The 119,302-nt window shown below is 46.7% G+C and overlaps 1 protein-coding gene and 2 pseudogenes across 6 annotated transcripts; 1 reads left to right on the forward strand and 2 right to left on the reverse strand.

Annotated features, from left to right (window-relative positions):
* The first annotated feature begins 17,224 nt into the window (after positions 1–17,224).
* On the forward strand, positions 17,225–114,881 carry Smarca4 (SWI/SNF related, matrix associated, actin dependent regulator of chromatin, subfamily a, member 4). Of its 6 annotated transcripts, XM_038321364.1 has the most exons (35): positions 17,225–17,495; positions 38,772–39,024; positions 41,475–41,607; positions 42,302–42,706; positions 42,950–43,048; positions 44,150–44,408; positions 45,469–45,595; positions 46,092–46,265; positions 48,531–48,704; positions 49,942–50,109; positions 50,214–50,264; positions 55,758–55,888; positions 56,032–56,089; positions 63,325–63,446; positions 67,469–67,619; positions 71,149–71,312; positions 77,163–77,229; positions 78,202–78,312; positions 79,675–79,917; positions 81,606–81,719; positions 82,203–82,310; positions 83,126–83,212; positions 84,635–84,681; positions 85,711–85,877; positions 87,376–87,539; positions 89,800–90,027; positions 90,326–90,424; positions 90,694–90,771; positions 91,334–91,552; positions 97,851–98,104; positions 111,472–111,580; positions 111,708–111,809; positions 112,493–112,625; positions 112,727–112,869; positions 114,544–114,881. In XM_038321364.1, the coding sequence occupies exons 2-35, from the start codon at positions 38,803–38,805 to the stop codon at positions 114,574–114,576; spliced, it is 4,944 nt and encodes a 1,647-aa protein (XP_038177292.1). In that variant the 5' UTR covers positions 17,225–17,495; positions 38,772–38,802; the 3' UTR covers positions 114,577–114,881. The 6 variants fall into 6 exon arrangements, with proteins under 6 accessions (XP_038177292.1, XP_038177286.1, XP_038177288.1 ...); XM_038321358.1 differs by lacking the exon at positions 90,326–90,424 and having other exon boundaries at positions 97,842–98,104; XM_038321360.2 differs by lacking the exon at positions 90,326–90,424 and having other exon boundaries at positions 97,842–98,104; positions 111,475–111,580.
* LOC119808864 lies at positions 20,792–22,008 on the reverse strand (annotated as a pseudogene).
* LOC119809287 lies at positions 28,924–29,920 on the reverse strand (annotated as a pseudogene).
* Positions 114,882–119,302: the final 4,421 nt, after the last annotated feature.

Raw genomic sequence — 119,302 nt, forward strand, 5'->3', positions numbered from 1 at the left:
GCTTTCTGTTGAGGGAAGCACAGATGTGAGCTGCTTCATCCTTTTACTGACATTCAGGAATGGTATGTGGTGGCAGAGGTCGGTGCCACGGGGAAGGGCCACCGCCATTCCTGTAGCCTGTGTCCTACCTCATTGGCAAAAGAAGCAAGCCATCTGCTCAGTCCACCTTCCTGTAAACTTCAGAAATCACTCGGTGATGCATAGGCCCTGGAGGGGAAGATAGTCCTTAGATTCCAGCCCTGAGGCATCTCCTTGGCCAAGTGCTGGCCTTGCACACACCAATGCTGCTTAGCCCAACCAAGTCCCATGTACTGAGTCCGGTCATCCGTACCTGCTCTCTATTAAAGCCGCATGCTTTGTGAGCCAGCCCTGAAGCACTTCATAATTACAAGGTCTGTAGCTCTTAGCCGGCCCCCTGTGCCACCCACCTCTAAATCTGATCTGACAGGCAGAGCTAACCCTCTGAACCTGCAGGGAGTCAACCACCAGAGATGGAAAACGTCCCATGGGAATAGCTGAATCTTACCTAGCATGCAGGGAGTCCCAGCCTCGGGCCTGAGCACCATTACATGGGTATAGTCGTGTACAACCTGGAATGGCAACACTTTTCCCTGAGAGCTCATTAGGACTAAAGGGAGGCTCCTTACGCTTAAGGTCATCAGCAGCTTTGTGGTGATACAGTTCAAGACCAGCCGGGGCTGAATGGGACCCAGCTTTCACACAACTGCTAGTGTATAGACTCTTTTTGTTGTTGTTGTTTGGTTTTGTTTTTTGAGACAGAATTTCTCTGTGGAACAGTCCTGGCTGTCCTCGAACTTGCTTTGTAGACCAGTCTTGAACTCACAAAGAACCCCCTGTCTCTGCCTTCCAAGTGCTGGGATTAAAGGCACGTGCCACCACCATGTATGCACCTCATGTATAGACTCTGGTCCTATTGTTGTTTCCTAAAAAAGTACAAAGCCAGGCATGGTAGCTAACACCTGTTATCCCAGCCCTGAAGAGGCTGAGGCAGGAGGATCACTGTGAGCTTAAAGTCAGCCTGAGCTATGAAACAAGACCCCAGAAGACGAAGGCAATGATGTCAGTGAGAGCATTTGCCTAGCATGCACAGGACCCTGGCTTCCATTCTATCCAGAAATGATAATGAAATCAATAAGATGGCGCCTCGTCTTGAAGCTTGTCCCCAGACTGCGTTTGCCACTCTGTCACTTCCCTTGTGGTCTCTTCCCTGGCATCTCCTGTTAATCAGGTCTCATTAGAGTCTGCTTTGATTCTACTACCTGGGGAAGAAAAGATAGCTGGTGCCCCAGTAAATCATTTTTTTTTTTTTGGGGGGGTTTTTTTTTGGTTTTTCGAGACAGGGTTTCCCTATAGTTTCTAGAGCCTGTCCTGGAACTAGCTCTTGTAGACCAGGCTGGCCTTGAACTCACAGAGATCCGCCTGCCTCTGCCTCCCGAGTGCTGGGATTAAAGGCATGCGCCACCACTGCCCGGCTCCAGTAAATCATTTAATTAAGATTGGGAGAATAGCTGGCCAATGGTGGCACATGCCTTTAATCCCAGCACCTGGGTGGCAGAAGCAGGCAAATGTCTAAGATTGAGGTCAGCCTGGTCTACAGAGTGAGTCCCAGGATAGCCAGTGCTACACAGAGAAACCCTGTGTCAAACAAACAAACAAACAAAAAACAAAACAAAAAAAAACAGACTGGGAAAATAAGAGCAGCTAGATGTCTCAGCAGGTGAAGGTGCTTGCTTTGCCAGGTGTGGTGGAGCACACTGTAAGTCCCACTTTAGTCCCAGCACACAGGAAGCAGAGACAGGCAAACTTCTGTGCGTTCAAGACCAGCCAAGTCTATATGAGTGCCAGGCTAGCCAGAGCTATATAGGAAGACCCTGTCTGAAAAAAAAAGAGAAACTTACCTCTAAGCATGGCAACCTGAGTTCAATTCCTGGAGCCCTCTCAAAAGTGGAAGGCCGGGCGGTGGTGGCGCACGCCTTTAATCCCAGCACTCGGGAGGCAGAGGCAGGCGGATCTCTGTGAGTTCGAGACCAGCCTGGTCTACAAGAGCTAGTTCCAGGACAGGCTCCAAAGCCACAGAGAAACTCTGTCTCGAAAAACCAAAAAAAAAAAAAAAAAAAAAAAAAATGGAAGGAGAAGGGGGCTGGAGAGATGGATCAGAGGCTAAGAGCACTGGCTGCTCTTCCAAAGGTTCTGAGCTCAATTCCCAGCAACCACATGGTGGCTCAACCATCCAAAATGAGACCTGGTGTCCTCTTCCAGCCTGTAGGCACACAGAATGCTGTATACATAATAAATAAAATCTAAAAAAAAATTCAAAAAAAAGTGGAAGGAGAGGAGTCTGAAAAGACAGATCAGGAATTAAGAGCACTGGTTGCTCTTCCAGAAGACCTGGACACAGGCAGCACACACATGGCAGCTCACGACTGTAACTCAGGTCTCAAGGGATCTAACATGCACATGATGTACAGACACACATGTAGGCAGAATACCCATTCACATAAAATAAAGATTAAAAACATTTTTCTTAGAAAAATGGAGGGACAGTGGGGCATGGTGTCACAAACCTTTAATCCCAGTACTCGGGAGGCAGAGGTAGGCGGGATCTTTGTGAGTTTGAGGCCAGCCTGGTCTATAGAGTGAGTTCCAGGACAGCCAGAGCTATATGGAGAAACACTGTCTTCAAAACAAAACAAAACAAAAAAGAAGAAAAAGAAAAGGAGCTGTAAAGATGGCTCAGAGGTTAAGAGCTCTGGCTGCTCTTCCAGAGGACCTGAGTTCAATTCCCAGCAACCACATGGTGGCTCACAGCCATCTGTAATGAGATCTGGTGCCCTCTTTTGGCCTGCAGGCATACATGGCAGACAGAACAGAACACTGTATACATAATAAGTAAATAAATCTTAAAGAAAAAACAAAACAAAAAGCATGGAAGGAGAGAACTGACCCCTCAGTTATCCTCAAACCTTGCACCCAGACTATGATACACACAGAGTTTGAAGATTTATTTTATTTTTGTTAAGATTTGTTTTATGTGAGTGGGTATTTTCCTGGATGCACATACATGTGTGCATATGCCTGATGCTATGGCTCCCTTAGAACTGGAGTTACAGACAGTTGTCAGCTGCCACATGGTGCTGAGAGTTGAACCTGGGCCCTCTAGAAGAACAGCTCTTAACCACTGAGCCATCTCTCCAGCTATCCTGAAGATTCACTTCTATTTTATGTGTATGGGCAGTTGCCTGTGTGTATCTGTGAACCACGTGTGTTGGGACATCTTATATCCGCTGAAGCTAGAGTTATGGGTGTTGGTGTTGTGAGCCACCGTATGGAGATAGGAACTGAACCCAGGTCCTTGTAAACTTGTTTACTTCCACTTTAATCCTTCTTATGTGTGTGTGTGTGTGTGTGTGTGTGTGTGTCTGTGTTCTTCACATAGCACTGGCTGTCCTGAAACTCAGAGATCCACCTGCCTCTGCCTACTGAGTGCTGGGATCAAAGGCGTGCATCACCATGCCTGGCAGCATATTTCCACTTTATTCTTTGGTGGCTGGCCAGGAAACCTTAGGACCCTCCTATGTGTGCCTCCCAGTGCTGGGGCTGCCAGCCTGTGCTACTGGTGTCTCCAGCTTCTCTTGTGGTCTTCATGCTTTTGTATCACAACTCTTCGTTCCACTGTGAGGTCAACACATCCTGGAAATACACCAACTTCTGCAGAGTGGAACACATCCATCTGGCACATTTCATACCTTTGAGGGCCCTTTGGGTTTCCCTGCAGGTATCAGTGTTTGGTTATACAAAGAGCAAGTAGGACATCTCTGTACACCAGGCTGGCCTCGAACTCACAGACATCCACCTGCCCCTGCCTCCCGAGAGCTGGGATTTAAAGCATGCTCCACCGCCTGGCTACCACACCATTCTTGAAGCTGACAAGGCCAGCACACAGTTGGAAACAGGAACATCGAGTGTCTCATTAGGCATGGAGTAGTGGACCACTGAAGAGGCCTCTAGGATCTTCATCAGAAGCAGCTGTGGAAAACAGAAAGCCAAAAAGAAAAGGAGCCAGTGAAATGTTTCAGCTAATAAAGGCTCTTGCCTCTAAGCCTGAGGATCAGAGTTCAATACCTGGGACCCATGAGATAGAAGGAAAAGCCTGATTTCTGCAGGTTATTTTCTTACTTCCACATGTGGAGGCTGTAGCAATCACACAATCATACTGCACCCTCCCCCATACAAATAAATAATTTTTTTTTGAGACAAGGTCTCCCTATGAAGCCCCGGCTGGCCTGGAACTTGCTATACAGACCAGTCTGTCTTTGAACTTAAGAGAAACTTGCCCGTCCCTATCTCCTGGACTTAAAGGTGCATACCACCACTTTGAAAACATTTTATTTTACTTTTGTTTTTCAAGACATAGTTTCTTTGTGTAGCCCTAACTGTCTGGGAATTCTTCCCTCTGTATTCCAGACTGGTCTCAAACTCACAGAGATCCACCTATCTCTGCCTCCTAAGTCCTGTTATTAAAGGTGTGTGCCACCGCCGCCCAACCTGAAAATAATTTTTTTTGGGGTTTTTTGAGACAGGGTTTCCCTGTAGTTTCTAAAGCCTGTCCTGGAACTAGCTCTTGTAGACCAGGCTGGCCTCGAACTCAGAGATCTGCCTGTCTCTGCCTCCCGAGTGCTGGGATTAAAGGCGTGAACCACCACCGCCCGGCTCTGAAAATAATTTTTTAAAAAGATTTATTTATTTATTATGTATACAATGTTCTGTCTGTCTGTATGCTTGCTGAACAGAAGAGGGCACCGGATCTCATTACAGATGGCTGTGAGCCACTATGTGGTTGCTGGGAATTGAACTCAGGACCTCTGGAAAAGCAGTCAGTGCTCTGAACCTCTGAACCATCTCTCCAGCCCTGAAAATAATTTTTTAAATAAGCAGTTGTGGCACATACCTTTAATCCCAGCTCTCAGATGGCAGAGGCAGACAGATCTCTGTGGGTCTGAGACCAGCCTGGTCTTCATAGTGAGTTCCAGGTCAGCCAAAGCTATGTAGAAAGACCTGTTCTCGAAGAAGAAGAAAGAAGAAGAAAAAAGAAGATGAAGAAGAGGAAGAGTAGGAAGGGGGAAGGAGGAGGAGAAGAAAAGGAGAAGGAGGAGGAGGAGGGGGAGAAGGAAAAGAAGGAGGAGGAGGAAAAGGAGGAGGAGGAGGAGGAGAAGAAGAAGGAGGAGGAGGAAGAGGAGGAGGAGGAGGAGGAGGGAAGGAGGAGACGACGAGGACTTACAGGCAGTTTTCCTTTGTTCAAACTAGAGGGGCTGAGGAGCTTCACTGGCCGCTCCCCTGAGATCCCAGCTAGTTGTAATTCTGCCCCAGCTGTATGCGGGTTCACAGTCTTGGGAGGTGTTGGGATATACAGACTGTAGGAGGTTAGCTGAATGAATCCCTGTTTGTGCAGCTGTGAAGTGGTTGCCATCTGTGATGGGGTCCTTGTGGAGGCACTCACGTTCCTGTAACCCTATTTATTACCCACACCATATAAATCTAATAAACTTGGTTTCCCAAGTGTAACTTCAGTCGAAATACATTTTGGTCTGACATTGATGCTGTTTTGGGGAAGACCAGACCTGTCTGTTTTATTTAACTATTTTAGGTGTTTTTGAGACAGGGTTTCTCTCTGTTAACAGCCTTGTCTGTCCTGGAATGCTCTTGTAGACCAGGCTGGGCTCGGACTCATAGGGATCCATCTGCCTCTATCTCCCGAGTGCTGGGATTAAAGGGGTGGACCACCTTGCTTGACCCAGGCCTGTCTTTTTATCTCACATAGAAAAAGGTGGTGTGATGGTGTACACTTTAATCCCAGCATCAGGAAGCCGAGGCAGGCAGATACCTTTGAGTCTGGGGCCAGTCTGGTGTACATATTGAATTCCAGACTAGTCAGGGCTACATAGACACTGAATCAATAAAATAATAATAATAATGATAATGATGATGATAATAATAATAATAAATCATACAACAGGAGTAGAGAAAGCCAGCAAGATTGACATGTGCTAGGAGCCAGCAGATGAAAAGTTCGGCATCCTCCCCAGGGCTGGGATGGAGGAGCAAACAGAGCACGCTCTGGAAGGAAGGCCTGAGCTCTCTGTGATTGTTGTTATGCAAATACGGGAAGGGCGAGAATTTGGAGACTTGGGCGGTGTGTGTGAGTGATTGTACGTGGTGTATGGACACAGGTAGAGATCAGAGGACATCGGATTTTCTGCTCTGTCACTTTCCACCTTAATTATGAAACAGGGTCTCTCTGAGCCTGGATCTAGGCTGGCTCTTAGCAAGACCCTGAAATCCTCCTGTACACAATGCCAAGGTTACAGGCTCCTGTGTGGCAACATCCAGCTTTTGTGTGGTACCCAGGTCTTCGTGCTTGTACAAGTCCTCTTATACACTGCTCCCTTCTCAATGGCTGGCATTTTTCATATGGCCTTGGTTGTCTTAGTGAGATTCCTATTGCTGTGAAGAGACACCATGACCACAGCAACTCTTTAAAGGAAAACATTTAATTAGGGCTTGCTTACAGTTTCAGAGGTTTAGTCCATTGTCATCATGGCAGGGAGCCTGGTGCTTGCTGGAAGCCGTGGTGCTGGAGGAGTAGCTGAGAGTTGTGGTTTTGCTTTATTTTGTTTTTTATTCTTTTTTTCCCCCGAAACAGTGTTTCCCAGTAGTTATGGAACCAGTCCTGGAACTTTCTCTGTAGGCCAGGCTGGCTCTAACTTACAGAAATCCACCTGCCTCTGCTTCCCGAGTGCAGGTATTAAAGGTGTGCACCACCACTGCCTGGCTGAGAGTTCTACATCTTGCAGGAAACTGGAAGTTAACTGACTGAGAGACAGGATGGTATACTGAGCATAGGAAACCTCAAAGCCCACCCCTACAGAGACACACTTCTGTAGGCGGGATTTTCCTGTCCCAACCACCTGCTCCCAAATAAATAACTTAGAGACGTAACGTTACTTATAAATGGCTTGACCTATAGCTCTGGCTTGTTACTATGCTTACATTTAAATTAACCCATATTTCTTATCTATGCTTTGCCACGTGGTTCAAGGCTTGTAACCTCATTTTCTTCACTTCCTGCTTCCTCAGTGGCTGGCTGGCATCTCCTCTGACTCTTGTGTTCTTCTTCCTGTCATTCTCCTAGATTGGTTGTCCTACCTATAATTCCTGCCTAGCTACCAGCCATTCAGCTTTTTAGTAAATCAATCTGAGTGACAAATCTCTGCAGTGTACAAATGGGTTATTTCATAGCACACTTACTCCAACAAAGCCACACATCCTGATAGTGCCGCTTTCAGTGCAGGGCATTCAAACTTCCACACTGTTCCAGTACAGCAGAATGTGGTAGTTTAGGCAGGCGTCGTCTGGACTTAGGTCTACATCCCTAACAGTGGAAAGGAGACCAGTGTCTTACAGTTTGTGTTGCTGCGACAAAACTCCTTGACCGAAAGCAGGCTGGGCAGGAAGGGTTTACCCAGCTTACACTTCCACCTGGTGGTCCATCATTGCAGGAATCCAGGACAGGAACTTAACAGGGCAGGAACCTGGAGTTAGTAGCTAATTCACAGGCCACGGAGGGGTGCTGCTTACTGACTTGTTCCTCATGACTTGCTCAGGCGGCTTTCTTATAGAACCCAAGACCACCAGCTCAGGAATGGGACCACCCACAGTGGGCTGGACCCTCCCCCATTGATCACTAACTGAGAAAATGCCTTACTGCTGGATTTCATGGAGGCAGCTCCTCAGTTGAGGTTCCTGCTTTTCCTCTAACTCTGTGTGTCAAGTTGACAAGACTAGCCCGCACAGGTAGGAAACCGAGAAAAAAGCAGATGGTTAGGGACAAGATAACTTCCCGGCAGTGACCTACTTCCTTCAGCTGAGTCCTACCTCCTGAAGTTGTCACAGCCTCCTAAAACTATGCCACCAGTTGGGGACAAAATGTTCAGCCAGAAGACCATAGTGGAAATTTCTCCGTCTTTTGATTTATTTATTTTACTTGAGTGTTCTCTCTGCATGCATGCCTTTATGTCAGAAGAGGGCATTACATCCCACTGTAAGATGGATGTGAACCAACGTGGTTGCTGGGAATTGAACTCTCTGTGTTCAAAGCTAGCCTGGTCTACACAGTGAGTTCAGGACAGCCAAAGCTACGCAGAGAAACCCTGTCTTGAAAAACAAACAAAATAAAAACTTCTTTATGTATTTTTTTTGTACGTGAGTGTTTTGTCTGCATGTTCATCTGCACACCAGAAGAGGGCATTGGATCCCATGGAATTACAGTTACAGATGTTATGAGCTTCCATGTGGGTTCTGCTAATTGAATTCAGGACCTCTGGAAGAACAGCCAGTGCTCTTAAACACTGAGCCATCTCTCCTGCCCCAAAGCTTTAGTGAGTCATGGTTTCTGGTTGTGCTAGTTCAGGGTGGTGTAACCTGTTTCACCAAGTCTTCCAGGGCCAACCTACTAGGCTTCATACAGGGTGCTTCACTGTGATGCCAGAGGTTGTGGCTCCGTGATCTAGCATGCACAAAGCTGCAGGTTTATCTGAGCGGTGGTGGCACACATGAGTTCCAGGACAGCTAGGGCTCAGAGAAACCCTGTCTCAAAAAAACAATACAGAAAATAACAAAAAACTAAAACAAAGCTGCAGGTTTGATCCCCAAGCAAAATCCACCAAGCATGGTGGTATACACCTATGATTTCAGCTGTCTGGGGCTGTACAAGGCTCCATCTTAAACAAACAAACAAGAATGGGTGCAGGACAGGATGGCCTAGTGGATAAGGCACTTGCCACCAAACCTGATGACCCTCTATTGATTCCCAGACGGTGGAACAGAGTGGAAGGAAAAGGTGGACTCCCCAAACTGTGCCCTGATCTCCTCAAGTGTGCTGAACATGCATTTTCCTCCCCAAACCAGAATGAGGCTACAGGAAGAAAGGGGGACTGTAAAGAGAGGCAGCAGGACCTGAAGAGAAACTAAAGGTGGGTAGTGTTGCTGGCAGCTTCCATCACACCCATGCCTGCTCCAGGGTTGGCTTTACCACAAGAGTGGGAATCCATAAAATGTTCCGTCTGGTAGTGGTAGGGCATGGCAGTTTAATTCCAACACTCGGGAGGTTGAGACAAGTTCATGAGGTCGAGGTCAGCCTGGATATAGTGAAAAGCTTGTCTTTAAAATCAAAATCTTGTTGATTTTAAAATCACAGAAGCCTTGTGCATGCTGACAGATCATTCTAGTTCTGGCCATCCGATAAACAGGTGAAGTGATGGGACGGTCAGAAAGTAACTTACTGGAAACATGGCAGCTCACACCTGTCATCCTAGAACTTCAGAGGAGAAGGACAAGAATCAGGAGTTCAAGACCATCCTTAGCTACTTAAAAATTCCAGCCTGCCAGGTGTGGTGGCACACATCTTTAATAACAGCACTTGGGAGGCAGAGGCAGGTGGATTTTTGTGAGTTTGAGGCCAACCTGGTCTACAGAGTGAGTTCCAGGATACCAAAGATACACAGAAAAAAACCTGTATCAAAAAACAACAACAACAACAAAATATATATATATATATATATATATATATATATATATATATATATATATATAAATTCCATGCCCATCAAAATCCCAGCAAAATTCTTCAAAGACCTCAAAAGAACGGTACTCAACTTCATTTGGAAAAGCAAAAACCCAGGATAGCCAAAACAATCCTGTACAATAAAATAACTTCTGGAGGCATCACAATCCCTGACTTCAAACTCCACTGCAGAGCTACAGTACTGAAAACAGCCCAGTATTGGCATAAGAACAGACAGGAGGACCAATGGAACTGAATAGAAGACCTGGATATCAATCCACACATCTTCAAAAACCTGATCTTTGATAAAGAAGCAAAAAATATCAAACGGAAAAAAGAAAGCATATTTAGCAAGTGGTGCTGGCATAACTGGATATCAACATGTAGAAAAATGAAAATAGACCCATATCTATCACCATGCACAAAACTCAAGTCCAAATGGATCAAAGACCTCAACATAAAGCCGGCCACACTGAACTTTATAGTAGAGAAAGTGGGAAGTACACTTGAACACATTGGCACAGGGAATCACTTCCTAAATATAATCCCAGTAGCACAGACACTGAAAGAAACAATTAATAAATGGGACCTCCTGAAGCTGAAAAGCTTCTGTAAAGCAAGGGACATGGTCAAAGAGACAAAATGACAGCCTACAGAATGGGAAAAGATCTTCACTAACCCCACATCAGACAGAGGACTGATCTCCAAAATATACAAAGAACTCAAGAAATTGGACATCAAAAGAACACATAATCCAATAAAAAATGGAGTACAGACTAAACAGAGAACTCACAACAGAGGAATCTAAAATGGCTGAAAGATGGGCTGGAGAGATGGCTCAGTGGTTAAGAGCATTGCCTACTCCTCCAAAGGTCCTGAGTTCAATTCCCGGCAACCACATGGTGACTCACAACCATCTGTAATAAGGTCTGGTGCCCTCTTCTGGCTTGCAGACATACAGACAGAATATTGTATGCATAATAAATAAAAAATGGCTGAAAAACACCTAAGGAAATGTTCAACATCCTTAGTCATCAGAGAAATGCAAATGAAAGCAAGTCTGAGATTTCATCTTACACCTGTAAGAATGGCCAAGATGAAAAACACTGATGACAACTTATGCTGGATGTCAGTGTGGCGATCTCTCAGAAAATTAGGAAACAACCTTCCTCAAGACCCAGTAATACCACTTTTGGGTATATATTCAAAGAATGCTCAATTGTGCCACAAGGACATGTGCTCAGTTATGTTCATAGCAGCATTGTTTGTCATAGCCAGAACCTGGAAACAACCTAAATACCCCTTGACCAAAGAATGGATAAGGAAAATATGGTACATTTACACCATGGAGAATGTGGCACATTTACACAGCAGAAATAGATAATAACATATTGAATTTTACAGGCAAATGGATGGAGCTAGAAAACATTGAGTGAGGTAACCCAGATACAGAAAGACAATTATCACATGTACTCACTCATAAGTGTTTTTTAAACATAAAGTGAAGCAAACCTACAAATCACAATCCCAGAGAACTTAGACAACAATGAGAACTCTAAGAGACATACATAGATATAATCTACATGGTAGATAGAAAAAGACAAGATCTCCTGAGTAAATTGGGAGCATGGGCACCTTTGTAAGAGGGTTAAAGGGAGGAGGGGAGAGGCAGGGAGGGGAGCAGAAAAAAAGGTAGAGCTCAATAAATATCAATTTAAAAATGTATAAAAAATTAAGAAAAAAAAGAATTCTAGCCGGGCAGCAGTGGCACATGCCTTTAATCCCAGCACTTGGGAGGCAGATGCAAGCAAATCTCTGTGAGTTTGTACTATGAGAGCTATTTTAAGGATAGACTCCAAAGCTACAGAGAAAGCCTATCTCAAAAAACCAAAAAGCAGAAGGAGGAGGAGGAAGGGGAGGAGGAGGAGGAGGAGGAGGAGGAGAAGAAGAAGAAGAAGAAGAAGAAGAAGAAGAAGAAGAAGAAGAAGAAGAAGAAGAAGAAGAAAAGAAGAATTCCAGCCCAACCTGAGGTAGATGAGACTACTTCAAAATTAAGCAAATATATAGAGTATATAGAGAGATGGCTCAGCAGCAGATAAAGGCACCTTCTGTCAAGCCTGACAATCTGGGACTCACAGGGTAGAAGGAGAAAACAGGCTTTACAAAGTTTTTCTATGAACGCCACGTGAGCACCATGACCTTGCATTCACACATACTACAGCCTTTTTTTTTTTTAAATCAATTCTGTAAATGGAGCAGTGGGCTGCGTTCCTGCCGCCCCGCTTCTGGCCGCCTGGCTAGCTTATGCCCCGAAATAACAACTGTATTCATTTAAACACTGCCTGGCCCATTAGTTCCAATTCTTATTGTCTAATTCTCACATCTTGATTAACTCATTTCTAATAATCTGTGTAGCACCATGAAGTGGTGGCTTACCGGCAAAGCTTCAGCATGTCTGACCTAGTGGCTGGCTTCATGGCGACTGACCCAGAGAGGAGAGGCATGGCAATTGTCTCACTTCCCTTTTCCTCCCAGCATTCTGTTCTGTCTACTCCACCCACCTAAGGGCTGGTCTATCAAATGGCCAAGGCAGTTTCTTTATTAACCAATGAAATCAACACAAAACAGAAGACCCTCCTACATCACAATTCCAAGGTGACCTGGGAGTAGTGTTGCACACTTTTAATCTCAGCACTTAGGAGGCAAAGGCAGGCTGATCTCTCTGAGTTTGAGATCAGCTTTATCTACATGAAGAGTTTCAGGCCAGTCGGGGTTCTATAATGAGACTCTGTCTCAAAAAACAAACAAACAAACAAAAACAAAACCCTGACCCATTCTACTTTCTCAACAGAGCTGAGTTCAGTTCCCAACATGTTTGTGACTCACAAGTGCCTGTAATTCTAGCTCCTGGCCATCTGACTCCCTTTTCTGCCTCTACTGGCACTGGTACACACATATTACACACCCAACACACATACTTGAAAAAACCATTTGAAATAATAATACAAATAAAAACCTAAAGTGAACAAAAAAATAATTAAAAAAACCAACCTAAAGTGATAGCTATGCTCATTAGCCTGGTGTAAGCAGCACAAAGCAAGCAGGTATTCAAAGATAGTACTGTACCCCATAAATATGCATAATTACTATGTTTCAATCAAAATCAGTTGTTAAATGCCCTTGCTGCTTTTTTTGGTTTTTCGAGACAGGGTTTCTCTGTGGCTTTGGAGCCTGTCCTGGAACTAGCTCTTGTAGACCAGGCTGGTCTCAAACTTACAGAGATCTGCCTGCCTCTGCCTCCCGAGTGCTGGGATTAAAGGCGTGCGCCACCACCGCCCAGCTTTTCCTTGCTGCTTTTGCAGAGGGCCAGGATTCAATTCCCAGTACCCACATCAGGTGGCTGGAAATAGCCTGGATTTCCAGTTGCGAAGGTTTCAACTCTTCTAGCCTCTTTGGGCACCGGTACTCATGTGCACATACCTACACACACACACACACACACACACACACACACACACACACTCTCCTGTTATACACCCTGGCTGGCCTGGAACTTGCTATGTAGATGAGGCTGATATCAATCTCACAGATATTTGCCTGCCTTTGCCTCTAAAGTGCTGGAATTAAAGGTGTACATCTTTCATAGGAATTTTGTTTTTAATTTTTTTAATATTTATTTATTTATTATGTGTAAACTATTCTGTCTGTGTGTATGCCTGCAGACCAGAAGAGGGCACCAGACCTCATTACAGATGGTTGTGAGCCACCGTGTGGTTGCTGGGAATTGAACTCAGGACCTTTGGAAGAGCAGGCAGCGCTCTTAACCACTGAGCCATCTCTCCAGCCCGTTTTTAATTTTTTAAGATTTACTTATTTTATGTATATGGTGCTCTATCTGCATGTACACCTTCCTGCCAGAAGAAGGCATTAGATCAGTTTTAAAGGTGGAGAACACAAGGCATGCCATGGGGTCCAGTAGACTTGTCTGCAGACAACGAAGTCTGCAGTTACCCTGCTCCAGTCAGCTTCTGCACATATGTGGACTCTTGCTTATGATCTTCCTGGTGGGTACCCATGTGGGGATGGGAAAGCCCCAATTTGCTGATGCAGAGTTGCCCAGTCAATTGCCAGGTCGCCTGGCCTCTCTTCATCCCCCTCCCCCCATTTTTCTTTCTTCTTTATCTTTGAAGCATTCTCATACAGTCCAGGCTCAGCTCAAGTCCACTCTGTAGTGGAGGGCGACTCTGTACTACTGATCTTCATGCCTGCAAATTCCTATTTCTGAGCCAACAGGTGTGTACCACGTGCCTAGTTTACTCAGTGTTAGCGATGGAATCCAGGGCTCCATGCATGCTAGGCAAGCCCTACAAGCAAGAATTACACTCCCAGCCCATATGTGACACCTAAAAAAATCTAGTAGGGCTGGTAGTGCTGGCACATGCCCTTAATCCCAGCACTCTGGAGACAAGGCAGGTGGATCTCTATGAATCTGAAGACAGCCTGATCTACACTACAAGTCGCAGGCCAGGCAAGGTTACATAGACTCTGTCTCAAACAAATGAACAACCAAACAAATTCTAGTATGTAAAGTGGACATGGTATTACCTGTAATCCTAGTACTTGGGGGAAAGAGGCAGGAGGATCCTGAGCTGAAGGCCAGTTCTGTCTGTATAGCTAGACCCTGTCGAAAAACAAAGGACCAGGGTTCAGTTTCCAGTGCCTGCATGGCAGGTCTTACCACCTGGCTTCCTGGGTACTACCCATGCACATGCATGTGGTATACATACATGCAGGCAAAACACTAATACACATTTTCCCCCAGACGGGCTTAGAGAGATGACTCAGTGGTTAAAAGTGTACTGTCTTGCAGAGGATCTGAATTTTCACACACACAGAACAAATAAAACTAAAAATTAAGGGGTTGGAGAAATAGCTCAGCAGTTAAGGGCTGCTCTCCCTGAGGACCTAGGCAAATTCCCAGCACCCACATGGTAGCTCACAACTGTCTCTAACTCCATTTCTAGGGGATCTTACACCCTTACATATATGTAGGCAAAACACCAATGCACATAAAAATAAAAATCACCAACAGTGGTGGCATACACCTTTAATCCCAGCAATTGAGAGGCAGAAGCAGGAGGATCTCTGTGAGTTCCAGCCAGCCTGGTCTACAGAGCAAGTTCCAGGACAGCCAGGGGTACACAGAGAAACCTCATCTTGAAAAACTTTAAAATAAATAAATAACATTTGTGTGTCTGTCATCTGTCGGCTGAGTGTGTTTTATGCCGAATGTGTGTGTGCACCTAAGGAGGCCGGAAGAGGGCATCAGTCTATAGAAATTGTGAGCCCCTTGAGATGTTGGCTGGGAACAGAATTTGGGTCCTCTGTGCAGGCAAGTGCTCTTGACTGCTGAGCCATCTCACCACTCATCGAAATACTTATTTTTTTCTTTTTTTTAAAGATTTATTTATCTTATTATTTATTGTTCTTAGTATTCTGTCTGCATGTATGCCTGCAGGTCAGAAGAGGGCACCAGACCCCATTACAGATGGTTGTGAGCCACCATGTGGTTGCTGGGAATTGAACTCAGGACCTCTGGAAGAGCAGGCAATGCTCTTAACTGCTGAGCCATCTCCCCAGCCCCAAAATATTTGTTTTTGAGAAGAGTCTCATTATATAACCTTAACTGGCTTGGGATTCACTATGTGGATGACTTGGACACAACTCACAGACTGACCTGGTGAGATTAAGGGCAAATGCCATCAAGCCCCCCCCCCCTTTGATTTATTATGTATAAAGTGTTCTGTCTGCATGTATACCTACACATCAAAAGAGGGCACCAGAGCTCATAATAGATAGTTGTGAGCTACCACGTGGTTACTGGGAATTGAACTCAGAACCTCTGGAAGTCAGTGATCTTAACCTCTTAGCCATCTCTCTAGTCAAAGCCCCATTTTAAAATAAATCTTTTTTAAAAATTGTTTTTAATTTTATGTGCACTTGTTTGCCTGCATTTTCTGTATTAAGGTGTCAGATCAGTTGATACAGTGTTCAGGCAGTTATGAGCTGCCATGTGGGTGCTGGGACTTTAACCCAGGTTCTCTGGAAGAATAGTACCCAATGCTCTTAATTGCTGACTCATCTCTCCAGATCCTTAAAATAAATCTAATAAAATAACAGTGTCGGGGGAATCACTGCCAGTGATTTCCTGACATAAAACATTGTGTTGTTGTCCTTTATAAGAAAAGAAACGAAAAGAGAAAAAAGAAAAGACCACAGTCTTTTTGTTTGAATCCCTGGCTGTCCTGGAATTCGCTATGTGGGAGACCAAGTAGGGCCAGGTGGTGGTGGTACACACCTTTAATCCCAACACTCCGGGAGCAGGAGAATTTCTGAGTTCAAGGCCAGCCTGGTCAGCACAGCAAGTTACAGGACAATCAGGGCCTCACAGAAAAACCCTGTCTTGAAAAACAAATCAAAAACAGTTGGCATCAAACTCACAAAAATCCACTTGCCTCTGCCTTCTGAATGCTGGGATTAAAGGCATGGGATACCATGCCTGATCACTACCAGATATTTTTTCTTTCTTTCTTTTTTTTTGGGGGGGGGTTTCTCATGGTTTATTTTTTTTATATTTAAAAATTTCCATCTCCTTCCCTCCTCCTCCCCCCTTTCTTTCTTTTTTTTTTTTTTAATGTTTATTTATTATTATGTATCCAACATTCTACCTCCATGTATCCTGCATGCCGGAAGAGGGCACCAGATCTCATCATAGATTGCTGTGAGGAACCATGGTGATTGCTGGGAATTGAACTCAGGACCTCTGGAAGAACAGTCAGTGCTCTTTACCTCTGAGCCATTTCTCCAGCCCCGACTACCAAATATTTTTCAAACTCAAGTAGAGGCTTGGAATCTCTACACTTGCACCAAGTTCTACCCTCATTCCTTCTTAGAAACGGGAAGGAAAATTGTGATCTGGCTGTGTCCACCTCCCACACTGCACATTTCACTCGCTCATCCTGCTACCCACCAACTCTGAACCCGAGGGCGGCTAGGAGCTGATGGCAGCTCAATAAATATTTGGAAAGCTAATTAATGGGCCTCAGCAGGTTTTGCAGGAAGTGTGGCCAGGGCAGAGCCTTGCAGAGCAGGCAGGGCCGCGCCAGCACCAGGATCAAAGAGTTTCCCCGGCCTGCCCTTGGCCTCGCGTGGGCTCTGTACCGTCCTTGGGCAGTCTGACCGTTCCTCGGCTTCAGTTTCCACCCTGGGTGCTCATTTCCGAGCCTAAGGGCTCGCTTTCATCACGCCTATCTCCCATCAGGACCACAAAGTCCCCTCCCCCAACCCTGAGTCCTCGCCGCAGTGTAGCTCCCTTTGCGCATGCTCCCCGGATTGAGGCCCAGTCGCACGCCTTGGTTGGAGATGTGCGCATGCGCAGAGCCGCCCAGCGCCCCAAGGGGCGGTGCGTCGGGATCTTGTGCGGCGTCTGGACCCACCCACCCCCTCGCTGCCTCAGAGGACCGGTGCGCGTGCGCGCAGCGAACTCCTGCGCGTGCGCACAGGGAGCGGAAGGGTGGCCTGGCGCGCGCACGAGGCCGGGCAGGCGGCGGAAGCAGGAGTCGTGGACAGGGTAGGAGGGAGGCGGGCGCGCGCGTGGTAAGCGCGCGGGCTGCGTGTGTTGGGGGGGCGGCCTGCCGAAGCTGAGCGGGCACGCGCGCCAGGCTCTCCTCTCGCTTGGCAGCGGCGGCGACGGCTTCTTTGTTTCGCGAGGAGAAGCGAGACGCCCACTCTGTCCCCGACCCCTCGTGGAGGGTTGGGGGCGGCGCCAGGAAGGCTACGGCGCCGGTACCTCCGGGTAAGGAACGGAGATTCACAGGCGAAACAAGGCGCCCGGGGCTTGGGGAAGACGGTTTGAATGAAGCCGAGGCACCGGGAGGGGGAGGGGGCAGCCGGGCGACCCGAGCGGGGTCGGGGTACGGCGGCGCCCGAGGGTCAAGAAGCTTTGCGCGCGGCTCAGGCCGCAGTGCAGCGAGACCGTGGCCGCTTCCCGGCTCCTGGCCGGCGAGGCGGGTGGCCCTGGGCCTCGTGGAGGCCGCGCGCGCGTTCTCGTGAGATCTTGGGACAAAGCTCCCTCCCTTTGGCGTTCCAGAGATTCAGATCTCCCACTTTAATTTCTGTGACCCCCAACTTTCGACAATGGCTGGCTGTCTTGGTCTTTTTCTGTCCTGTTTGTAACGGGTGCGATCTTAATGCGCTGTGGTCAGGCGTCTGAAGCAACATTTTACCTCGGATATTGATGGCCCGTGTAGCCAGTGTGGCTTGGACTTAGTCAGGAACACTCTTCGTTCCCAAGACGTCTCTTTTTGTTCTGACAAATTTTATTATCGCAGATCTTGAAGGAAAAGTAAATAACTTCCTCCGTTCCTTGCAGGTAGTGACTTTGAAATGTTTTCCTAAAAAGTGAAAGATGCCTAGGAACGTTTGCTCACAGAGGCAATTGTTTTTCTTTCGAGTCCCTTGGCCCTCCCTTCCCTGCTTTCCAGATAGGGCTTTTTATTTTAAAGCATCAAAGGCATCGACTTGATGCCCTCTCCACTTGCAGGGACTCCAGCTGCTTCTCGGGATTTGGAAACAAGTTTAGTTTGAATTGACAGACTGGTTTTGAGTTTGATGCCCCGCGCCGGCTGTCAGCGTCGGCTGTGTGGCCTTAGGCAAATTCGCTTCTCTCCGCACCGTTGGTTTCCTCTTTGTACAAGGGAACTGCTTCACAGATAGGGTTTGGAAAAACTGGGCAAATAGTTCCTGTATTATCATTATTATAATTGTGATTTCAGAGACAGGATCTCATTTAATCAAAGCTGACCTCCAACTCCTTAAGTAGCCCAGGCTGTCCTTCAATTCCTCTTCTTCCTGCCTCCACCTCCCAAGTGCTGGGATGAAAGGTGTTCAGTCAGTGATCTTGCACTGTCGTTGACTGCTCCGCGGATAGTCGAATCCTTACTGTGTGACACATGTCTTCAGGGCAAGGGGCTGGAAACGAGAGGGCATTTTCCTTCGTCTGCAGATGTATTCATTCATTTTAAAAGTGCTTGGTTTGTTTTGACTTTTTTGTTTTGTTTTCTTGGGTCTCACTGTGTAGCCCTGGCTGTTCTGGAACTCTTGTGTGTCCGGCTGGCCTGATACATATCTGCTTACCTCTGTTTCCTGAATGCGGGGACTAAAGGCGGGCATCACCATGCCTTGTGGGCCCATTCGTGATTTCGTGTTTTTTTTTTTTTTTTTTTTTTTTTTTTTTTTTTTTTGGAGACGGGGGTTTCAACAGTCCTGGCTGGCGTCAAACTCGCTCACTCTGTAGACCTGAACTCACAGAGATCCTCCTGCTTCTGCTTCCCAAATGCTGGGATTAAATATGTGTGCTGCCACCACCAAGCTCGTAATATTTTTTTTCTTTTTTTCTTGTTTCTTTCTTTTTTGGTTTTTCGAGATAGGGTTTCTCTGTAGTTTTGGTGCCTGTCTTGGAACTAGCTGTGTAGACTGTGCTGGCCTTGAACTCACAGAGATCCGCCTGTCTTTGCCTCCCAAGTGCTGGGATTAAAGGTGTGCACCACCACTGCCCAGTTTGGGTGTTACTACTTTTTTTGAACTGAAAACATTTTTTGTAGGCTGGAGAATTGACTCCGTGGTTAAGAGTACTTGTTGCTTAGGACCTGGGTTCAATTCCCAGCACCCATACAGAAGTTCACTACCTCCTTAGGCACCGATCTTGAATGTGGTGCACAGGTATACATGCAGGCAAAACATTCATACACTCATACACATAAAATAGTAAAAATTAAACTTGTTTAATTTTGTGTGATATGTGGAGGTTGGGACAACTTTGAGGAGCAGATTTTCTTTTACCCATGGGTCCTGGGGATTGAATTCCAGGTCATCAGATTGACAGCAAGTGCTTTTGCCTGGTGAGCAATCTTGCCACCAGGTAGTTCTTCAGAGCTCTAATTCATATGCAGACCCCTGAGTCCTGGCATTCATCCTGTGGAACAGGTGTGACCCGGTGCCACCTTACCTGGCGATGGCTTCAGTAGTGTTCTGGCTTCATTGTCGTTATTTTATTTTGTGGTGCTGAGAGAAACCCAGAGCTTACAGTTATGGTGTGGTTTGAATGAGAATAGCCCCCAGAAGCTCATATGTATTTGAAAGCTTGCCGGACCTGTTTTGGGGGAGGTTTAAGTTTTGTTACCTTGTGAGAAGAGGTGTTTCAGTGGTGGTGGGCCTTGAGGCTCAAAAGCCCATGACAGCCCCAGTCTCATTCACTCTGTCTTTTTCTTGTATATCAAATATAAATGAGTTTGAGACCAGCCTGGTCTACAGAGTGAGTTCCAGGATGGCCAGGATTGTTTTTTTTTTCTTTTTTCTTTTTGAATTTAAGAAAAACCACCACCAAGGTTTTATTTTTTAAAAAAATTTATTTATTTATTTATTTTGTATACAATATTCTGTGTGTATGTCTGCAGGCCAGAAGAGGGCACCAGACCCCATTACAGATGGTTGTCAGCCACCATGTAGTTGCTGGGAATTGAACTCAGGACCTTTGGAAGAGCAGGCAATGCTCTTAACCTCTGAGCCATCTCTCCAGCCCCAAGATTTTATTCTTAAATAAATGCTCAGTCTACAGCCAGGTTAAATGACAGACAGGTGGGCAGAATGGCAGGAAGTGCAGATCCAGGTGCCCCTTACTGTGGGTGAGCAGATGCCATGCGAAGCAGGGTCAGCTGAGGAAGGCAAGCAGGTACACGAGCTGAAGAGACAAACCGAACCACTTAGAGTCCACTCTGTGTATGCCAGGAAGGGCAGAAGGAACCATTTCCCCACAGTTTAAGTGGTGGTGCCAGAAAACCTGGAGTGGTCCCGAGCTCCTGGGCCCCTCTCAGGTTCCCTGTGCCCAGCACAAGGCGTATGGGGTCCCAAAGGTTCAGGTCAGGGTGGGGGACAGCCTGCCTGCCACCGTGTTTTACTCACAGACCCATCTGGGGAGCCTCTGCCTGCTGTGTCTGAGTCCTTTCTAGGTACACACTGGGCTACTGGGTGCCAGACTGCTGGCCAGGGGAGAAGGGAAGGAGAGTGGGTCTTCATGCTCTTCACAGGCCAGGCTCAGTGCTGGCGCTCTGGTTCCGACTTCCCTAGGAATTCCCTCAGTGTCTGTGGAAGCTCAGGACTCTTGTAGATGTACTTATGTCTGTAACCAAGGTCTGAGTGAAAGGGGACAAACTGAACTTTGAAGTCTCGGAAGCTCCGAGATGGTATAGCAATGTTGTATAGCTTTCTGCCGAGATGAAAGGGCACAACAGGGTCATCCTCAGCATGCAAGATGAGCAGAGGACAGGAGATGGGTTTCACATTCCGTCATTTGCGAATTTAATTCCACTGCTTGTAATGGGGTCGAGGAAGAACCCCTCGAAGCCAGGGAAGTATCGATATATCACTGAAAATGGATGACTCTTTGCTTCTTCATGGATATTTGTGAATGGAAGTGGTGGGCCTTGAGACTCAATATGAGGGCATCTGGCGGCATGTGTCTCTCACAGAGGCACCGTACCAGATTGGTTGCCACTCCAGTGCCCAGTGAATGGCCCCAAATACACACAGAGTTGTCACCACTTCTTGCTTTGATCCAAAGACATGGAGTGCATCATACGTGATGCCTCGCTCTGTTGGTGTTCCCACGGAGTCACCCCAGCCTCTGAAATCGAAGGTGATGACCACATGGTAACCAAGGGAACTCAGCACCTTGTACAGTTCCACGGTGGTCGCCTCCTGGTGTCTGCATTCTAATGCAGGTGTAGAATGAATGGGTGATTAGAAGCCAAAGCATCCTCATACCACATCTGGTCCTTTCCTTGGGCATTTTCCCACCAGATGGAGGGGATGGTGTGCCAGACTCCAATAGTCACATCATCTTCTGGCTGGAGGTAGTAATTGCAGGTATGATTCAAACCTTGATCCTGTAGTTTTTTTCAAGTCAGTGAAATAGGGGACCCTCACAAAATTCATGAAAATCAGTTTGGCCTGTATCCCAGGACACAGTTTGACAAAAAAAGGAATGGCAATGTAGAACCCCAGAACACAGAATTATCTTCCTCAGTTGGAATCACAGGCTCTTTCGTCTGCCCAGCGCCCGCTTCATGCCTGCGTCGGCTCCGCTGCTCCGCTCTGTTGTCCCCTTGCCCTCCAGACGCAGGTTCTGCTTCAAGTGGCAGTCGGCGTCCAGTGCCACAGCAGCCGACCTGGAGGAGGACGAGCCTGAGGCCTGAGGCGGCGCAGCGCTCATGCTCCTAGGTGAGGGGCTCCGTCCAAGCCCGCTTCCTCATCCCCCTGTTGGCCGGCAGTTCTCGGAGGCGCTCTGGCTTCACTGCCCTGGCCGCAGTCGCCGGGTTCCCACTGCGGGTCAGGACTGTTACAAAGAGAAACTGTCATAAAAATTTATTTCATAAAATGAGTGTGATGTGTGTAGAGTGTGTCACAGTGGCTTATGGAGGTCAGAGGACAATTCTGTGAGTTGGTTCTTTCCTTCCACATTTATGTGGGTTCTTATTTTTTGTTTGTTTGTTTGTTTTTGTTGTTGTTTTTTTTGTTTCGAGACAGGGTTTCTCTGTAGTTTTGGAGCCTGCCCTGGAACTAGTTCTTGTAGACCAGGCTGGCCTCAAACTCACAGAGATGCGCCTGCCTCTGCCTCCCAAGTGCTATGGGTTCTTATTCTTATGTCACACTTTTACAGCCATTTCTGTTTCATGAACTCTTTTTTGTTTGTTTGTTTTTTGTTTTTTTTAAGGACAGAGTTTCTCTGTGTAGATTTGGTGTCTGTCCTAGACAAGCTCTTGTAGAGCAGGCTGGCCTCGAACTCAGAGAGATCCACCTGCCTCTGCCTCCCCCTCCCAAGTGCTGGAGTTAAAGGCGTGTGCCACCACCGCCTGGCTTGCTTTTTTTGGTGGTGGTGGTTGTTGTTGTTGTTGTTGTTGTTGTGTGTGTGTGTGTGTGTGTTTTGGAAGGGATGTTTAAAAGCTCTGAATTAAAGTGCAGTATTATCTGGGATATATCAAGGAACTGTCAGTCCAAGAGATCTTACTGATGTCATCTCTTAGAGGAAGTGTTAAGCTCATTAAGGTAACTAGTGATTTTGATGTTTCCTGTGGAACTGCAGCTGCTGCTGTGAAGTTTTCTGTTTGTACAGTTGAGTGGCATGTTAGGGGAAGGCTTTGTCTGGGGCTTGACTTTCCCACAACTTCATAAAAGGAAGGGGGCCCTCATTGTTCCCTTTGTTTCCCACCAGGAAGGCACTGTGTTAGAAATAAGCAAGGGGATGTTAGACAGACCAGCCTTGACCCCTTCCTGTCCTTGCACCCCAAGATGTTTCTAGAACTTATGAAATAGACTCATATAACTTAGGCTGGCCTCAAACTCATTATGTGCCTGAGATTGACCTTGACCTTGAACACCTTCCCTTGTTTCCCAAGTGGTGGGATTTTTTGGGGGTGGTGGTGTGGGCACTGATTAGGTCTTACCATGTAGTCTAGCTGGCCTGGTACTTAAGTGAAGCTCATGTCAGTCTCGATGTTGAGATCCTTCTGCCTCACCCTCCCAAGTACCAGGGTTATAAGTGTGAGCCACTGTTCCCAGCTAACAGTTCAGCTTTTGTTGTGTGTGTTCACCATTCAATATGTGGTAAAGTTGCTGGGAGTGTAGCTTGGTTTGTAGAGTGCTTGAAGTCCTAGGCTCCACCTCAAGCACTGTGTAAACCAATATGACCCCAACACTTGGAAAGGAGAAGTAGGAGGATCAAAAGTACAAGCTCAAGCTGGGTGTGGTGGTGAGTGCCTTTAATCCCAGCACTCAGAAGCAAAGATAGGTGGAGAAAGATGAACTTGAGGTCAGCTAGGGCTACCTAGTGAGACTGTGTCAAAAATACAAGCAAAAGCATCAGATCCAACAACAGAAAAGCAAGCATCATGTGCCCATTTTTAACAGTATGGCTCTTTGTCAGTTTTAAGTTGTTTTGCCATCTAGGTATGCTTCACTGGCTCAGGAAGCAGGTGGCTTCATGACAGTTGCTGTATCACCTGTGATAGTTGGGGGGATGTGGATCAGGGACATCTGATGTGTCTCTTGCCTGTCCTAAAGTCTCAGGAGAGTTGCACTGTGGGCCCTCTCACTGTGCCTCTGAAGTTGGACCTGGAATCCTGGTGGCTACATGTGATGCTGGTGGTAGCCACTGCTGTTCACTTTCCAATATCCTGTGCCTGGAGTCTCAGTGACCTGCTGTTCTTTGCTTCTCTGTCAACTACAGTCTTCTGTGCGCCTGGTGGTAGCTTCCCCCACCTATGTTATTTGTGAATAATGGGAACTAGTGAGAGGCCTAATGGGCTGGAACTAGTCTTAAACAAGAAAAGGTACATAGAGAGGACAGGTTTGTGTAACCTGCTTCAGTTACTGCAAATGTGGGGAGTGGGCACAGTCTGGCTAGTGGTGGCATGCCCATCCTAGGGGTGGAGAGGTTAAGTGTGCACCAGCCTTGTAGCCCCACCCCCACCCCTGCACTGTTCAATTCAGAGAACTCCCTGAGGACTGAGACCAACCTGACTCTCAGGGTGTTCATCATTCAAATGAGTGAAAATAGAAAGGGTGTAAGAGCTTAGTACCATAAACAGTTTCTTTTCTTAGGGATTTATTTGTTATGTATACAGTGTTTTGGGCACCAGATCTCATTACAGATGGATGTGAGCCATCATGTAGTTGCTGGGAATTGAACTCAGGATCTCTGGAAGAGCAGTTAGTGCTCTTAACCTCTGAGCCATTTCTTCAGTCCCCATACACAATTTCTAAGTTTAATTTTTTTTTAAAATTGATTTGAAATTTCTGTGTTGGCTTTTTGTATGTGATTGAAAGTGCCCCAGAGGCCAGAAAAGGATATTTATTGGATCCCCTGGAGCTAGAGTTACAGGCCATCTCATGGATGCTGAGAATTTAACTCAGGTCCTCTGTAAGAGCTGCAATCAGGGTTTCTCTGTGTGGCCCTGGCTGTCCTGGAACTTGATCTGTAGAATAGGCTGGCCTTGAACTCACAGACACAGAGATCCTCCTGCCTCTGTCTCCTGAGTGTTGATATTAAAGTTTTGCTCCACCATTGCCTGGCTTAGTAAGTGTCCTTGATCACTGAACTCTCTCCAGCCCCTAACTTGCTCCTTGAAATAAGACTCTGTCTCAACCTGGAGTATGCTCATTCACTGGTTTAGACTGACTGGTAAGCCCAGGGTCCTCCTGTCACTCCCCTGTGCTGGGATTACAGTTTTGGAACTGTCCACCTGCATTTTTATTTATTTTTTTACAGCTATGTCTACTTGCAGATGTGTAGGCACGTGTGTGTGGTGGCCCATGGTTGACATCTTCCTTAATTTCTGTCTGCCTTGTATTTTGAGCTTTTGAAACCAGATCTCACTGGGCTAGTCTGCTGAGCCCCTTTGCTATTATGGGCACACCTACCTAGTATTTACAAGAGTGTTTTCAGAGCAGCTGCTTTGCTCACTGAGCTGCCTTCCCAATTCCTCAGTTGCTTTCTTAGTGAGGTAGGCAGAGGCTGATTGTCCCTATCTTGATGCACTCATTTGGTTACTGTTCCCTATGCAGAGCTTCCTTCCTTGTTTTTTCTCCGTGTTTGCAGGCTGGTTGACTGATGGTAGGTAGATCTGCACACTTTCTGCCTTTTCTGCAGCCCGATGTTCAGAGGCAGCAGCTTGAGGAGCAAGTGCTGTTTTTATTTATAGATTGCATTTGTATGTGTACATATATATATATATATATATATATATATATATATATATATATATATATGTTATGTGTGCGGGTAACCAAGGGTGCCAGAAGGATGTCAGATCCCCTGGAACAGGAGTTGTAGGACATTAGATATGTGTGTGTTAGGAACTGAACCCTGGCCTTCTTGAAGAGCAGCAAGTACTATTCACCACTGAGCCATCTCTCTAGCCCTAAATGACACTTTCAAGAGCCTCTTGTACTTTCTGTGGTGGTTTAAATGAGCATGTTCCCCATAATCTCAAGCATTAGAGGACTTGAGCCCCAGTGGTTTTGCTGCCTGGGGAGGTTTAGGAGATGTAGCCTTGCTGGAGGAAGTAGATCAGTTGGGTAGCAATTTAAGAATTCATAGTCTTGCCCTGCTCTCTCTGCTTTGTGTTTATGGTTGGAGACATGATTTCACAGCTCCGTGCTCCTGCTGCCATGCCCGCGCCCACCATGATGGACTCTTAGTCCGTTAGAACCATAAACCAGAATATATTCTCACTGCCTTAAATTGCCTTTACAGTCATGGTATTTTTACCCCCACAATACTGAGAAATTAATGCAGCTTCAAAAGCTGGTCTTTCTTTCTTTGTTCTTTTCTTTTTCTTTTTTTTTCCCCCTTGAGACAGGGTCTATGTTGCATTTGCTTTTCTGCACATATCTCGATGTGTAGACCAGGCTGGCCTGGCCTCTTATCTCAGAGATCCGCCTACCTCTGCTCCAAGTGCTGGGATAAAACGTGTGTGTTAACACGCCTGGCCCTCAAAGGGTGATATTAAACCGGGTGCTGGTGTACCTGTGTAACCCTGTCAGTGGAGTTAAGGGCAGCAGAGTCTAGAGCGCTAGCTTGGGCTACACAGTGAAATAATGTCTCCAAAAAGAAAAAAAAAAAACAAAACACCAAAGTGAAGTCTGTTCAGGAGTCCTGTTGAGAGGCCATAGCAGTCAAACAGTCTTGCTCTCAGCTGATCAATAAAGGGAAGTTTGGCTTGTGCTGGGTTTGGGGTTGTAAGGAGATAGTGAGCTAGCATTTTCTGGTGCTGCTTGCAGGTTTGCCTCAGCTCTGTGTTGCTCCTCCAACTGCCTAGGAAATGGGGGAGCCCATAGGAGGAATGTTTTCTTTTTTTTCTTTTTTCTTTTTTTAAAATTTTATTTGCATTGGTATTTTCCCTGCATGTCTATCTGTGTGTGGAGTCAGAGACAGCTGTTAGCTGCCATATGGGCGCTGGGAACAGAACCCCCGTCCACGGAAGAGCAGCAGTCAGTGCTCTTTGCTTGTTGGTCCTAGGTTCCTAGTTGTCAGGACTTTTTTGTTTGTTTTTGTTTTTAAAGCTCCAGCCCTTGTTTGTTTGTTTGTTTATGGTTTTGTTTTCTGGTACAAGGTTTCTCTGTGTATCCCTGGCTGTCCTGGAACTCACTCTGTAGACCAGGCTGGCCTCAAACTTACTGGTATTCGCCTGCCTCTACCACCACCCAGCCATCTTTTTTTTTAATTCCTTGCATTATAGAACTAAACAGAAATATTCCACTCTTACATTGCCATACCACTCTTTCATTAGCCTTCTCTACCCCTAGAAAAAGAGGGAGGAAAAAGGAGAGAGGCTTAGAAAACATATGGATAACAAAGAAACGACTGAACAGGAAAAGGAATTAAAATGCTTTACTTAAAAAATCATGAGTGCTTAGTTCTTAGGCTTAATATTTTATTCAAAATGAGTTGTGTCCCATAAACCGAGAACATTCAAATGTTCAGTTTGTATCTTAGTTCTGAAGCAACAGGTTTCACACCACAGCCAGCTGCAGACACTGCAGTCAGCTCATCTCAGCAGGATCTCTTTGTTGGAAGTCTCCCTGCAGCAAAGCGAGTTGTAGGTACTGATCAGGCTCCTCTCTGTGGGCTGGGTTACCGGATTCCTTCTGGAGCTCTTCTCATTCCGTTCCTTCTGCTGGGCGGTTGTCAGCTGAACTGTCCTAAGGTCCGTTGTCCTTCTGCTGAGTGCATCGAATTAGTCGTTCTGGAAGCCATCTGGCTTGATTTTCATCCTGTGAGAAAACACAAACATGCCCTCGACCCCAGATTAGGATGGGATCGGGTCCTTTCCAAATTCCAGAGCAAGGATCCTTCCACCTTGCTTTAGCAAATGTGGTTTTTGTACCATTATGTCACAGTCTGTCCTCAGCTGATCGCTCATGGACATCCGTATTTAGAAAGTTTAGCATAAACAATGCGTGATTTAAGGCATTGTGTGGCGTCTGAGGATACAACTCCCCTGTCTTTATTTTTGGAGTTGTGTTTTTAAGGAGCTATATGCACGCTCCACAATTCCTTGTCCTTGAGGATCATATGGAATACCAGTCTTATGAACAATATTCCATTGAGTACAAAATCTTTGAAAAGCTTTATTAACATATCCGGATCCATTGTCCGTCTTTATTACCTTTGGGGTTCCCATGCATGAAAAGCATTTTAAGCAATGAGTTATTATATGCTTGGCAGCTTCCCCAGTTTGTGCTGTGGCCATCATGAATCCTGATGCCTAAGACAGGGGCTTGCATATATGAATGCCTGTTCCAAAACCGGGAAAATTTGGGTAAATGAAGAGGACTTTGCCCAAACCAGGTGCGACCCATCTGTCCTATTGCAGAAGCACGGGGTTGTTAAAATTTAATAAGAGAGAGTGGATTGTAGACCTATATTTCTGTATGGTGTGGCTACCAGGCACAAAAGCCATAGGCCTGATCTGAGGTGGTCACATAGCTCTGCAGACAAGCTGTCTGTCTAACAAAGATCAGGATGTCTGGTGCTCCTTTCCTTTGTAACTTGAAGGATATCTTATAGAGATGCTAATTCATGGCCTACGTGACAGCTAGCATACTAGCAAACAGGTAGATGTGGACGTGACAAAAAACCATTCACCTGGTTACCTAGGATACAGCCTAATGTGTTTTCCCGCTCAATTGTTGTGATGATATATAAACTGTTTGGAGAATAAACCAGAGATCTTGCCCTTCAAGGAAAAAAATCATGAGTGGAGGGGCTGGAGAGATGGCTCAGAAGTTAAGGACACTGACTGCTCTTCCAGAGGTCCTGAGTTCAATTTCCAGCAACTACATGGTGGCTCACAACCATCTGCAATGAGATCTGGTGCCCTCTTCTGGCACATGGAGGCAGAACACTGTATTGTATACATAATAAATAAAATCTTTAAAAAAAATCATGAGTGGACCGGCAGTGGTAGTGCACACCTTTAATCCCAGCAGAGGCAGGTGGATCTCTGTGAGTTCGAGACCAGCCTAGGCTACAGAGTGAGTTCCAGGACAGCCAGGGATACACAGAGAAACCCTGACACAAACAAACAAAAAAATCATGAGTGGATGATAAGGTGTGTAGAAGCTGAAAATTTGCAAACTACTTAAAACCTGGAACCTCTGACTGTTCAGAAATGACACAGATGGATCATGGGTGGTGCAGAACAGCAGAAAGGGATTATGGGTGAATCTGCACTGTTCTGTTTGCTCCTTGTGCCACCTGTCTCCAAGAAAAAGCCTGATAATGATTTAAAACTAAGCCAGGACAATGCTGGCAGCAGATTCAGTGAGGTAACCTGCTTGTCAGTAGATCCTTCTACTAGGTTCAAAAAATTTTGATCTGTACCCCAGATCTTATGGATCTCATTGATTTTTGGCTACTTGACACACAATTATGCAGCCAGTCAAATCATTTGGAGATTCATGAGAAGTAGTTTGAGCAGGTACACCCAAGCCTGCATTGAATCTGGTATTGCAGTGAGTCATGGAAAAATGAGACTGTTACATTGCCATCTGGTGCAGCTTGTTAAAATCTAGCTGTGGAATGGCATACTGTCTTGTATGGTATAGGCCTGCAAAAACAACTGGAGAACTCAAGGGCTTGGACTGGTACAGGATGGTTACACCCTTGGTGGGGAGGGAATAGACAGTCTTCAACATGACCACAAAGATCTGTTTGAAACACTTAATGATGGATTTTAGAGGGCCAGCAAGAGTGATTTCCCCTCAATTGAGTTGGAGCATATTCCCTGCCACCTGGACCCTAGCCCTTATACGCCTTTATTTTACAACTGCCTTTTCTAAAGAGAGCCACACTGACTAGCAGGGACCACCAACTGTAAGCTAACTTGAAGGTCTACGGGCAGCAATGCTATTGGTTGTAGAGATGCTAATGACCTTTTCCAGTTTGTCGATGATTGTAGTAAAGGCTTTGATAATGGCATCAGTGGATCCAGCCAACGTGATAATTATCTCAGGACAATTTCCTTCTGAGATATTGATATGTGTACCACTCTTCTCAAGAGTCTTAACAGATTTTCTTTCCTTTCCAATGTCACTGCCAGCATCCTTTCCATGCACAAGTACCCTGATGGTGAGAGTGGCATTTAATGCATCTTCAGTCATACTGGTGTTCCAGCAATTTGGGGAACTGGATTTTGAGTGGCCTAGTCTTTGGTCACTGGAGGCGAGAGTTGACTGAAGGGAAGAGGGGAGTTGGCAGGTAGAGGACTTGGTTCGAAGAAGAGGGGTCCTGCTGATTCTGGTCTTTTGTTTTGCTTAGGCTCCCCTTAAACTCCTGTCCTCCAGCTTTAGCCTCTACAGTAGCTAGGGCTATGAATGCAGCTGTCACATCTGTTCTTTCCACAACCTGCTAGAGGATATCCTACTCTGCCTTTTCCTCTAATTAGCCTGAACACTATTGGGACACTTGATCCTTTAAAAAAAAAAAACCTTAAAACTGAATTAAAGCATTTGAAACCATGGGGGGGGGAGAGAGAGAGGGAGAGGGAGAGGGAGAGCGAGCACGCGGGGGCAGTCTTTTCTCTGTCTTGTTTGCCAGTTCCCAAATAACCACATGGAGAAAACTTGGCCTGTAGCTTAGGCTTGTCCCACTAGCTCTTATAACTTAAATTAACTCATTTCTATTCATCTCAGTGTTGCCATATTACTCGTGGCTTTTACCTCTCCTTCTGCATGTCTTGCTCCCTCCTTTCTTCTTCCCTGAAGGTTTTCTCTGTGTTACAGTTCTGCTGTCCTGGAACTCACTCTGTACACCAGGCTGGCCTCTAACTCACTGTCCCCAGAAGTTCTGCTTAATCTCTTCCTGCCTAGCTGTTGGCCATTCAGCTCTTTATTAAAACAATCACAGTAACACATCTTCACACAATGGAAAGGAATATTCTACAGCATCTGTACATTTATAAAGGTTTTGCCTGCACAGTGTTTCTGTCCACCACATTTGTGATTGGTGCCTGTGGAGGGCAGAAGAATATGTTGGATTGCCTGGAACTGCCATATGACTGCTGGGAATCAAACCTTATTCCTTTGGAAGAGCAGCCAATCTGAGCCAACTCTCCACCCCACAAGCAGTTTGGACTTTTTATCTACTACCTAGAAAAAAATCTATCTCATCCTTTTAGATTAAAATTCTTAATTTTTTTGTTTTGTTTTTTGAAGACAGTTTCCCAGACTGACTTTTTTCTGAGACCCAGAATAAACCTGAACTACTGCTCTCTCACTGAACCTGAAGCTTGTTTTTTTAAGCTAATCAACTCATCTTCATCTTCTAATGCTTTATTACTAATTTATTATTAATGCATTACAGGCATACACAGCCATGCTTAGCTTTTTACGTAGGTGCTGAGGATTTGAACTCTGGTCCTTGTACTTGTACAGCCAGTGGGTTTTTTGTTTGTTTTTTCTTGAGACAAACTCTCACTATGTAGCCCTGGCTGACCTTACAGAGCCATTCAGATTCCTGTGTTGAAGGCTTAATTAATAAAATCAGCCATAGGGAGATAAACTGTAGGAAAGCTGACCTATTATGTGCTGAGAAGTGCTGTTTTGAAGGATACACCAGGAGGTCCTGGCAGCTGCCCTGCTGGCCTGTGCCTACTCATGTCCGGTGCACCCTGAGGAGCCACCAGCCCTCTTCACTCCCAACCCTGTGGCCGACCCTGGGAAGTGTGATGGGTTAATAGGACTGTTCCACCATGCCCTACTTTCTGGTCTGATTTCTCTTCCTGAGATACAGTGTTTTCTCCAATCAAATGAAGGCAGGGTTTGGGATCACAAAGGACTTTTGATCCCCCCTCCCCTTTCTCTAAGTGTGTTAAGACTGTATTGCTGTATCATCAGGAAAGGTGATTTAGACAAAAGGGAATTGTATCATTGTATCTCAGGTGCTGGCTCAAGTTGCAGAGTTGTTAAAATAATGTTTTGGGATGGGTGGCTACAAAGAAATTACTTTCTCATGGCTTAAAATTTTTATTACACAGTGTAAAGGAATATTTCACAAGAATATATGACAGATTTTTCTGTGAAGCAGTAATTTTGAAGAAGTGTTCTACCTTGCAAAGTTCAGCAAGTTCCTTTGTGTCCTGCTTCTCTATTTTGTATACTATATTGCCAACAGTTGAGGCAAGGGCAGTTTTTTGCTCAAATAGCTAGCTTTGCCACAGTGAACCATAAGGAGCTTCTTTGGTGCCATCATCCTTTTATGAAGGAGATTGGTACTGCAGGATGTGTCTCACTGTCATGAAAAGCCTTATGTTATTAAAGCATTTAAATGGCATATTTTGTAGGTTTCTGAAGTGTTTGAAGATCACCTATCCATCTAAAATATATCTCGGTTTGACCTTGAAAACATACCTAACATGATTAGGTTTGGTAGACTATTTACCTGTATTTCTTTATCATCCTAAATAGCTTTTAGGGATTAAAAGTTTACATTTTTAAATGTGTTATATAGGTATACTACCTTAAACAGGAGTAGAAACATACACAGTATAACCAAAATAATCCTAACTTTATATCAGTATACAAAAATTCATACCAGTATAAAATATTTGAAACTAGTGATTGTTCAAAAGTAGATTAACAACCCATCCTTTTATCCCATCATTTTTATATTATATCCTCCTTTTTCCCCTCAGAAAGAGATCCCTGAATCTAATCTTTGTTTAGCTTTTTCCCTAACCATGACCAGTAACAATTTGTAATCAACCCCCCTAAATGAGACAAACATCAATAAATCATTGAATGACCAAAAACCATCCACTCCATGTCTTGGGAATGTGGGCATTGTGTTCTCTAGACTGCTTCCTGTTGTATGTGGGTGATGACATCATTGGGGGATCCTGAGAAAACTGAGTTAATTGTCAGGTCCTGAGAGAGCTAGATTTTGGCTAGTCTCAGTGTGTTGGGAAAATGTAGGGTTTATCTGGCTGGAGAAGTCTGTGAGGCTGGACCATCTCAGCCAGCAGCCTTGGAGCTGTTCTGGATGCAGAACTCTGAGGAAACTGCAACAGAGGCATCTGAGAGGCTTCCCCTAAGCCACCCATTTTCATAGGTGTCTGGTCCCCTTGCTCTGAAAACACACAATCTTTCAAAGGTAACGTACATATGTGCAAACGGAATTTTTTGTTTTATGTTTGAGCAGGTAAATTATATATCACCTGTCTTGTAGGTTTTTTTTTTTTAAAGGTTTATTTTCTTATGTATGTAACCAGGATTTTCAGAGGGGCTCCCCTGATCAATCCAGACCTCTTTAACCTTGAACAAATCCACAGTGTTTAATTTTCTGTGGAAACAAAAGTATAACCTATTTCTCAAAGCAATACATTTTTTGACTTCTAAATTGAGGCATCTCTATAGTGTCTAGGTTGGTTTAACTCAGCAGTCTCTTCTAAAATCCAGTGTGTCTCAGCAGCTGTCATTTTTTGTTCATTAGCTTTCAAAAAATTCAAAATTAACAACACTGTATATAGGATTTAGAAACTCTGTATTTTTCATCTTTGCATTGCTTATGCTTTTTTTTTTTTTTGGTTTTTTCGAGACAGGGTTTCTCTGTGGCTTTGGAGCCTGTCCTGGAACTAGCTCTTGTAGACCAGGCTGGTCTCGAACTCACAGAGATCCGCCTGCCTCTGCCTCCCGAGTGCTGGGATTAAAGGCGTGCGCCACCACCGCCCGGCTGCTTATGCTTTTTATATTATTTTCTTCTCTCTTTAAAGACTATCAGCTTTTTCTCCTATGGCTCTCTATACCCATTTTCTTTTCTTTTAGTCTACTCACAATTTTAAACACATTGTAACCTGTTTAGCCCCCCCCCCCCCCCAAAATCTGGATCTGTCTTTACTAAGCATCTGCAGTGTTCTTTGGTCACATGAGACAAATCTTATATTGCTAGTCAGTCACCATTATGGCGGCTCAGCCCACAGGCAGCAGCAGGTAGCCACACCTTTATATGCCACTAAGCACCAGCCTACCCGAGAGACTGCAGGACTGTAGGACTAGGCTCTTTGTCCAGAAAAAAAAAAATGTTTTTTCAAGACAGGGTTTCACTGTAGTTTTAGAACCTGTTCTTGGAACTAGCTCTGTAGACCAGGCTGGCCTCGAACTCACAGAGATCTGCCTGCCTCTGCCTCCCAAGTGCTGGGATTAAAGGTGTGTGCCACCACCGCCCGGCTTTTTTTTTTTCTTTCTCAGGCCTTATGTTTGAATAGTTGAGCCTCCATGTTAGATGTCATTTATAGACGGATATTTCTTTGGGCCTCCAGCTCACAAAAAATGACATGGAGACTTAATATGAAAGCTCGGCCTATAGCTTAGGCTTATCCCATTAGCTCTTATAACTTCAATTAACCCATTTCTACTTATCTGGGTCTTGCTACATTACTCATGGCTTTTACTTGTCTTGCATGTCAGTTCCCTCTGCCTCCACTGGCAACTCTTCCTTTCTTCTTCAGAGAGCTCTCTGTCCCCAGAAGTCTCACCTAACCTCTCCTGCCCAGCTAATGGCCATTCAGCTCTCTATTTTTTTCAACTCTTTATTTATCCAGTCACTGTGATACATCTTCACACAGTGTAAAGGGATATTCCACAACAGATGTAACCTTTCATTTAGGAACCAGGTCAGAGATCAGGGCACCTAAAATACTTGTGACATCTCTGTTTTGGCAAAGAGGAGGCTTTAAGGTGCCCAAAGACTTTTATGGCTTTTAGTCAAGAGAGAAACTCGTTACTTTATTTGGGGTCTTTTTTATCATATATTGCCTGGCCAAATTTTATCTCCTGTTTTCATTATCTCCACCCTAAAGAGGTAACCCTAACTGCTCTTATGAAATTGCAATGGCAGCTCATCTGACGTCTTCCAGGTGAATGGGGCTGGGAGTGGCTGGGAGAGGTTGGCCAAATCCTGATTTAAGTCAGAAGAAGGGAAGCAGGAAACCAAGTATTCAAATGGCAACCAACCTCTGAAGTGCAATTGGCACAAGATTTTTTTCTTAATTACAGCTCTTTGATAACAGAGTTACAGAGTTTTCAGTTTAGCAGAGAAGCCTGCTTTACAAAGCACTAAGTTCAAGGATATATAAAGCACAGCAATGCTATCTGTCTTAAGAAAAGCAGATCTGAGGTTATGGGAACACCATTTATGCTCACTGTTCTCTAGAAACTGAAGAAGGCTGCAGACATTCCTGTGTCCTTCCCACATTTGCTGTCATTCCAGATTCTCTTATCAAGAGATACCAGCAGTGGGTGTTCCTGTGCCCGTGTTACATGACTTTATTTGAACCTCAACAGTGGCAGTCAGGGTACCCCAGTGGGTCTGCATCAGTGATCCCAGAAGTGCATTGGTAGTTTCACTTGTGTAACAGCCAGGCGTGTAGGGGAAGGAAGTTCTTGACTGGTGTCTGGAGAAGGGTGAGAGGGAGGAGTGAAGACAAGAGCAGTTGTGAGACAAGGCCAGACAGCCAGGAGGAGCCAGACTGAGGAAATTTATGCATATGAGTGTTTTGTCTACCTGCATGTATGTTTGTGTACCATGTGCGTGCCTGGTGCACAAGGAAGTCAGAGGAGGGCATCAGGGTCCCTGGAACTTGGTTAGGGATGATTAAGAACTTCCATTGAGGGCTGGAGAGATGGCTCAGAGGTTAAGAGAACTGACTTGCTGTTCTGGAGGTCCTGAGTTCAATTCCCAGCAACCACATGATAGTTCACACCCATTATAATGAGATCACACTATATACATAATAAATAAATTTTAAAAAAATTCCATTGAGCCGGGTGGTGGTGGTGCACGCCTTTAATCCCAGCACTAGGAAGGCAGAGGCAAGCGGATCTGTGTGAGTTTGAAGTTACCTGGTCTACAAGGGACTGGACATCCAGGACTGTTACACAAAGAAACCCTGTTTAAAAAACAAAACAAAACAAAAAGACTTCTATTGGGTGCTGGGAATCAAACTCTAGTCTTCTGTAAGAGAACAAGTACTCTAAACTTGAGCCATCTCTCCTCCTCCCTATTAGACTCTCAATAAATCTCAATCTCTCTCTCTTTCTCTTTCTCTTTTCCCAAGACGGTTTCTCTGCAGTTTTGGCTCCTGTCCTGGAACTTGCTCTGTCGACCAGGCTGGCCTCAAACTAACAGAGATCCGCCTACCTCTGCCACCCGAGTGTTGGGATTAAAGGCTTGCGCCACCACCACCTGGCCTATTAGAATCTCTTAATGGCTCCCAATAGCCGGTTCCCAGTTTTTCTGTGGTCTCTAAGATATCTCTTGAGTGATGAACTCAAGATAGGCTTTCGGGCACTTTGATAGCTGTGGAGGGGCTAGAATCGTGTGATGTTCTTCCCAGATGGCTTCTAGAGAGGGAGAGGGAAGTTTAGTCATCATTTAACTTTTAGGCTAAAATAGCAGCCAATCTGTCTCTCTTGGCTGTAGGTAGGTGTTTTAGTGAGCCAAGGTCTGAAGTCTTATATCTGGGCAGCATTTTTCTTTTTCTTTTTTCTTTTCTTCCTCTTTCTGCAACTGCTGTTGCTGCTGTTCTTGTTTGAAACAGGATCACCATGTCACCCTGGCTGGTCTGGAACTGTGTAGACCAGGCTGGCCTCAAACTCACAGAGATATCCACCTGTCTCTGCTTCCTGAGTGCTGGGAATAAAGCCGTGGGCCCTGACTGGCTTTGCTTAAAAGTATAGAAGGAATTTTCCTTCTGTGCTGACTGTTCTTTGTGGGCTGGATGGTGGTTAGAGCTCATTGATGGTGTGTATTTGTATTTCTTACTGTTTGTGTTTCTGTCTGTCTCTATGGCCTTCCTGAATAAGAAGAGAACAGATGATTCCCCAGATAGTCTCCTGGGACCCAGTTGATCTTCGATGCAAGGGGAGGATATTCTCCTTCTGACCATATCAGTGTAGCCTCTAAGTGTAGTTATTGATCACACCCAGGTCAGATTCACCAGTCTGTTTCTTGTTTTGTTTTGTTTTTTGTTTTTTATTTTTTTAATTGATTTTTGTTGAGCCCTGCATTTTTCTCTGCTCCCCTTCCTGCCTCTGCTCTCCCCTTTAACCTTCTCCCAAGGTCCCTATGCTCCCAATTTACTCAGGAGATCTTGTCTTTTTCTATCTCCCATGTAGATTAGATCTGTGTATGTCTCTCTTAGAGTTCTTATTGTTGTCTAGGTTCTCTGTGATTGTGATTTGTAGGCTGGTTTTCTTCACTTTATGTTTAAAAACACTTATGAGTGAGTACATGTGATAATTGTCTTTCTGTATCTGTGTTACCTCAATGTTTTCTAGCTCCATCCATTTGCCTGTAAAATTCAATATGTTGTTATCTATTTCTGCTGTGTAAATGTGCCACATTCTCCATGGTGTAAATGTACCACATTTTCCTTATCCATTCTTTGGTAGAGGGGCATTTAGGTTGTTTCCAGGTTCTGGCTATGACAAACAATGCTGCTATGAATATAATTGAGCACATGTCCTTGTGGCACAATTGAGCATTCTTTGAATATATACCCAAAAGTGGTATTACTGGGTCTTGAGGAAGGTTGTTTCCTAATTTTCTGAGAAACCGCCACACTGACATCCAGAGGGGTTGTACCAGCTTGCACTCTCACCAGCAATGCAGGAGTGATCCCTTTTCCCCACAACCTCTCCAGCATAAGTTGTCATCAGTGTTTTTGATCTTGGCCATTCTTACAGGTGTAAGATGGAATCTCAGAGTTGTTTTGATTTGCATTTCTCTGATGACTAAGGATGTTAAACATTTCCTTAAGTATCTTTCAGCTATTTTAGTTAGATTTCTCTGTTGAGAGTTCTCTGTTTAGGTCTGTACTCCATCTTTTTTTTTTTTTTTTTTAAACCGGATTATTTGTTGCTTGATGACCAATTTCTTGAGTTCTTTGTATATCTTGGAGACCAGTCCTCTATCTGATGTGGGGTTAGTGAGGATCTTTTCCCATTCTGTAGGCTGTCGTTTTGTCTTGTTGACCGTGTCCTTTGCTTTACAGAAGCTTTTCAGTTTCAGGAGGTCCCATTTATTGTTTCTCTCAGTGTCTGTGCTACAGGGGCTATATTTAGGAAGTGGTCTCCTGTGCCAGTGCGTTCAAGTGTCCCACTTTTTCTTCTATAAGGTTCAGTGTGGCTGGCTTTATGTTAAGGTCTTTGATCCATTTTGACTTGAGTTTTGGGCATGATGATCGATATGGGTCTATTTTCATTCTTCTACATGTTGATAACCAGTTATGCTAGCACCATTTGTTAAATATGCTTTCTTTTTTCCGTTGGATAATTTTTGCTTCTTTGTCAAAAATCAGGTGTTTGAAGGTGTGTGGATTAATATCTGGGTCTTCTATTCAGTTCCATTGGTCCTCCCGTCTGTTCTTTTTGTTTGTTCGTTTGTTTTTTTTGTTTGTTTGTTTTTGTTTTTCGAGACAGGGTTTCTCTGTAGCTTTGGAGCCTGTCCTGGAGCTAGCTCTTGTAGTCTAGGCTGGCCTCAAACTCATAGACAGACTCACAAACTCTGCCTCTGCCTCCTGAGTGCTGGGATTAAAGGCGTGCGCCACCACCGTCTGACCCTCCTGTCTGTTGTTATGCCAATACCAGGCTGACCAGTCTGTTTCTTTAACCATCATGTGATATTTAGATAAAGCTGGTACAATACCCACACCACTTGCCCTGGATGACTGACCCACTTGTTATGTAGATCAGAGATCCTCTGCCTCCCTATTGCTGGGGAGATGAACCTGCAGCATCATGTCCTCCTTTCTGATCTGATTTCTCTTCCTGAGTGAGATACAGTGTTTTCTCCAAAAGCAATAGAAGAAGGATTTGGAACAGAGGTTTGGACAGGGCCTGCCGGATGGGGCACTGCGGACTGGTTAGTTCTGGCTGGCCTCTGGGCCCTTCTTTGCTGTTCTTGACCTACTGAAGTGATGTCCCAGATCCCAGGATGACCAGGATTTCTTTCCAGCAGGAGACCACTGCCTACAGCTCCTGTGAAGATGTCCACTCCAGACCCGCCCCTGGGTGGAACTCCTCGGCCTGGCCCTTCCCCAGGCCCTGGCCCCTCACCTGGTGCAATGTTGGGCCCTAGCCCTGGCCCTTCACCAGGCTCTGCCCACAGTATGATGGGGCCTAGCCCGGGACCCCCTTCAGCAGGACATCCCATGCCTACCCAGGGGCCTGGAGGATACCCTCAGGACAACATGCACCAGATGCACAAGGTAGGTGTGCTGTGCTCTCATTTGGTCCTCTGTTCTCGAGACTTGCCTGAGCTGGGGACCTTGGTGTTCCATACAAGGCTGCAGGAGCCTCCCCTGCAGGCTAGAAGGGACAGATTTTTGTGGAGGTGACTTGGCTTGGTTCAGATTCCCACCCTTACTCTGCTCCTGTGAACAAAGGGATCAGGCTGTTGTCCTGAGCCAGGAGGCTGAGCAGCCCTCCCACCCTACATTTCCCATACTTGTTAGGGAACAGTGTGCCAGAGCTTTCTTTTGTTAATAAAGGGATTCCCAGGATCTTTAGAGGAGAGGAGGCTTTCCTCCTTGTCCTCCTCCTCTTTTTTTTTTTTTTTTTTTTGGTTTTTCAAGCCAGGGTTTCTTTATAGCTTTGTCTCCTGTCCTGGCTCTGTAGACCAGGCTGGCTTTGAACTCACAGAGATCTGCCTGTCTCTGCCTATGTAGTGCTGGGATTAAAGGCGTGTGCTGTCACCGTCTGGCTGAGGCTTCTCTCCTGACTGCACTGGTGGCCTGTGTGCTTGAAGCAGTGCTGAGTGCTCAGCCTGCTCCTGAATTTAGGCTCTGGACTGCCTTCTTCCTACTTTGTAAATCTGCCAGCAAGGCTGCCAAGTAACTCTCTGTCCTGCTACCTGGTCCTCCTCTTAGAGCTGGCTAAGAGTAATAGTCTGGGCCCATGGAGGCGAGGGTGTGAGAAGATAAAGTTGAAGCTGCACTTGGCGTCACCATGGTGGCTTTGTCAACTGCTCTACCTCTCTACAGGGTCTTCCTTGTGTTTGCTTACACCTCTGCAACCTGGTTTGAGTTGTTCCCTATCCACAAATGAGGAAGGCCCTCACTTGCCTGTTGATGGAGGATTTTTACTGGTTAATTAATAAAGAAACTGCTTGGCCCAATAGGACAAAAAATTAGGTAGGCAGAGTAAACAGAACAGAATTCTGGGTAGAAGGCAATGAGGTGACGCTTCAGGCAGTCACCATAAGCAGTCGCCATGCCTCTCCTCTCCGAGGTGGACACAGGTTAAGATCTCTCCTGGTAAGCGATCCACCTCGTGGTGCTACATGGATTACTAAACATGGGTTAAAGCAAGATGTAAAAATTAGATAATAAGAGGCTGAAACTAATGGGCCAGACAGTGTTTAAAAGAATACAGTTTCCGTGTAATTATTTCGGGTAAAGCTAGCCGGGTGGCGGAACGCAGCCCCGCCGCTCGTTCTACAGCCTGTCTCATCCCTCTATTTGGGTTGTCCTTGTGTGCTAACTGTGCTCTGCTTCCAATATATCCCCTTCTCTGGCTCCCTAGTTCCCGGACTGTTGTGTTGTTGTAGTAGTATAGCATTTGCCTTGTCCTTTTCCTTCTGTGAAGGAAGCTGTAGTTCACATGCACAAGCCCACCTTCTGGTTTACCGGCTCCTGCAGCATGCCAGCCACACCCCCTCTCCCTATCTTTCTTCTCCTAGCATTGCTCACATTTTCTACTACCTCTGACAGGTGCCTTTTGGATACCTACCATATGTCCAGAAACCTGCTAGGTACTGGAGTCCTGGATGACAGCACCTCACCTACACAGAGCTCCTTCTATGCTGGAGCAAGGCTGTTGTTCAACATGAACAGTCTTGGGGGCCTGCACACACCTATGGCCCCATAGGAAGATGCCCCCGTGTCCCTGTCCCAGCTTCCTTTGTTACAGCTGTACTGAACTGTGGCTTTGGTGTCACTCTGCTTCATCACATGTTCGCCTGTGAGTTTTTTGCAGAGCAGGATGCTTGTTAACCAGGCCCAGTTCATAGAGGGTTCTTTTTTTTTTTTTTTTTTTTTTTTCACAGAGGGTTCTTAAGCAATGCCCCTCTATAACTGGCTGCTGTAGCCATTTCCCTGGGAGGCATGTCCACGCCCAAAGGTGCCATGTGTCAGCCTCCCTTCTACAATGCAAGGATCCTGTTTTATTGTGCTCTGGCTCAGTGGCAGGATACCTCTGCAATAGCTTTTTTCCAAGCTGGCAGGCAGCTAATGAGGACAGTGGAGTATCTGGTATCTCACTGTTGTCCAGTCTGTTGTGCAGACCTTTTCGTATGTCCCTTTGATTTATAATCTCCAAGGATGAGGACTTTAGCCCTAGGTTTGCAACCATGCTTCTTGGCACAGGAAGGAACGAGCCAGGACAATCCTGCTGGGAGCTGTGGCATGAGTCCTTTCTTTGTGGTTCTCACTGGCTTAAAGAGAGCTCCATGCCTCTGCTATCCCATTGCCTAAGTAGTCACCTTCTCCAACAGCTTGATTTTGTCTTTCTTGTCCTGACACCCAGAAGCTGTGGTGTCTGTGCCTCAGAGCTAGCCTTATGGCCCCTTAGGTCGACCTCTGTGTGGTCTTCCTGATGGTACTTTGCTCGGCTGCCTCTTGCTGTACCTGACTGACCTGTGTCCTTGCACTTCTCATAGCCTATGGAGTCGATGCACGAGAAGGGCATGCCTGATGACCCACGATACAACCAGATGAAAGGGATGGGCATGCGGTCAGGGGCCCACACAGGTATGGGACCCCCACCTAGTCCCATGGACCAGCATTCCCAAGGTACAGTCTGTCTAGGTCCCTTTCTGCTTTCTGTTGTTCATACACCTGCAGCCCACAGTATACTTTCTTCTGTGGGGATTTCGAGGACAGCTAGGACAGCTGAGCTGTGGGGGAGGGCCTGCCTGGGGCCTGCCAGGTGAGGTGTGCTGGTGCTCTGTATAGTCTCTTTCCTTGAGCAGGCCTTGAAGACTGAACTGGTGGAGCAGAGATGGCTGATCAGCATGGTATTTGAGGTCAGGGCTTAGCATAGTGGGGCCTGCGGGCTAGCAACTCCAGTGGTGCCTCAGGACCTTGTCTTAGGCAAGTTGACTTTTCTACATGAGGAGATTGTAGTAGGTGACTTGTGGAGTCCTTCATGTTCCAGGGGCAGCAAGCAAGGTACTGGGTCCTGGGGCCTCTTAGGAATGACAGGGGGAGTTTGCCTGGCGAGAGGGTAGGCTTGATGGAGCTTGGTTTGCAGGTCTCACCTTTGCATTGATCATCTATTTCCTACTGAAACATCCAAGCTTATAGCTACATGGGCTACTGGACTGAGGCTATAACTTAGCCACCACCCTCTAGGTGCTGCTTGACTCAGGAGAGTGGTGTTGCCTGGCTATTATGTCTGGGGATGCTGGGTGGTATGGATGTGATTTAGCAGTCACAGGTATATGTGCTGCCAAGTGACCACTGAATTAGTCTTCTTTCCCTACAGGTTACCCTTCACCCCTGGGTGGCTCTGAACATGCCTCCAGTCCCGTCCCAGCCAGTGGCCCATCTTCAGGCCCTCAGATGTCCTCTGGGCCAGGAGGGACCCCATTAGATGGTTCTGACCCCCAGGCCTTGGGGCAGCAAAACCGAGGCCCAACCCCATTTAACCAGAACCAGCTGCATCAACTCAGAGCTCAGATAATGGCTTACAAGATGTTGGCCAGGGGCCAGCCATTGCCTGACCACCTGCAGATGGCCGTGCAAGGCAAGCGGCCAATGCCTGGAATGCAGCAGCAGATGCCAACACTACCTCCACCCTCAGTGTCTGCTACAGGACCTGGGCCTGGCTCTGGCCCTGGGCCTGGCCCAGGTCCAGGACCAGCCCCTCCAAATTACAGTAGACCCCATGGTAAGGCCTACATCCCTGCCTCTGGACTGGGGAGGGTGTTGAGTGTGGATGATAATGGCAGGCAGCCCTGCCTCCCAGATGTTGTTATCTGGGACTACTGAGATGGATAGGGTTATGTCGAGATAAATATGTTTTGTCCCTCTCTCTGACCTTATTTGTGGTGTGTTCCCTGAGCTAACATGAGCGTAGGCCAGCAGGTTTGAACACAGTGGCCTTTATGGCGCTTTGTTTTCTTGAATGTAGGTATGGGAGGGCCCAACATGCCTCCTCCAGGACCCTCAGGTGTGCCCCCTGGGATGCCTGGTCAACCCCCTGGAGGACCTCCCAAGCCATGGCCTGAAGGTGAGTTTCTTTTCTTTTGGTGGCATGCCCCACCTCCTGTCATGAGCCTGAGCTATGCCGGACCCCAGAGATGGGCTACATTCCTTTTCCTCAGAAGTGGCTTCTGACTTCTCTGTGGGGTTCAGTTGGGGTCTGCAGAGATCCTGCCATGTGGGTGGGGGTTGTCCTGCAGTCTCCTTAGTTAGCAGAGGAGGAAGGCAGGGAATGTGTCTACCATGGGACTGGCTTTAATTGTGACAACAGGCGAGCTTGCTGAACACAGGGTGCTTCTGAGCTTAGGGGAGGAGGGTGTCCAGCATGGTTTCCTTCTCTGTAGAGAGCAATCCCAGTTGGGGATGTGTCTGCTGACTGTGTGTGGCCTTGTCCCTGTCCTCTCATAAGTGTCTTTGGAAAGTTTAGTTGGATATTTCAAGGTCTATATTTGGGTTGGGACAGTGGACCCTGCCTGCTCTCTTGAGGTCCATGGTGGATCATTGTATATTAAAATCTGGTTTGTTTGGATGTGGAATAGAGCCATTCTCTTCATCTGAGAGATAAGCTATCCAAGACTCAATGGATACTTGACAGGCAAATAGCAGCAAACCCCATGTATACTGTGTATTTTCTGTAAACGCTCCCTGTGATGAAGTTTCATTCATTAAACAGTAAATGATAAAACACATCAGTCATAGAGTAAGCAGGAACGCACTCGGGACAGTGTGTGCTGAACTTGCCTCTACGATGGTGTTGTCAGGAAGCAGTAAACGATGCAGAAGGAGAACTTTGGTGTAGCTCTTTAGAACAGCATGCAATTGATATCTCACAATCGTTTATTCCTGGAGTTTTCCATTTAATATTTTAGGCTGTCATTGACCAAGGATAATTGAAATGGCAGAGACAAAGCTGCTAAAAGGAGGTGAACTGCTTTAGAGGAGAGACAGGCATGGTGTCTCTGAAGCCAAGCACAGAAAAACCAAACACTGGGTCGTTGGGTCTGAGATGTGGGAGAACTTGGCTGGAGGATGGGCGTGTCCAGGTTCTGGCCCAGTGAGAAGTAGGAGGGCTGAAAAAGCAGTCCTCTGGCCCCAGAGTTCAAGCACCTTATTCCGCTTGCTTCTCCAGGACCCATGGCCAATGCTGCTGCCCCCACAAGCACCCCACAGAAGCTGATTCCCCCCCAACCAACAGGCCGCCCTTCACCTGCACCTCCTGCTGTCCCACCTGCTGCCTCACCTGTGATGCCACCACAAACACAGTCTCCAGGGCAGCCGGCCCAGCCTGCTCCATTGGTGCCCCTGCACCAGAAGCAGAGCCGCATCACCCCTATCCAGAAGCCCCGGGGCCTGGACCCTGTGGAGATCCTACAGGAGCGAGAGTACAGGTGAGCACCCAACGACTACGCTGCCAGTGTTGATTGCCAGGTACCAGAGAATGTTCTTTCATCTCTTTCTTAGGCTCATTCTTGTCCCACTTCTGGCCATCCAGACTTCACTGCTGAGCAACCTGGTCCTGTTCCCTTTCTTCCTTGCACTTGGTGCTCTGGCATTGCTGGAGTGCTTACTGCTTTACTCCTTTATAGCCATTCTTCTAATGGGACTGTGAGCCACAGGAGAACAGGCAACATTTTGACCTCTGCTCAGTGCTAAGATTCCTGGCACTTAGTAGGAGTTCTATAAATGAGAAGATAGAGTAGGGGAGTTTTCCCACACAGGGTTACTAGGAGGGGGTAGTATCTCCTTAACCTGTAGACAAAACATTGATGCCTGTGAGCTATATAGATTACCACAGCCCTGTGTCTCATGCTGAGTCTGGGTTGCCTGATGACACAGCTCTCATTGCTCACATGGTATTAGCACTTAGCTAAGTCACTGTTCTAATTTTCTTTTCTATTGCTGTGATAAAATACTGACCACAGCAATTTGGAAAGAAAAAGGATTTATTTCACCATAGACTTCCAGGTAACAGTCCATTACTGCAGGAAATCAGGGCAAGAGCGCAAACAGGACTTGAAGCAAAGACTGTGGAGGAACACTGCTTGGTCTCTAGCGCATAGTTTCTTCTATAGCTCAGACCTACTTTGTAGGACTCATGCCGCCCACAGTGAGCTGGCCCATCTGATCAAGGCAGTTGTGCAATTGAGGATCCCTCTTCCCAGGTGATTCAAGCTTGTGTCAACTTGGTATTCAAAACCAGAGAGTACAGTCACCATCAGGTTCTGGGCTTGCTGTGATCCCAGCAGGCCTGTTTCCAAGAGCACTCTGAGGCTGCTTGCGTCTGTTCTGTGTTGTACCTGTTGTCCTTTTCTGAGGCATCATCTCTTCTAGCTGGGCTGGGTCTGCCTCCTTTGAGGGACAGATCCTTTATAGTCTCTAACTTTAACGACCAGGTGACTCCTTCAGACAGAGAGTCCTCACCACTTGTCCTTTTCCTGTTTCTGCCAGGCTGCAGGCTCGAATCGCACACCGAATTCAGGAACTTGAAAATCTTCCTGGTTCCCTGGCTGGGGACCTGCGAACCAAAGCAACCATCGAACTTAAGGCCCTTAGGTTGCTGAATTTTCAGAGGCAGGTGGGTCTGGTGGTCTCAACTCTGGGCTTATGAGGCCTTTTCTGACAGTGGGGATGCTGGGTTCCGAGAGTGCTTGGAAGGATATTACGTGGGATACCTGTGTGGTTGGGGCTATTAAGATCTCAGGGGAGTTAATTTACTGTCATGGCCCACACTGCAGCAAGACCTGGCTGTGTATATCCTGTGGATACACAGGTGTGGGCTCCTGAGGTTGCAGTTGTCAGCTGGAAGGCAGGATGCCTGGTGAGCCTCTTCCTGAGGGTTCTGTGCATTTACACATCCCCCAGGAACTGCATGTGTGGCTATGAAAAGGTCCAGATCGCTCATGTTCTGCTCTTTGCTTGTCTCACCTGTGGTACCTCCCAGGTGTCCTGTGCATTCCAGGCAGTTTGTTGCAATATCATCTGCTCAGCATGTGGTCATCTCTTGTAAGCATCACCACAGACCTTATAAACCCATCATGCCTGATGCCAGTGTCTCCTTTTCTACCCTAAAGCTGCGCCAGGAGGTGGTGGTGTGCATGCGCAGAGATACAGCTTTAGAGACAGCCCTCAATGCCAAGGCCTACAAGCGTAGCAAACGACAGTCACTGCGGGAGGCCCGCATCACTGAGAAGCTGGAGAAGCAGCAGAAGATTGAACAGGAGCGAAAGCGCCGCCAGAAGCACCAGGTGTGTTTGCCATAGGGCCTTTGGGGTGCACTCTTTCTAGTCAATCTTTCTGTGACTTAGCATAAGAGTGCTCTGGGCACAGCAGTGTGCCAGTACACAAGCCAAACAGAAAGAGAAGATGAGCAGTTGTCACTCTGGACAGATGAGAGGTGGGAAAGGAGGAGTAAGGGCGGAGAAGAAGGAGCTACCTAAGGTGAAAGGGTGTCATTGGGGTTTTCATGAGGGGAGACACAGACTTGAGTGAGGGTGCCAGACTGAGGAGGAGCAGTGGGGACTAGAACATGCTTCCCCGTTTCATCTTGAATCAAGGATTGGGGTAGCTAGCAAAGTGAGCCATAGGGCGTAGTGGAAAAAGTGAGTGAGGGCCCTGTGCAGTGTGGAGTGTTTGGACTTTTGCTCTGAGCAAGGGGAAACCACAAGAGACTGAACAACTTCAGTTACTACAAAGTCCATCAAGGAAATGAAAATCTACAGTCGAGTAGGCTTATGGATGAATCCAGTCTGCTCATTTGTTTTCATTTGTTTTGTTATGTATTTATTTTTAAATAGATTTACGCTTATTTTATGCATATTTTAAAAATTTATTCTGTATACAATATTCTGTCTACATGTATGCCTGCAGGCCAGAAGAGGGCACCAGACCTCATTACAGATGGTTGTGAGCTACCATGTGGTTGCTGGGAATTGAACTCAGGACCTTTGGAAGAGCAGGCAATGCTCTTAACTGCTGAGCCATCTCTCCAGCCCCTATGCATATTTATTTTACCTGATATATGTACATCACATACATGCCTACTACCTAAGGAGGTCAGAAGAGGAGAGCATCATATGCCTGGGAATTAGAGTTACAGATATTTGTTAGCCACCATGTGGGTTCTGGGAATTGAACCTAGGTCCTCTGCAAGACCAACAAGTGCTCCTAACCACTGAGTCATCTTTCAGCTTTGTTTATTTTTGAAACAGAGTCTTGCTTTGTAGCCCTGACTGTCGTACTCTCTATGTAACCCAGACTGGCCTCAAACTTAACAATCCTGCCTCAGCTTCCTGTGGTTTCTTATTCATAGTTGCTACATTTTTAAAGCAATAACTATTTATTCCAGGATGGCCATGGTGTAATTAATCTTTATACCCAGGAACTAAGGCAGAAGTATCACAGATTTGAGGGCAATCTGAGCCCAAGGTGTAGCTCATTAATAGAGTGTTTGCCCAGCACACACCACATGGCCATAGGTTCAATTTCCAGCACCGCATGTATGGCTAACATTTTGGTATTTATGATTGTATCATGTATGTGTGTGTGTGTCTGTGTGTTTGTATTAATGACAAGTTTAAGTACCTGTGTATGTGTACTAATGAGAAGTTAAGTACCTGGGTTGTTGAGATGGCTCAGTGGGTAAAAGTTAACTACTTACCCTTTCAGTAGAATTTAGATAAATTGAACTGTACTTCATCTATTGAATATTTCCCAATTTTTCTATAAATTTTCTCGCCGATTCCCTATTTGGAACACAGACCATAACATTTACTTTCTTGAGTTAGGTTCTTTTAGCTCAGATGGCTTGGAACTCAGTGATCTTCTTGTCTCTACCTTCCAAGTGCTGGTACTATAGGTGTGTACCACACTACACTCAGATGTGTGTCTAACTTTTTATATTTCAGAGTTAAAAGGTGTCCTGGCAGTCTTGGAGTCACTGCTGTATCAGGATAAGTTCCTTGAAGGGGCAAAACTGAGTAAAAGGTGGGAGCATGTTTGGAACTTGATTTACAATGTCAAGTTGCCCTTGCCAAGAGTTTTACTTGGGCCAGGTGTAGTGGCACATGCCCATGATCCCAGCACGCAGGAGGCAGAGGCAAGTTGGTTGTTCTCTGAATTCGAAGCTATGCTGGTCCACATAGTGAGTTCCAGGACAGCCAGGGCTATGTAGTAGACCCTGTCTCTAACCCCTTCCTCACAAAAAGAGAGACGGGGGTGAGTGTTCACTTGATACACCCAACTGTTGTGTCTAAGGGTCCCTGTTATTGTTGCACAAGGGCCAGCAAAAAATTTTGTCATAGCAGAGCTGATCATAGTAGCCTTATTATGTGGACAGCACCCTCCCTCCATTTTCTTTGATATGCTAGCGATGGAACCCAAAACTCTATGTATGCAAGAGAAGCTCTCTGCCACTGAGCCAGTTCCAGATACTCCTTTGTCTTAAATAAGCTGTAGGTACAATTGAACCTTACTGAACTGGAACTTAGCCACCCCTCCATGTTTTTCTGCAGGAGTACCTCAACAGCATCCTGCAGCATGCAAAGGACTTCAGGGAGTATCACAGATCAGTCACAGGCAAACTCCAGAAACTCACCAAGGCTGTGGCCACCTACCATGCAAATACCGAGCGGGAGCAGAAGAAAGAAAATGAGCGTATTGAGAAGGAGCGAATGCGGAGGCTTATGGTATACACCTGTTTTCTTGATTTTTGGTCACCTGCAGGCCCTGGGTATAGCAAATTCTGGGCATAGTCACCCAGGATTATGCTTAGATACTCTGTGGCTTAGCTTATAGAATTAGAGCTGAAGGAAGAGCCACATGGATTTGGGAGGCAGAGGTGTGGGCCTTCACCTTTGTTCCTTCTGACTGTTAGGGCAGGCTAGCTCTGAGTTCTCTGCCTCCTGCTCTAAGCCTCGTGAGAGCCATGAAAGGTACAATGAAGACTCTAAGCCCAGATGAATCTAGCTGATGTTTCATCATGGTGTAGCTGCTAACTGGATAGATACTGTTACCTGCTCTGGGGACATAGAAGGGAGCAGAATAATTTCTCTCTATTGGACTCATGTTTGTCCTGGAAAGGAACAGAATAGACAGTGTAGAGACAGTTGGGGCAGGACTGGGCTGGGCAGCTGTGATACAGACTTGGAGCAGAGGTTGAGGGTCGGGTCCAGTACACAGTGCAAAGCACTATGGAGAAGAAGAAAGAGTCCAGAGAGGAGATGAGAAGGGCAGGGAAGCAGGACATCAAACACAAGGTACAGCTACAGGCAGTCACCACTGGGGCTAAAACAGGACACTGGGTCCAAAAGCTTGTGAAGTTCATCATGTGAGGCTTGCAGGCCATTGGGAAGAAATAGATTATGGAAGGAATACCCAGGGAATGTTATCTGCTGTATAGTACTTTCTGTTTTATTTGAGACAGGGTTTCATTGTAAGTCTGTGCCTTTATATAAACCAGGCTAGGCTTGAACTCAGACCCACCTGCTGCTGCCTCCTAAGTGCTGGGATTACAAGCGTGTCACTCTGCCCAGCTTCTGCTCTAGTTCATTCATAAAAAGATATGTAAAGGACAAGGCTGAGATTTGTGGAGGTGTTTCTAGATCAGGTAGAGAAAAGATGGTTTGAGAGTCATGGCAATAGAACCCATATCGGATAAGAAGGTTGGGATTTGTGATGTATTTTTTGGACAGGGAGTCATGGCGATAGAACCCAGATCAGATAAGGTTGGGGACTGTGATGTATTTTTTGGACAGGAAGTCTAAAACTCATTTATGCCCTCTGTGAAGGGTTCATGGCAGGACCTGTGTTGCCTGGCAGGTCCCTTGAGGTTCAGTATGGAGCTGGGGTGGATACAGCAGCCGTCATAAGTCCTCGGGTTTGCACCCTTACAGGCCTGTGTTCTATCCTGTCTTGGTTTTATAGGCTGAAGATGAGGAGGGCTACCGGAAGCTCATTGACCAGAAGAAGGACAAACGCCTGGCCTACCTCCTGCAGCAGACTGACGAATATGTGGCCAACCTCACAGAGCTGGTGCGGCAGCACAAAGCTGCTCAGGTTGCCAAAGAGAAGAAGAAGAAAAAGAAAAAGAAGGTTTGCTGGGCCTGACTAGGAATGGGCACCCTTTAGTTGGCCTGGCTGTATGCTTAGTGGCCTGGGCCTGTAGGGTCAGGCTGACCTTGTCTCCTTATTTGCAGAAGGTGGAAAACGCTGAAGGACAGACACCTGCTATTGGACCAGATGGCGAGGTGAGAAGTGAGGCTTTCTTACAGAAATGTTAGCCAACCCTGTGATATGTGTCTCTTTCAGTTTGTTTGTTTAAAAATGTTTGAAATCACATTTTTATTATCTCTTTAGTGGGTGATAGTGGTGTAGGTTTTCTCCTTCCTCCTGGTGAGTTCCTGGGCTGGAACTCAGGTCGTCAGGCTCTCATGGCAGACACTGAGTCATCTTGTTCACGCAGGGCTGAACTTGCATTTTTGATTGTTTTCCTTCCATTTAGTTCTTTTTTTTTTTTTTTTTTTTTTTTTAATACTTCAAAGTTTTCTAAGCCAGGTGGTGGAGGCACACACTTTTAATCCAGCACTTGGGTGACAGAGGCAGGTGAATCTTTGAGTTTGAGACCAGTCTGGTATACAGATAGAGTTTCAGGACAGCCAGGACTACAGAGAAACCCTGTCTTGAAAAACAAAGCAAAATGAAGAAACCGTTTTTTAAAGATTACATTTATTACTATGCATTTGTGCACATCCCTGCCCTCAAATGTGCATCAGGCATTTTCTGGGCAGCTTGGACTGCAGGCATGTGCTGTTGTGCCCAGAAGATGCATTCATTTCTGACCCAGCTGCTCTTCTGCCTTCTTTTCTAAAATCAGTAGTCCCATTCCTATCAGCCATCATGGGTTTAATGTATTCGTCTAGTTCTACCACACACAGAATATCCATGCTGACTCCCTGTTAGGAAGTCTCATCTGCTAGACCGGCCTTTGTTTTCAATTGGTTGGGGAGTGTGTTTTGAGGTTTATTGTTGACTCTCCTTGGAATTCACTCAGTTTGCTTATGTGCTTATTGTGTGGTTCCAGAAAGTCAGCAGATACCATTGTCTGCTTTGAGAGAGGGATGCTATCCACACCATTTCCATTCAAAGGCAGGTAGTCTCATTCATGCATCTGTTTTGTGTGTGTTAGAGGGTAGGGTGGCTATGGATCAAACCCATTGCCTGTGCAGAGTAGGGAATCTGTCTACCAATAAGCTCATTCCAATACTCAGTGTGTTTGGAGAAAAAGGAGTGAGAAAAGAAACAACCCAGAAGGTAAACGTTGTGTTACCTGCCTGTGAATCCAACGTGTGTGAGGCCAAAGTGAACGATCACTATAAGGTCAAAACCTTGGGCTATACAGTATCCTGTTTTACAAAAAGAATTACAAAAATTTAATTATGTGAACGCAACCTCTCAGTCCTTCCCAGATGGAAACCCGGCCTCACAACTAGGCTGTTGCCTCTCCTGGGAGTTTTCTATGCAAGCCCCAGGCTTTCTGCCAGTTCCTGCCTGGCTGACATCTTTTCAAGTCAGGTTACACACATGTCCCTTGTTCTATCTAAAGCCTCCTGAGAAGTTGCTACTCCCCCTCATTTGAAAGGCGTGTGTTTGGTGGAAAAACTCCAAATACTCTCCAGAAAAGCACACTTATGATACATGCAAGCATGCAGGGCTCTGCGACCTTCCCAGCCATCAAAGTAATGCTGCAATCAAAAAGACTGTTGGGCTCAACATGACTCATCCAGTGTTGGTTCATACTCCATGACCCCAAGTGGTTTATTTTAGGCATATTTAAGTATAGCAGAATTACAGCTTATTCTTGTAACGATTAACTCAGTCCTGCATGTACAGCAAATCATGCATAAATCTCTTTGAGGAACAAATTAAACCTAATACAGATCAGATATGACTGCATTAAAACTACTTGTAGCCGGGCGGTGGTGGCAGAGGCAGGCAGATCTCTGTGAGTTTGAGGCCAGCCTGGTCTGCAAGAGCTAGTTCCAGGACAGACTCCAAAGCTACAGAGAAACCCTGCCTCATAACACTCCACCCCCAAAACAAACAACCAAAAAAACTACTTGTAAAGTCCATAAAGATAGGTTCTGTGGATTGACTGAGAAAAACAGATTTATGATAAGGATCTGGGGGTGCGAAGGTGAGAGGCCCACCTAGATGCTAGGAGAAGTCTCTAGTCACAGCAGATAGCACGGAAAGGTCATCAGGCTAGAAAGAGTATCTGTTTCAGCTTTTGGGTCAGAAAGGTTTTTAATCCCTTTCCTTGAAGGGGGACAACCCTGTATGCTTAAGAGTTCAGGGTTTCTACTAGAGCAGTGGATCTCAACCTTCCTAATCTGCAGCCCTTTAATACAGTTCTTCATGTTGTGGTGACCCCCAACCATAAAATTACTTTCGTTGCTACTCCATGACTGTAATTTTGCTGCTGTTACACTTCATAAATATCTGTTTTCCAGATGGTCTTAGGCAAACCCTGTGAAAGGTTCATTTGACCCTCAAAGGGGATGCGATCCACAGGTTGAAAACTGCTGCCCTAGTGCACGTTTGTGAGCGCAAAGACCTCAGTGCCTCCCACACAGACACATTTGGATGCTTTCCATTCCACAGGTGTTTGGGCAAGCTCTCTGTGATATATATTTCAAGGATCTTTTAGATGGGCAGTGATGGTTCAACAGGCGGATCTCTGAGTTCGAGGCCAGCCTCATCTACAGAGCTAGTTCCGGAACAGCCAAGGCTACGCAAAGAAACTCTGTCCCAAAAAACAACAAAAAAAGAACTTTTTGTTTCATTGTGTTTGCATGTTTGAAGTAGTGACATCGGGCTAATTTCAGGTCACTTATCACTCTTTCTTGTTTGTTTTTTGTTTTTCGGGACAGGGTTTTTTTTGTGTAACAGCTCAGACTATCCTAGAACTAACTCTCTGTAGACCAGGATGGCCTTGAAATTACAGAGATCTGCCTCTGCCTCCTGAGTGCTGGCATTAAGGTGTGTATTACCATGCCTGGTGGTCATTTATCTCTTAAAGCTGTTACTTGAAGCCTCACTGTGCATTTCTGCGTCATGTTTATCACATGCATGTATTCTTGTGAGTTTGTGTGTTTGCAGGTGTGTATACATGTGTAGGCCAAAAGGCAGCTTTGCATGTCATCGTCAGAAGCCCTACCCATTCCTTTGAGACAGGGTTTCATATTGACTGAGAACTCAGTAGTTAGAATATCCCCTGGGATCCTCCTGGGTCTGCCTCCCAATGCTTGCATTGTAAGCTTGTGTGACTCCCCAGTCCCCTTGTTTTCATCTGTTGAGGCTGGGTCTCATCTAGCCCAGGCCCACCTTGAAATCTCTGTGTGGCCGAAGATGATCTTGATCTTCCAATCTTGTCTTCAACTCCAGAGTTATGGCAGGAGTGGTATGGACCACTATATTATTACCCTATCTTTTTTTAAAAAAATTTTTAGTCTTTTTGAGACTCAGAGATTTACTTGCCTCTGCCTCCTGAGTGTTGAGATTAAAGGCCTGCGTGAGCCATTACCGCCCAGTTTGTGTTTAACTCTTTGTATGCAAGTTTTTTTAATGTCTGTTGCCCTTTCGTTTGTTATGAGTATGTTGTGCCCTGTATATTTTGATGTCTTGCTTGGCTCAGGCTTCAGTAGCTAAGTAGTACTGTGTACATGAAGAGTACTGTGTTGAGTTCTGGAGGTGGGGACAGATGACTAAGATGCCAGCAAGGTAGGGTCCTGGGAGAGGATTTTCTTCTGGGTTTTGGAGTCATCCCACCTGCTGTCTGTATTTTCTTGGCAGGGAAAGGGAAAGAGCATGAAAAATCAGCTGTCCCCTTCCCTGGCTTTTGATTTTTTCCAGGAATGGAAGCTGGAACTTTGCACACTCAAGGACGGGCTGTACAGCCGAGCTAAATTAATCTAGCCATCATTCTCACTTTATGACTCCAGGGGACTTGCCTTAGTCCTATTCTCTGAAGCAAGGACTTTTTCCCAAACATCTCAGGAAGGCCAGAGCAGTGCACACTTGTTAATTTAGGCTGGCCTCAAGCATACTGCTGTGGCTGTTCCCCTGGAGATGGCCATTCCAGGGGATTTTATTTGGGGTATTGTCTTAGGGTTTCTATTGCTGTGCTAAAACATCACAACTAAAAGCAACTTGGAGAGGGAAGAGGTTTATCTCGGGTTGCATATTACTGAGGGAAGGCAGGAGGAATGCTGCCTTTTGGTTGCTCCTCCTGGCTTGTTCAGCCTGCTTTCTTATAGAACCCTGGACCACCTGCCCTGGGTGGCACCCTGGCTGTGATTGGTATTCCTACATCAGTCCTTAGTGATGATGGTGACTCACAGGCTTACCATAGGACTGTCTCTGGAGAGCATGTGCTCATTGAGTTTTCTGCTCTCAGATGACCTTAGCTTCTGTCGTATTGACAGGACATTAGCCAGCACAGATGTTCTCTTGAGTTACTATAAAAGAATGTGCGCTGGCACATTGCAGCACAAAGCCACTTCATGGTAGTTGGTAGTATCTTATTTTATTTTTGTTGTTTGAAACAAGGTCTTACCATCTAGCTCAGGCTGGTAATCTTCCTGTTTCAGCATCTTTTTTATTTTGTTTTTTTTTTTGTTTGTTGGTTGGTTGGTTGGTTGGTTGTTTTTGTTTTTCGTGATAGGGCTTCTCTGTAGCTTTGGAGCCTGTCCTGGAACTCACTCTGTAGACCAGGCTGGCCTTGAGCTACCAGAGCTCCACCTGCCTCTGCCTTCTGAGTGCTGAAATTAAAGGCATGTGCTGCTACCACCTAGTGTGCTTCAGCCTCTTGCCTGAGCCTCCAGACCACAGAGATTACAAGTGTAAGTCACTGTGCACAAAGCACAAAACGACTTACTCTCCACCATGTGGGGAACTTAAGACAGCCATCTTGCTTTGGAAAACTAAGCTTCAGGGAATCATACTAAGGCAGCACTGTAGTGCTTCTTCGTGTGAGTTTATGGTACCAGAGTCACTTGGACTTGTTCCCATCCTCATGAGGGGCTGGAGAGATTGCTCAGCAGTTGGGATTATTGATTTGTCTCACAGAGGACCTGGGTTTGATTCCCAGCACTGGCATGGCTGCTTTAATTCAATCCAGGGGATCTAATGCCCTCTTTTAGGTACTTCTGGTAGCACTAGGCACATACACAGTAAACAGACATACATGCAAGCAAAATAACCATACACATAGAATAACAAATATAAAAAACAATTGATATAACTAAGACTCAGACTCACTTTAGGGTACTTTGATTAAAATTTTAGGACAGTATCAGGCCTTAGCACTTTTACCCTTTTTTTGGTTTTTTTTTTTTTTTTTTTTGGTTTTTGAGGCAGGGTTTCTCTGTGTAGTCCTGGTTTTGCTGAAACTCCCTCTGTAGACAAGGCTGGCCTCAAACTCAGAGATCCGCCTGCCTCTGCCTCCTGAGAGCTGGGATTAAGGGCATTCACCACTGTCTGGTTACTTTTAACCTTTCTAAAGTGATCTGTGTCTCTTCTTTTCTTGTTTTCTGATACTGTATAGTTCATACTGGCCTCAGACTTATGATCTCTTTTTCAGTTTCCCAACAGCTAGGATTACAGCCCTTCTAAGTGGCTTTTTTGGATCCCAGGGTGGGAGTTGGTGAGCCATTGGTCATATGACAATCACTCTCTTTCAGCCTCTGGATGAGACCAGCCAGATGAGCGACCTCCCTGTGAAGGTGATCCATGTTGAAAGTGGCAAGATCCTCACAGGCACAGATGCCCCCAAAGCCGGGCAGCTAGAAGCCTGGCTTGAGATGAACCCAGGGTGAGTTGGGTGCCTCCTTCACTTCATGGAACTTGGCAGCTGGGACGATAATTGCTTGCATTTGGGGATCAGACCAGGTTTCAGGGAGAGTAAAGCCGCTCCTTGCAGGGGCTCTGCATCTAATCATTGCTGTTTTTTCCCAGGTATGAAGTAGCTCCCAGGTCAGATAGTGAAGAAAGTGGCTCTGAAGAGGAGGAGGAGGTAAGAGGCTGCTTTATCTTTCCTGTTGTTGGGCCTTCCACCTTGTTTGTGCCCATCACCCTGTGGGCTATGCCCCCTGTGCCCTGTGTGCTGGCTGGGCATGGTGTAACGGGGCAGCTGAGACCCTGGGCTTGGCTGGAAGGGGTGCGTCAAAGCTTTGCTGACCTGTGGACTGTTTCCATTTAGGGCCAATCCAGTTTCAGTCATTTCCTCAGTTGCACCAGCCGCATTTCAAGCACTCAGCATCACTCCTCTGAATGCTTTGCTGCTTTTGCTCATTCTTTGTCAGTGCTGTGACTTAATGGTCACATGTGCTTGTTCCATATGTGCAGCAGCCACCCAGTGTTCTGCTCATGCCTCTTGATGACTCTTGCCCTTGCTCCCAGGGCTTTATGTTTCCCTTCCTCTCCCCACAGCGTTAGGTGGATGGGTGCCATCCTCTCCAGCTTTTCCCTCATGAGTTGTGGTGTTATGTTAGAGGGCTTGTGGTTTCTATGTCAACTGGAGTCTTGAGTGTCACCTATCTCCCTAAGAGTCTCCCCAGTCTTAGGTGAATACACACACACACACACACACACCTCTCTCTCCCTCTCTCTCTCTCTCTCTCTCTCTCTCTCTCTCTCTCTCTCTCTCTCTCTCTCTCTCTCTCTATTTGTTTAAGATAGGGTTTTTGCTATTTTACATATTTTGGTACATTCCTCCTGCCTCTGAATGCTAGCTAGAGTTATAGGTGTGCTAGCATGCCCAGCCAAGAACGCTTTGTTCTAATCTAAACAACTTCCTTGAAGTCTAGTTTCTTAATGAACATTTGGGTCTGTGGATCAGCCCCTCACACTAGTGTTAGAATGTGTGGTCAGCCAGAAAGCAACCCTTAAGCTGTCTGTGGTTGTCTGCTTTCTCTCCCCTCTTGTCCCAGGAAGCCACAAAACTGTTTTGCTTTTTTATTTCTCATTGTACGAGTCTCCCTGTATAGCCCAGGCTAGCTTCAAACTCACTGTCCTCCTAACTACTGGGATAGTTAGGTGCACCCCCCCATACCCAGCTCACCAATCTGCTTTCCATCTCTAGATTAGCCATTTGTGGATACGCTGCAAATAGAGTTGGAACACCATTGTGTAGCATGTTATTGAGGTCCATCCATGTGTGGTGTGTACCAAGAACTTGTTCTTTTTATTGCTGCATTGTGTTTTATTGTATGACTATACCATTTTTTGTTTATCCATCCACCAATTGGGTGACATTTAAATTTCCAGTTTTGCTATAATGAATAACGTGAACATTTGCAAACATGTTTTGTGTGGACATATGTTTTCATTTTTCTTGGGTAGATTCCTAGGCGTGGAATTGCTGGGTCATTTGGTAAGTTTATGTTTACTTTCTAAGAGACTGCCAACTATTCTCCAAAATGACTGTACCATTTCATGGGTTCCAGTTTCTTCGTGTCCTCACCAACACTTGGTATTGTCTGTTCTTTTCCTTATGAGCATTTTAGTGGGTGTGTGGTGGCATCTCATTTGGTTTTGATTTGCGTTACCCTTGTAAGTAGTGATGTTAAGCATCCTCATATGCACATGTGCTCCATCCATCCATCTTCCTCAGGGGAAGTCTCTTCAAGTCTTGCCTGGTTTTAATTGGGCTGCCATTCTAATGAGCTCTCAGACCTTATTTATTCTAAACATGGTTCTGACCTAGTGTATAATTTACAAATATCTTCTAGTATGCTTGATTTCTTACTCTTTTTCTGTGTATTATATACATGTAGCAGTGCCTGTGTTGAAGTTGTGATAACCTGAGATGTCATCTTTTCCTCTACCTTGAGAATGGGGCTCTTGTTGACTGCTGTGTACTCCTGGTGAGCTGGCACCAAGGTTCCAGGGATTCTTCTATCTCTACCTCCCAACTCACTTTAGGAGCACTGGGATTACAGACATGTACTGCTGTATCTGGCTTTATGTGGGTTCTGGGGATTGAACTCAGGTCCTCACACTTGTGTGCAAGTGCTTTACCCACCTAGCAGTATCCCCAACCTCCAACATTGTGTTTAATGGTTTCTAATTACCTCTATCATACTGTAGGGTCAGAGGTGGTAATTCCTGCATTCTGGATTTTGGTTCTTTAGTGATTTGTCACACTTTGTTGCTTGATCTAGACTTAAATTATTGATGTGAGTAAGGCTGTTTTGCGATATAAATAGTGTTTAAACCTCTATGTTTAACACTATGCACCCTTGATCTATATTTCATAAACTTTGGTTTGAGATTGTCTCTCATATGTATAACTCAGGCTGGCTTTGAACTCTTTGGCCAGGACTGCTTCAAACTCTAAATTCCCCTGCTCCAGCCTCCTAAGTATTGGTAATTATAGTTGCATGTCATGACACCTGACTTCATAAATGTTACTTTTCAATTTTTCCACTCCAAAAACCTAGGGCCTTATACATGCTAGATAAGCATTGTTGTGTGTCTCTGAAATTTTAATGAGTTTGATTTGTTTTTTGTTTGCTTTTTGGTATTTTTGAGACAAGGTCTCTATATTATAATAGCTCTAGCTGTCCTGGAACTTGCTATATAGAACAGGCTGGTCTCGAATTCAGAGATCCACCTGCCTCTGCTTTCTCCAATGTGTTTTTGTTTTTGATATTGGGGTTGGAAAAGGCCCCATGCATTCTAGGGAAGTACTCTCTACCACTGAGCCCTAGCTCCAGCAACTATTTTATGTTTATATATTTTTGGCACTCAGGGAAGCTTTATTCAAAGCAAAAGTATGTCCTCATACACATAGCACACAAAGGGACAGACTTGCCCAGTGGGTGGGGATCCAGACTCGGAATCCCAGTGTTTTATTTTTGTTGTCATCAAATCTGAACTTTTTTAAAATTTGTTATCAGATGTGTATGATTTGTGTGGGTGAGGGTAGGCATATATGCCATCTGTATTTGGAAATCAGAGGACAGCTTGCAGCAGTTAGGTCTCATACAGTGGTCTCCAGGCATAAAACTTGGGTTGGAGGCTTATGTAACATTTACAAACCCCTGTGCTATTGGTTAATTTGATTTCTTTCTAATTTTCCCGTCTTTGTTCTTGCATGTTTGTGCAGGTGAGCATTTGAGGCATTTTGCTTTATATTCCAAGCTGCCTTGGCTTAATTACGATTCCAAGTGCTGGGCTTCAGGTGTGCATCACCAGCATGGCTCCACCTACCAGCTGCCTGGCCTTCCTGCCTGCCTGCCTTCCTCCCAATCTTTTTTATTCTTCCTTTCCTGGTACTATCTTATATCTGTTTGCTGACTTAACCTTTTCTGCAAATTTTCATTTGAGCTATGCTTTTATTTAGTAATTTCTTTGTAATCATTCATTACAGTAGGCATCTTATTACATCAGTTTTTAGGTTGGATTTTTGAGATAGGTTTGTGGTGGTCCAGCTCCAGTGGATGTGACACTCCCACTGACTGTGAACCTGTGATCCTCCTGTCTCACTTCCTGAGTGCTGAGATGTAGCATAGTATTTTTGAAATTAATGCTTTATGCTCCCTGAATCCTTTGAAAGACATTAGCATAGAAGAAATAAATGAAAGTTTATTTATAGTTTTTTTTACATCAATCTATATACTTACCATTTCTGATGCTATTTGTGGGTTGTTCTTCAAGGATTTATTTTATCTGTGTCTGTGTGATTGTATGCCTGTGTGTGTGCGCCAAAACCAGAAGAGGGTAGCAGATTCCTTGGACCTGAGTTGCAGGTGTTTGCATGACAAGGCCTCATGAGTGTGCAGTGGGCTCTCATCTCTGTTGTCTCTTCAGGTGCTGCTTCTTTCCATAGATTTAAATGACCTGAGAGCTTGCCTTTCAGTTTTGTGTCCTGAAATTTGTGTTACTGGTTGTTTGATTCTAAATCTTTCACGTCTGCTGGGTTGGCCCCTAGGACCTCATGCATACAGGCAAGTGCTCTGCTGATGAACCACACCCCAGCCGTCTAAGGAAATTTAATAAGGCCTGTCTGCCAGCAACAGGTGCTATTCAGTCTTTTTTTTTTTTTTTTTTTTTCTGGGGCGTTTTTGTATTTTGGAAGGACAGTTTAGTTGAACATATAGATAGTGTTTTATAACTCTTCCCCTGCTTCCTCCTCTTTCAAGCAGTTTGAACATTGTGATTCCACTCTTGGTTGACCTTTTTGTCTCATTGTTTCTGTTTCTGTGCATGTTCATGTATCTCTGTATGCAGTTGTGACTTGTAAGTGCAAGAGGACGTCACAGACCCTGGAGCTACTGGCAGCCATGGACTGCCTGATAGGAACACTGAGAACTGAACGTGGCTCTTTTTACAAGAACAGTATATGCTTTTTAACTTCTCAGACCATTTAGTAGCCTTTTGTGTTGTTTCAGATGAGAATTCAGCCACCTGCTATTTCAATTCTCTTTTTTTATTGCCACCACCACCCAAATTGTCTCTCTTGCCTTATAGATTATCTGTCTTTGACTTTTTAGTGGCCTTCATACAAAGCTCTCTTGATATTTAACCTTCTTGTTGTGTCCCTGACTTGTCTGTGAATTATTTTGGTTTTGTCAGAGAAGTGGATAATCTGTGCTCATTGACTGAGTGGAAGCCTAACTCCTCCACAACTGTAGTTACTCCGGGTGGGTTACCTTTCACTGTCTGTGAAAAGAGGCTGGAACACCTGGCAGCCTTTGTTATTTTGTGTTTATTTACTTAGCTCTGTTGTCCCCCCCTGCCCCCCCCCCCCACTGGCTTAGAATGTAGACCAGACTGGCTTTAAACTCAGAGACTCCCAGTTAGCTCCTTTGAACGATTATACTCCTACCCTCTCCAGAATCATGGTAGCTGTCTTAGATTTCTCTGTTGTTGTGATAAACACTGTGACCTTTGGAGATGAAAGGGTTCATTTGCTCTTACAATTTCCAGAGCACAGTCTGTCACTGAGGTAGTCAAAGGTGGGAGCTGCAGGACTGAAGTGGGACCACAGAGGAGCCTGGCTACTGCTGGCTTGCTTCTAGACTCCCAGTCAAAGCACCTCCATGCCACCTGTCCCCAGGATGGCTGAGCACTCTCCCATCAATCAGTAATAAAGAAAAACACCCCACAAACACAGCTCCAAGCCAATCTGATACCACTCAGTTGAGAGTCCCTTCTCACATGACTCTAGTTGGTGTTGGGTGGCAGATATCTGTGGGGGGGATAGCATCCCTCAGTTTATTCTAGGAACTCTTGCTTTCTTCATGGTGGGGTGCTGCCACTTTTGGCTGGCTCACCTTATTTTCCTAGTTCAATTCTTGGCTCCCTAAGTAAAGGCCCTGTTCCTCTCCCACTTACGAGTGATAAATCCTGTGGCGATCTGGATGAACTTGTGTGCAAACATGGCTGTGTGCACAGAGGAATGCCCTCCAGATTAGGGCTGTTTTCATGTCTTCCCAAGGCCCTTTTGTCTCTGCTCATGTGAACTCCGCCAGTCACATGCACATCTTCACTATAGTAGCATATTCCAGCACTCTTGCTGAGATTACAACCATTTTGGCCAGGGGCAGGCAGGGCTACATTGCTGCCAAATGGGTAGAAATGTCCTCAAACTTGTGTCCCAAGTTAGTTCTGGCCACACCTGTCCTCAATACTCCAATGAAAAGAACCCCATTAAAAGTGGAAAGCAGAAAGAGTTATTCAATGTGGCCACATTGGGAAGAGGGACAAGAGAACCAACAAAGCCCTTAAGCCCATCATCAGGGTCCTAAAATGAAATCAAAGTTTAAATAGAGGATGAAGGTTGTACATGTCCAGTCAGTACCTATCATGGTATGGTCCCAGACATCCCTGTTTTTAGCTGCAGTTTCGTTCTGTAAGGTGGCCTGACAGGTGGGTGAATCTTCCTGGGAGGTCAGCTGCTCCTGTGACTGGTGCTCATCCTTTCTCCCAGCAGGAGATGCCTAGGGAACTTCCCATTCTTTGGAATCTGTTGTTTCGGTAGTCTGATAGATTGAGAGACACAAGTGTGTGTTTGTTTTTTTGTAGAATATTTTTATTTCTACCAGACTGGCTATAGAACCTGTCAGCTTTGTCCGTCTCCATGGCTGCCTAGCACAGCAGACTTCATATTGGGAATGAGTGGGTTAGTTGAAGTGTTCCAAATAAGCTGTAGCCCTGTGCCCTGTTTTCCCCAGAATTTAACATGAGGAATGTTAGAATGTGCTGTGTCCTGCCTAACTCTTGGAGCTTGAATAGCCATTTTTTTCATTCTTGCTCAGTTCATGTCTCTAGAAAGGGAATATCCTGACCTCTTCCTCCTCCTTAACTGCTTGACCAACTCCTGTGTAATTCTAGCCATGCTGTGACTCATTGAGTGGCTGCTGCTTTTCCAAACTCGTTGGTGTTAGCAACCTCCTTATCCCCAGTAATCTGGAGTTATGTTGCATGGTGCAGGGAAAACTTTGTGGAGTTTTATTAGAACTGTTTAGCAGATAGTTATGAAATAACACATGTATTTTGTACTATGGAGATTGAACCTCACCACACATGCTAGGCAGATACTTTAGAACTGAGCTATAGCCAACTATATTGCCCAGACAACTCAAACTTACAGTCTGTATTCTACAGTTTCCTGTGTAGCCAGGGTTAGAGGCATGTGGCAGTTATATACAATATTTAAAAATCTCTGTAGCAATTCTGTGATAGTAGAGGAGAAGAATTTGCTATGGTTCATGTAGAACAAGAATGGCTCAGTACTGGGAAATGCATTGTTGTGTATTTGTTGAATATGCTATGCAGAGTCCCAGTGTTATCTGCTCAGTAACTGCAAGGAGGCCCTTTAAGGAAGGTAACATTCAATCAGTTTACAAGTATTGGAAAGATGCCTGTTGTCTCCAGACGAGTGAGAGCCTGTCCGTAGAACTGGAGGTAAAGCACAAGCATGCTCAGTGAGGTCAGCTATGAACTGGAAAGCTGCTTGAGTTGGTAGATACTAAAGGCGTGGCATGATTCGAGGAGCCATGTAGAGTCTGCATTGGAGAGCAACAGGCATAGAAACGCTCCAAGATACCCTTGCAAAAAACTTGCAATCTGCCATGAAACTCAAGTCAATAATCTAGATGTTCAAAGGGAAGGGCAGTTAAGACATAGACACTACTGGACTGGGGGGAACAAGGCTATATGAGCATCTCTTCCCTGGGAGCCCAGCAGGATGCTAGGGAATCAAGCTAGGGATATTGGGTGACATGGCACCTCTCTTGGTAGGAGGAGGAGGAAGAGCAGCCTCAACCCGCACAGCCCCCTACACTGCCTGTGGAGGAGAAAAAGAAGATTCCAGACCCAGACAGCGATGACGTCTCTGAGGTGGATGCGCGACACATTATTGAGTAAGGGGTCCCCATTTGTCCTCACCTGCAAGCTCTATAAAGTGGCACCAAAACAAGTAGCCAGAGTCCCAGGCTTTCCCTTTCCATTGTTTTTATTTTGTGTCAGGATCTTACTACATAGCCTAGACTGGCCTTAGACTTGATCATTCTCTCCTTAGGTGTCATTCCACAGTTCTGTCAGCAACCAGTGTAGGACCACAATTGTTTCCTACAGATTTCATTTGTCTCTATAGTGATTTGCTATAGAAAATGACTCCTTGTTCATCATATGCTTTCAAAGTATAGTTGGGCGAGAGCACAGACTTGCCCATCTTTTCTTGTTCCAGCAGCCTCCTGATGTTTCCTCCCAGAAGCCTGTGTCCAGCCTGTATCATCTTCTAGAGAGAGTAGCTGCATTCTCTATCCTTTTTGTTTTGTTTGCACATAAATATATAGACAGTGGTGTGCATCTCTTGTCAGTAAGCATCTGTCTGGGGTGTGGCGCTGTGTCTGCAGATGCAGAGAGCTGCTACTGTCTTGTGCAGTCATATGATCTGCTCCCTGCTCTGGCCTCACCCCTGGTGCTGTGGATGCAGTTTCTCTCTTCTACAAAAATTTTTCTCTTAAAAGCACAGTTAAAAATTAATTAAGATTTGATCTCTTTAGTGAGAAGTTGATGGGACACCATTATAGAGAAATAAGATAAAAACTGAGTTACTCAAATCTGAAATGCTACAAATTCCAAATGTTTCCATTTTCACAGTACTGTTTTATTTCGTGATTGGGAACTTTGAAATTATTAAGATTTATATAAATGGGTTAGAGAGATGGCTCAGAGGTTAGGAGAACTGAGTGCTCTTCCAGAGGTCAGGAGTTTAATTCCCAGCAACCATCTGTAATGAGATCTGGCGCCCTCTTCTGGCCTGCAGATGCACAGTGCAGAACACTCTACATAATAAAGATTAAAAAAATAAAAAAAGATTTATATAGCTATCCCACCAACTGAAAAGAACTCCAGAATCTTAAACACAAGAGAATTTCAGATAAGAACTGCTCAACCAGATGGTGGCACAGGCCTTTAATTCCAGTGCCCCAAGGCTAGCCTTGTCTAAACATTGAGTTCCAGGAGATCCAGGACTACACAAGAAATCCCAACTCAAAAAAATAAAAATAAACTAAGGAAGAAGAAATAAATGCTTAGCCTAGGGGGTTGGAGAGCTAGCTAGTGCACGTGCCTTTACAGAGGCCCTGGGTTCAGTTCCTGACACCTGCATGGTGACTTGTAACCATGTGTAACTCCAACTTCAGGGGTCTCTGACTTCCATGGGTACCAGGCACATACATAGTACACAAACATACATATAGGCTAGTATTCATACACATAAAATAGATAAGTCTTTCTTTAAAAAAAATGAAAAAACAGATTTTGAAAGAAAGGAAAGGAATGTTCGACCTCTACTTTCAAATCTACATGAGACATACATAAGAAGAACCTCCCCTCCAAGGGCTGGGGCCATCCGTGGCTTAGTAGGGAAAGTGCTTGATCACAGGAAGCATGAGAACTAGATTGTGGATTCCTAGCACCTTCATTAATGCTGGGTGGACACGATGGTCTGCCTGTAGTTCCACTTCATGGAAGCCAGAGAGCTAGGATCCCCAGATCACAATGGCTACCTGGACTAGCCATATTAGTGAGCTCTGAATTCAAAGTTAAAGATTCTGCCTTGTTGAGTGAAGAGTAATCGAAGAACACTTGGTCCTCCTTATACACGGGGACATACACATTTAAACGTGCACACACATGAGACCTTTTCTAAAGCAGTCATCAAGTAAGAAAACGATAGCTTAATGTGACTGTTCCCTAGGAGTTTTTAGCCAGAGTTTCACTGTCTACCTCTGGTTAGTCTGGAACTCGGCATGTAGACTAGGCTAGCCTGGAACACACAGATCCTCCTGCCTCTTCCTCTAGATTGCCAGGATTATATGCTGGTGCCATTGTACCTGGCTGTAGCTATTTGCTAAAAAGATAAGAACAAAGCAGCATAGTACACCGTGAGTGGATGCACATCTGCCACATCAAGAGCACTGGGATTCATGAGTCAATGGCAGTGAATTTAAATCACTTGAAATTTCTGGGTTTTATTTCTGTTTTTTATTTTTTTGTAGCGGAGATAGACTTGAACATGAACTACTCTCAGGGTTTTTTTGTTTTGTTTTGTTTTTACTTTAAAGTTTTTGGGGTTTTTTGGAGACAGGATCTCACTGTGTAGCTCAAGCAGTCCTGTAACTTAGTGTGTAAACCAGGCTGACATCAAACTCACAGAGATCCATCAGCCTCTGCCTCTCAGAGGCAGGATCAAATGTGTGTGCCACTATGCCTGACTTTAACTTTTTTTTTTTTTTTAAATTTTGAGATGAGATCTCATTCTATTGCCCAGACTGGTTTCAATCGTGAAATTATTTTCCTTCCTGAATGCTGGAGGTATAGGTGAGTATAGCCACATCATGTAGTTTAAATCACTCTAAATGAAAAATAAGGGGCCATTAAGATGACTCCTGGTAAAAGCATTGCCAATCCTAACCGTATGAGTTTGATTCCCTTGAATTCATATACTTGGTGGCACATTCATATGCCAGCCATACACCACTGACTTTTAATTGTTAGAAAAAGAGGGACCGGAGATGGACTCAGCAATCAGAAACACACACTGCTCTTGCCAAGTACCCGAGTTGGATTTCTGGTGCCAGTGTCCAGAGTTACACAAGTGCTTGCAAGTTAAGCTCCAGAGCATTCCAGAGGTCCTTGTCAGGCACCTGCACTCAAGGACAAGACCCCTCCAACACATACACACATAATTAAAAATCAATTCTTTAAAAAAAGAAAAAGAACTTATTGAGCCAGGAATGAACTGTGTAAAAGGAGCAGTGGGCCGCTTCCCGACGCCCCGGCTCCAGCCACCAGCTAGCTTTACCCGAAATAATTACACGGAAACTATATTCATTTAAACACTGCCTGGCCCATTAGTTTCAGCCTCTTATTGGCTAATTCTCACAACTTGCTTTAACCCATATTTAGTAATCTGTGTAGCACCACGAGGTGGTGGCTTACCAGGAAAGATCTTAACTGCATCTGTCTCAGAGAGGAGAGGCATGGCGACTGTCTGAAGCGTCTGCCTCACTGCCTTCTTCTCAGCATTCTGTTCTGTTTACTCCGCCTACCTAATTTTCTGTCCTATCAAAGGGCCAAGGCAGTTTCTTTATTAACCAGTGAAAGTAACACATAGACACTCCTCCATCAGAACTGAATGCTTGTAATGCCAACACTCAGGAGGCAGGATTGCAACAAGTTCATGGTCTGTGTAGCTAGTTTCAGGCCAGCTATGGCTACAATAGTGAGACCATGTCTTTTTAAAGAAAAGAAGAAGAAGAAGAAGAAGAAGAAGAAGAAAAGTGAAGGCCCAGCAAGATGACTTGCAATGTCCTTGATGTTAATCTTGGTGACCTGAATTTGGAAGGAGTGAGCTGTCTCTGACTTCCACATGTATGTGATGGCTTGTGTACACCCTTCACACAAATAAATGGTCTCTTAAAACCTCAGAATGTAAAATGAAGAAAAAGAATTCTTGAACCAGTTCTGAAATGGGAGACTTAGGCAGGAGGATGACAAATTGAAGGCTGGCTGGAGCTACATACTAAGACCCTGTCTCAAGAAGATAAAGATGGATGTAAACAGCAGCAGCAAAATGAGTTCAGGTTGGATCTCAGAAGCACTCGGGTACAAAGTGCTGGTTCTGTGAGCAGCTGCTCCTAAGCACCAGTACCTCCTGTGGTGAGTGGCATGACCTTCACCAGCCTGTGTCATGTCAGAGGCGATCATCTGGTCCTTGGGCTGGGATCAGCTGCTAGTTTCACTGTGATTCCCACCTCGGTGTTTCTCGCAGTCTGATCCGTAAGTCGCAGACAGAGGCAGCTGATTCCAGCTAATGGAAGTGTATTATCACAGGAAGGGTGTGTGTGTCTTCACACAGCTTGTGTCCCTCCAGGAATGCCAAGCAAGATGTGGATGATGAGTACGGTGTGTCCCAGGCCCTTGCTCGTGGTCTGCAGTCCTACTATGCTGTGGCCCATGCTGTCACGGAGAGAGTGGACAAGCAGTCAGCCCTCATGGTCAACGGTGTCCTCAAACAGTACCAGGTAAGACAGGAGGCAGCAGGGATGACGGGTGGCTATACTTAGGCAACAGTCACTTTTCCTGAAGAACCACAATTTTTGTTTTCTCAGAAACAGGGTTTGTTTCACTGTTTGTCCCAGGCTGGCTTGGAACTTATGCTGTAAACCACTCTGGCTTCAAACTCAACAGAGATCCATCTGCCTCTGCCTAATGAAAGGTGTATAGCACTAAACCCAGATAGTTTCCTGGTCTAAAGCAGCTATGGTCAGAAAGGTTAGCTGCCAGAAGGTATTAAAACTTGAGTAAGCTCCAGGTGCTCCAGGCAGAGGAGCGCTATATGCACAAAGGACGTAGCCTTTGTCAATGCGGGGTGGCCTCGCATGGATGCTGTGCGTCACACCTCAAGACCCATCACCACCTGGACCTCTGAGCAGGACTTTGTTCTGGGAGCAGAGGAATGGCCCGTATTGTGGGAGGCAAGAAGACCAGCCTGGCTGGGAAATTCTCTTTCTATATCTGAGAGTAGTCTCATCTGTGAGATGCTAAAAGGGAGCCAAACTCACTCCATCCAAAGATTTTATCTTCCTGCTTTTGTTTGGTTGTGGCCTCTGTTCTTGCCCACTTTCCCTAGGAGAACTCTTAGATTCTACATAGATGCCTATGTAGCTTCCAGAAGCAAATCAGCATTCACTGGAATTCCACAGGCCAGTGTAATTAATTAATAGCATTGCAAGTTGCCCAGGTCCTGCCTAATGTGTAAAAAAAAAAAGTCCAAACTTTTTTTCTTATGTTATATTCAGTTGGAAAGCGTCCATGCTTTGAAAAATCCTCTATTTAAAAAAAAAAAAAAAAAAAAAGCCTGTGCAGGGCTTAGTGCATCCAGCACTCAGAAGGCAGAGGTTTGCAGAGCTCTTTGAGTTTGTGGCTAGGCTTTTCTATAGCTCTAGTTCTAGTACAGCAAAGCGACACTCTCTCAAAACAAACACACACACAAAGAAATATCTGAGAGCCGGTGGTGGTGGCACACGCCTTTAATCCCGGCCCAGCTCTTTTTTTTTTTTTTTTTTTTTTTTTTAAAGCCAAATTTGAAGCAAGCTTTAATTAAAACTGGCCAGGCGGATGGGCTCTGACCAGGTCCATACCGGGTTCCTGGAAAAACAGCAAGGGCTTAAGAAGGAAAACCTGCTGGGCAATGGTGGTGCACGCCTTTAATCCCAGCACTCAGGAGGCAGAGGCAGGCGGATCTCTGTGAGCTCGAGGCCAGCCTCATCTACAAGAGCTAATTCCAGGACAGGCTCCAAAGCTACAGAGAAATCCTGTCTTGAAAAACCAAAAATGAAATCTTTAATCTCAGCACTTGGGAGACTGAGGCAGATAGATCTTTGTAAATTTAAGGCGAGCCTTATCTACATAGTGAGTTTCAGGCCAGCCAGAGATACACAGTGGGATCCTGTCTCAAATTTTAAAACAAAAACAAAGAAGAAAAAATTAAAGCATCTGGGAGGAGGCTGCAAGATTGTTTGGTACGTGATGATGCCTGCTGCCAAACCTGGTGGCCTCAGTACAATCCCTTACACTCTCATGGTAGAAGGCATTATTTCTTCAAGTTGTTCTTTGACTGACACATAAGTGCACACACGTGTAATACATCCATGTAATAAATTTTTGTGTGTGGTGCTGGGGCGGGAACCCATGGACTTGTGTGAGTAGGCAAGCAGTGTATCCCTTGATCACCTCTTCAACCTTCCTGTCGTTACTAACATTACAATAACATTTAGGTAGTCATTGGTCATTTGATGTTTTCATCTCACATTCCCCTGAAGCACTAATTGGTTCTGGCATTGAAGTATCCCATGGAGTGGCAGGCTTTCCTGTGTGGTCCATTGTTCTGTGCCAGGCAGTGCTGCTGGCTGTTGAGAGCTCTTTTAGTCCACTATACATCTGTCCAAGCCTCACCACACTCCCGAGAATGAGAAGGTTTTAGGTAGTGGGCTAGGGGCATGGCTGAGTTGATAAAGCACTTAGTACTTAAAAATGAGGATTAGGCCAGGTGGTCATGTTGCATGCCTTTAATCCCAGCTCTCAGGAGGCTGAGGCAGGTGGATCTCAGTGAGTTCAAGGCCAACCTGGTCTACAGAGCTTTTCTAGGGCAACCAGATCTACACAGAGAAACCCTGTCTTGAACAACTAAAAGAAAAGATGATGGCGACATCATCTCCAGGGCAAGCTGGCTTCCCAGCCTTGCCAAATCATAAAGCTCTGGATTCAGTGAGAGATGCTCTCTTAGTAAATATTGAGGAAGCTGCGAGTGGCAGGGAACACTGATAAACAGTGTCTGGCTTCCACACATATACTATGCATTCATACACGATCTATACATCACACACATTCAAAGCAGAAGTTTTAGGTCACCTTTGCCCACACTAAAGAGCCCTTGAGGTCTCCTTGCCCACTCGAGCACATCCTACTTCTGAGCTTCTCTTTCCTAATCCATGGACCGAATCCTGTCTTAAAGTGTTTAGAGGTGAAGAGATGGCTCAGTTCATTAAGAGCAATTGTTGTTCTTGTAGAGGACCTCAGTTTGATTCCCAGTACCCACATGGTGGCTCAAATCTAAGTCTAGTCTCAGGATCTAATACCCTCTTCTGTCCTTCCCAAGCACCAGGCGCACGTGATGCTACACATACATACATACAGGCAAATACTCATACACATGAAATAATGACATAAGTCTAAAACAGTTAGAATTCATTTATTAATAGATCAATTTCTGAGCTGGCATCTCATTTGTGTGGTCTCTGTGCCTTCTACCATGGCATGCCTTGGCCAGGGCCAGAATGTAATTGTGTAGCTACCAGCCTCATGTTCAGACACTTGTGAAGGAGACCTGGGATTCAGGCGTGCTTTATGGACAGTTGGAGGAGAGGGTTCAGTTAGTGGTTTGCATGAATATCATACACGATGCAGAAGAGATTCAGTCTACAACAAAGGCAAGAAAGCAACTGAGTTGAATCATGCTGACAGGAGAGCCTGAGACAGACACAGCATGTCGTAGCTAGCGGTGATGGAGCGGTAAAGCATGGAGGAGACAGCACTGGCGTAAAGGTGTTTTCTGCTGGAAGCACAGCATGAAACAGTCTTATTCTTTGATAGCTCTTACATTATTGTCAGGTGGCAGTAAATGCTGAGATGACTTCCATTTTAAAAATAAATCACTGTGGGCAGTGATGGTGCACACATTTAATCCCAGCTCTCAGGAGGTAGGTAGAGGAGGTGAATCTCTGAGAGTTCAACACTAGCTTGGTTTACAGAGTGAGTTCAAGGACACCCTGGGCTGTTACACAGTGAAACCCTATCTCAAAAAATAAATAAATAAATAAAACAAAAAAATATCATAACCATCTTTAGCATAGTCCCCATTGCTTTCACAGTAAGTATGGCTGGGTGAGCACAGCAGGAAGATTGGGCAGTCCACCGGAGAGTGCCTTGAAGAGTAGCTACAGGTGGCATATTCGTTGTGTGAACATGGTCCTCACATTTCTGCCCTTACAGATCAAGGGCTTAGAGTGGCTGGTGTCCCTGTATAACAACAACCTGAATGGCATCCTGGCTGATGAGATGGGGCTGGGAAAGACCATCCAAACCATCGCGCTCATCACATACCTCATGGAGCACAAGCGCATCAACGGGCCCTTCCTCATCATTGTGCCTCTCTCGTATGTATGACCTTGACTCTGGTCGCAGTCCGGGTGCAGCTGGGGTTTCTTTTTCCTGCAGGGTAGAAGTGGATTGTCCAGAGTGTGGCATGGGGTTGGTCTGGAGCTTCTCTGTGGCCTTCTTACAGCTGTCTTCACATCGTGGCCATCTTCTGTTCGTCTTCACATGGTTGTCTCTTAGACTAGGACGAGATCCTGCTTCAGTCACGTCTGAGTTCTGAGTATGAGGGCTGCAGTACATCCGTTTGGGAGGCACACGTCAGCCCATTGCTATCTGCCTCTTAACTGACGGCAGGTGTGCGGAGCCCACCCATACGCCATGGGTCAGCTCTTAGATTTCGTCAGTGGCTCCCTGCTCCTCTTGGGGGAATGAAATGGCAGGGCTACTTTTGACTCTTAAGCAAAAGCTTTTGTACTCTCTTATACGCATTGTGCCCTGCGTACGGCCCAGTGTCCTCTTACAGTACATCTCAGATTGGCATATACAACACAGGTGCCCGTAAATTCTGCCATCCTGCAGTCTCCCACTCAGCATTTCTTAGTTTCAGCAGGCTAGAAATCTGATGGCTTAAAGCAGTTCATCTGCCTCAACCCTCCTTTGGGCTAGATCTCCTTGGCCTGGCCTGTGTTACACTTCTGACCCTGAATCAGTCCCCGGCCTAGGCAGATAGTCTGATTCTGTTGTCTCTGTGTGTGACTGGCCTTATCCTAGAGTGCAGCCCCTGAGCACCACCACCATATGATGTGGGATCCCCCTCTGTGTGCTGTGAATATGTTCTTATTACCATTGGTTAATAAATAAAGCTGTTTGGGTCAATGGCTTAGCAGAGTAAAGCCAGGAGGGAAGTCAGGAGAGAGAGAAAGAGACAGACAGACACACACACACACACACATACACACACACACACACACACACACACACACACAAAGAGAATCCATGTAGAAGGACATGAAGGACACATTGGAAATTTAGCAACCTTACCAGTAGGCCACAGCCTCGTGGCAATATATAGATTGATAGAAATGGTTTAATTTAAGATGTAAGAGTTAGTTAACAAGAAGCCCTTTGTTGTTAGTTAAATGTCTAGTGGTAGCCACCAGGCTGGAGCTAATGCCCCATTTCCTCTACTGCTGCAGACATCACAGCAGGCACAGTAGAGTCCTGCCAGCAGTGATTGTCCCAGGGCTGTTCCAACGTGGTTCCTTCTTCAAGTGTTTCTTGTACTTCTCCACTAGCAAGAGCTGCCTCTTTCTCCATTTGTTTACTTCCTTCCATGAAATTTCATCCTTTTGTTCTGGTGGTGCGTGGCAGCAACCACAGACTCACTGAGAGGCCCTCACACTTACCTCTCAGTTCCGCTTTGTTCCTCAGGCTCAGTCACAGTTGAGGGCCACCACTGGCATGGTGCCTAGAGTGCACTCTAACTTGAGTCACTTCAGCTTTCTTATTGTCGTTTATTATAAGATAGTCTCATGTATCGCAGACTGGCCTTGAGCTCAAGATTCTGCCTCAGCTTCCTGAGTGCCTCTGCACGACTTTTTGTTAGAGGTGCTGGGTGTGGAGCCAGCTTTTCAGAATGCTAGGCAAGTGTCCTGTATGAGTGTGTATTTCATTGACTTCTGCTTTGTCCTCATTGTGGGATTGAAATTTTCCATTGCTAGACTGTGCCCATAACTGTGGAAGTGAAGTACCCTCCGTTTCCCTCCTGTCTGTGTTGCCCACAGCATGCCCTTTCCAACCCTGACCATGCCACTCAGGCAGGAGCACTACTGAGTGCTGTGGTTTCTCCACTACTCTGTTGTTTTATGTTATTCACGGCAGGGTTTCTCTCTGTGTAGCCCTGGCTGTCCCGGAACTCACTCTGTAGACCTGACTGGCTTCAAACCCAGAGACCCTTGACCTCTGCTTCCCTAGTACTGGAATTAAAGGCATGTCCCACCAAGCCCAGCTCTACTAATTTGTTGTGTTGGATGCTCAGGGCTGTGGATATGGAGCTGTTCAAGGTGGATGTCGCAAGCAGCATTCTGATTTCTTCCCTTTTGCCACTCCATTTATTTTCAGTGATGACATGAGTGCTTATTTGATACTTTGGTCTGTACATTAACACTGAGTGATTTCTTTGGTTTTTCCAGTTGTTCAGATTTGACTTATCTTAGTTGACTTTCCTATCCTTTTAGCAGGCCCCGCCTGGTATTAGAATACTTCTTCTTCTCTGTCCTAGCTGATTTCCCTGGTTCCTCTTTTCATTTCCTGTCCCAATTCTGGATCAGCTCATTCCCTAAGGAGCCTCAGTGTTTGAAATCATACTGTGTACTCACTCATGAGACTGAGGCAGGAAAATTATTGCAAATTTGAGGCCAACCTGGGCTGCGTGATATTCCAGACCTGTCTGGAATATAGGATGAGACCCTGTTTCAAGAAAAACAAAAGGGGATAGTGAGACGACTCAGGGATTAATAGTGCTTGATTTTTCTTCCAGAGTTCAGTTCCCAACACCTAAATAATACTACCTTAAAATTGCCTATAGCAATAGGTATAGGAGACCACTCTCCTGGCTCCTCCTGACGTGCAAGTCTCTGCCAGTTGCTGTAAACAGCCGCTTCCCACTTCAGGGCAGCTGCTTTATCTGAGGCTCACAGTTTGTATTGAAAACCTGTCTTTGTTACTTTACTGTTGCTGTGACCAAGACAGCTTATCAAAGAAAACATTTAGCTTGGCATAGGATTTTGGAGAGTTAATGGTGGCAGCAACAGCGTGGTACCAGTGACACCTGAGAGCTCACATATTGATCCGCAAGCATGGGGCTGAGAGAGATACTGCAAATAATGTGGGCTTTTGTAATCTCAAAATTCACCTCCAGTGACACACCTCTTTTTTTAAACTGCCATGTGGGTGCTGGGAATTGAACCTGGGTCCTCTGGAAGAATAGCCAGTGCTCTTAACTGCTGAGCCATCTCTCCAGCCCCTTAGTGACATAGCTTTTACAGCCACACCTCCTAGTCCTTCCTAAACAGTTTGAGCTACTGAGCCTGAATATTCAAGCTTAGCCTGTGAGTTCATTGTTATTCAAATCACCAGAGCACTGTACTGCCACCTTTCTGGAGCTCCTTGCTGCCTCCTGGATGGGTGTGTTTCTGGATTGACTTGCAGTCTTTCTGTGTGGTTTCTGTCCAGGCATGTTCATGCTCTTCATCCCATCTCCTCCTGGCTAGACACATATCCTATACCTTGGGGCGTGCCTTATTGTCCAATATCCAGCTGTCCCAACCTGCCTCTGCACTGCCATTTGCATTTGAGTTCCTTGCCTTTCTTATATTTTTGTATGTGTCCTGATCCCCAGGCTCCTCGTGACATGCCGGTTTTTTCCCTCCTACTGCAGGTCTCCATGCATCTCAAGCCTTCCTTTTCTTTGTGCCTTTCTTGGACTTCCATCATGCTTTGCAATAGCAGGAAGACCATAGTAGCTTAGCCACTAGTTTTCCCTAAGGGGCAGCCTCATAGTTGGGCATGCAGTTGGCCCAATGGTTTCCAGTACTACCAGACATCCCAGGTTCCGAAGTGTTTTTAACTTTGCTTGTTTGATTGGTTGGTTGGTTAGTTGGTTGGGGTCTTGTGTTTGTTGTTTGTTTGTTTGTTTGGTAGTGGTTTAATCCCAGCACTCAGCAGTCTCTGTGAGTCCTGAGCAAGTTCCAGGGCTACACAAAAAAACCTTGTTTCACAAAACAAACAAATGGCTAACAAACGGTAAGTGTGAAAATGCAGGCTAGCCCCTCCCTCCTCACTTTTCAAGTTTCAACTATCTATCTATCAATCATCTATCATCTATCTATCTATCATCTATCTATCTATCTATCTATCTATCCATCCATCCATCCATCCATCCATCCATCTATCTTTTTAAAGTTCGGTGTTTTTCACATCATGCATCTTGATCCCATTCATTTCCCCATCCATTTGCAACTATCCTTCCCCCATGCAACCATTTTCCATTAAAACGAAATTTAAGGGGAGAACAAGTTAATCTCTTCATGGCTGAGCGGTGGTGGTGCACACCTTTAATCCCAGTACTTGGGAGGCAGAAGCTGGTGGATCTCGGTGAGTTCAAGGCCAGCCTATTCTATGAAGTGAGTTCCAGGACTGCCAAAACTGTTATACAGAGAAACCCTGTCTTAAAAAACAACAAAAATAATAATACTAATCTCGTCATGGAAACAGTGAATCACACAATAAACCCCTTTGTCCATATATCTTGACTTGCAAGTGTTCATTGCATAGAGTGATTTGTTTGGTTTAAGAGCTCTGGTTTCTATTACACTGTTGATGGCTGGGCCTTCACTAGGACTCTTCACAGATATCTTCTTGTTTCCCTGTGTTGTTTAGATCCTGCAGCTATGGGTCTGCAGGTCAGGCCCCTTCACGTGCTCCAGCAGATCATAGATGGGGTGGATGTTGGAACAGGCCAAGTCATAACCCTGGTCCTGTGCCTAGGCAGCTGCAAGTTGATCAGCCCACCAGTTCTTACCTGTCCTCACCACCAGGGTGAGCTCTCCAGCATTGTCCTGGCTAGTTCACCCCTTGTAGCAGTGAGCTAGGGGTGGGGCTAGTTCTGCCTCCATGCCTTCAGGATCAGCTCTCCCATACCACTTGTGTGGTGTCATCAGGGCTAGCTCACTGTGTTACCCAGTCCAGGTACAAGGGCCAGTCTCTTGAGCGCTTCACCTGGTGAGGGTCAGGGACAGCCCTTCTGTTCCCATGGCCCCAGGGCTAGCTTTTCTTCCACCTGTCCCAGGTATGGGGGTAGCATCTCTCTTCCACCCATGCCGCCACATGTCAGATGATTACTGGGGACAGCTCCTCTGCTCACAACATGTTTGTTTGTTTGAGGCAGGATTTTTCTGCAGCCCTGGCTGTCCTGGAACTCACTTTGTAGACCAAACTGGCCTTGAAAATCCGAGATCCACCTGTCTTTGCCTCCCGAGTGCTAGGTTTAAAGGCGTGCGCCACCACTGTCTTTAAGTGTTCTTTCCATTCACACTTGTGTCGTGAGAGCTGTCTGTAGGCTGCTTGCCTTAGGGCTTCAAAGTGACTGCACTGTCCCTTCATCTCACCTAGGTTGCTAGAAGGATGGCAGAGTCAGGGCCTCAGTCGCCTAGTCCAGCTAAGTTAACTCTATGCCAGCGAGACCCCAGCATCTTGAACTCTGATTAGATGGAACTTAGGCAGTCACTGGAAAGCATAGGAATGGAGTTTCTGGTAGGAAAAATCAAAAATGGGACACAAACTCTTTCTTGAATTCCTCAGCCATTTCTCTCTCCTGCTCAGCCTCCTAGGATTCTCCAAGAAAGAAGGCTCTCAGGTCTGTCCTGAGGAAAGGTCTTGGTTCTGCCCCCTCCCCTGTGCTCGTGGTCTGCTTACCCTTTGCTTTTGCTTTTCCCCTTCTGGGACAGGATCATCTATAGCTTCTGGTTTTGGTCTAAGTTGGTGGCAGGATCGTTTTCCTTGTGTTAAACCACAGTCCTGGCTGCAGCAAATCTGTAGTGTCTTACATATTCATTCACCAAGAGGCCCATGAACGCCCACTGAAGACACGGCTGGCTCCCTAAGACCTATTCCTGGCTCTGCCCTGGGCAAGCTTCCCAGCACCATATCTTTGTGTGTATCTGTTCTTCCCCTCTAGAACCCAGTGTCTTTTTCTCTCTGGCTGCTGCCACCCCACTCTTCTCCTACCCCTGTGCACAAAGCTCCCATGGGACACAGTGTGTTTACTATGGTATTTCTGAATACAAGGCCTGTTGGTTTCACTGTTGCCTAATCTAGTAGAACTTGACTATCCCTTCTTTTCCCTTCAGGACACTGTCAAACTGGGCATATGAATTTGACAAGTGGGCCCCCTCAGTGGCAAAGGTTTCCTACAAGGTATGTCACAGACTGAAATGGTGTCTTCCAACTTGTTAGGAAACACAGCCATGGGTAGGGATGGTGAAGGAGCGCAAAAAGAAGCCATTATGCATTAGAGGCACAAGGCTCCCGGGCTTGGTGCTTATTTGATGCTCACATGGTCTTAGTGGTAATGCAGAATGTATGTTAACTTATTTTGTGGTGTAGATGCTTTTTTTTTTAAGTCAAAATCAAATATTCCATTTGTAGAGCATGTGAAGCATGGTTTCAGCATATATACAGACATGGGTACATTGGCTGAGGAATTGTCTTCACCAGAACTCTGGTTAGAACCCATTTGTATATGAGAACAGAAGGAACATAGACCACTGGTGTGGCATGACAATGAGTGTCCTGGGTCCCTAGCCAGGCCTGTGCCTAACTCTGCCTAACTTCATGCCAAACTCTGATAAATGGTTGGGGTGGGACCTTTAGCCCACAGGTATTGGCATTGGAAACTTAGGCTGCAGGGGCACCAGTCCACCAGAGCATAGCACTGTTTACTCCTGCCTTGGGCCCTGTCCTGTGCGTGTGGTCTAAGGACATTGTTGCTGTGTGCTATAGCTTGATGTGTTAGAAAGGAAGTCATGGAGGAGACTGGGTTCTAGAAATGAGGAAGGACTAGGCAGTAGGGAGCAGGATGAAGTGATTATAGTGGCTATTGCCATGTGAAGGGAAGGACTTATCTCCCAGGTTAGGGGCCTAAATTCTGGACCAAGGAAGAGGGGAGTTGATCAGGCACCATGAATGTGACTGATGATGGTGCAGGCAGCACAGTTTCCCAAGGTGCTTCGTGTCCATTTCTCTCCTGCAGCTGGTGGTGTACATGCAGGATCAGAGCAGGCTAGCAGGCTTGCTTAGCACAGTCCCTGGCTGCTTTTGACAAGGGTCATCTTCCTTCTTCAGGAACACTCTTCAGGAGTCTAAATTGTTTGCATCCTGTCTCAACAGGGCTCTCCAGCGGCAAGACGAGCTTTCGTCCCACAGCTACGTAGTGGAAAGTTCAATGTCTTATTGACCACCTATGAGTATATCATCAAAGACAAACATATCCTGGCCAAGGTAGCGTATCCTCACCAAATACAGCCTAGAGCTCAGGCTGTCAGTCCATGACCTTGATGCCTGATAGCATGCTTGTGTCATAGCTCTTTGGAAGGAATCCTTCAGTGCTTCATCTGCACATAGAGCAAAACATAGCTGCTGTGCCCTTTTGTAGGGCACAGCCATGCTCTGGCTCCTTCAAAATCGTAAGCAGGCCTTAGGTCAGGTCAGGATTCTCCACAGAACATGGACAAGTGCCCCTCACCCATCTCCTACAACCTCTGTGCAGAGAGCCTCTTCATTTGTCCCCTGACCTTCTTGAGACAAGACCACCCTTGTATGTGGTCCTAGTGGGCCTCTTCCTGGGTTTGGCTGTCCAGGAACATTGACTGTGGGTCTGGTGGACACTGCGGGGAACAATTGAGGGTGAGCACTGTGGTGGGTATGTATTGGGCTAGAGCTGGGCCCCTGTCCAGGGAGGCTATGGCTCTGTCTGTTGTTACTGACAGCCGTAAGTGGCATGAAGTTACCCAATCTCTATCTGTCCAAGCTTGTTTTCCTAGTGTGGACCGGGATGGAAGCTGGGAGATAGGGCTGGGCCCCCACAGCTGGTAATCCAGCAGGAAGTATTAAAGAACTCACTTGGGGATGGGACCTCTACTCATAGTCAGGTTTCTTTGCAAAATGCTAGCAATGTGTGCACTTACTGTGGGTTCCTAGGCTGACAGGTGAGTATATCAAGACCCAAGGACTTAGCTCCATTGCAGCCTTTTACCATATAGGCCTTCCACAGGGTACCAACTCTAGTGTACAAAACCAAATCCCAAGCCATGCATGAGGCCCTGAAAACAACTGACTATCCTGTCAGTGGTTCACACCGGTAATCTATGCCGAGCTTCTGTATCTTCAAATGGTACCTCGGACAGGCTTGTTATGAGAGGTGGAATTCATTGTGGTCATAAGAGACATAGCCAGGAATTTTCCTGGGGCTCCTACCTGAAACCTCACTCTGTTTAACCCTGTCCTTGGAGTTTGGAGTCACTGTCAGACTCTGGGGAGGAAAGGTCTGGCACTGCCCCTACCTGGGACCTGCATTTGTTTGTTGTGTGTGTGTGCCACCTGCTGCAGGGGCATGGCTACTTGTGACCAGTGTTCCAGGTGCCTCCCTATTGCAGGGTGAGGTGCTGAGCACCATTTCCTGTCATTGTTTTGAAAACGGAGTGCTTTTTGCTCGTTGTCCCTGATAGCACAGCCTTGTCTCAGATCTTCACCCATGCGTCCCCACTTCACATGTTGGAGTCTGTGTCTTGTGGTTCCTGCTGGACATGCTGGTCACTTGGCAACTCTGCTACCTCCTCTTTCTACCTCCTCTTGGCCTTGCAGATCCGCTGGAAGTACATGATTGTGGATGAAGGCCACCGCATGAAGAACCACCACTGCAAGCTGACACAGGTCCTCAACACGCACTATGTGGCCCCTCGGCGCCTGCTTCTTACGGGCACACCATTGCAGAACAAGCTACCCGAGCTCTGGGCACTGCTTAACTTCCTGCTGCCCACTATCTTCAAGAGCTGCAGCACCTTCGAACAGTGGTTCAATGCACCCTTTGCCATGACAGGAGAGAAGGTGAGCTTGCCTGGGGTAAAAAAATGGAACCTAGGCTCAGCCACCCTGAGACTGACTATATATGCCCTCTGGCCACATAACAACAGAGCCTCTGTAGTCACCAGGTCTCCAGTGGAACAGCAATCAAATGCCCCAGTGGAGACTGTGGAGCTTCCGTGAGAATCAGGTCTTGCTGTGAGGGTATTACAGAGCTCAGAAAATTTAGCTAAGACATCTGTGGCTTTTATTTTACATTGTTTACAAAGAACACTACAGCTAGTATTTTGTCCGGTTGCTATGAGGTGGAACTAAGTCTAAAGGTCATACTCTTCATGTGGGAGGGCAGGTCGTCTGTGTGAAGACACATCTTTATCTGAGCAGCTAGCCCACAGCACTAATGCTGGTGGACTTTAAAGCAAGCCATATGCATTATGAAAGGCTTAAACAACTAGCCTGTGAGCCTGGGCAAACCCAGAAGCTGACGGCAGCTGTTGTCTATTCCTCTTAAGGCCTTCTGAGGTTGTAGAAAGGCATCCTTTGCTCTCATCTGTAAATTCCCCGTCCTCCCTGGAGACATGCTGAGGCAGCAGGCCTTGTGAAAGGGAAATTGAAGTTCTCTCCAATCTAGATAGTGAAAGAGCCTCTTCTCAGAAGTGCCCTTTACAGAGCCAGGGCCCAAATCTATAGTTGGGCTTCTTTTCCTCAAAGTGGAAGCTCTAAAAGGGATGACCAGAGAGCAACAGAAAAGCTCAGTTGTCTCTCCTTCCTGGGAGCCAGGCTTAGTGGTAGACAGGTAGCTGGATCTCTGAATTCGAGGCCAGAATGATTCTCTACAGAGCAAGTCAGGACTACACAGATAAACCCTTTATCGAAAACCCAAAAATGAATACATTTTAAAAAATGAATAAATAAAATGGAGCCCTAACAAGATGGCTCAGCAACTAAAGGTACTTGCCACCATTCCTGATGACCCAAGCTTGAGTCCCAGGACCCACAAGGTAGAATCAGAGTCAACTGTGACCTCCATGGGGTCTGCATCCCCCCCACACACACATAAATAAGTAAATGAAAAACATTTTCTGTGTTAAACAATTATCAGCTGAAGAGTGGTGATTTGGGCTGGGCGGTGGTGACACACTCAGAAGTCAGAAACAGACGGATCTCTGAGTTCTAGGCCAGCCGGGTCTACAGAGCGAGTTTTAGAACAGGCTCCAAAGCTACAAAGAAATCCTGTCTCGAAAAAACAAAACAAAACAAAAAACTCACATACACACACACACAAAAAAGAATAGAAAAAAAAGAGTGGTGTCTTAGATAAACAGTATTTCTTGCTCAGCACTTTATCTCAGACTGAGAGGGGAAAGGGTGGCCCTGGTATCGGAGCAGCCTTAGACACTGGTCAGACATGCTTGGAGTGCCTTGGTCAGCTGGTGTTGTGGTTGTAAACACAAGCTGGTAACAGCTTAGGGGGACCCCCACAGCCAGCTGCTATGTATGTTCTTGGAGTTGGGGAATCATAAGGAGAGCACGGTACCTGGCTCTTAGCAGTACATAAATTACCGAAGGCCGCAGATTTTTCCCAGGAAGAGGGTGCTCCTCCTCATATAAAGTAGCACAAGTACCAGCTGCTGTTGTGATACAGCTGCCCCTTTCCATGCACTGCCACCCTCTTCTGGAGACAGTGTTGTGATTTACTATCTGGCACCCAGGTGGACCTGAATGAAGAGGAGACCATCCTCATTATCCGTCGCCTACACAAGGTGCTGCGGCCCTTCCTCCTGCGGCGGCTCAAGAAGGAAGTTGAAGCCCAGCTACCTGAGAAGGTAGGTGTTGGCAGACGTCACAGGGTGCCATTTGCAGGGCATTTCCAGGGTAGGGGCTTGGAGTGGTGACTGACACTGCAGCAAAGCCAGGGCGGTGTCAGAGCTGAGCCCTGTCTCACACATGCTTGCTGTCTGCGTGCCCAGGTTCCTGTCCACAGCAAGAGCCCGTGCCTTAGGCTGGATCTACTGAGCATCGCCAGTGGTATGGGCTCTCTGCCCCATGCAGCCATATTTGGCTTGCCTGTCTAGTTCACCTCACCCTTTATTTTCTAGCAAGCTATGGAGAGCCCTCCAGAATGTGAACAGCTTACCCATTTTGGCCTAGAATCTAGTCTGTCTTTTCTTCATTCCAAATCTCCCCAGTATTGGTGTTCCTCTCTCAACCCCATATCCTAATCAGAGTGCTGGTCACAAGGCTCCAGTTGATGATATGGGTGACTCAGTCTGAGATTGTATGGCCTCAGGGTACTCTTTGTTCCACAGGTGGAGTATGTCATCAAATGTGATATGTCAGCCCTACAACGTGTGCTCTACCGTCACATGCAGGCCAAAGGTGTGCTGTTGACTGACGGCTCTGAGAAGGACAAAAAGGTTTGTTCCAGGTCCTTGTTCCCCTGATTGTCTTTGGAGGGGAGGGTGGTTCGAGAGCACCATGGGATTCCGAGCATTGAGCATCCTGCCCAGAGGCCTCTCCTGGCTCTGGTCCCTCAGGCAGTCAGTCAGCCACAGCTTTTATACTGGTTGTCTTTTGAGGATGCTCGCTGGACCGCTTTCTGGAGTTCCCCTTGTTTGAGACGCTGTCTTTCTCATGACAATAGGAAACACGGGGCTAACTGATCTAGATTTAGAATATTACTAGGGAGCTCTACTACCTCAGCAGTCGTGATCTTCATGGCCTTCCTCTTGGTATTGCTGAGGGTGTCCTGACACTGGAAAGAGTGAGGGGGCAGGCCAGCCCTCTCTTGGTAGCACTCAGAGTGTCCTCTTCCACCTCTAAGCAAATCTGGGCTTGTCCCATAGAGAAGCACCAATCCCTCTGGTCTGTACCCTGCATCCCAACCATAGTTTCAGTGTGTCTCTATCATTTGTTCTCTCAGGCTGTTTTTTAACCCCTTTGTTACTTGTACTCCTTGCTTCCCTTCCTGACATAGAGGATAACTCCCTTCTCATTAACTGTACAGAGTGCCTGTGCTTGCCCTAAGCTGTTTGCCACATTTGCTTCCAATTATCCCATGTGCCAGATAGTCTCTTAGGACTTCTCAGGGACCCCACACAACACTGCTTTCTCCTTCTCAGTGTCCAGCTTTCTCTGGGCCCTTCTCCTTCCACCCTGCCCCAATCTCTTGCCTCCTTCATCTTACCAAAAGGCAGGACCCCATTTTGGACCATTTCATGTGTCCCTGCAGGGCAAAGGTGGCACCAAGACACTGATGAACACTATCATGCAGCTTCGCAAGATCTGCAACCACCCCTACATGTTCCAGCATATTGAGGTAAGGCTCCAGTCCAATGGCCCAGCTTATGGAGGTAGAGCTGGGCTGCTTGTTTCCCTAATGCCTGTGTGCATGTGTGTGCGTGTATGTAGAGGCCAGAGGTTGATGTCAAGTGTCTTCCTCTACTAATCTCTGCCTTAGTTTTTGAAATAGTATTTTTTATTGAACTTTGAGCTCACTGGTTGGCTAGACAGAATGGCTAATGAGCTTCACAGATCCATCTGCCTCTACCTCCACACCTCTGGGGTTACCCACATCAGCCACCACATCTGGCTTCTACCTAGATGCTAGGAATCCAAACTCAGGTCCTCTTTGTACAGCAGAGGCTTTGGGGACAAAGGCATATGTCTCCTTGGACCTTATGATGTTCTTAAGAATAGCTTAAGGAACTGGTTACAGTGGCACACTTCTTTAATCCCAGCACTCAGGAGGCATAGGCAAGTGGATCTGTGTGATTTCAAAGACAGTCTGGTCTACATAGGGAATTGGAAAACTACCAGGGCTATGTATAGAGATCCTATCTCAAAACAAAACAGAAAAAAAAGGCAGCCAGTCATGGTGGTGCACGCCTTTAATCCCAGCACTCAGGAGGCAAAGGTGAGTCTACCGAGTAAGTTCTAGGACAGCCAGGACTACACAGAGAAACTCTGTCTCTAAAGAAAAAAAAGAAGAAAGCTTAAGATTCCTACTAGCCACTCTTTGTACATCTGTCTCCATTGAGTTTTCCTTTTGTTGGAGTTTAGCATATATGTATGTATGTGTCTGTGCTGCTGTGGATGTAGCTAAGGGTCGTGACATGTAACCACATGTTCTAACATTGGGAGTGCCCTGTCCAACAGGTGCTTAACAAACCCCATCACGGGGCTGAAAATGAATGTCTCTAAAGCTCCACACTTGAGTCACCTCTTAAGTGGATTTGGAGACTTCTTCCCTGGGATGTGTTCCTACTCCTGAGGTTACACATATCTCTGCCAGGGTTTCCCATACCTGGTTATGAAAAGCTGCCATGGACATCAGTCAAGTCTGTGGCCACTATCCACAGTCATTATGAGTAGTTGTGCTTTTGAAGAATCTGGACTCTTGCTTCCGGAAAGCATACGTGTGTTTGTATTCTTGGTGTATAGTTTCAGGGTCACTCTAGACCTGTGATGCCCTGGAGTTCCATTTCAGGGTGGTCTGAGGTGTTCACATTGGTGACTGAGTATCATGTGGTCCTCCTGTCGTCCATCACAGGAAAAGCGTGAGGGTTGGCATTTGGTGCACTGAGGCCAACGACATCCATATCTGGACTCGGTGCCCCTGCAGGACACAAGTGACCACCAGTGTGAACTCTCAGTCCTCTGCAATAGCAGCTTAGACTGTGGGCTTTACTGGGCAGCCGAGTACTGCCTTGGCACTGATCCATCTCTTGTCCTGTTGCAGGAATCCTTTTCTGAACACTTGGGGTTCACCGGCGGCATCGTGCAAGGGTGAGAAGCTTCCCAGTTCTGGGGGTGGGCAGCAGCCTGCCAGGAGGGGTTTGTAGTCTTGTTCAGTGGCTTTGTTGCTGTGATTAATGTTTATCTGGTATCTGAGGCAGAATGTGCTATTAGACTGGCCCCCAGACAATGGCTCTGCTGTCCACAGTGTAACCTTAGGCACAGGCTCTACTTCTCTTTCTTTTGGACTGTTGGAATATGGTTTCAATGTGTGGTCTAGGCTCCTATGTAACTATGTAGCCCAGGATGGCTAATCATCTCCCTCCTGAAAGAGTTGAAGTCCTTCTGCCTCAGCCTTCCAGGTGCTGGGATCATTGGTATGTTATACCATGCTTGCTTCCAGACCACACTTCTCTAAGTCCATAGTGGTAGCCCTGGATGCCAGCTCTAGAATGTCACTGAGAGCCTTGTTGTGTACATTCTTGAAGTTGGGGCCACAGTCATTTGTCTTATAGTATATCTCAGACCCTGCTCTGTCCCAGTATCCCTGCCACTCTGCCTGTTTCTGTATGTCTAAAGCTACAGGAAATGAGAGAATCCTGGGATTCTTTAGTCTGGAGTTCAGTTCCTAGTGTGAACCCTTCTAACCAGATGGTGGCAGACCCAGCATTCTGGGAGCCACTCCAGCTCGTATCCACCTTCTCAGCATTGTTTCTTTCTGGAACCATTTCTTCTCTTTTTACTACCTTTACATAGGTTCTAGGGACAGAACTCAGGTCAGCAGGGTTACAGGACAAATGCTTTACCCATGAACCAACTCCCTGGCCCTCTGAACATCATGTCTAATCACACTTTATTCTCCTTGTGACCTGGTGAGATGACATGTATATGGTCTCTAGTGACGTGCCCTGACTGAGAGTGACCTGAGTTCAGCTGTAGCTGTGGGTGGGTCTGCCTGGGTAAACCACCCCCTTGTCCCTGAGTCTCCTAGGCAGCCTAGAATCCACATACACCATTGTTGAGCTCACACATGTGTGCCTGACCATTTGAATGTTTTTACTTCTTTCTTCCCTGCACTAGATTGGACCTGTACCGTGCCTCGGGGAAATTTGAACTTCTTGATAGAATTCTACCCAAACTCCGTGCAACCAACCATAAAGTGCTACTCTTCTGCCAAATGACCTCCCTCATGACCATCATGGAAGACTACTTTGCATACCGTGGCTTCAAATACCTCAGGCTTGATGGTGAGTGGAAGACCATCTACTTGAGAGATTCATTCCTGACCTGGTTACGTGGACTTGCAGTCCGGTGGATACTCTGAGTCCAACAACATCCTAGCAGCTTGGAACAATGAGGAGGACCTGATGGTGTTAGTTTAGACTCCTGTTCACTGCAATGCTGGTTCAGTGTTAGTGGGTTCTAGTGGTTCCATTTCAGCAGAAGTTACATGAACCTTTGTCACATGGGCCTGAACATAAGAGCACCACTATTCTGTCACAATATGTCTTTCCACCTTCCCTGGTCTCCAGGAGGTGCTTCAGGGAGGAAGATATCCATATTGTTAACAGAACAAGTGATCAGGGAAGCCCTGAAGTTACTTTCCCGCACTATCAGCCTGGGAAGATAGTCTTGGGAACTTCAGTAATAATAAGACTTGGCAACTTTTGGTTATCCTTGCAGAGACTTTATTGGGCTCAGGAGCTGGGTGCGTCTCACAGTAGACTGCCCCTCCCCCTCCCCTTGCACTCACTCCTCGTCCTCTGAACCTTTTTTGTTGCTGCCAACCTGAGCTTGGTTGTTTCATCTTTTTGTCTGACTCTGTGGAGCCTCATCTAAAGCATACTGACTAGAACTGCACACACACCTGTCCCTAGCCCCTCAAAATACCCCAGGGCCACCTTTGCCAAGCCAACATCCTGTTCTATGTGTTCATATATCTCAATGCTGGCCAAACGTTGCTGAGGTCCAAATGAGTGGGCCTCTTTAGCTGCCCCCTCCTGTCCTTGTGAAGCACCGGGTCCTTCTATATGTGGGTCTCTGTCCTCTCAAGGAGTGAGGACTTTTATCTGTTTGATCCCAGCTGTGTGTGCTGCATGTAGTGTGAAGGCCACAGGAAGCATAGCTGCTCACAGAGCAGGGAAAGGCCAGAATGCAGTGAAATGCCGCCACAGGGTAGGCTGCTTTATCCTATGAGTGGCAAGTACGAGCTGCAGGCCTTTTAGCCCCATGCTAGCTAGGAGCCTAAGGCTGCAGTGGGCACAGCTCTTGTGCATACATTTTTTTTTTTTTTCCTCTTAAGCCAGCCAAACTGACTGCAAGAAGGTCAAGGGTGAGTGCCAGTTCTGTAGCTAGTGGCTCATCCCAGCACTCCAGGCCATTAATGCTGAGGTACTGTGATCCTTGTCAGGGTATGGTATCAGCCTTGTCAGCCTCTTAATGTCTGTCCTCGTACAGAGAGAACGAACAAGAGTCAGGAGGCATTGCATCTGGAGCTGACCCCCAGGAGCCTGTCATCATCTTCCTCTTCCAGTGGCTGTGTCATACAGGACACGGCTGGTCTGTGGGGACATTCAATAATGATATCCTGTGCCTCCGAGTCCTTATCTGATTGATCCTTTCACCCTGTAGAGGACAGCTGTGGCTCTTGTTCCCTGCAACACCATTCCTGATGCCAGGGCACAAGCTCCTTTTCATATCCCACCCCTGGGCACCCTCCTGACCCTCTTCTCCTGTGCCTATCAGGAACCACAAAAGCAGAGGACCGGGGCATGCTGCTGAAAACCTTTAATGAGCCTGGCTCTGAGTACTTCATTTTCCTGCTCAGTACTCGTGCTGGGGGACTGGGCCTCAACCTGCAGTCAGCCGACACTGTGATCATCTTTGACAGTGACTGGAATCCCCACCAGGTAAAGGCACTGGCCGTGGAGAGGGGATACCTCCTTTCTTAGTGTCCGCTTTCCCCCTGATGCTCTCCCTAACCTGGGAGCCGTGAGAAGTATGTTCACTGGTCCATGGTGGTCAGGGAGTAAACCAAGCAGATTCCCCTCCTGCTTCTCAAAAAGTGAAAGTGATCTTGCACCCTGCCTGAGGAGGGCTCTCTTCCCAGTCTCCATGTTCTTATTCCTGGATGTATGTGGGCAGTAACTAGCACAGAGGTAGAGTTCTTCTCTAGCCCACATTAATCTCCAGGCCCCACACACAACATTACAATTACCATACAGTTCTTGGGTTCCAGAACTGAGAAAAAGGTGGAAAACAGCCTGGTCTACAGGACTGATGATTACTTGTCACTGGGGCACAGCCCTTCTAGACCCGTCCTGAACCCCACATGCAGTCCCATTCAGTAAAACCAGACCTGGGCAAGCTCTGTGCTCTGTTCATTACCTCTTCTTGCCCTGAGGCCCCCGTGCCAGAAGATGTCAGGGTGTGCTGTTCATACCTTTAACATTTTAAAGATGAGTAGCAAAATATTCCCTAACTCCTCATAAAGGTATACTATGTTGGCTTAGTTTGCAATGCACTTGCTCGTCTATATAAGGTGAACTGAAGTCCCCATTCCCATCATCATTCTGCATCTACCAGGCACACATAATAGTGATGTTTTTGATGTGTAGTGGTGTGTTCCTGTCCCATTTGCCAGCCGTTGCCTGTCACCGCTCCAGAGGAGACATGTAAAGCTTTTTGACTGTTGCCTCTGCTGCAAAGTGCCCAGCAGAATCCAACAGCTCCAAGACATTTATCCTTTAGTTCAACAGACGGGTGTCTATATTTTCTGTCTATTCAGTGACCATTAATTAGCCCCTAGGGAACCGTTTTTGTCCCTCTTGGGGCACTCCTCTAGTCCTGTGATTCTCAACAAGTCATGACCCTTTGGAAGGTGTCAAACGACCCTTTCACAGGGGTCAGCTAAGATTATCTGTAAACAGTTGTTTACAGTATAATTCATAACAGTAGCAAAAGTACTGTTATAAAGTAGGAATGAAAATAATTTTATGGTCGGGGTCACTACAACATGAAGAATCTGTATTAAAGATTAGGAAAGTTGAGAACCACCGCTCCAGTTAGATCAGCCCTGAAAATAAGTGATTGCCTTAGTTATAAGGCATTGCATTCACGTGCAGGCTGCTGTGTGTAGCTGACTCCCTCCCACTGATAGTTTCTGGCATGTCATTGCCACAGCCTGACAGACCTAGTAGAAATGATCCATGTGATGGTTAAATTGCCTAGGTGGTCACTCTGTCATTTCTGTGATGAGTGTCAGTATGGTTTCTACCCAGATGCTACTGATGGTCCAGTTTCTAAGAGATGGTCAGGTAATAACAGAAGTCAAGCAGAGACCACTTCAGGGCCAGCCAGGGGCACATCATCAAGGCCAGCCTTGCCAGCCATCATCCTGTTGTACCTGGGGGCCAACTGTCAAACAAGTCCCTTCTGTTCTGATGGTCATGGTCTCTAATTGAGAGAAATTTGTTGATAACCAGCTTGCCACACACAGCTTCTGGCCCAAAGAGAATTAATTGCAGGCAGTCTTACTCTGCTAGAAATGACAGAAATAATGCTGGCAGCCTTGACTGCCATGCTGTCAGGAGCTGACTACTCTAGGTCCTGTACTGTACTCCTCACACCCATCTGCGCTGTCTGTACTGAGGCTCAGAAATGTTTGCCCCAGACCCAGAATGCCCAGAAGTGCCGTTCTCATAGCTGTGACACAGCCATGCCTTGCAGCTTTCACAAGGGCTGCTCAAGAGTTACCCTATGAGTTACCCTAGGGTGACTTTTTCAAAAAAGAAGTGTCGGGCTGGAGAGGTGGCCCAGCAATTAAGAGCATATAATTGCAAGCACCTGAGTTTGGTTCCCAGCATCTGTGTCAGGTAGCACACAGTATTTCTAATTCTATGTTCTCTGACACCCTCCTCTGTGCCTAGTGGGTATTCATATGTTACATGTTCTCTCTCTCTCTCTCTCAAAATAGATGTTTGTTTGTTTTTAAAAGATAGTATTCATTGGGTCTCAGGAAAGACAGCTATTATGGGCTAAACAGGGCTCCTCCAGGCCTCTAGGGACAGATCACAAGTTCCATTCTTGTGTTCCTGGCTCATGAAGCTGCAAGCCAGTGCTAAACATGATATCTGGAATTCCTCATACTGACCCACCTCCTCTTCCAAGGACCTGCAAGCACAGGATCGTGCCCATCGAATTGGGCAGCAGAATGAGGTGCGTGTGCTCCGCCTGTGCACCGTTAATAGTGTGGAGGAGAAGATCCTGGCCGCTGCCAAATACAAACTGAATGTGGACCAGAAGGTTATCCAGGCAGGCATGTTTGACCAGAAGTCATCCAGCCATGAGCGGCGCGCCTTCCTGCAGGCCATCCTGGAGCATGAGGAGCAGGATGAGGTGAGCATGGTGCCATCCTGGCCCAGCGTGAGTGGTGGATGCATGAGGCTTTCGTTTTCAGTTTTGTACCTTTTTTGCACTCTTGGTTTTTTGTTTTTGGTTGTTTTTTGGTTTTTTGGTTTTTGGTTTTTGGTTTTTTTTTTTTTTTTTTTGCGTCCCTTTGGAGTAAAGGGAGTGTGGGCTGAGCAGAAAGAGGATGCGCACTTGCTTTCCCTTCGAAGTGGGTTTTTTTCTAAACTGCTGGTGACAGACGCCGCATTGACAGCCCTGGAGACTGAAGTCCTGTATTTATCCACAGAGCAGACACTGCAGCACGGGCAGCGGCAGTGCCAGCTTCGCCCACACTGCCCCTCCGCCAGCGGGCGTCAACCCCGACTTGGAGGAGCCACCTCTAAAGGTGAGAGGGGTAGTTCAGTCTCCACGCCCACTCAATTCTCGGCTTCTCGCTGAGACTGGCCAGCAAGGGCCTGACCCCACAGAGCGTGCGTGTGCGTGTGTGTATGTGTGTGCCTCTTGCTGACGCGTGGGAGCCTCCACCGCAGCCAGCCTGGGACCTCCAGATCATCAGCTCATCTCCTGTGGACGGACACCGCTGCTCACCTCTGAGCCTGGCCACCACCCAGCCCAACCCCACCACAGTCAAACTAAAGCTTTGCAATCTTGTAGGAGGAAGATGAGGTACCTGATGATGAGACCGTCAACCAGATGATTGCCCGGCATGAAGAAGAGTTTGACCTCTTCATGGTGAGCACCTGGGCTGGGACCTCACAGACTCAGTGATGATAGTACTATCCCTGTAGCTATTGGAGCTGCTGTTCCTACTTCTGTAGCTTTCTCATTCCTTCAGCTGACCTTCATGTTGTAAGCATAGTGAGGGACACTGTACTGCTATTTCTGTATATGACCTCAGACCCCGTGGGCTCTTAGCCCAAAGGCTCCCTTCTTTTATAGGGAAGTTGAGTGGACATTGCTGGCCTGAGGGACTGTCTAGGGCCTGGGCCACAGATTTCCCCATGCTGCTATGTGCTAGTATGAAGTTCAGGTGGGGCTCTTTCAGCCCCAGTTGGGCTGGTGTCTTCCTCCAAGGCCATTCTGTGGACATACCTGTGCCCCAAGGTCGAACATCTTAACAGTGTGCTATAGCAGCCAGGTCCAGTCAGTCCCCAAAATGAATCACTGTTGGATAACTCTTCAGCACCTAGTGTTCCTGCAGGCAGTGAGCTGGTTCCTGTGAGGCCCACACCAAGGGCTATTGATCACTGTGCTAACTTCTTTCTACCCTTCTGCCTACCACCCCACATAACAGCGCATGGACTTGGACCGCCGGCGTGAAGAGGCCCGCAACCCCAAGCGGAAGCCACGCCTGATGGAAGAGGATGAGCTACCATCCTGGATCATCAAGGATGATGCTGAGGTAGAACGGCTCACATGTGAGGAGGAAGAGGAGAAGATGTTTGGCCGTGGTTCCCGCCACCGCAAGGAGGTGGACTACAGCGACTCACTGACGGAGAAGCAGTGGCTCAAGGTACATGCCTGAGAGGGCTGTGCGACACAGACCATGCCAGGCAGGGCTGGGAGCAGAGGCCAGGCCTTCTTGGGTCATCCCAGCTGGCGCCTTCCCACATTGTTGGCTACATTGACCACTGCATGGCTTCTAAGGACCTTTCTAGTTCTTAGCTCTATAGCTACCACAAGGAACAGCCATGCTGTTGTCGCTGTGCAGCACCTGGTGTGCTATCAGCTCTCCTGTGCTTTCCAAGTATGGGTACTTGCCTCTTTATGTGGTTGACTGATGAGAGACCCTGATAAACAGTCAGCAAGTTTACCTGGAGGTGGCCATGAACTGGGCTCATAGTCCTACTATGGAGAAGGCTGAGGTTTCAAGTCCCTGCCTGCTTCTGAGCTGACCGCCCCTAGGCACGCAGAGGGCAGGGCAACATCCTTCTGGTACGGTGCAGCTGTCCATGCAGCAGTGGTTGCAGATAGTGAGTGAGGACATAGCTGAGTAGTCCCAAGTGTCTGCCATTAAGACTGGCATTTGATATTAGGAGCGTAAGCTAATAATTGTGATTCACTGTCTAGCCCTGGAGTCATGTTGTGAGCACAGCCCGGAAACAGCTCTTTAGGATTAGGCAGGTGGCAATTGAAGCATGATCCATGTGTCCCTGCTGTGTGGCCTGGGCCTGGGAACTCAGAAGACCCTCATCTAGAGAGCACAGCAGGAAAGCCAGTGTGGTGGCTCAGGTCTATAATCCTGAGGTTGAGACTAGAGGATTAAGGAGGACAACCCGGGCTGGATAGTGTGCGCCATTGTGGAGAATTCCTCATGGTGTCTTTCCATCAGTTGGTTGGTGTTTGCGTTGCTTCATTTGAGGAGCTGCTTTGGTTGATGCATGGTAACTGTATGTGGGCCTGTCTCTTTGTCTCTTGTGGTACCTTGGAATGGTATTGATAGAACAGATGGCAGCCACACTGTGCCAGTCCTTGGGCTTACCACATCTTCGCTAACATCTATTATCTCTTGCCTTGGTTGTATGTTTTGTGTGCTTCTTGCCCATTCCTGTATCTTCTGCATAAATTTATCTATTCATGTCCCTTACCACCCACCCCTACCCCTTTGAGAAAATTTTCTGTGTTGCCCATTCTGATTTCCAACCCATGGGCTCAAACAGTCCTTCTGCCTCAGCCTTATGAGTAGGTGGCCTTATAAACACACAGTAATGCCTACTCTTTCTCTTTTTAAAAGGTTTTTCATTTTGTTTTTTTAAGACAGGGTTTCTCTGTTTAGCGCTTATTATCTGGGAACTCACTGTAGACCCAAGCTAGCCTCAAACTCAGAGGCTTGTCTCTGCCTCCCAAGTACTGGGATTAAAGGTGTGTACCACCACCGCCTGGTCTCTTTTTTTAATATTATGTTTACATTTATTTATCTGAAATGTGTGTATATGCATATGTATATTGGGGTGCACCCAAGGCATGGCATGTGTGGAGGTCAAAGGACAACTTGAGAGGAGGCAATTCTAACCTTTTACTATGTGAATCCTGGGAACCAAACACAAGTACCTACTGAGTCATCTCGCCAGCCCCAATAGATCTTATAAATCTTTCTCCCCCCCAGCTCCCTCCAAAGACAAGGTTTCTCTGTGTAACAGTCCTTGCTATCCTGGAACTTGTTCTGTAGACCAGGCTGGCCTCAAACTCAAGAGATCCACCTGTCTCCACCGAGTCCTGGGATTAAAGGTGTACATCACCACCACCAGGCCATAAATCTCTTTTTATAGATACACATAACAGTAGATTCCTCTTCTCTGGTTCTTTTAAATCTCTTTGTGTGTGTTTGTTCATGCTCACGAGCCACCATATCTAGAAGAGGGTAACTGACTGCTGGAGATGGAGTTGGGACAGGAAGTGAATCAGCTGACATGGGTGCTAGAAATTGAACTAGGGATTTTTTGCAGAAGCAGTGTGGGTCTTAATCCAATCCCTGATCCCTCCTCCCCCAAACCCTCTTGATAACCTTGGCGTCACAAAAGGTTTTTCATTTTTAAGGTTATTTGTTACTGTGTATGCTTATGAGATTTGTGAGTTCAGGCACATACATACCGTGGCACTCATGGAAGTCAGAGGACTTCAGGAGTCTGTTCCACCATCTGACATGGGGCTTGGTAGGGAACTCTCATGAGCCACCTTTGTGGTGCTATTTATCTTTATTGTTAATGCTTTGATTATATATTTAAAACTTGCCAAATTCAAGGGCCCAAAGACTTATCCCTGTTTCTGTTTTGTTTTTATCCTTATACTTTGTGGGATAGAACCTGCTGTTCAAACCCCTAGCTAGCCTGGTAATTGTTATGGACTCCCAGGCTGGCTTCAAACTCATACTCATGGTGATCCTGCCTCAGTCTCCCAAGTGCTAGGGTTCTAGTTGTATAGCACCAGGCCTGACCTTTGCCTTTTGTTTTGAGAGGTTTGTAGTTTTACTTTTTAAAATAGAGCACTTCCGGGGCTTGAGAGTTAGCTCGGTGGTTAAGAGCACTTATTGGAAAGGATCTGGGTTCAATTCCCAGCACCCATGGAGGCTCACCACCTCACCTCCTCTTGCATCAGGCACACATGTAGTACACAGGCATAGATGCAGGGGAAATACTCACATACATAAAATAATAAAAATAAATCTTTTTTTTTTTTCAAAAAAAAAAAAATCATTAATTTGAATGTCTCTTGGCGTTTTGTTTCCCTAAAGACTTATTTACTTTTATGTATATATGTACATATGTTTTATGGATATATATATATATATATGGGTGTTTTGCCTGCATGTACGTCTCTGCCTATGAAGGCCAGAAGAAGGCATCAATCAGATCCCCTAAAACTGGAGTTATAGATGGTTGTGAACCATCATGTGAGTGTAGCTAATAGAACCCAAATTCTGTGGAAGAGCAAGTACTCTCTCAACCACCAAACCATCTCTCTAGTCCCTTCTGGTGTTTTCTCTTGGCTAAACTAACTGGACATTAAACTCAAGGACAGCCTGTCTCCACACACCCCACACATACCAGGACTGAAGATGCATTCCATCATTCCTAGCTTTTATGTGGGTACTGGACATCTAAACTCAGGTCCTTAGGTTGTAAAGCAGATACATTCCCACTGAGATATCTCCTAGTCCTCATATGTTTATTCCACACATTAAGGTCTATGAACCGGGTGTTGGTGGCTCATACCTTTAATCCTGGCACTTGGGAGGCAGAGGCAAAGAGGTCTTCGAGTTTGAGGCCAGCCTGATCTACAGAGTGAGTTCCAGAAGCTACCCAAAGAAACCTTGTCTCGAAAAAGAAACAATCAAACAAAAAAGTTCTGATCCATTTTGAGTTTTTATAAGTATGAGAAATAGGGCCTAGTTTGAATGCCTGGTACGCATATCCAGCTGTCTGGCAGGCAGCATTTGCTAAAGAGACTTATTTTGCCAGTGAGTACATCTTACATTATAATACATGTATAGTTATAAAGCTAAGTGTGGCGGCACATGCCCGTCACCCCAGCATTTGGGAGATAGAGGTAGGAGAATCAGAAGTTCAAAGCCACACTGGATTCCTGAAGACCGTGTCTCAAACAGATCCATTCACACTCGTGAAATCTCTAACCCCAGCCCTTTCCTGTGCTGCCAGTAAACATGCGATTCTTGTCACTCTTCAGCCACTCTGTCCAGATCTTAGAGCTTATTTGACCACCGCCCAGGACTGACCCTGTGCTCTCCGAGACTGCTCTGACTAAGCACCATAATTGTGCCATTCAACACAGATTTGAAACACTCTCTGTGTTGGAGAACCCGGGAAACTGAAGGCAAATTGCCGGCAGGGTTATTTTCCCTCAGGCCCTGGGCAATATCCTTGGCTCTTCCAGCTTCTGGGGCTCCAGCAGCTCTTGACTTGTAGCCACCTTTCTCTAGTTCCTGCACCTGTCTCACCAGGATGGAGGGCATGGAAGAATGTCTTAGTGATTAAGAGCATGGGCTGTTCTTGCAAAGGACCCAAGTTCAATTTCTGGCACTTACATCAGGTGGCCCACAACCCCCGTATCTCCAGCTCCAGGAGAGCTGATGCGTGCGTGCATGTGTGCTTGCGTGCGTGCAGTGAAGAGTGATGAACAGAGGGCAGGTGCTGCCTCTCGGTCAGGCCGTCAGGCTTGAGGCCCAGGGTTCCACCACCGCGACTCCCTGCCTAAACAGATCATTAACAGATTATAAGGACCTTGTCGATCGAGTTGTGAAGTTCTGTGTTGACACATGAATTCGGGAAACAGTCTTAATCCATTGCTCATTTCTGGGTGCAGCAGAGCTCACAAGTGTGTCTCACCAGCTGCTACATGCCCTAATGCTGCTTTCTTGGCTCAGAGGCTCCTTGGTTCAGCTCAATTATCACTCTTCTTGTGAGGTTTGGCCATACCAGACTGAGCTGTATGACTGTCTGAGAGCCAGGGTTCATCTGACTTCAGCATGCAGCCCTGTGCCTGGACACCACAGTCCACATGTAAAACAGTGACTTTTGGATCCAGGCTTCTCTCCTGATCCCAAGCTCCCCTAGAATATTCTGAAAGTTAACAATTGTTCTTTGGCATGCCCTTCACCTTGGGTCTCATCCCCAGCACAGCAATAAGGTGAGGCTGGAGAGGTGGCTCAGTGTTACAGGCACTTACGATGACTGTTTAAGAGGGCCCAAGTACAGTTCCCAGCATTCACATCACAACTACCATTAACTCCTGCTCCAGGGATTCTGATTCTCTGTTCTGGGCTATGGGATCTCTCTCAAACAAAGAAAAAAGTCAATCTTTTTTTAAAAGAAAAAGAAAGGACACACATTAAAGTGCCTAAGGATTTGTCTGAATTATATTAGTGCAGTTAGTACACTGAAAGATTGAGCAGACAGGCTGTCTGTGCACTAGCATGGCAGCTCCAGGACACTGCTTAGTTAGCCTGTACCTAAGAGCTGAATCCCATCCTTAACATCACAAAGTAGAGTGAGAAAAGGAAGGAAAGGATAGCTGGGTGTGTTGGCACATGCCTTACCCATAACTTAGGGTGGGGGGAAAATAAACAACAATATTAGTAGTAAAAGGAGAAGTGTGTACAACACAGTAAACCTGTGCTGCAGCCCCACAGCTGCACTGAGACGCCTGAGTGAGGGTTCTGAGGCATCGAGAGCACCTGATGCCACTGCACTCTGTACTGATCAACAACTAAACAGAGTAGATGGGGCGTGTCTTAGGGTTTCTATTAGTGTGAAGAGACACCGTGACCACGGGAACTCTTTTTTTTTTTTAAACATTTATTTATTTATTATATATACACTATTCTGCCCGCATGTACACCTGCAGGCCAGAAGAGGGTGCCAGGTCTCATTACAGATGGTTGTGAGCCACCATGTGGGTGCTGGGAATTGAACTCAGGACCTCTGGAAGAAGAGCCTATGCACTTAACCACTGAGCCATCTCTCCAGCCCCCCACGGGAACTCTTAAAAGGAAAAGTGTTTAATTGGGGTGGTTCACCTTTTCAGTTTCAGTCCTTCATCACCATGCTGTGACATGGTGGCATGTAGGCAGACTTGGTGTTGGAGAAGAGCTGAGGTCTGCATCTTGACCCACTGGCAACAGGAAGTGATCTTTCTCACTGGGCGTGGCTTAAGCATATATGAGACCTCAAGTCTCCACAGTGACACACCTACCCCAACAAGGCCACACCTCCTAATAGTGCCACTCCCTTTTGGGGGGCAGTTTCTTTGAAACCACCACAGGGCACTAGTGAGGTAGTTCAATAGGTAAAGGTGATTGCCACTGTGCCTGATGACCTCCAAATTCAATCCCTAGAGCCCACTTGGTAAAAAGAGAACCAATTCCCATACCTCGTCCTGTGAATTCCATCTCCACTGCCACTTGTCACACTTACGCATACACAATACACATAGTCGGTCAATAAATTAATTTTAAAAATTTTAAGTAGATGGTGACAGAGTCTGGAGCAGGGTCTTCCAAATGTCTGTATCCATGTGGCTAGGCTTTTGCCTGGCCCATTCATGATCCTGTGTAGTCAATCTTTTGAATGGATACTGGGTGGGGCATCAAAGTGGAAGAGAGCACCGGCCTTTCCTACCTATAGGAGATAAGTCAGGGTTTCCAGTAGATGTTGTGTCCTGAGCCAGCCATGCTGGAAGAACATCAGTATGGGGGCCACCTCCCTCCCTGGCCGGGCCCTAGGAGTGTGCATTGTGGCCTCTTCTTTGTCGACCTGGGTGCTGGCTGTCCTATTTTACCACTATTGACCCTGAAGGCCATCGAGGAGGGCACGCTGGAGGAGATCGAAGAGGAGGTCCGGCAGAAGAAATCCTCACGCAAGCGCAAGCGGGACAGCGAGGCCGGCTCCTCCACCCCGACCACCAGCACCCGCAGCCGTGACAAAGACGATGAGAGCAAGAAGCAGAAGAAGCGTGGACGGCCACCTGCCGAGAAACTGTCCCCAAACCCTCCTAACCTTACCAAGAAGATGAAGAAGATTGTGGATGCTGTGATCAAGTACAAGGACAGGTAAGCTTGAGACAACAGAGGGGTCCCTGTGGGATGTCTGTGAAGCGTGGAGCATAGAACCTGGCACTCATCAACACTGAAGGCCTATGTTTTGGCACCCTTCTTCAGAGGGCTTATGATCTGAAGCAGGGTGCACACAGGTGTCTCCCACCGTGATAGGGAAGGAATGGGTGGCAGGAGATAGAGGCAGGCATGTATATGTTAGCAAAGGTGGTATATGCTGTTGGTCTGTCTGAGGAAGGACTGGTCTGGAAGGACAGGCCCTGCAGTAGCAGCAGTAGGTGTAGCTGTTGGAATGGCAATGATGTTGAGAGGTTGTGGCTGGGTGGATCATGGCAAAGAGGCCATAGGACTGCAGCCTCTGTTGTTTCTGCTGTGTCTGGTTCTCCCTCTCCCAGTGTTAAGGGTCATTGAGATGTTGAGAGTTTGTGGACCTTGTCTTGTTTCTTGCCAGGTTCCGTTCTTGGAGGGAAGCCTGTCTGATAAGATTTGCCACACATGAGGTAGCCCATGTTTCAGCTGTGGTCAAAGCTGTCGTCAGTCTACTGTGCATGGGAACTGTGGTTCCCGTGCAGGCCTTGACCAGCAGGAGATGGGGAGCATGAAGCTTGGGGCTTGCTAATCTTTCCATTGCATGATGTCTTAATTCACCTTTCCAATGCACACTGGCCAGTGCCGGCCACTTAATTGAAATTTTTTCTGGACAGAAAAATTTGCTTCTCTGACTCAAGCAAAGTATAAGTCATCCAGAGGGAGAGTTAGCAAGCTGTGTTTGCCAAGAGTCCACAGTGCAGTAGTTCAGAGTGGTGGTACCTAAATCAGTGAGCACAGATTGGCCGGAGACATGGCTCAGTGGCAAAGTTGCTTGCCACCAAGCCTGATGGCCTGAATTTGATCCCCAAGACCCAGTTGGTGAAAGGAGAAAACCAGGTTGTCCATTATTGACTCCACATGCACATCCTGGCACCCATTCCCCAGCTAGATCTGAAAATGTAGTAGGGTGGATGGAAGAGTGACAGCCCTGATTTGCTGCCGTTACCTCTCAGGCAGATTCCACACAGAAAGGAAATGGAGTACTGTGGAGAGAGACTTCCTTGCTTAAATACTTGTTTTAGATATGGAGTGTGTAAAAATCTAATGGAAATAACTGGCCTGTGATTTAACTCTCCTTTTTTTTAAGTTTTAATTTTTAATTTTTTGTGTATATGATTGTGTGTCTGTGCACGTGTGCCTTCTAACAGTTCTAAGTTATTTGAGGAAACTTAAAGCTGAAGTGAAGGAGACTGAAGGTCAGTGGGGAAGCAAGGCTGCCTTTGAAGTAAGCCCTCCTGAGGTTCTGGATAGCCACTTGAGAAGCGGTAACCCTTGACCCTCTTATGTTTTCCTTTGAAATAGATTATGATTATAAAACTCAGAAAGGTAAAAGGAGAAACCACCAGTTAGTTTTTGGTCCTGCAGGGGAACACAAGCCATCCATCATTAATGGCTAAGAAATTAGAGTTCAGAAAATCAGTTCACCACAGGGTGATTCCCTTACAATAACGGAGGCCTTTTCCAGACTGAGAAGATGAGTTGATACAAACATGGACAAGGGTGTGAAGACATGCCTCCTGAAAGAATTTCCTGGTGACCCACTCACCATGAGGAGCGAGTGCCAGGGTCCCTGTGATACATCAGTGTAGATGGAGTGGTAGGGGCTGTGTCCCGCCACCCAGCTAGCTTTACACCCGAAATAATTACATGGAAACTGTTTTCTTTTAAATACTGCCTGGCCCATTAGTTTTAGCCTCTTATTACCTAATTTTCACATCTTGTTTTAATCCATATTTAGTAATCTGTGTAGCACCACAAGATCTTAACCTGCGTCTGTCTTGGAGAGGAGAAGCATGGCGACTGCCTGAAGCATCTGCCATCTCTCTCCCAGCATCCTGTTTTGTCTACTCCACCCACCTATGTTCTGACCTATTGGGCCAAGCAGTTTCTTTATTAATTAACCAATGAAAGTCCTCCATCACATCAGAACATCGAGCAGTGCACACAAAAGCCAGGGTGACTTTTAGGTGCTGGTACACCTTTGTGGGCCCAGCTTTGAAGTGGGGATGGGCTGAGACAGGATGATCACAAGTCTGAGGCTGACCTGCACTACATAGTAAAAACCTGTCTCAGAAAAGAACAAAAATGAGCCACAAGGTAGCTTACTGGGTAAAGGCCCTTGCCACCAAGCCCAATGGCCTGAGTTTGATGCCTGAGACCCACATGGTAGACAAGTACTGACTCATAAGTTGTCCTCCGACAACTTGTGTATGCTTGTGGCACACGGTCCCACATGTACACAAATAAGTAACTTAAAAAAGAATGGAGCCGTTGCTGGAATATACCTTTAATCTTGGCACTTAGGAGGCAGAGGCAGACAGAGCTCTGAGTGAGGCTTGTCTGGTCTATATAGAGAGACTTTGTTTCAAAAACACAAGCAAGAAAATAAAAAACACTAAAAATAAAGTTAAAATTTTTTCAATTAATATTGAAAATTTGAAAGGCTGCCCCTGCCAAGATATCCAGATTTTTGGCAGTTGATGGCAAGGTCCTGAAATGACTCAACCTCATCCTCTCAGTTGAGCTCGGCGTGCAGTTTCCTCTGTGCTAGTCACTATGGCCCAAGTCCATAGCAGCAGGGTTGCAGTCTTAGTCATGAGTCCATCCACAGAGTAACTGTAACCTGAGAGCTCTGGAAGCAGATATTGCTGCTACCTAGAGGGCCTTTGTCTGCAGAGCACCATGTACTTCAATGTGGATGAAGTTCCAAGCCTATCCGTGGTGCTGGCCATGGGCAGCAGTTCTCTCTAAGTGGGGCCTGCCTGGAAAACTGTCTGAGATGGTAGCCGTGTACATAACAATACCTAGGTCATGGGCTTCCTTGGAGTTTGGTGTATCGGAGGGGCATGTGTGAGAGACTTCATAAGCATTGGTTGTTTTCAGTTTGTTATTTGTGTATTCTGTGCCCTACTGAAAAAGCTTCCTTCCCTCATGCAATTATCCATGAGGTGACAGATGACTCACCCAGCAGTAGAATAAACAGGCTCCAGCGCACAGATCCGTTAGTAAGGTGACGACTCAGAATTGGTTTGTCAAGATGACTCTGTTGCAGGGCACAAACTCCTTGGATGTGGTAAGCGTGCAACCTAATGCTGAGCACCTTGCTGGGGCGTTACTGTGCTTATAGCTGACCGTGGGGCAAGATGTCTTGGAGCTTGATGCCTGTTTCTAAGTAGCCTCCCGTCTAGATTGGATAGTGTCATGGAGCCTAGAGCTCTACAGGGGGAAAGAGTGTAACAGGATTGTAACAGATTGTTGGAAGCAGGTCCCTTCACCCTAACAAGGGTTGCTGATGGCTACAGTCACATGTTACCTGAGGAAAGTCAGCCTTGCCTCATTTTCCTGGTCAGAAACTTAACTCATTTGCCAGAGAATTTCAAAAGGATGTTTGGTACAACATTGACTCATTCTGTGGATACGCCTGACACTTAACTAAGTTTGCTGCTAGAAAGATGAGCACAGCTGTGAGACAGCACAGTGTGAGCTTATGGGAAGTCTGCTTTGTCGTGGGGAAAGCAGCCAAGGGAGGCAGCTAACAGGGTGTCCACAACTGTGGTAGCTGATGGGAGGCCTTCAGTAGCAGCAGCTCTCTGGAGAGGCCTCTCCCCCCTGTCCCTCCCTTCCTGATGGCATCACAGACATTGTCAATTTCCCTGCAAATGTAGAGACAACCAGGGATGCCTCTCGTGTGTGCGTGGCTGGCTGCTCACATGGCTGACCTCTGTATCTACCACCTCTGCTAGTCAGTCTGTCCCAGAGCCACCAGCCTGGACCACGGAGCTCTACCCCCTCCAGAATGTCAGCTCGAGGGCAGAGGCTGCAGATTCTTTATGATGTACTTCGTCCAGAAAGCTCTTGTCTCTGGCATGGTAGGCAGTGTTCACAAGTCAGGCCTAACATCTCTTACCCCGTTGCAGATATGCTGGGGAGAATAACATTGTAGCATCAAACTTAGTTTTGTTTTGTTTTGTTTTAAAGATTTATTTATTTACTGTGTGTACATTGTTCTGCCTACATACCAGAAGAGGGCAACAGCTCTCATTACAGATGGTTGTGAGCCACTATGTGGTTGCTGGGAATTGAACTCAGGACCTCAGGAAGAGCAGCCAGTGCTCTTAACCTCTGAGCCATCTTTCCAGCCCCTTGTTTGTTTTTTATTTTCGACAAATGCTCTCTATGTAGCCCTGTCATCAAAACTGCTTCCTCTTTTTTTTTTTAATTTTTATTTTTTTTGTTTTGTTTTTCAAAACAGGGTTTCTCTATATAGTTTTGAGCCTGTTCTGTCCTAGCACTCACTCTGTAGACCAGGCTGGCCTCAAACTCAGAGATCCACCTGCCTCTGCTTCCCAAGTGCTGGGATTAAAGATGTGCGCCACCACTGCCCTGCGTCTTAGTACTTGACAGATACCAAAGAATGATTTTGAGCTAGACCATAGACCTGTTTCTGGGTGACGGTTAACGGTCGCACGTCCATTTGGCAGCCTCCAGGAACTAGTGCTGCTGGCTTCAAGATAGACTGCTGTGGAGAGGGGGGGAAGCCCCGCTGTGTCAGTGCTGCTGGCCATTGAGGCTGTGGCTTTCTGGCCCAGAACTAAACTTGTTTCCTTTTTATGTTCTCCCATAGGTGCTGGTAGCCAGTAGGCAGGGCCTGCTGACCTTGGCTCCATAGCACCCACTCGCAGTATACTTCCTGCTATGGCACACAGTAGGTAGGAGCTTGAACTGTGTGACTCTTGAGTCGGTGCACAGGCAGGCAGAATTGAGCTCATGAGCAGAGCCCCGGGAGAAGAGGAGGATGGGTGTCCGTGAGAGGAGACAGGGTCTGGGCTGCCTCCTACTTGAAGCAGAGCTGCTCTCCCTGCAGTTCAGTCCTCTCTTCATGTTAGAGAACCTGCCAGACTAAGAGGAGAACTGAGCACCATCCCCAGCTAATACTACAGCACATAGCCAGTCAAAATGAAGTGGGAAAAGAACTTTTTACTTTGAAGGTAAAACATGGATGAAAGTATGGACTCGGGAGTTGGGTTGCGCCTTGTCCTGGGCCATGGAAAAGCAAGGGCCCAAATCAGCTCCTTCCAAGTGCATAGGATCAGGTTCCAGAGCACTGTAGGAGCCATCTCAGCCAGCTGGCCCAAGGGAGCACCTTGGACCTCTCGACTGTCCTCAGGGCTGTGCACCTCCCAGAGCTCTTGCCGCTGTGTAGACTATGCATTCCACACTGGTGCTGAGATCATAGTAACATGTTTGTTCTACAAGTTGTGCATTTTGTGTTATATGACAAAGAGGTATGGTGTTTGCACTTGACACTCCAGGGTGGTGGGCACACGTTCAAAAGTCTTGAGTTGTAGATTTTAAAATTCTGTTCTACTCCTGTACCCCAGTTTCCAAATGAAGAAACAAGATTGAGAGGTCAGGAATATGGAAAAGTGAAGCTAGGTAGGATGAAACCTCAGGCCCAGAAATACCCAGCACTGCCTGGGACTTCTCAGCAAGCCATACTGTCTCCTTCCAGCCACTACTCAGTGTAAAGAGACAGGAGGCAGATGTTTTGCAGAAGAGAGAGGCTGTGCTCTATGCAATAAACAAACAAACAAACAAATAAATAAATAATAAAAACTGTGGGTTGTTGCCTGCCTGAGGTACTGAGGTACTTCTGTGATTAAACCTGTCCTCCTGAGTAATGGAGCCATGCCCTAAGTCCTTAGGGAAGATGGGCCAAATTAGCTCCAGGGTTTTCCAGCCCCTAAGCCTTTGAATGACATCTGGGCTTGCTGCCTGTTGGTTCTAGGTTTGTGGCCAGCACCATCTGCTTAGCACCTGGCTTAGAAGCCACAGCAGACTTTGGCAGACCAGGTGAGCCCCGGCCAGGCCACAGACAGAGCTCACTCTGCAGCTCGGGAGAGCCTTGGCCTGCTTCCTTGTCTAGCCACCTAAGACTATGAACTCACCTTAGAATCTGCCTGGAAGGGCTGGAGAGATGGCTCAGCGGTTAAGAGCACTGCCTGCTCTTCCAAAGGTCCTGAGTTCAATTCCCAGCAACCACATGGTGGCTCACAACCATCTGTAATGAGGTCTGGTGCCCTCTTCTGGCCTTCAGGCATACACACAGACAGAATATTATATACATAAACAATTAAATCAATAAATATTTTTAAAAAAGAATCTACCTGGAAATAGGTTAGAAGGCAGATTCCATCTTGGGCTTCATGCCCTGGGCCAAACATTCCTATACCAAGGAAAGCAGGTGGCTGATAATGAGACCAGTGATCAGTTCATAGCTCACAGGCAAACAGGCAGGGCTGATAGGGTACTAGACAGAGTCTGGAGCGGCTGGGTCCTTTGCTCTGTTCCCTGCAGTCAGCAGCCTTTTTCCCTGTGAAGGCCTTCCATTCCAGGTTGCATTTGCTAAGTTTTCACATATGGTGTATAGGCCACCCTCTATGGAATGAGCTCAGATCCAGTTACTCCCAGTCCATATGCTCTGCTAGTCCAGAACACCCCATCACCCTTTGGCTCCCCAGTTCCTGGTGCCTCAGAAGAGGATTGAGGTGTCCTTTGATAGTGAGACTGCTCCACAGTTACAGATGGAATGCTGACAAATTCAGTCTGGGCCACTGCCACCCAGCACTGCAGACCTTGGGCCTCCCTCATCTTGCATCTAACCTCAGTCAACCCACAGAGCCATGGCTAGCCTTGCTGTCCCTTTGCTCTGCTTCCTAATTCTCAGATGCTTTCCTGGCATAACCCTGCGCCTGTCATCTCCTGTTCCATTCTTCGCTTGCCTTCACCAGTGCCATATTCAGGACCTTCATCAAATGAAGGTGTTGAAGTTGTGTCCTATACATTACTGAGCTCCGTGGAAGGTTTTCCATACTTCTTGAACCCTAGGCTCAGATTCCATTGTTAAAACCCAGCATGATACCATAATAAGAACTTTGGTTCCAGGGCTGGTCTGTGCATCTGAAGCCGGAGTATTTGCCTAGTATGCATAAGATCTTAGGTTCCATCCCAGCACCTGGAAGTGCACGCCTGCAACCGCCAGCATTGAGGAAGTGGAGACACAAGGATCAGAAGTCAATTCAGGGCCGGTTTGGGACACACAAGACTCTGTCTTTAAAAGACTTGATTTGTCACTTGTGGTGGCACACACCTTTAATCCTAGCACTTAGGGAGGCAGAGGCAGTCGGATCTCTAGGTTCAAGATGAGTTCCCAGACAGCCAGGGCAACACAGAGAAGCCTTATCTTGAAAAGAAAAAAGAAAAGACTTTGACAGTAGCTGTTCCTGACCGCCTGAGCTGGTGTGGAGGAAGACCCTGCCAAGAGAGCCTGCAAACCGCTAACTCAGAGTCTTCCCTGGTAGGACCTCAGTAACTGAACCCTAGGCCCTAGACAGTGTCCCTCTCTGTAGTGATAAAGTAGGACAATGTCTTCTCTAGGAGTTGACACAGAAAAGCAGAGTGGCAGCAGTGCTTCCATCCCCAGCTGTTGCCCACATCGTTGGCTGTTAATAAGCAATGAAACCCAACTGGGAAGCCATGGCCCGCACTCCTGTGTCTGGTTAAAAGCAGGGCTCTCCTAGTTCGTTCATGCCATCCAGACACAGGAAGGTTCGGTTCCCCTTCCCTCAGTTCTCATCCTACAGAAGCATTCATTGGCATACCCCACAGAGAGGCATGGATAGGCACATGGTGTCTGCAGGGAGCTCTGCAGTGTGTCTTCCTTGTGGTGAGGTGGTGTGCAAGGGACAGCGCAGGCTCCTCAGCCTCCTGCACATCTTCCTTCCTTTGTGCTTGTCTCAGACTTATGAGCAGCAGTGCAGTTTGTAGCTCATGGTTTGCCATGAGTGAGGAGACAGGCAGGCAGGACTGGGTGGGGATGCTGAGAACAACTGGAGAGAACATCTTACCGAGGTGACCAATCCTCAGCTAGCAGTTTGGGAATGTTTTCAAAGTACATGTCTGTATCCAGTCTGATGCTAGGCAGATGCCTCTTCAGCAGGACAAAGAACACCTTGAATGAATGAAATGAGCCACACATCAAACAAGTGTTTGCAATAAGCGAGTTCAAGTCCCCTTCCCAGATAGATGAACAAATCCAGGTTCTGAAAGTGTCTGGAAAGGTAGCAGAGTGCTAGCAGCCTTCAAGATGGTGCTCAGCTTCACTGTGCACCCAGAAACATGGGTCGGACCATAGAGATGTCAAGGCATAGCCTCACTGCAGAATGACTAAGGAAGAAAGAGCTGTCATAGCCCTAGGCATCCATCTGCTGCCTACTCTCTGCCCAGGAGGGTTTCCTATGACCAAGCGCTTCCTTTTCCAGTACGTGTCCTCATCTTATTCCTGTTGCTGTGACAAAACACCCTGAAGATACAGCTTAAGGGAGAAAGCGGTTTTGTAGCTCACAGTTCCAGGTTACAGCTCATCAGAGCAGGGACGTCGAGGCCATTTACTTCTGACATACAGGTCCACTACATCTGGCCACGAGCAGGTCTCTGAATGCACACGTGCTCACTCTCTGCAGGCTTACAGTCTAGGAAACTTTCTGCAATGGAAAGGACCAACCACTCAGTTAACATAGTCAAGAGTTTTCCACAGACATGCCCGCCAGCCAACCTAATCCAGACAACTCGGTTGGTTGGTTGGTTGGTTTGGTTTGGTTTGGTTTGGTTTGTTTTTGGTTTGTTTTTTCAAGACAGGGTTTCTTCTCTGCACATACCCCTTACTATCCTGGAACTCGTTCTGTAGATCAGAAGAGCCTCAAACTCAGAGATCCAACTGCCTCTGCCTCCCGAGTACTTGGATTAAATGTGTGTGCTGCCACCACCCTAGCAGCTGCTGATTTCTTTTTTGTTTATTTTTATTTGTGTGTGTTGATTTGTTAAGACAGGGTTTCTCTTTGTAACCCTGAGCGTGCTAGAACACTCTGTAGACCATGCTGGCCTCAGACTCATATTTGCCTGCCTCTGACTCCTGAATGCACCACTGCCACCCAGTCGAGCTGCTGACTTAATACCCAGTGGTGCGTCCCAGTGCCTGTTAGCAGTAGCAAGATTTGTCACTTGTGACTCTCAGCATGGTGCTACATCAATATAAGGAGAATAGACTCAGCTAATTCCACCCCCGCCCCCAGAGCCCCTCCAGGACACAGGGATGGCAGGATCATAGACCTCTGGGTATAGCTCCATGCTGAGCATTTGATTAGAATGTGTAAAGTTGGTTGAATACTAGTGTCATGAGAAATGTGTGGATGGAGCCAGCACCTCGGGCCAGAGGTTACATTTGCATCAAGGTGAGGTGCATGATTAGGCTTTCCTGGGGAGTCTTGAAGAGCTTGGAAGGCTATTCAAGTGTGTGACAAGCTATGGTATGTTCGCTTCTTGCTGGCTAGGAAGCTTGGCAAGTGTGCCTAGGGATGGAGAAGGATCCAGCATGGTACTGTATCACAGTTGTGAAGTTTTAGCCCCCAAAGTATGATGGCGTTGACTGTCCAAGAGGTCCTCACAGCGGATGCCTTGCTTTTCCTGTGCACAGTCCTAGGGTTCACTCATGTTTCTGAAGAGGGAAGGGGACTGTGTAGGCCCTTACTCCTCAAGGGTGCTGTTGTTCCTTGGGTTCTTGGGACATGCATCTATGTTTCCTTCTCAGGAAGAGTCTTGTACCATCCATAGTCTGTCTGATCACAGTTGTCAATCTTCCAAATGGATTTATAGCAGACGACCAACATCCACCTGGCCTGCGTGCAGACAGAATGGCAGGTAGCACCAAGGCGTAATATCACCGTGTGAGGTTCCTGCACAAAGGGAAGTTTCTGCTTGCCTGGTGAGCTGCATGACTTAACTTGCTCAGAGCCGAGTTTTCTATCCGCATAAGCTGCCATCAGCATCCCTCACTGCTCATCAGGATGAAGGTGGCCTCGAGCTCTGCTGCAGCTGCTGTGTGATAGACAGCTCTGCAGGAGAGCACAGAGAGCTCGGACTGGTGCTTTGAAGATTTCTAGAAGAGGTGGCATAATGGACAGATCTCTGTGATTTTGAGGCCAGCCTGGGCTATAGTGAGTTGCAGGCCACCCAGGGTATGTAGATGAAGGGACCTCAGAAACAAAAAAGAAAATTTGCCATTTTCCTCTAGATAGTGGTTTCCAGCCTGTGGGTTTTTACTCCTTTGGGGTCACATATTTACATTATGATTCATAACAGTGACAAAATTACAGTTATGAAGTAGCAACAAAATACTTTCATGGTGGGGATCACCTCAGCATTAGGAACTGTCTTAAAGGGTCTCAGCTCTAGGAAAATGAGAACCAGTGCTCTAGAGTACAGCCACTCTCTGGGAATACCATCTTCAGACCACAGGAGAATGGCTGCAACAGCTTTCGTCACCTGGCCTAGTTTCATTTCTGTTAATGTGATAAAATGCCATGACAAGAAGCAACTAAGGAAGAAAGGGTGTCCTTAGGTCACAGTTCAGGGCAGTCTGTCATTGTTGGGAAGGAAATCAAGATAGGAACTAGTCCCATCACAAGCACAGTCAAGAGCAGAGAGAATAAACACATGCCCTCTGTCCCGCTTCTCCATTCCTGCTCAGTTCAGGACTTTGGCCCAGGGAATGGTGCTGCCCACTTTACGCTGGGGCTTCCTACATGAAATAGCATAGTCAAGGCATGCCATGAATCATCATCATGGGAAAATGGAGGCAAGCGTCTCTTCAGAATTATGGAAGTGGCACTGAGCAGAGCTGAAGGGGAAATGAGCTGTGTCTAAATACTCAAGACCCTTCCTTCTGCGATTGAGTCACTGAATTTAAAAATAAGGGGAGGAGCACACACCTTTAATCCCAGCACCTGGGAGGCAGAGGCAGGCAGATCTCTGTGAGTTCAAGGCTAGCCTGGTCTACAAACAAATTATAGGACAGAGAAACCCTGTCTCAAAAAAACAAAAGGGGCAGAGGATGGAGGGAATAGTGGCATAGCTCTTAAGCAAGCCTGCCACACTGGGGACATTTTTTTTTTTTTTTTTTTTTTATGGAGACAAGGTTTGCTGAGCTGTCCAGGCTGGCCTTGAATTCCTGGGCCCCACCAACTTGGCAAGTCCTATTTGTGTCTGTGCCTACCTGTCTTCTGTTGATGGGAAACAGTTCTTGCTAAGGAACAGTTAAATGAATCTTTGCTGCATCAAGAAGGCTCTGCTTAGGAAATTGCACAGCAGGGTCAGTTGAGGAAACCTGGCCAGTGCTCTTCCGTTGCAAAGAAGAAGCTCCCACAGCAGGAGTATATGCAAGTGCAGGAAACTAGGCTAAGCCACATCCTTTGTCTGGAGACTACAGACAGCTCTGTCTTGGCTGGAGGGCATGTGCCATAGCCTCCTTGAGGTCCATACACAGGGCTAGTACTGAAGATGTAGCCCTGAAGGGGGTGGAAGGTGCTAGTCCTACATGTAGGCCAGGCATGTCCCTATACCTCCACCCCCACCTCCATGCTGGATGGAGGAACAGAAGGGAACAAAGCTGGAACTTCTCATGCTTGCTTTCTCAGCAGGAGCAAAATTTGAATTGATGTTGTGGTACAGGGACAGTTGCTCTGTAGGGCATGTGCCCTCCAGGGACAAAGCATCCTCTTGTCTGTTGTATTCTAGGGACTCTTGTGTCTGTATCAGGGATTGTGATCTCCATGCACTGAGATTTTCTTCTTCTTCTTCTTCTTCTTGTGGTGCTGGGATGGAATCCAGGATCTTGTGCATGCTAGGCAAACGCTCTACCAATGAGTTCCATCAGGCCTAGCCATTTAGAATTTTCTAGAACAAAACAAAAACTTTTTGCATTTTGATCATTTTCACTTTCTACCCTGCACCCTAACTCATTATCTACCTTCACCTCCTAACCTTTTCTGCATTTTTTTTTATAACACACCAAGTCCCATTTGTGCTGCCCATTGTCTTGTAGGTATGGGGCATCCCCTGGAGCATGGCAGTTGGTTTGTTGGTTGGTTTTTTTGAGATAGGTTCTCACCGCGTAGACTGGGCTAGCCTCAACTCAGAGATCCTCTTGCCTATGCCTGTTGAGCACTGGGATTAAAGGTGTGCACCACCACCCCAGCCTGTTTTAAATTTAGGGTTTTTAAAAAGAGAGAGAGTGAAGTTCAGGGTCATTCTTGGCAACACAGCAAGTTGGAGGGCCACCCTGGCTATTTGAAAAAAAAGATAATGAAGGATAGAGGGGTGCTGGAGAGGTGGTCGTGGGGCTCAGTGCCACGGGGACTCTCTCCTCCCTACAAATACCACCCTCTTGGCCCTGGGGGGCATAGTTTCCTCTGCCTCACTCACTGGCTTATCCTGCCACTTGAGAACTCTGCCAGGGTTGGGCAACTGTCAGGTGATGATGAGGGGCGGATGCATTCTGGCCCTTACACCAGCCACACAGAGACCCTAGGGAGTCTGGTTCCCTCCCTCTGCTCGTGGGTGTGACCCCATCTGCCCCCTTAGGCTCTCTGCATAGCCTACTCACACCACTTGCTGTAGGGGCCACTAAGGTCAGCACTTCAGGAACAGGAGCAAGGACAGCAGTCATGGTGATATGAAGCTGCACTTGTCCCTTTGGAGAACCCAGGACACAGCTGTGCTCTTCCTCTTTCGTCCTGGGGTTTGTGCCATGTACTCTGAAGGCCTCTGGCTTGGTGCCACCGCAGGCGAGCTGCATGTGGGAATTGTGACCACAGGAAGGTCCCTGTAATGCTCCCTGTGCTCAAGCATAGAATGTGTGCCTTGCATAGAATAAAAATTAAGGTGAAATGGGTGTGGTGGTGCACACTTTACTCTCAGCACTCAGGAGGCTGTCTGAGCTCTGTGAGTTAAAGGCCAGCCTGGTCTGCAGAGTGAGACTATTGATGGGAATGAGAGTGGCTTGGATGTGTGTACCCTGAGGGTGGCAGTATGACACTCCTTCCAGGGCTAGCCTTAGAGATGTCACCACACTGCACTTCCTGCCACTGGACCTGGTTATCCGCCAGGAATGTTTCAGCATTCAGAAGGCCTCAAACACTTAAATAGCTGCCAGGTTAAATGGAGAGGGTGCTCACCTTCAGTCGCAGCACTGGTGAGGAGGCAGGCTGTGATTTCTGAGTTTAAATCCAGCCTTGTCTGCATGATGAGACACTGTCTCAAAAAGATGAAGAACTCCCTAGTCTTTAAGTCCTCATCTTCTGTCCTTGGGTGATGGTGCAATGTCTCTCTCGGGTGATGGACCAACGCCCGGGAGTGACACACACCATGTCATCTTGCAGCAGTAGTGGAAGGCAGCTCAGTGAGGTGTTCATCCAGCTTCCCTCACGCAAGGAGCTTCCTGAGTACTATGAACTCATCCGAAAACCCGTGGACTTCAAGAAGATCAAGGTATGTGGGCGCCAAGAATCTGGGGCTCTGGGAGTACGGCCAGGTCAGCCTAGCAGTCACAGCACGGGCAGACAGGAAGTCATGGCTGCCCAGAGTAAGGCCTCCCTCTCTCCATCCCTCCCCACAGGAACGCATCCGCAACCACAAGTATCGCAGCCTCAATGACCTGGAGAAGGATGTGATGCTGCTCTGCCAGAATGCTCAGACGTTCAACCTCGAGGGCTCCTTGGTGAGCACCACATGGCCATTGTGTCGCCTGCCCTTCATCCCCTCCAAATAATGGGTTCGAACAGTTTGGTCTGCTCCTGTTGCTGAAAGCAGTGTCCCTTTCCTTAGTAGTAAAGGGGTCACATGCAGCTGCCTCCCAGCCTTGTTGTCTGTCTTGCAGTTTATTTTTATTTTATGTAATGGGTGTTTTGCCTGCGTGGGTGTCCGTACACTACATGTGTAACTGGCGCCTGCAGAAGAGAGAATCAGATCCACTGGGACACGCGGCTGTGAACCACACAGTGGCTGTTGGGGACTGAGCCTGAGTCCTCGCCCAGCCTGTGCTGTAGTTTTACATCTACTCCTGTTTACTCTCTGGAAAGGCAGGCTGTGCCCTGAGTCTTTTCTGTTGGGAAATGCCTGGCAGTGGTTCCCATCTGCCTCTGGTAGGGAGGGGTGGCTTCCAGGAGATGGGTTTTGCTTTGTTAGGTCAAGGAAAATCCATGTCAATAGGATTGTGTATTTCTAATATCATTCATCTTTGCAGACATCAGGGCCTTGAAAAGTAGAGTCAGTGAGGGAGAAACTGGCCAGCTCACAAGCCTCTGAGCCCTAGCATTTTGTCATTCAGGGAAGGGTTGTGGGGTGGCCTTGCTGAAGAGCAGGGCTCCAATAGAAAGTGACATCAGCCCTGTGTCCTCACAGATCTACGAGGACTCCATCGTCCTGCAGTCTGTCTTCACCAGTGTGCGGCAGAAAATTGAGAAGGAGGATGACAGTGACGGCGAAGAAAGCGAGGAGGAAGAGGAGGGCGAGGAGGAAGGCTCCGAGTCTGAGTGTGAGTAAGGGAAAGGGGCGGAGCTGCTGCAGTGGCTCACAGATGACCTGAGGTGCCAGCTGTTGCCTCACTTAACAGCTTACTTCCTTATGTCCCCTCAGCCCGCTCTGTCAAGGTAAAGATCAAACTGGGCCGGAAGGAGAAGGCCCAGGATCGACTGAAGGGGGGCCGGCGGCGGCCAAGCCGGGGGTCCCGGGCCAAGCCAGTCGTAAGCGACGACGACAGTGAGGAGGAGCAGGAAGAGGTGAGGGCACCGCAGCCCTTAGTTAAGCCACGCCCAAGTCCAGGCCACTCTGCAGATGGGTAAACTCAGGCCTGTTTTATGAAGCCTTCTAGGGGACACAGGCTGGGTCCTCAGCCTTCTGCCTTGGCTTATATGGTCCAGTTACACATAGGACCATTGAGTTAAAAGTGGTGACTGGAAAGGTGGGTGCTATTCCAGAAAGTTCAGATTCAATCCCCTGCACCCATGCAGGGGCTTATAACCATCTATAATTCTAGTCCCCAGGGATCCCATGTCCTCTTACAGCTTCTGTAGCCATGAGGCACACATGATACACAAACATGCATGTGAATAAAACACTCATACACATATTTTAAAAATTAAAAACGCAGTGGTGACACCTGCCTTTAATCCCATCTCTCGAGGCAGAAGCAGGTGGGATCTCTGAGTTTGAGGCCAGCCTGGTCTACAGAGTGAGTTCCAGGACAGCCGGTCTTCAGATAGAAACCCAGTCTCGAAAAACCAATAAAATGGGGAGGTTCTGCAAAGATGGCTCAGAGATTAAGAGTGCTAACTGCTTGTGTAGAAAACCAGAATTCAGTTCCCAGTACTCAGGGGTGACTCAAGCGCTAGGGGATCCCAGGCCTCTAGCCTGAGTGCACATACTCATGCCCACACACAGACACACACCTGAACACCTGAACATTACATAGTGAAAACAAGCCGGCTGTGGTGCTGTGCCTTCAATCCCAGCAATAAAGAGGCAGAGGCAGGCAGCCAAGATAGAGACCCTAACTCAAAGAAAACAAAAACCAAGTCTTTCTTATTTGTTTGTTTGTTCTTATGTATATTTTGCCTGCGTGTGTGCGATGAGTATTCATGGTGATCATGGAGGTTAGGAGGAGGGCATTGGGTCTGCTAAAATTGGAGTTAGAAATGTTGTGAGCTAATTTCAACAAAAATAATAGAATATAAAGTTGGCAGAAAAAAAAAATGTTGTGAGCCATTATGTAGGTTCTGGAAACTGAACTCAGGTCCTCTGTAGGAGCAGATAGTTCTCTTAACCACTGAGCCATCTCTCCAGCCCTAAAAATAAATCTTAATAAAATAGTGACTGCAGTCTGGCGTTGGTGGCGCACGCCTTTAATGCAGCACTCAGGAGGGGAGGCAGGCAGATCTCTGTGAGTTCAAGGCCAGCCTGGTCTACAGGACAGGCTCCAAAGCTACAGAGGAACCATGTCTCCAAAAAACATAAATAAAAGTGACTGCAGACATAGTGGTGCACTCCTGTGATCCCCGGACTTGGGAGGTAGAGGCTGGAGAATCAGGAGCTCGTGGTTATCCTTGGATGCATAGCAAGTTTGAGGCTGGTCTGAGCTACATTAGACAAATACCAAAATGGCCGTCAGAAAACAAGACAAATGTTCATACTCAGAATAGCTGCAATGGGCCTGTTGCCTCTTGGAGCATTCCATAGTGGTCTGTCCTTCACCCCCAAGCCAGTTTCTCTCCTATATAACAGGCCTACTGGTAACAGGGCTGCCATATTGCAGGGCAGGGCCCAAGTTTTAGTGTTTTCTTTCTGCTGTATCAAGGTATTTTATTCCTTGGGATCTGAGATCCATAGGCTCTACCCCAGCACTCAGGAGAGTGCCTAGGTGGCAGCCACTCAGACCCTGCCCCCTCTTCCTCCAGGACCGCTCAGGAAGTGGCAGCGAGGAGGACTGAAGCAGACATTCCGGAGTCCTGACCCCAAGGCGCACGTCCCAGCCAAGATGGAGTAGCCCTTAGCAGTGATGGGTAGCACCAGATGTAGTTCCGGACTTGGAGAACTGTACACATGCAATCTTCCACATTTATAGGCAGAGAAGAATAGGCCTGTCTGTCGGCCCTGGTCTGGCCTCGAGTCTCTACCAGCATTAACTGTACTGTATCTTACTGGACAGAGCCGACGCTCCGGGAGGTCCGCAGGCCCCGCGGGTATGTCAGTGTCACTGGAGTCAGACGTAATAAATTAAACCAATGACAAACCACTGCCGTCTCTGTACTCCTTGTTGTTACAGTGGGGTCTGCACCACCGAGAACAAAGACCTTTGGTAGCTGGGACTAGCTCGTGGGTACAGTACTGGCCATGTCAAAGGTGCATCCCTTCCACCCACACATGTCAAGCAAGCTAAATCAGTGAGCTGTGGGTTCAAGTGAAAGCCTCCATCTCGGTGTATACAGTGGAAACCAATCACAGAAGATGCCCAGTGTCCATCTCTGGCCTTCATGTGCATATGTACATGCACTAGCCATGTGCCATGCATACACATGCTGCTCATATGCACATCCTCATGGGGCAGTCCCTCGTTTGGGCTGGGTAGATGGCACTATAGGCGAAAGTGTCTGCAGCACAAAGTCCCTGTATCTTCAAAGCCACAGGCCAGGCCCCAGTCCAATCCAGCATACTGTGCTCTAAGACAGTCATGGAGAAGCGCCTCCATGCTCCTTCAGGCATGTGCCACAACCACCTGGCTAAACACAAGTTTTTTTTTTTTTTTTTTTTTTTTTTTTTTTTTTTTGGTTTTTCGAGACAGGGTTTCTCTGTGGCTTTGGAGCCTGTCCTGGAACTAGCTCTTGTAGACCAGGCTGGTCTCGAACTCACAGAGATCCGCCTGCCTCTGCCTCCCGAGTGCTGGGATTAAAGGCGTGCGCCACCACCGCCCGGCTAAACACAAGTTTTTTAATGGCATTTAAAATCTGGGTCTTGCTGGACCTGGACCTGGTGACTCAAGCCTTTAATTCCAACATTTGGGAGGCAGAGGCAGGTAGATCTCTCTGAGATTAAGGCCAGCCTGGTCTACAGAGTGAGTTCCAGGACAGCTACAACTCTGTCTCAAAAAAACAAAAATGAATGAATGAATAGAATCTGTTTATTCCCAGGAGGCAGAGGCGGGTAATCTCTGTGAGTTTGAGGGGAGTCTAATCGACAAAACAAGTTCCACAACAGCTAGGGCTTCACAAAGGAAACACTGTCTGATAAAACAAAAAATAATAAAATCTGGCTCTTGCCAGGCAGCTCAAAATAAATAAGTAAATAAATAAATAAATAAATAAGAAAGAAAAGTAAATAAATAAATGAAGCCTGTCTCAAAAAAAAATGTGTACATAACACACCAACACATGAGTATGATAATATCGTTCATTTTAAACAGCAGCAAATCCAAAATGAGCCTGACAGGTTCTGTGTGACCTTGCGTTTCTCCCAGCAGAAGTCTGGAGCTGGCCTCTCTTCATTGTCAGAACCAGCACCGGCACCCACACATCCAGCTACCTTGTGGTCGGAAATGGCTGCCATCATCCCAGCTGTTTAGGCCGTATTCCAGCTGTTCACAGAGATAAGCAGTCCTTCTCTTTTGTTGTGACTATATACATCATTTTTCTATGCTGTTGACTACATAATTGAAATAGCCATTTTATGAGGCTGGGACCTGCCTCTTCTCATCTGAGAGTCAATAAACTAGTATTAGATTTACAAGGGAATTAGATTTACAAGGTACAGACACACATTGGGTTCAGCATCATGTGCACTGCCAGGTGTCAAGGGTCATGTGGGACAAGAGGTCAGAGTGGCAGGCCTGCCTAGTCCCGAGCTGCCCCTTCCTCAGGGGAGGGGTACTGAATCTGGAAGGTGGAAATGTCTTAGGAAGAGGTGTGACTTGCACAGTGAGCATGTAACCATTTGTTGACACAGCGAAGCACACCAGGCCAATTGCCAGAAAAATAGCAGCAGTGATGGGCAGTTGGTGTGCCACCTCCCACCCCACATGTTCACGCCCCACTGTGAAACTCACCCTCCACACACCACACACGGACCCGTGTGCCGCCTAGTGGGTAGAGCACTCACCTTTCCTTTCTGAAGGCCTGGGCTCCACTCAACCATTGCACCTTTGTGCACACACCCAACAATCTTTCTCTCAAGCAAAGTTCCCAGTCAGGCAGTGGTGGCGCACACCTTTAATCCCAGCATTTGGGATTACAAAGTGAGTTCCAGGACAGTCAATGCACAGATAAACCGTCTCAAAAAAAAAAAATAAAATAAAAATAATTGGTTTCTTTTTATTTATTTATTTGGTTTTTCTAAACAGGGTTTTCTCTGTGTAGCCTCATTTGTCCTAGAACTAGCTCTGTAAATCAAATTGGCCTCGAACTCATAGAGCCCCACCTGCCTCTGCCTCCCGAATGCTGGAATTCAAGGTATGTGCCACCACCACCCAGCTAACAAAATTTTAATGACAATTTTTTTGTGGAGTGGAGAGACGTGTGCCGTAGTGTGCGCATAAGGATGAAAGGAAAACTTGTGGGAACTCCTACTATGCGGGTCCTGGGGGTCAGTTTCAGGTTGTCAGGCTTGGCCTTTCCCCACTGAGTTATCTCACAGGCCCTGAAGCCCTTTATTAAAACTCCAAACAAGGGGGCTGGAGAGATGGCTCAGAGGTTAAGAGCACTTCCTGCTCTTCCAGAGGTCCTGAGTTCAATTCCCAGCAACCACATGGTGGCTCACAACCATCTTAATGAGGTCTGGTGTCCTCTTCTAGTCTGGTGGCATACATGCAGACAGAACACTTATACATAATAAATAAATCTTTAAAAAAAAAAAAACAACTCCAAACAAGGGTCTGGAGGGATAAAACAGTTTAGAGCGCTTGCTACTTCTCTCTAGAATGTTCGTGGAGCCCAGTTCCCAGTGCTACGTCAGGTTGGTAACTCTAGATTCAAGGAATTAGATGCCCTCTCTGGACTCTACAAGATGCATAAAGAGAGAAAAATCAAAATAAGTCTTTAAAACCACAAACAAGGCTGGGTAGTGGTGGCTCACGCCTTATAGGCAAGTGGATCTCTGTGAGTTTTGAGGCCAGCCTGGTCACAGAGCAAGTTCCAAAACAGCTAGAACCACAGAGAGAAATCGCGTCTCAAAAAATCTAAAACAAGCAAAGTGGCAACCCACCAGGGATTCTGAGGTTTAGGCTCTGATGACTTTCATGCTCCTGTTGGGATCTCTCCCTCCCTCCATCCTTCCCTCACCCACCCTCCCTCTCCTGCTCTTCATTTTTGCACTCGCGTCTTTTAGGGGACTCTAGATAAGAGCTGAGGCTTTGGCCGCTAGTGTTTAAAGGTCTGCTGGAGACCAGCACCGCACCTACATGCTCAAGGGGGTTCACCCCTGGGCTAGCAAAGTAGCAAGGTGGGTAAAAGCCACTACACCAACATTGCACTGTGGCCATATCCAGCCCTAGATGGAACTGCATGGGCCAATGGCCTTCCGGCCCTGCAGCCACATGGCTTAAGAGCACACGCATGTCCATCTCTAAGGCTCCAAAGTGTTCCAGCCCAGGTCCATCACAGGCCATGGAGACAGTAAAGCAATATCTGACCCTGACCCAATAGCCCCCACTGGTGTCTTAAGAGTTCCTTATCCCTTCCTCTTCCTACTCTGACTCAGAATCCTACCCCAGCATCTCCCACCTAACCAGCCCATTTGCTTCTTCCTTAGACCCTCCTCCTGCTATCACCCCAGCTAGTATGCTCCCCAGAAACCACAGGAGGCACCTGAGTTACAGCAGGTTTCTCTTCATCTGAGGAATCCTCTATGGCTCTCACCTCAGTCTGGATAGGAGCCAATACCTGCCCCCCTTCCTGCCATGGTTTACTAAGGCGGGCGTGGGTAGCACCAGTGCCCCAGTTGGGGGAAATACAATTTATTCACTTCTTCCCAGGAAAGGTCATACAGCAAGGTATATGTTAGGGCTCAGGACAACCCACTCTGGGCATCGTATTTTAGGACAGAGGGAAACTGGCAGGCTTGTCTTTTCCCTTCAGCCTTTTTCATCAAAGCAGGCCACTTGACAGTCTAAACATCACCTTGAGGACAAATCTCTGGGTACCTAACACTTAAGTGGGTGGTACCATCCCATAGGCTGGGTTCTAGACTGACTGGAAAGGAGAAAGTGGCTGAGAAGCAGCTCATCCCCGCCTCATGCTCCTGCCATCATGTCCTCCTGCCATGATGGCCCGCGTCCCCTCAATGCACACTAAAATAAAACCTTCCTAAATTGCCCTTGTCTGCATCCAGGCAGAAAGAGTTCCCTCAGCTCTCTGTAATACTGAGCAAAAGCTTCCTGACCTCACAGGTCACAGAAGCATTCCAGGTACCCTCCCTGCCCCCATGCCCTGAGCAAGTGTCCTTGTCCTTGTCACCTGAGATGCAGGGATACAGAAGAAAGCCAGGGCTGTGGCCTTCACAGGGCCCTGAATCACTTCCTTTGATCTCAGCTCCCTGAGGCCAGCCCCTCATCTCACTGGGTTCCACAGGCTAAGATGCTGCCACACAAGCCTGGGGCCCGTGTAATGGTGGAAGGAGAGAACCAGCTGCACCAAGTTGTCCCCTGAGCTCCACACACATGCTGTGGCA

The sequence above is a fragment of the Arvicola amphibius genome, chromosome 3 (assembly GCF_903992535.2).
Source record: "Arvicola amphibius chromosome 3, mArvAmp1.2, whole genome shotgun sequence".
Taxonomy (NCBI): domain Eukaryota; kingdom Metazoa; phylum Chordata; class Mammalia; order Rodentia; family Cricetidae; genus Arvicola; species Arvicola amphibius.

What these genes read in the sequence shown, in the direction of transcription:
- Smarca4 (XM_038321364.1), top strand. Translation starts at nt 38,803, where the DNA reads ATGTCCACTCCAGACCCGCCCCTGGGTGGAACTCCTCGGCCTGGCCCT. An exon ending in AAGCCCAGCTACCTGAGAAG is followed by an intron (nt 81,720 to 82,202) that starts GTAGGTGTTGGC and finishes TTTGTTCCACAG; the next exon opens with GTGGAGTATGTCATCAAATG. An exon ending in ACCGGCGGCATCGTGCAAGG is followed by an intron (nt 84,682 to 85,710) that starts GTGAGAAGCTTC and finishes TCCCTGCACTAG; the next exon opens with ATTGGACCTGTACCGTGCCT.